The sequence below is a fragment of the Pogona vitticeps genome, chromosome 1 (assembly GCF_051106095.1).
Source record: "Pogona vitticeps strain Pit_001003342236 chromosome 1, PviZW2.1, whole genome shotgun sequence".
In the NCBI taxonomy this organism is placed as follows: domain Eukaryota; kingdom Metazoa; phylum Chordata; class Lepidosauria; order Squamata; family Agamidae; genus Pogona; species Pogona vitticeps.
Window position 1 is genome coordinate 97,834,304 of NC_135783.1, and position 144,179 is coordinate 97,978,482.

General features: G+C 38.9%; 1 protein-coding gene across 4 annotated transcripts; it reads right to left on the bottom strand.

The window, feature by feature from the left end:
- Positions 1–5,047: 5,047 nt before the first annotated feature.
- Positions 5,048–108,160, bottom strand: PRDM1 (PR/SET domain 1). 4 transcript variants are annotated; one of them, XM_020779606.3, is made up of 7 exons: positions 108,032–108,160; positions 30,656–30,904; positions 19,051–19,170; positions 13,651–13,903; positions 7,190–8,238; positions 6,524–6,652; positions 5,048–6,068 (listed from the first exon to the last, which is right to left on the bottom strand). In XM_020779606.3, exons 2-7 carry the CDS (start codon positions 30,836–30,838, stop codon positions 5,493–5,495), a joined length of 2,310 nt encoding a protein of 769 aa, XP_020635265.3. In that variant the 5' UTR covers positions 30,839–30,904; positions 108,032–108,160; the 3' UTR covers positions 5,048–5,492. The 4 variants fall into 4 exon arrangements, with proteins under 4 accessions (XP_020635265.3, XP_072854403.2, XP_020635090.3 ...); XM_072998302.2 differs by lacking the exon at positions 108,032–108,160 and adding an exon at positions 42,530–42,616; XM_020779431.3 differs by lacking the exon at positions 108,032–108,160 and adding an exon at positions 32,447–32,538.
- Between the last annotated feature and the right edge of the window lie 36,019 nt (positions 108,161–144,179).

Below are 144,179 nucleotides of genomic sequence, written 5' to 3' on the forward strand. Positions count from 1 at the left end.
GCAATGTGTGTCATAATCATCAATGTCACCAGTGGAACAGAAGTTAACAAAGGCATAACCTGATGGAAGGAGATATCCCAGTTCACATTTTAATTTTCCAAGAAGCTGCCTTTAATTATATCCCCCCCTCCCAAGACAGACATGGGTGCCCAAATATACTGAAGTTGGTCCCCTCCTTCTGACATTCAGATACAGCTGGGTCAGGTAGGCTTGGATCTCATTCTGTGAAGAGAATGGCTACCGCCACTTGTTCCTGTGTTCCCACTCTGCTCTCAAATGCTCCCTATTATAGATATAACCCATTGCCTGAGACACACCTCCTCACACAAACATCCTCTACCATAGGCCTGTCTGAAATTTTAGCAGAGAAAAAACACATGTCTTTTGTTTTGTCCAGCTCCCTAGTGCTTTCCTTCACAAGCAGGAATGGGAGGGAGCTTCCCCTAGTCTAGGTGTGCCTTCTTCCCACCTACATTTTGGTGTGCCACCTTCCTCCAGCAAAACGAGACACAGCTTTACATAAAACTGCATATGCTAGTTTATAAATAGCAATGCAAATCTGGGCATGATTTTTTCCTAATTTAAATAGAACTACAATGCCTCTCATTTGTGGCCTGTGTGTTGCTGTCTGCAATCTTTTTGCCATGATGTTGATGGGCCACTTCAAGGCTCCTTACCCTGCGGTGTTTCATCCATAAGTTAGACTTTCCTTCAAAAATAGATGACACTTTCAAATGGAGGAATGTCCTCCCTAAAAGAGGACTTGTGGTCACCCAGTGCTTGCAGCTTCTTTCTAGCAGCTGGGGTTCATGCTGGTGGAAACCACAGATTCTTAGTGGGCTTTCCCCTCATTAGCACCCTCTGTATAGATTCCTCCTTCTAAAACTGGCACAGCAAGAGTGCGCATGTATAAAACCAACATGCCTGTGCATTGATAGCTTGGTAAGGGAACCTTTCTTCTGAGAGAAGTATGGAACCTTTTAGGTGTGTCAAGAGACAATAAAAATAATGTCTATGCTTCTATTTCTTGGGTAGTAGTTGTTACTTGTGTTCCTAACATGTGTTTCTTTATCTAATCACCTGATCAGTGATTGAACCCCAGTTGGTTTGTCACTGCTTTCAGGAGGACTTTGTTCAGTTTTGCCTAAATAACAAAAATAACAGCTGCTGGTCTATTGCAGCCTGATGAGATTGCTGCTTACAACATGCATGGCCTTCTGACTATAATGTGTTTTACAAAAAAAATCTTTTAAAGCTTACAGGTGACATTAGAACATAATTCTTCAGCAGAAAAGTCTTTCCCTGCCAAGTGAAGAACGATGATTTATGACAGTAATGGTTAATCTAAGGTGTCTGTGTGTGCACGTATGTGTGCGTATGTGTTTTAAAATCAGCACTCTGTAGAATATAAGACTATAACCTGCACCATTTGGCACATTTATGACAAAAGTGCTCTGGTTTTCTTAACTCCACAGTTCGGTGCTGGCAGTTTTTCAAGTTCTTGAGACAGATGTTTAAATGAATGTAAAAGGACAGAGAAACACTTTAAAAGCATCATATACAGAGTTGTGAGTCTCAATATGAAAAGTAACATTATTTTTTTAGCAATTCAACATCGAAGAGGATGCCACATGGCCTGTCCTGTTTTAGATCTGCTGTTAAGATGATAGAAACAACAAATGTGGAATTAGCTTTGTGGGAAAAGTCCCGTTTATTACTCAGTTGTGGCTGGTGCACAGACAAAAAGGGAGGTAGGAATGTTTTGTTACTCCTGTAGACTCATTGTATAGTCACATCTAGCTTCTTAAAATGTACCAGGAGCTGTCTGGCATGCAGAAAATGTGGTCATTACAGTTCAGGCAGAACCTAAGCTGTAGTTCAAAGAGAGAAAATTTTAGGTATGTAACATCTTCCAAATGTGCTCCTAAAATAAAAGCATAGCATTCATAGGGAGGATAGTTTGTTGAAAACCTAGGGAACTCAATACGGCATAATAAATACATGAGGTATTAAAAATTTTGTTGGGAAGAAATACATCTTTCTTTATGAAGACTGTATCCTGCAGCTCCAATGAAGACAGGGATGGCAGTGTGCTGCTAGTAGGCAGCCCTGCAGCACAAGGCATCACAGTCACAGAGTCGGAAGGCGCCTATAAGGCCATGGAGTCCAACCCCTTGTCAATGCAGGAATCCAAATCAAAGTAGATCTGACAGATGGTTGTCCAATTTTAATGGGGAATGCCATAAGTTTTACAAAGCAAGAAGGTTGGAGCAATGGGAATTTTGACCATTTTATATATTGCACCAACCCTGCGTAACAGGGAAATTATCAGCAGGCTTTGGGGCAGGGGATAGTGTGTCCCAAAAATACAAAAATACTTAAAGTGGAAAAATTGATGGAAAAGGGAGCATGGAATGAAGGATCCTGGAAAAGGGAAATGGCTGATGCTTGAACTCTGAATGTGAGCAGGCCACACTGAAACTTTTGGGTACCTATCCCATTTGTAAATTATCTAAAACAACTGGGCCTAGCTTTTCTGGATGATAATAGTATTCCAAATTGATAGTAATGTATACATCTAAAACAAAGGAATGTTTTGGTGGTGATATTTTAAAGATTTAATTCCTACATATAACCTTGTCATAGTACATGAACCCTGTGGAATTAGCAGGTTTTTAGTAGCCATGTACCTGCGTGTGCGGCTACAGCTAAAGGAATGCAGAACTGGGTTTTCTGAGAAATTATAGGACATGCAGAAATGGCATTCTATCAGTAATTTTTTTACAGAATAAGAGCAACATGGCCCCTCTCTGGGATGATACTGTATGTATTATTCAGAATTTTGTCATAGATTGTACACTTTTGAATTGGAGAATGATTGAAAAGTAGAAATGAAGGATCAGCGCTTATCTAAGAAACTGATGAGAGTCATTGGTAAAGCAATGAACATTTTATATTTAATTTACATTTTGACATTTTTGCACATAAATAACAATGTAAACCTGTACGTAAACATAAGATAGTTTGTTCTAGCAAAATAAAAAGCCTGTTAACTTTGGTCAGAGCCTGTTCTTTAAAAAAAAAAAAAACACTGGTTGTTGCTACATTCACATGTAAAATTCCTAAATGGAGAGGAGACAATTTGACAGAAAAGGAGTAAATTTTAAAGCTGATGCATATAAATCTTTGTAAAATCTGTATTAAATACATGAAAGCACTACAGGCAAATAATAAAAGCAAGTGTGTGTCCAGTGATAAGGGTAGTGGTACTTTGGTTTATCCTACAATGAAGTCCTACATTTATGAAACATTGCTACATTTAAACATATTTGCCTCACAATTTACGGGAGCAGAAATGTAATGAACTGTAAATCCTTCCTTCAAAAGCTTTATTTAAAATATTTCTTGGGCTACTTTTGAACCATACATGTATTTGATGATCCAAATAAGAAGGTATTGGAATAGTTATATCATTTTGGAAACTGTCTAACTTCTTAAGACTATTATGAGATACAAATACATATACACATCATGGAGAAGTGTGTGTAATACTGGTTCTTCTCTGTTGCACGTATATAATACATTTTTTAAGAAGATCAAGATATTACAGCAGACTTCCTGAACCACCTCAAGTAGCTCACCTTAGTTTTACCATTCTGTATAATATTCATACCATAAACAGTTGAGAACAGCTTGTTGGTTCTGTTAAAAACATCTGGATTGTGGGGTTTTCTTTTCTCCTCATCTTGAACAAGAATAAAAGACTCTGCCACAGAATCTTCACATAATTCTTTGGGCTTCTTCTTTTAAATAGAAATAATAAGTAAATCAGCTTGTTTATGTCAGTAAGAGTGTGCGGGATCAATTCTTCTATTTGTGTGCATGTTTATCAATAACTGATTGGGTTTGAGGCTGATAATTTCTGTCTTTGGGAGGGTGATGCAAACTAGGTAAAACATTATCTTATAAAGTTTGGCTCACAAACTTAAGTGGTATAAAAATATATGCGCACATGCATGCACGCAAACGGCAGATTGGTATAAATATCTATAAATATACATGTATTCTTTGCTACAATTTATATGCCAACATGGTATCTTTGGGCTTAGCAAAACAAAACAAAACAGAAAAAGATTTACAAAAAGAAAAGAATGTGCATGCCATCTTCTCCTCTGCGCATTTTGGTTTGTTCTCTAAAGTAGCAAAGCATTAGATAAAACAGCATTTTCTATATCACTGGACACACTCAATGAGGTAACTGTTGTTCAGCTATTTTGCAATGCCCTCTTCATCTTTAATTAAATTAACCACAAAATGTACAAATACTGAGAGAAATCTTGAGTCATAGAGAAAATGGTTGGGGGGGGGGGAGAGAGATGAAAGAAAGAGTATCATGTGAGTATACTAAGAAAGGACTTTGTTATGGATTTTTTAAAGCCAGGAAAACACAATAGACAGAAGGGGAACAGGCAGAAAATAAATCTGTCATATGTTCCCCATGGAATCTGGAAATCAGATCCTTCCATATGGCTCTACTGGCAACCCCCGCCCCCAGTAATACCCTACTTTGCAGGCAGCATGTTTGGAGTAATAAACAGTTTGGTGGTGGTAGGAGACATTCTACTGCTCAAAATGTTGTGATGCATAACTATTTGAAAAACAGTATTTTAAAATTAAGGAAGAATAATCTCCCACCCCCACCCCCGAATTTTTATACATGATTTCTGGCAGAGCATTTAATTTTCCTAGTCATCTTAGATGTGGAAGAACTACATAGGCAGAAATCTCTCATCCGTCTATGTTCCAGCATGACCTCTGACTGCAGCATATATTTTGGTGTAATTTCCTACTTAAAGCCACTTGGTTCACCACAGTTCCATCTAAAGGGATTTATAGGATCTACCTTTGGCAAAACAAAAACCTCATTTCTGAAGCAGGTATGTAACATTTTCCCCACTGGCAGCCATGTCAGGGTTTTTTCTCTCCTTGTCTTGTTCAACAGATGTGTAGGATGGCTGCAAGGTGATGATGAGGCAGGGAGGTGGGAGGGGAGAACACTTATATCCAAACGTAGAATGATTGCTTCTCTCATTGCAAATATTTTCTATCTATTGCTTTTTGAATGGTTAGTTGCATAATAAATTATGGAGTACTACTACTGGAAAATGATTAAGAGATTGTCTTTTTTGGAAGTTAAGGGAGGCAGAATACACAGTCCTTGCCTTGTTTTATGCCCTGAGAATTCAACAACTTTGGAGTTCCTTCTTTTAACTGGATTTAGAGAAACTACAATAAGCCAAGGTTGCTTTGCAGCATTGACACTATGTACAAGCAATTGCTACAGGCACCCTGACTTGCCAAGTCATAAATTAAAAAAAAAAGAAAAAGAAAAAAAAGAATCATTTCTCTGTCGCACATACAAATCCATAAGTATGCAAAGGTGCACACATACACTCTCATCCATCTACATTCACACACACATCCCACAGCATTTAAGGGTCTCTTGGTTCAACTGTTTCTTGCTTGACCTTTATAGGTCCCCGAGGTAGTGGATGACCATGAGGCAACTTCACAAAGGACGTATCTGGCGATTCAAAAAGATTACATCCAGAAGAGACACGCCCATTTCCCAGGCTCCTCTGCAATGAGGTTTTAAGTGTGGCTCCTTCAATCTCTCTTCTAAACACAGCAAGGATTTCTTTTTCCACCACAGAAGTCATGTCTACATTGTCCTCGACATCCTCCAACCGGTCTGCACCATCACTAATGTCAAATTTCTCAATCTCTTCATTGATCCGATTCAGGTCCTCAGTTGAAAGGTTAGATGCAGGGATGACGGGGCAGTTGCCCTTCAAGTGGACCTTGAGGCTACAGAGGTGGATATAGCTCTTATGGCAGTGGATGCACTTGTGCGGGCGCTCTCGGGTGTGCAGCCGCTTGTGCAGTTTCAGGTGCACAAACTGGGTGAATTTAGCAGTGCAAAGCTTGCACTGATAAGGCTTTTCTCCGGAATGGAGCCGCAAATGGGTCTTCAGGTTGCTTGTGCTGCTGAATCGTTTATGGCAGACCTAATCAGGGAAAACGCAATGAAAATATTGAAGGAGGAGAAGTCTGATTTTAAAATTTCATTTTTTTCAGAAAAATGAAAAAAGTGCCACCCTCTAAAAACATAAATGATCACATACATCTCTCATTTAAAATGGAATGTATTAAATCCATGATGAATAGTGGATGACTAAAGAATGACTCAACACCCCATCTTTCAGACATTTAGCAGCCAGGAATTAATCACAGGACTTTCACCCCAGGAAACCTTTCTGCTGCAAAGATCAATTTATCATGTGACATTTGCTATTTCTAAAAGGAAACCCAGTTGTTAAAAAACTGAGTAACACTTCATGTTTTGAGTAGTGGGAACTGATAGCAAGTAGTGATGAAGCTGTGTCATCAGATCTCCTTTATGTACATACAACACATTTTTGCACTAAAGTCAAGATGTCATTCTATATGAATTGCTACGTACCTGGCATTCATGGGGCTTTTCTCCTGTGTGTACCAGATAGTGCTTTTGGAGGTGTGCCAGTTGTGTGAACCCTTTATTGCAAGTAGAACACTTGAATGGTCTTTCTCCACTGTGTACTCGAAGATGAACCTATTTTTTAAAAAATGCAGTCTTACAAAAGCAGCTAAAATAGCATATAAAATATTATTATGTACTTATTGAGTACCTAAAATACCAGCCATTATAAAAGAGTGATAAAAACAGAAATGTTCTAAGACATTGGCTGAAAACCAGTACTAAGTTGCAACTAGAACAGACCCACTGAATCAGTGGGGATATGATAAGCCAACATCTAGGTAAGTTCTAATTCAATAGGCCTGCTGCAGTCGCATCACACCTGATTTGCTGAACTGCTGCAGAGAATTACAAACCAAGCCCTCATGGAATGCCTTTTTTCCTGTGTGATTATCTTCAGATCTTTAAAGATGCAAAATCATAGACATTGCATGTAGGAAAAGTTACATTACCAAAATACAGTGCCTTAAAGGTAGGTGGGTGACTATAATACCCAGAAGAAAGCAAGTTCTTTATCAAGTCGAAGAAATGCAGGCCTTCCTAAGGCAGCAAAAAGATTTTGTGGTTAATCATAAGAACTGTCTAGAAATTATTTTTCTTTTAAAGATTTACCTTCAGGTTAGAGAGCTGGCCAAATGTTTTGGAGCAGACGTTGCATTCATACTTTATTTTCCCATTCTGTTTCTTCAGTGGATATGGAAGAGTTTTGTAACCAGTCATGTTTCGCTTACTCTTGATGAGATTCATGGCTTCTTCACTGCTGGTGGCAGCCAACACTGCCGAGGTAGGTTTAGGTTGCATGATGTGTTCTGATGTGGCTGCTGTGCCCGCTGTGGGTGATCCACTGGTTGGACTGCATGGCTTATCTTTCATGCTAGCAGCAGCCCCTGTGATGGAGAAGGCACTGTTATGTGCTGGAATGAGGAAGTCCCTTGGATGGTTGGGTTGCAAAAGCTGGCGGCTCCCATCAGAGGGCAGCGAACTTGGAAGAGAGGATGAGTTCAACATGTGATTAGAAATGCTTCCTCCACTGAGCAAGCTGCTGTAGAAAGGATACACACTTGGAAAGAGGGTGAAATTGTTGATGCTCATACCATAGGGTGGCAAGAAGAATTTGGGGTAGGGAAGAGTTGGCGGGAGATGGCTCGAGGGTGCATATGCAGGATATGACCCCAATCCTTCTGAGTTATAGAGTCCATTCAAGTAAGGATAAGGTTCTCTGTGCTCTTGAGTAAGAGATGTTAGGGGTGAAACTGTAACTCCTGGGCTGCTGTGAGGACTTGAGCTTTTCAAACTTTGGTCTGGGCTACTTCTTGCTGAAGGGCTTGGTGTGGTTGAAGACTGGATTGGGGAGTGGGCAATGTAGCTAGGCCTCTCAATTCCGTAGGCTAGGGAAGCTTTCAGGTAATCTTCTGGAACATGAGGTCGGATTGGGTAGACAATTCGAGGATAGAAGGGCCTCTCAGGGCTACAATTTTTTCTCATGCTTTCTGAGTCATTTTCTTGAGGAGAAATGTGACTATAGAATAAGTCCCTTCCTCTAGGATTAGTAGAATCAGTTTTCAGGATTTCCTTCACACTGTGTTCTCTTCTGGGAACATTTTTCTGATTAAGATCCTCTTTGTCACTGGTTTGCTGCTTTGGGTTAATATGGCTTTGAGCTGGAAAAACACACAAAAAAAGGCAGTGAATGTTTCAAGACAACAGAAATATGTTTAAGAACACACAAACTTACCTATGTAAATTGTAAGTTCCTGTTAAAGAGAAACCTTTTGAAACCACCTTAATTATTGCCCCCTTTTCTTAAAAATGAGGTAAATCTTAAGCACTGAAACATTAGTGGGATGACAAGGACCAGGTCAAGCACAAGGCGAATACGTGTCAGTAACTACTAATTAAACCCTGGATAATGAGCCTGGTCAGTGTCCTGCTTTTCCATTTATTCCTGTCTCCACCTTCATAATTGCTTTCTTAAATATGGGATTAAATTGTTTACAGAACACTTGGATCTATTTTAAAATTATCAAAATAGCTCTTGGTCACAAGGGAATTCTTTTGGAGAAAGCTAGTTCTCAGAATTAGTCCTCATACAGTCCTCTTCCTGGTTTTCAAACCAATGTATTCCAAGGTCTTAATCTCTTCCCAGATAGCTGCATTGCATGTCATAACATGGGAAGAAGCGACAGTGACACAAGGGGAAGATTTAAACACATTCGTCTGTTTGAAATGTAACATGGGAATGAATAATATCCAGTCATACAAAATATAAAATCCCAGTTACCTGGCTTCATATATTTTCAGGACACTGTTTTCAGAGGAAGGATAACTTTCAGAAACCTAGATAAAACCCTTTCTTCAATCTGATCAGCAGTTCATTACTGTTCAGTGGCTGTAACTGGCTGACATCCAGTAGTAAGTCACAATTAGAACAGGCTCATTGCATCAGTGGGAATTTGATGAGTCTAGTTGCAAGTTACAACTGGATTTCATCCACTGAATTAGAGTTTCAACAACGTTCATATTGGTTCACTACTGAATGGTGTAAAATTGTATCACTGCAGAATATCTAAACCAACTTGGTTAAATTATTTGCAAACATTATCATTTTGCAATACAGTATTTGGCTGGTATCATCTTGTGTCTATATGGAGATTGGTGTATTTTGCACAAAATAGACATTTCAGTATATTAAGTTACATGTTTATTTGTAGTTTTGTTTTGTTTTTTCATAGCTAAAGTTCTTTGGTGGGAAGTGCTATTTTTGTTAGCCCTAAAGCTTCCTCAACCATTCCAGTTATCATAAGAGATTTTTTTCTTAAAATTATAGAAAATGAACACTCCCTTCGCTGCTTTTGTGGAACTAAATGATTCATCAAAGGAAAATGGAATTTCCTTTGTAAGCTTAATTCTATGTCCTGTTTTAAGTATGCCTTCACATTTTACAGTAGAAACAGATATGCAGAAACATTTAGCATGTGCTTAATTCTATCCCATAATATTTCAGGTCTGCATAACCTTTTCCTGCTACACATACATTGCTGAAACAAGTTTGGGTTGGTATGACTGGTCTCCCCTTCTAAGTGTGTTTCTGTGGTGAGAAAACAAGACACACAGCCTCTTTATATACACTCTTTTTATATACGTATGTGCTTCTACTACAGCCTGGTTTGTAATCCCAAACTTTAAAGACAATTATTCTACCTGTTTACATCTTTACATTACGCACATACTGGGAGTGCAGTACTATGAAGTAAAAAGAAAAGAAAAAAAACAACACACACCCCCTCCAAAAGACATGTGTGTTACGTATCTAAATTGTGTCTTCAATGTGCTATACTAGTATGAGGGACTGAAGACCCACAAAATACCAGTTTGCTTTTCTACTATGTTAGCATATTGTATATCAGTACCCTCAAAATATTCAATTAAAAATCCGTGGCACTTGACACTGGACTTTCTAAGGAGACAGGAATTGTTTCCTCCTGCCCACCTCATGCAAATAAATATTTATCACTCTTAACAGGTGCCTGAGTATCTTGCACTCACGAGTGAACAACACAACTATCAAGGAGACACACAAAGGGATGCTTTGTCTGTTAGTCACAAATCAACATCCTTACTCCGATTGCACATACAGTAAGAATTTTCTCTTTTGCTCTTCCTTATTTTCTTGAAGGGATGCAGCAGCTGCCTGCACACAATAAGCAGGTCCTCCTCCTTGTTTTGTTCGCACTAGAAACTGACACCTTGCATGCCACTTTCCAACTTCACAGGAAGGCCTGGGTAGTGGTCACAGTGTTGGAAACTGGGATGCCTGCTCAACAAATACTACCATCTCATATGCTTAAGAAGCCATCTTATGGAGTCTTATCAGGCAGATGGAAAGCTAAAATGATTACTCATGTTGTTGTTTTTTTAAAAAAATATGAACACACAGGAAAAGTCAGTACTATTGGCTATGTTATAGAAACCAGAACTCCTTCTCACTGGTCCACACACAGTGGTCCAGAGTACACACTTTGCATTCAGCAAAGCATGGAAGTCTTTTGAGTCTGTACATATTCCTTGCCTATAATATATTCTGTGCTCAGTCTTGTATACGGATATATCCTAGGAGCACAAGCCCTCATCTGCACAAGCTATCTCACCCCTCCTTTTTTTGTGGTGGGAAAGTAGGAGTCAATAATTATACATCACGGTATGAATATGGATACAGATTTTTAACAAAAAAGTGATTTTGTGATATGCAAGCATGTAACATTGATTTCCCAGCATGTTATATATGTAGTGCGGGAGATGAAAGGACAATTCACTCAAGCATCTAACTTTACAAAAAGCTACAAGCTGGAGGATGAATCTGTGGTTGATGGAACTATTCTAACAGAGATAATGGCCTTTTCCACAGAAGCACGATATTTAAGAGGAATCTTAATATCTTGGCAGAAAGGTTCACCACTGCTGACTTCAGAACGAAATTTAACTAGTTTCCATTGAGGCCTTGCCTTATTTTGCACATACAATTTTTTTGTTGTTGTTGTTTAACGTACTTTGAAACCATCCAATAAAGAAAATTATCTGGGCACTGTAAATATACAATCCAATAATGACAACTGGAGGGACCAAACAGTAATGCCGTAATAAAAAAATTAAAAAAACAGCAGGGAATTTTATAAAAAGCTGAAGGTCTTTGATACAAAATCACTAGCAAAGATTCTCCATCTGCTGCCAGAAAAGGTCATAGCACAGGCTCCAGGTGAGCCACTTTAGGAAGGGCATCCTGCAGGCAGGATAGCACCATTCAAAATGCCTTCTCCCTTGTTGCCATCACCCATCTCTCATTTATCAGTGCCACGTGGAGGAGAGTGTTAGATGAAGACCTTAGAGTCTGCACAGGTAAATAATATGGAAGGAGGTGTTTCTTCCGGTAATGTGGCCTCAACCCACTTAGGGATTTAAAGGTTAAAGCTACTAATTTGAAATTGGGCACTTTCCTCTTAGTTCTTCTATGTAACTGAAAAGATGATAGCTATATATAAACCTCAAGATTACTATGTTTTCATGACACATTGCACTCACTCCAGTGAGCATTTATACCAGCATAGCTATACAGCAGCTAGCAGGGCAATGTAATGATCTCCTTGAATTTAGCTTGAAAAACCATTTTCTTTGCGTATCCCCTGCTAGCTGCCTGAGAGATTTTACTTTAATTCTTTCCCTTGAGACTTCAAAAATAGCTGTGGGTGTACAAAGTCATTTCTAGAGTCAATGCTGCTGAACATTTTGAGTGATGAATTTTAATAATGCTGATTCACATTTTTTTGTTCTAAATAAGACACCTGTTTTGCTAGAAGAAAGAGAACCTAGAAGTTCCGAAGTAAAAACGATTTCCACAGAAGTTAGGAATAGAGACTAATATTTACCATGACATGACATCATAATTTATTTCTAAATGGATCATCATGCATGTTCTGAGCCAAGTCTGCTTAAGAGCTTGACCATGATGAACAAGGCCCTTGCGTGTGCTGGGTGGTCTGCTGTTGGTTATAGGAAACCAAGGAGCTTCTGCTGCACGGAGAATTTTCATATTCCATAGGGAACATTTGACTGAATATGTGGTTCACGTTTACTGTTCCATGGACACTGCATGTTAGTTAGTTAGTTAGTTGCACAGCAGTCAGTTGGGCTAAATACATCTACATGCTGATATTTTAATTGGCTTCTGAAGCACAGTAGCAATGACCGATAAGTCCAGCACTGCTATTCTCCAGCCTCAACTGATCTGAGGTATTATCCGTCTTTCCTCTAAGGAATTCAAGAGTGACATTTCAGCCACTCAACAACCTGGCAAAATAAGCTACCAACAGATTGATTTTCCTAGCAACACCTAATGAACTTCATAAGCTAAACACAGATCTGAATTGAAGAAGAGTCCTACATGATCAGAACAGGACATCCGTCTAATCTGGTATCTTGTTTCAACACAGACACTTCAGGACACCTCAAAAGCCATATTCTCTCCTGTTGCTGTCTCCCAAAACACAGTCATGGTTGGTGGCACATTGCCTCTAACTATGGAGGTTTCATTTGGATATCATGGCTAAAAACCATTAACAACAGACTTATCCTCCATGCATAAAGTTATTTGATTGTTTTAAAAAACCATTTAAATTAATGACTGTCAGCATACTCTGTGACCATGAATTTGATAAATGCACTGTGCAACAAACTGATCAATCGTCACAGTGGCTGTGGCTATATGGTGGGAACTGGTCACATGCATGGCTTAGGTTTCTGTTCACATGAGCACATATGTAACCGGACCACAGCGCACAGACAAAGCCACTTTGGTAATTCCCCTCGCCCACACTGTAATTTGAACAGGATACGGGCCATATTAAAAGAGGAAAAGCCAATGTTACAACAATTTTATGATATGAAACAAGAGACAACTGATTCTGCAAATACAAATTTAGGAAAAATAGAATGAAAACGACATAGAATCCTTCTGACATAGAAGAATTTTAAGAAAACCCAGCTTCCCAACTCAAATTCTCAAAGCAAATATATTACAGTATCACCACTTTTTTTAAAAAAAAAATCACCTGTGTAATAATGTCTATAGATTTCCCCAGTAGCTCCAATTGCTTGTCATGGAGGTATGAGAACTATACCACTATATTAAAAATGTTGTTTATCATTTTTAGCCTAAGTTTTCTACCTGGCATGTTTATAATCATTTGTGAGTTCCTACAGTCTGATAGGACAAAAACTGTATTGGCAGCGTGGGAACAAAAGATGGACAACCTCACAAAATCACAAAACTGAATGTTCAGGTGGCCATGCAGCCAAAGTTCCCCAACACTATATAGACATGATTGTTTCTCATGCCAAGCTGTAGTGCTTTTAATCAGAAGGGTATCTTTTCTCTTTAAAATGCCTTCTACTGCAATCTGTGTTGGCATTAGAAATGACTCATTCACATAATTATGCACCATATCAGTCAGACCCCATTGCTGAAGGATGTGTAATTAGGATGTTTTGTCTGCAGGTGAGGATGCTTATAATCTACTTACTGATATTCATCATCCCCAGATCTCCAGTAGAAGGATAGTGCAACCTATCTGCAAAGTCCTGACAATACCACACAAGCAACTCTTGGCCTGGTGGGATGGGTTTAATGGTATAGAAGTAGATGTCCATTCCATTCTGACAAGCAGCCAGGTTCTGCTCCTGAGCGGAATGAGCTGGGTTTACATATCGCATCCAATTGCTCTTTTCCTCATTAAATCCATCAATGAAGTGCAGGAGTTCACCACCAGAATAAATCTGCAGGAAAGAGGAGACTGTGAAAGGCAATAATAGAAACAACCTTGCTTGAAAGACAGTCATAGGATCCATTCAGAGAAGCAAAGTTCTGGGTTAGGCAATACCTTAACTACACCATTAGAAAGTTACAAATCAGGTGTTGTTGTTTTTTTGTTATTTGTGTAACTAATTCTTTAATTTGCAACAGCATTCAAATGAAAAAGAAATACTACTTTACTTCAGCATTCAGTGTCTCTACTTTAAGAATGTATACTTTAGGACTGCTCATCAAGGAGCGAGTGGCATTATCAACTCACTGTGTGCTACTAATAATATGGTGAGTCACTTTTGTAAAGACTGATTAGCCTTGTTATGTCACAACCAAGACTTAAGACTTACTTGTTTTCCCCCATCTCAATACTGTAGTCTTTGCACTTGTAGTTTCCTGCTACCACCACCCAAGTTTTAAATATGCAAACATCCACCACCCTAAGTCCTGAAGTAACACTTGCTCCTACCTGGAATGGAGCCCTTTTGTTGAACGACTGGGTGGAGTAAGAAGAACTGTACAATACATGTCATAACTAAGTAGAAATTTGGAAGGAGGCCAGATTATGACAGTAAGATAAATGCCTTCCTTTCTCAATAGGCACGTTCAAGAAAATGTGGCTCTGTTGCAGATGACAGAAGAATAAGCAATGCAGTGATTTCACATATCTCTGTTTCCCAAAATGACCCTGAAATTAGGGAAATGAGTAAAGAAAGCTCTTTACAACCCTGCACCCATGGAATGCTGGGTAGAACAAACATTTTATTCTTCTCAGGGAATAAAAGCTTTCAGTTTATCATGTGGAGGGAAATGGCATATTTTCTAGAACCTGTAGGTCTTGTTATGTTTCCCCAAATCACCACAATCAAAAAAAAAAAAAAAAAAACTTTCCTGTATTGTTTCTAAAACTATGGGTAAATGGCAATATACTTCATTATTTCAATTTATTTTCAGCAGTCAGTTGAGCGATTTCCAGAAGGCCACCCAGTTAAGTGTCACAGCTAGGAAAGGATTTGATTTGGTTTTCTGTTGTCCAAATGCAACCCGCACCATGTCCCACTGTGCTTTTTATTATGCAATTTAAGCTTCAGCTTCATTTGAATGCTGTTTCATGTAAGAATCAACTGAGAAGGCATTAAAAAAATAGTACAGCAACAAAGCTAGCCTTTTAACACATGCAGTAAACACCAGACTCACTTTCTTACTTCCTGTCATTTGAGGCCGAGGAAATACATGTGGGTTCATCAAAGAAGCCTGAGAGATTTTGCGGTGTTCTTGTTATGAGAAAGATGGAACAAAGCCTGAAGAATTGTGCTTTCAGGAGGAGTCTGTTACTTCCAGTTTGCAAACTTCCAGGAACTAAAGAGTTCCACTGCTGCGTACTTCTCTAACAAATGGAAGCTACTTTTTGAGGTCAGATAAAGTGCTTTCCAGTCACCTTTCAGTGCTAATACAATTTACTGTATTCTGTCTTTAAAAAAAAAAAATGCTTTCCTCCAGTGAGCTCCCATGGCCTATCATAAAACTTTACTTTGTCACCTGACCAGATTTCCATGCATCATAAGGAAGATTTAAAATGTGCTGAGTCATAGTGAGCAATTACAAGAAATAACATCACCGTGGAGTTTGCACAGCATGTTCGTGCCTCTTTTTTTTTTAAAGAAGGTATATTTTGAAGAGAACATGTACGCTTACAAACAACAGATGTTCCTCTTCCTGCCAGTTAGACTGGGATATCTTTTATATGACATGTGGGAAATTATTTTCTACAGTTTCCTTTGCATGTGCAAGACTGTTTTCGGGCTCTTAGGAAAGAATATTTTCTTCTTAAGTCAATATGAAACAAAAGAATCTATACCACCATTTACTGAGTGTTATCAGAAGACAAATAACTCAAGCATGATGACAGTTTTCTTACTGAAAGTCTGCAATAACATCTTTCTAGGTAGTCAGAATCCTCTTCCAAGACTAGTTCTAACTGAGCAGCATCTGAATCCCAATTATTCTACTTAAGAACACTGATTCACATTCAGCTGTAGTATGTGTCATACACCCTGGCCAGAATCCTGTTGGTGACTGACATACATGCTTATGCTGAAGCAAACTCATTGCCAAAGTGCTCATCGCATTCCTGGTTATGTGCCCATTTCCTGGTTGTGTGCCCAATAGGCACATAACCTGGAATGCAGCTCTCATCCCATTAATTTAGTGGTAATTCGCTGCTATGACTAAAAGATTTTATTTACAGAGACATAAATTGGATTTTGGCCACAGAGACACAAGAACAAACCCCAGAGCTAACATATCCTCTTTCACTCTGTGTACCAAGTTTCACAAGTTCTGAAATATTTGTATGTGTTCATACAGTGATGCCTCGACTTATGAATGTCTTGACATACGACCATTTTGAGTAACAACCAACTCTGGCTGCAAAATTGTGCTTCTACTTGTGACCAGAGCTTCGAGTTATGAACGGAAAAGGGCAGGGGGGAAAAAGCGGAGAATTCAAATTGCTAACTGTTAGTGGCAAACAGGCTGCTTCTTTGTAGCTCTTTCGCCCCAGCAGTTAAGACAGTGTGTGATCGGAGGTGGTTTCGGACTGCCTCGTAAGGTAACGTGCTGCTTTCTGCTTTTTAAAAACAGTTCTGGGTGGGTTTTGCAGAATGGTTTTGGGCTAGGTGATGGGATTGTGTTTCTATGCTGTGATGGGTCTTGCAAAGTTTCTTTTTTTGGGGGGGGTGTTTGCATTTCTGAAGGGTCTTGCAGGGTTTATTTGCTTTTCTTTTTCCTTCGGCTGGAATGGATTAATTGCGTTTCCGATGGGTCTTGCACTCTCTGTTTGCTTTTTGCTTTGCTTTTTTTGCATTTCCGAAGGGTCTTGCACGGTTTGTTTGCTTTTCTTTTTTTCCTTTCAGCCAGAACAGATTAATCACGTTTCTGATGGGTCTTGCTTGCAGTAGGGGTTTTTTTGTGATTTTTTTCCTCTTCGGCCAGAACGGATTAATTGCGTTTCAGTGCATTCCTGTGGGAAATGGTGCTTCGACTTAAGACCATTTCGAGTTATGACTGGAATTCCGTAACCAATTAAGTTCGTAAGTCAAGGCACCACTGTATTTGAATATTCTATCATAGAAAAGTAGAGAAGACTAACTAGGTGGTTAGCTGTTCTATTTGATGTGGTAGTATTCGATGGGCAGAGAAATCCTCCCTTTCTGGTCTGAAACAGTCCACTCCAGGAAAGCCTTTATGATATCTCAGAATGTGCTTGGGTTTTATTTGTACAACTAGTTTTTGTTTTTCCCAAAGAAACCTGTCAAGAATGCCATGAGTCATCAAAGTGCAAATATTATATACAGCATGTGATGACTGAATATTTTATTTATATGGCATGTTTGTAGTTCTGTTTCCCCCCCAATACATTTTTGACCTCACAACAACTCTCTAAGGTAAACTGAGAGTAAATGGGTTGTCTCAAAGCTCTCTGGTGAATGTGTGTCCAAACCTAGCATTAAGTGCTGTTTCCCTGTGCCCCCACATTATTATACAGGGACATCCTGAGATAGCAGGCGTGGTGGCATTTTAGGAAGTGGCCCTCTTAATTTCTATAACTGAAACTGGATACAAAGGAACTGGTCTATTGAAAACGTTAAGTGTTTCAAAAAGTAATTAGTCATTTAATCAACTGTTGAGATTTAATCAACTGCTGAGCAATATTAGAAAGTAACATTTAGAACTTTTCTGGAATCACTGTAGTAGTAAATGACATGGTACACAACAGCAGTAAATACATGGCAGTGTAAAAATCAACAGACCTTTTTAAAAACAATCTTACAATAATGTGAAGGGCAAAATTAAAATGACACTTCCCTGTTCTCCATGCATTCACTTGTATTTCAGTGAACACAGAGCCTATTACAGCACTCATCTGTATCATATGGGCAGGGCAGTGGCACCCCTAGTTGCTCATCCCTGACATTTCCCATGTGGTTTAAAGAATTTGTTGTACTTTTCTATTATCTTTTGAAATTAGTATTACTATTATTAAAAATATTTTAATGACTTTTAATCCAATCTGTTTGTAATATTATAATTGGTGTAATAATACTTTAACATTTATGATGATTTGTCTTTTTAAGTCTACTTATTCAGATGACTTGGGTCCTATTTCTAGGGGTGAAGTAGGATATTAATGAAATAAAATACAATAAAATAACTAGGGAACTATGCATAGGTTCCTTGCTTTAGACCTCCCCACCCATAAGATGTGGAAGTGTGTGACATTAGTGATGCAGCAGGAGAGATTTCTCTCCCCCATGATAACTGCATGATGAATAACTCCAAAACACGGTTAGGCTTCTAAATCAATCTCTTTCCACCAATTTTCAGCACCATAATACATTTCAAAACAGAGCTATTTTTGTTTTGTTTTGGTTTTTTTTTTTTAATGTTGCTGATTTGGTGATGCATTTCCATTAGGGGAATGGCCATTCAAATACTTGAAAGGTAGTCATGCATTGAAGAGACAGGATCTATTCTTGACCATCCCAGAGTGCAAGACACATAATAATGAGTTCAAGCTACAGGAAACCAGATTTAGGCTGACTATCAGGAAAAATCTCTTAAATGTTAGAGCAGTACGACAATGGAAACCAATTACCTTAGGAGGTAGTGAGTGCTCCAAAGCTGGAGGCATTCAAAAGAAAATTGGACAATCATCTGCCAGATATGCTTTGATTTGGATTCCTGCATTGAGCGGGAGGTTGGACTTGATGGCCCTATAGGGCCCTTCCAATTTATTCTATGATTGTATGATTCTCTGAGGGAGCCCCATGCATTTTTGCAGCTTTGAAAAGACTGCTATTCTGGCACTGGTCTCTGCCATCACTATTGATGCCTGGGAAGAAGGGACCTCAAGAGGAGTCACTTGAGAAGCTTCGACCTGCCTACTCGAGCCTATACTATTTCCCTTCTGCAGAAAGATGTTTTAAACAATCTTTGCTCTTTCTCCCTCGTTCTCTTTATGCCTCTGTCCCAGTGTATGTGACCCCCCAGACTACACTTCCGGCAAAAAACTGCCCATTTCAATTTGTGTTAAGACTGATTTGTTTTCTCTGCTTACCCGCCAAAAGTATTTTCTGTTTGCATCCTTAGGAACTGTGTCACTGGTATAGATTTCACCAACCAAGGGTCCAAAGCGTGTTCCTTTCGGGATTATGTCTTTGCTAACAACTCCAACAACCTGAAAGGAGAAAAGCAGAATAACAGACTACTTAAATAATTTTATAAAAAAGTAGAGAAGAGAAAAACAAATATACTAATAGTTTGTTTATTAGGGACGTGGTGGCGCTGCGGGCTAAACCGCAGAAGCCTTTGTGTGCTGCAGGGTCAGAAGACCAAGCAGTCGTAAGATCGAATCCACATGATGGAGTGAGTGCCCATCGCTTGTCCCAGCTCCCGCCAACCTAGCGGTTTGAAAGCATGTAAATGTAAGCAGATCAATAGGGACCACTTTGGTGGGAAGGTAACAGCGTTCCGTGTCTCAGTCGCACTGGCCATGTGACCACGGAAGATTGTCTTCGGACAAAACGCTGGCTCTATGGCTTGGAAACGGGGATGAGCACCGCCCCCTAGAGTCGAACACGACTGGACAAAAATTGTCAAGGGGAACCTTTACCTGCTATTTTATAGGGAATCAGCAGGGATTCCCCAATCCTTTCTCTCTAGAGTAAAATGTATTTCAATATTGATACTGATGCTACAGAACAAAAATAGCATGCCAAACTATTGTTAGTTTAAATAATGTTTGTTGATTTTAACATCCTCTGTTCTTCTGAAAATATTGGAAGCAATAACTTTGGGATTCCATTTGGCTTTGAATTATACAACAAATATTGTACATAATAGTATCCCATTGAAGTGGATTTGGAAAATGGAAGAAAAAGAAAACTGAGAAGCACAGATGATTAAAAGTCTCAGTGCCAGGTATTTTCTCCATTCCATAAAGAAGGAATCGCCATGGAAGAAATGAACTGGGGGTGGGAGAGACAGAATGTGATAGGAATTGTGGGACAATAACCACAATGCAGTTGCACAGACTTCCTGTGTGGAATTAAACACCAATGGAAGCAGTTCTTGGCATACATATATTGCTCTTGCATTATCTATTTATCTACATGACTCTATACACTGGGTCAAGTATCCTTGTGGCTGGATACTTAACCCAGTGGAGAAAGGACACCATCCACTGTAATGGAAACCATCATTTGTAAAACAGAGGCATTTGCTGCCTTCAGACATGAATTCTCATTTGCATAATGTGGATTTAATCAACAAAATATAGGACTTGCAAGTGAAAGCTCTGGTGTGTCCAGCTGTAAAATACAGTGGCCTTTTGGCTTCCTCCTTGCCAGTAATTACCCCATGGACTACAAATCCCGAATCAGTTTGCTATTTATCAGAAAGGCATGTTTGCCAGCATCTCCTTAGACAATGCCGAAAATGCGGGGCTTTCCTACCCCACCTCTTGTCTACGCCTCCAGTAAGCCAGCTAAATTTTAATTTGCTCTAAATAATGTGTAAACAAAGTCACTTAGTAAACCAGGAAACATGAATAAGGGCTTTAAAAAACTTATGTCTGCAGCTTAAATGGAAAGTGGGGGATGAATAGAAGACGTTTGTTCCACAGACTTAGTAAACACTCATGTTAGAGATAATGAGTCATGTTCTTCTCACACTGACTAGTTTCATTACGCCTGCCAAAATAATGAGAAAATACAAATGCATTACTGATCCATTCTACCTAAATTTGAAAACAAGCACATCAACTAAAACAAAATACCACACTACCTCCTCTCTTTATTCAAGTCTACTTATAATGCTGCAGAGGTTAATAAATTAGTAGATTTTGTAAGTTAATAGAATATACAAAGTATTTCGAAAACCAAACAGATTGTTCCATTGTAATTACTCTTACATTTTTAATTTGGAAGGCCAAATGTAACTTTCTTGTTTTATGAATATAAGGTGGATTTTATTTTGTGGAATGGCTTATTCCTTCACAGGTCACAAAAATGGGAACCACTGAGATCATCTCTCCACCTCAGCTTGTTCGTAACTATCTCACACCTGGACTGGAAATAATACAACTTGAAATCTCAAAATTCCAGGTATTCAAGTTTGGCGTGCCTTATTTAACACTGACAGAAAGTTGCAAGAGTCCACAATTAACATTGCAGGGCTGACCAAACTGTAGCCAACCAGTGTGTTGCACGATTCCTTTGTGCTAACTCATACAGGGGTGAATAATCTAGCAAGTCCTGTCTCTAGTACATACACATCTGGTAATTGTGGCAGCCTCCACCCCCCACAAAAAAAAAGATTCCTAGTTATTGTAGTTGTATGACATCCTGAAGCTTCTCTGTTAGAATCCCTATCCCTCTATAAAACTACAGCTCCCAGGGTTCTTGAGGAATGGCTGTTAAACAAACTTTAAGGTGGTGGAGCAGAATTCTTAAGGAGACATAGCGCAGCACTATACTTTCCCCCCCTCTCCAGAGTATGACTGCTGAGCTTATGGCAAGAGTTTCATATATGCATTTTAAAGCCTTTTAAAAAAATAATAAACGAACTGTGCATCTATGATGAAGAGGGACTTTCAAGAACAAGTACACAAAGGAACATGTCCAATGACTTGTGTTTATTTTTGACACTCCTGTGCATTTTTCATAGAAAGGTGAAAAAGGCAGATGTTCTTCTAGCTTTCCCCAACTGCCTTCATTTACATTCTGCTAAACTTTTAAGAAAACTTCACAGTTAGTCTTTAGAGTATGCTTGCAATTTTTCCATAATATACCATGAGGAAGTTACAAAGCACACACAGATATATTTTGGTTTAACTCAAATGGATGTTGTTTGAATTAAGTCAAAGTTTTCAGAATGTCTAGGAATCGATATTACTTGGAACTTGTCAAATCGAAACAGGGGATTTTTGTACAATCATTCAAAGCATGCCCCAACAGTATTTTATTCTTTGCTCAAAGTGCTTCAGAAAAAATCAGAGGGTAGCAGCTATCCTATCCACTTGAAACATAGTGTTTGTGTGTGTAGGGGAGAGGAGAAGAGATAGCAAATGGGTGGCCTATTTATTTATATGTATTTAAAATATTTTTACCTTCCCTTTCTCCATAAAAGGACCCTAGGAAGCTTAGAACAATTAAAAGACAATATTTAAAAGCTAAAATCTGTGAGTATACAAATACTACAAAAGAATTAATTATATTAAAAATAGTCAATAAAATCAATACTAAAATACATTAAAAAAAACAGACCTCAACAATCCATGAAAAATCAACAACCCAGCCCTCTCAGGCAGCTAGTCACTGAGGAAAAGCCTCCCTGGTGAGAAAGGTCTTAGCCTGCTTGTGGAAGGGCCACAAAGGTTGTACCAGCCTGGCTTCCCATGGGAGGGAGTTCCATAGTCTGGAAACAGTGACAGGGAAGTCCCTCTCTTGTGTCCCCACCAACCACACCTGTGAGTGTGGTGGAACCGAGAGAAAGGCCTCCCCTGAAGATCTTAATTCTGGCCAGGCTCATACAGAGAGATGCAGTCTTTTAGATAGCTTGGGCCCAAGCTGTTTTAGAGTTTTATAGGTTAAAGCCAGCACCTTGAATTGTGCTTGGAAATAGACTGGCAGCCAGTGGACCTCTTGTAACAGGCAAGTTATATGTTTTCTGTAACCAGTCCCAGTTAACAATTTGGCTGCTGCCATTTAGCACCAGCTGAAGTTTCCAAAAACTTTAAAAAAGCAGCCCCATGTTGAGTATGTTACAGTAATCCATCCAAGATGTAACTATGGCATGTGACACTGGAGCCAGATCAGACCTCTCAAGAAATGCACAGCTGGCTTGAAGCTAAGACACAAATCCAGGAGCACCCCCCAAGCTGTGTACATGTGTTTCCAGAGGGAGTGTAAACCCATCTGGCACAGGTTGCAACCTTATCCCTTGATCTGCTAGAAATATGGCATATGGGTGGCCTATGAATATTAGAGGCCAAAGTAAGAGCTGGGAATGCTGCTCCCTATCCTGCCAGTTATTTATTTATTACACTTCTATGCCAGCTTTCCTTCACTGACTTCTAAGTGACGTACTCTGCTCACTCTTTATCCCACAACACCCAGGCAATGCAAGCAAAAAAAGACTGACTGGTCCAAAGTCACCTGGTGAGTTTCATGGCTCACTGAAGACTAGAATCTGGACCTACCAAGCCCCTGTCCAACACATTAACTACAATACCATTACAGGTCAAAGCAAAGCAAAGCTACAATACCATTCCAGATCATACTACTTGACTTGCCTGTTTTTCTCTCCCAAGTATTCTGAAAGCTGAGTAGGGGGTATGCACTGTTTTGCCAGATTTTTTTTTTAAAAAAACCAAACAAAATTTGAGAACTGCTCGAGGGGAGAGGGAGAGAAAGAACGACATGGTTGATGGGGGGGTGTCTGGGGGAGAAGCCTCTGTCACTTGTTTATCAATCACTTCACAGGTAATATCCAGGCAGCTGCACAACATTCTACAAAGCAAATATAATGGCATTGGATTTCTAGACAGGCAGCCATGTTAGCATGTTTGCAGCAAAACCAATGCAAAGTCCTGTGGCACCTGAAGAACATGTTATGGCCTAATTTTTTAAAATTTATTTTTCAGTGGGCCATAGTTGAGTCCATCAGAGGTAATCATATTGGGAGTTACAGTCGTTAAGAGTACTAGATCTGCTGTTATGGAAAAGAATTTCTCTGGCTTAGGAGTAAAATCAGCATGCATCCAGGGCTGAGATTGTGGATGCTGGAAGTGTGATGTTGGAAACATCTTCCCTTTAGAGGGAAGATGTTTAGACTAAGTGTAACAAATAGGCAATATCTATTATGATAAAAGCTTCTCACATGATGGAAAGGCCTTCAGTTTATTGGTTACTCTGGTGCCACACTACTCTGACACTGAAAATAGCACAGAACCCTTTCACAACATGGACAATACCATCATAATTAATAACTGGTAGTTAAGGAAATGCTTGAACAAATATATTATAGAATGGTTGTACCTAAATTGTACTTTGGGTATAAATCTATGAAGTTTCAAGAAAAAAAGGTATTAAGATAGGAATTCTGAGCATTACTGAAGTTCTGTAGAACTTTGTGTTTTCACCTAAACCAGGAAAAGACTTTTGGTTAGGATTTTTTTAAAAAAATCTGAATTATTCCTATTGTGGCAAATTGATACTACAGTATTTTATTGCCATGCTTGGGTTTTTTTGCGCTCATAAAGCCTTTGGATTCCGCACAAACATCAGAAAATCATCACAAATTTCAAGGCAGAATTTAATTAAGCTTTAGTGGCCACTGAAACACAGGCATAATTGATATTTCACATTCATCCACAAGGTGTCATTAAGCACACCTACTCTGGAAGTTAGCATATCAGGTTCATATGTTAAAAACTCTTCAAAAACTAATCAGAGTTCTTATGAATGTTTAGAATGCTTCTTTAGGTTCTATTTTCCTTCAATTCCATATTTTTATTCCATGATATCAACACACACAATCCTATTACTTCCCTATCAGCTAAATACTCTGCTTCTTACAGTTATAACTAGCAATTCTAAAAGAACATACATACTTAACATATAGAAAAAAGAGACAGTTCCATAACACCAAAAAACAATATCTGTGCGGTATGTAATGGCACTAACTTCGTTCTGCAAGGATCTTTGAAGTCCAGCTACCAGCATCATGAAATAAAGGGACCTTAGTGCTTCTTCTCTCTCAGCAAGTATCTTAGTTTAATATTGCAGAAATGATTAGAATGTTTTTCTCAACATTTTGATATGTAGAGGTACTGTACTCCTACTACATTGTATTCAATTTGCACTTATTCTCCAGCCTTCCTTTTGAAGAAGCTTTTCCAACTAGATTGGAAAAGATCATATAGATCTTTTCCAATCTAGTTTTCAGACCTGATTTGGGAATTGAGAACTAGAGGATGATCTACATGGTAAATGCATGTACTCCATTAGTTCTGTTGATATCTGAGTGGTAGGCAATGTCAACGAGCACCTGAACTGGCATGGAAATCGGAATTGTTCAGTAGTGTTTCCAGACTAGTCTGGCTCAAAACTCCCAGACAGTGGTGCCAAGAGACTATTAGTCAATCTCTTGTCTTAGGGAATACTTTGGAGCTCTATCTCTGTCTTCTATAGCACGTGGAGGCAATGGGTCAAACCATATTTTGCAAACAAATTGTATTTTTCATGGAATGCTGAGAAAGCTGTAGAAGTCCTGAATTGTTGTTCTGCAGCATGTAGGCAAACAAACTGAGGATCTATTCAGGCAAGGTGGAGATCTCAATGTTTAATAGATAAAACAAATCCAAGTGGGGGATTACCAATATCTTCTCACTTTCTCTGAGAGATCAGGTTCATTGCATGGAAGTGCTCCTTGAGCTGGTGCTGCTTCTCCAATGTCAAGGATGCTTTCATCCAGATTTGTATGAGTGCCAACTTCATATTCCTTGGGAAGTGCATACCTGGTTATGCCTTGGTCTATACTTTTATCCAAACTAGATTAGCAGAGTGTTCTGTAAACAGGGTTATGCTTGATACATATTCAAAAGTTACAGCAACCACAAAATGCAGCAGCTAGACTCATCTGGCATGAATTTTGCAAACAATGTAATATTTATTTATTTATTTATTTATTTATTTATTTATTTATTTATTTATTTATTTTATACCCCACCCATCTGGTTTTGCGACCATTCTAGGCAGCTTCCAGATACTTAAATAAAAACAACAAATATATACAAAATTGTGACACCCGCTAATAAATTAATAGATTATACAAGATGGCAAAGAAAGAGGGGGAAAAGGTAAGCAAGGGTTAGTTAGTAATATCAGTTTTGTTCAGCTTCATTGGACTCTAGGTTTTTTTTTTTTTGAGCCTAATCCAAAGTGCTGGCTGTTGCCTATAAAACCCTAAATGTTTTGAGGCCAAGATGTAAAGACTGCCTCCTTGTGTACAAATATTCCCATAACTAATTATATAAATCCCACAGCCTAGAGAGGTTACATTGATAAGTCCACAAAACAGGTTCAAGAAGAAAAAAATGCATTGTTCTGTCAAGCTTTTAATGGATTTTAAGATTTCATTTATTTATTTATTTATTTATTTATTTATTTATTTATTTATTTATTTATTTATTTATTTATTGGATTTTTATCCTGCCCATCTATACCAAAGGTCTACTCTGGACGGTTTACAAATTTAAAAACAAAAAAACATACATTATAGATCCAAGGTGGCGAAAGTCTAAGAAATTAAGATATGGCAGGAGGGAAAGCCTGCCCAAATAGCCAGGTTTTAAGTTTATTCCTGAAAACACCTAGAGAGGGAGCTAGGCGGATCTCCACAGGCAAGTTGTTCCAAAGACGAGGGGCCACTGCCGGGAAGGCCCTGTTCCTCATTCTTTCCATCTGGACTTCCCTCAGCGTTAGGCCCCTCAGCCACCCAGCCTGGGTGAAAGGGGTTGCTCTGGCAGAACTGGGTGGGAGAAGGTGCTCTGCCACATATTTGTGGTTCATCTCTATTCCTGTATTTATCCGATTTTTAAAAATGTATTAAAATTTGTTGTCACTGTTATTTTATCTAGTAATCTGTATATCACCCCGGGGGCACCTGTTGATATGGTGATTATTTATAAGTAATTAGAATAAATAAAGACGATTTTAAGAGAAGGCATGTTTGCCAACTCAGGAAAGACGACAATTGTTGGAGCTGACCAGAGTCCTAATAGTGCTGGAGCAAAGCTACTGAATGCTTTTTATAAACACTTGAGTGAGCTGTTGAAAGATTTCTATACCCTTAAGCTTCAGCTGTCTCTACAGAAGCTACTTCCCTGTATACTTTATGGGCATCACCAACCTTTCAATTACTTTACTACATTTGTCTCTGTCTCTAGATTGTACCATGAAACACATCCTAAGATAAGGACCAGAACTTCAGTTTCTTACTCAAAGTTCCTTACTCTCTTTTAGAACTAACCTCCATCAGATAACAGGACGGTTGTAGTTCATATTCTTTTAACTTCTAGTAGGACTGATGTCATGTTGAACAAAATAAAAGTTAAAACAAATAGGAACTGGATTTTGATGGCCATGTGTTGAACAAGAAGGATTTAATTCTAACTCCCTATTAATTTAGCCTCTACATCCCTGATATTAGTATAACTTGTTCTTTTAGTGTTTTTTTTTAAAACTGTGAACAGTACATACTTTCATTCTGTTGTTTTTCAGCAACCCTGATTGAATAAATGATGCGGCCACAGAGAGGGCTTACATCCTATAATTTATTCTTTTTTAAAGGGTGGAGTGAGAGGAAATGTTTTCCTATTGTTTCATTCATAACACATACACAACAACAGAATTAGTTGTTCTATGTTTTTACCTAGGGAAGATATTTGATAGATGTGTATCTAACAGACCAACACATTACTTTACCTAAATGCTTCTAATTTTTTGTGTGAGCCACCTTCATCTACTTGTTGGTTACGAAGATGATTCAGAAAAAGAACAAACAAACAATATAGAAATTCTTAAAGACAGAGGTAACAATGAACAATGCACTGTTCATAAGCTACCTTTAAGTACCATGCTTAAAGCTCAGTTAGTACACTGGTTTCTGGGTTCAATTCAAAGTGCTGATCGTTTGGGCCAAGGTACCTTGAAGGATCATCTTTTCCTATGTGAACTTATCTAGGCATTAATTGTGTTGGGACTATTTTGTGGATTCTTCATAATGATCCTCAGCTAGGCTTTCCTTTCCTTTGGCAGCCTACAACTGGAAAACTCTGTCAAGAAGACTTACTTGGTTTTGACTTTTCTGTTTACTTGCGTTTTTGGAGTGTATTATTTTACTGCTTTTTTGTCTTTCAATGATTTATCTAGGTACTGTTCTTTTTTCACAATTATTATTGTACCCCTATTGTTATGTTAATGGAAACCAGTTTGGAAATTTGACAGAAATATGTTCAAATAAAGAAATGAATAAAAAAAATTAACATTGTGGAGTATTGACAGTGCAGACCTGACGTCAGTTTGTACCCTATATGGTACTAATTTCAGTTGAAAGAAATAGTTTAGCTTTCAACACTAAATCAAAGAGCTAAACATACTATGAAATTCATGTCCACAATAAATAAAACCTCAAATAACGAGAACTAAAGCAATTTCCTTTAAAAGGGTGCCAACAAATTTTGTAACATTACAAAAACAAAGAAACAAAAGCGGGGTATTGGCACAAAACAAATTCTAAAATCCATACAGAGGTGATATGCTTTTTAAGCCAACTCAAATGGGACAAAAAAGCATACACATACTTAACAACTTTTTTAGTTTACTTAATAAAGATAATAAAAGTGCAATTTAAAAAAAAAGGTTATGTATGTATGTATGTACGTACGTATGTATTAAGATATGTATTAAAATAATCCTCAACAAAACCCATCCACATGACACGTTATGGCATTTTTTTCTTCTTCAGTAAACCATGGGATTCAAGCCTTAGCAAAGCAACAGGAGAACACCGGAACCAAAACTTAGGTACAAATAGCTATCCACTCAAAATATATTCTAGACACTGTGATGTAATATTTTAGAAGTCTACAGACAGGCACATTACCCTAAATATAAATCTGACGGAAAAGACTCATATTTTGTAAGTATGCTTTTGTCAATAGAAATACAACTCATCACTTGCATCATTATGTATGATGGCTGTTTGAGTAATCTTTTAAAAAAATCTTGAGAAGGAAACAGAAAAATAACATGGCTTTCAGAACTTATCAGAAGTTTTACACCCATGTACATTTAAAAGGTTCAGTTGTCAACCTATTTGTTTGTAGATCAGGATTAAAATGATTGAGTTTTAAAAGCATCATGCTATCCATGGAAACAAAACAGATTTTGTTTTTCTGCTTCCCCTCTGGTGGGAAGAACCAGTGATAATCAAGTGAAATCCAGACAGTTAAGTCTCAGGCACCATATAATAAACAAAATTAGATATCTTGGTCATGAAAGGGAAGTAAGATATAAAGAACCTTCTGTTTTCTTTTTACTTATCAAATGAATCTCCAGTGAAAAGTATCTAATTGTTTTATCTAGAGATTCTGTGATAAGACTCAAGTACCCAACATTTTATGTGAGACAACAAGAAATTCTGTGTAGATAGTTTTAAACTATTTTCCTAAACTGAAAAACTCTGTTCAAAACTGTCCTGGCAATACTCTACGAACAGCGCTTCAAGATGTGCAGGGACATTATAAAGACATAATTAAGTTGCCAACACAGAGCAAGGAAGCTCCCCTCCACAAGTCCCCCCCCCCCACTTTTGATGCGGCAGAAAAGTTTAAACCAAGTGGACGTATTCCAGTACAAAAATTGCCATTAGCAAGTATCTTCATCTTTGGTTTGTACTCAGACTAACCAGTCAGGAGTTCAGGCTATTTGTCCTGGCATCACAGTTTCTTCACCAAACTGGAGGCACAGTGTGCCTCAAATATTTTTTAAAGCTTCTGTTTCATTTAGCTTACAATTTTGGTGGGATACAGAATGGGAGATAGTACAAAGTACAGTACTTTGAAAGTATAATCCATAGAGATAACTGGCCTACTGCACACCCCTTGCACTCTCCAACAACAATAACAGCAAGGTGCCAGTTTATATCAGCTGAAACTTTAACCTTGGTTCCTGATGCAAATCCTTCCATGCTACCTGCTTGAGAATACTTTTCATAACTATACCCTTTGTTAGCACCGTGGTCAGTTTGTTTAGCCACAGTAGCAGCACAGGTTATAGCTGTTCCACAACAAGTTGCAGGACAGGGACAAAAAGGATGGGCTGTCCCTACCATTATTAGCCAGCTGAACATCACGCCTAACTATAATAGCTACTTTATATGAAGGAAGGAATAAACAGACAGCCAGTTGCTCATCCAGGCTAATTTTTCCCCAGCCCTTCTGAAACAACAACAAGGAATGTACCTATTCAAGAGACAGAGACTGAAATATAAGTGTGTCCAGCTACAAATAAAGAGGTACTGCCCTAGATAAACAAGTCATATAAACATGGGTTACTGGTTCAGTGATCTGGCCATAATTTCACCGTGAAAACATACAAAAAGCCACCCCAAAACTCAAGTTTAATAATAATAATAAAAAGATTGCACGTTTCATTGCAATGCCTTCATACAACTACAGTATTTCATCCTCTACCCAAGAAACATGTAAGAAATCCATCTTTAAGATAATCCTGTCCTCCAGATATATGTGCTTAGAATTTTACAAATAGTTAGCTCTAAACTGGTATGGGATGAAATTTTGGGAACTGCCATCATCTTGAGTAATCTAGAAAAACGCACACATATAGAAAGAAAACCCAATAGCTATGAACCAGTCACACAGGGTTTGATTTTTTCTTGTTCAGGATACTAGAAATTGAAATTTCAACACCCATTCCTTTATATTGTTCAAATAAGGTCTAAAAACTGACAGGGTCTACATGTCAACAACAACAACAACAACAATGAAGAACAGAAACTAAAAGAGCATTCCCATTTTTAAGAACAATGTGATCTGGCTACCACACTGTACTTATTCTTCACAAACATATTCTTACCTCTTTGCCATTTCCAGCATATTTGAAAATTAAGTTCCTGGGCAAGGAAGATTCAGCTTGGGTTACATTGCATCCTTCTGTGCCGGGCTCTATGAGATGATCGTTCACAATGTACGTACACTTGTCTTCAAATTCAGCCTCTGTCCATACAGTCATGTCAGCATCCTTCATGTCCATTTTCATTATCAACTTTGTCCCTTTTCTCAGTTGTCTGTGATTCACAATATATGAGCTACACAGTGTGGCAGCCTGGAAAAGAAAGCCACATTTACTTCCCATTCTTAATGTCCCTAGCAGTGTGATTTAACTAGCACACTGAGTACATTAATGTGTAGCTGAGAAGACAGCATGAAATGCACTATACATTGAGTTGCCTGCATTGAACCAATCTGGGCTGCTAAAAAAGTATTAAGTGTCTGAAGGCAGCACCTGTGCACACTTCTTTTAGAACCTGTCCTGGATATCTGAATAGTGGGAGGAGGTATCTGAAAACTCAAAGACTTTTGTGTCCTGTGGAAAAGCAGCCTTAGAAAAGTGTCACAAACAAGGAAAGGAAAAGGAAGGAACTGCTGTCTGCGTCTGAATGAGCTAAAAATGGAAAGTTTGCGGAACTCAGCCTAGCCTTTTCCAAACGGGGAAGGCTGAACTTTCCCACCAGCTTCCAACACACAAACAACTTTCAAAAGCAACATCCCCCTCCCTCCCCTGATATCCTCTTATCCTCTGGGGTGGAAAGCTAAAGGAGGCTGTATCCTGCCAGCATCCCTCCAGAAACAACTAGCAAAATTCACACTCCACCATCACACACACACACACACACACACACACTCCTTTGTTTTGCATAGTCATCAAACAGAACGAAGTAGTTAAATAAATTCTAGAAGTCATGAAGCTGCAGTTGGATGTCACTGAAGATTTACTGTGGTAGCAAGCTCTGAGTATGGCCCCTAACGTGAAACAACAACCATGGATAGTCTTGCAATGTTCAAAAACAAGCCTCAGTCTATAACCACATATAACATGGGAATAATAACAACAGCCTACCATGCAAAGTTCCTATACTGTATACATTTTTACTATTTAATATCCATGATCTTTTCCTAGTCAGAAAAGAGCACTGCCTTTTAAAGAGCAGTGCAGTACGATTAGTGAAAAAGTACAAGTCTAAAATGACACACAACATTCAGCCCCTCAGCTCATATCATAAAACTAAACTGCCGATTAGAAACATACTGTTAACATCTGAAAATGTTTTGCTTTCTTTGGTACAAAGTCACAGGGCTAAACCACAGCCCTTCCAAAACAAAAAATCCATGTACTACAAATCCTATCAAAGAGTTTAACTTATACAGGCACAAAGTCAAGTCATATTTCCAACTCAAGGAAGTATTTTGTACAAGGCAAGAGTGTCTGAAGGGAAAAAAAGTTTAATTCCACACCTTTTCACAGCATTTCACGTCTGCAAACTCAATGGTTCTTCACACAGCATTTACAGGCTTGATTACCCTGAAAAACTGCCTGCCTCCTGCCAATACTCTGAAACAATTTGAACACAAGGCTTCAACACTTTGTAGACTTGGAGAAAGAAGTAATTCTGAAACTCAGTGAACTGGCAGTTGCTACTACCAGTGAAAGAATTAATCATCAGAAAAACAAAGGTCCCTTGAACTTCACGAGGGAGGCTCCGGAGAAAATGTTTCCCATTTTCACTCTGTTCATTGCCATCTTCATTCAAAACTGTGCTCAAACAATCTGTCTCCTGGATTCAGAAGGAGGAAGAAAGTCTCTTACCAAGGTACAGTCCACATATATTTCCAGCTGGAAGCACGATGTTTCAGGTAAGTTGCAAACATGTCTACAGAGTAAACATTCTCCTGCCTTCCACCACTTGCCTGTTTCAAGTAATACTGACTCACACCTAGAGAGTTAACTCTTTTTTGCTTGTGGCTGCCTCCCTCCCTCTCTAGTGTCAGGTGCTGCTGCACTCGCTGCTTTAACTTCTGCTGCTTTAACACTGGAGGCTGAATGTTACAATACTTTCAGTCTGTGTTAGGCAAACAGACTCTTCCTTTCTCCTCCCTGTCTCAGGTTTCCTACTCATCTCTGATTTACTCACAGGGCAGCCAACAGCAGGGGTGGGGTGGGGCTATACCTGCAATTTACACAGAAATTAGCCAATGAAACTCTGATCCAGTCAGAAGGAATTTTTTCCTTTCTGCAGATCATACCAATATAGATTTGCCTCTTAACATTTTGCTGGCAGCTAAACTGAGCTTCCATCCGAAAGGAGAAACATTTGGAGTTGTAAACTATTGTGTTGTCTCTTATCTTCTAGAAATTTATTAGTCATTACAAAAAACAACAACACAACAGCATGATATAGAAGAAACTAACACAATGATTTGCTGTCCCTTATTTCTATCTATAAATTAAGCAAAAAAAAAAAAAAACAAAAAAAAAAAACCACAATAGAGCCCTGCATAAGGTTTGAAAAATAACAATAATAATTATGCAACACTGTTATCCAATTTGACTCATAAGTTATATATTTCTTGTATTTGAAAACTGAAACACTGTTTCCTATTTTATAGAATAAGGAGAAGTGCAACTCATTCAAGTTCAGTGGTACTTATTCCCAGGACAGTAAGTATAGCAAAGAAGTAGTAATCTTGTTTGTGTTGTTACAAACAGCATTGGCTGGAAGAGGAAACCATAAAATTAACATTTCTGTACTCATACTTGGGCAAAAGAGGGCTCCTATACTGGCATGGTACAGAAAGAAAAGGACTACCATTTATTTAGTTGGGATCACTTAAAACCCATACTGCTTTTCAGAGAAGCACTGTTGTGGAGTGATTAGAGGAACATGTGCTCTTGCCATTTCTTTTTCCTCCTGTCCATGTTAGTGTGCTGCCTTGAAGGAAGGACATCCTGTGATGATGGCATACAATGTCCTGTTTGTTTATTATGAAGTGCATAGACATTGCATTCCTACTTCTCATTACCAAACAAAGCAGATGTCTAACTTCCTTCAGTGCTCCTGGTCCTTGGCTGAGGAATCCTTCAGCTCACAACAGTTAATGAGGACGCACAGCTCCATTTATAGTCACTCGCCACGTTACAAACACCAGTCGGTTCACCAGAGGACAAGTCTCCTACTTTTCCTTTTTGCATCACAACTGCAGACATGTTTTTATCTTGGCTTTCCTCTTACGTGGGCAGAAACTTGTTTTGCCTTGTTATAAATATATATATATATATATATAAATTAAGTACCTCCTAATGCAGGGATTTATATTACAAGAATGATTACTTTTTTCACTGTTTGAAATGAAAGACCATTCTCCTAGAGACATATGCCATGCCATCCCTGCTCTGAAGTTCTTACAGAAGAAGGTGAAAGGGATTATTTGTCATTCTAGGTGACACCACACTGAGAATAGCACATATCTGTGTAAAGACCTTTGGCATCCTCTAATAGAAAAGGACTCATACTGTTGGACGTAAGTAGGACAACAGTGCCAAACAAGTGTCCTAGCTTAACTGTTACTTGCACCTAATTCCACAAGAAAGGTGGTGAGGGCAACATGCTGATGGGTATAAAAGTAATTGGATATGCAGTAGGAAGAAACATTTGTTCAAAGCAAAGAAATCCAGCCACCTTGCCCTGGTTAATTAAATGATGCTTGAGGAGAAGTGGTTGACTACTAACCACTCGGGGGGTGCTTCAGTGTGTAACTCTGCACTGGCACAGTATCATATTCTTACAACTAAGGAATCTGTGGATATGGGAGCTGGGTATGTTTGACTTTATCACACAGGTGAAGGTTGCTAATGACCTTTCTCTTTGTAATCAACACAAATTAAAATGGAAACTCTCTGACCACTGTTTGTCAGACTTCTACAGCAGCTTTTTGTATGAATCCAGCGGAACAAAATTAACAACACTGGATATCCAGGCTGGCCTTAGTATGGGAATAAACCATGTCTGTCACCCAATGTATATGACATCTAAGCTCAGCATGGAAAGCTGCCCTACTGAGGCAGTAAATATGCTTGTTGTTCAGGCACTACCAAATGTCCCTGAGTCATACTGTATGGGGTGGAATAGTAGCATAGCTAGTCATACTGAAGCTGTCTCTTTCTCCCTGCACATATACAAAGCAAAAGTCTCATTTTTGACATGAACATGTCCTCTAGTTTTCTTGGTCCCTGAATGTATTTAAATATATGTTGCTAAGTAGACAAGATAGTACAAACCATTAACAAATTCTCTATTGCTTCTAATTGCAGAGATGGTATATACAACAAAGTATCTCAATGACAGGAAATAGTACTTGCAGCGTTTTTTCTCATCAGCTATGTAAGTAGTTATTTTGCTTCCATTTGGTGGAAATGATGCTTATAGGAATTACACACGTAAACACTGTTGGCTAACCAGTGATAACATGGAGTATTCATGGCTGTGAATACTGAGTTTGTTGAGCCAAGTACAGAACTAGCTGAGAGCAGTGTTCATCAGCAGAGTTATCAGTGCAACCATTTCGGTCTCACTTACCTACGACAGAAAAGGTCTACGATGCCTGTACGTGACCTTGACAGCTTACTCTATATAGCACTGTTGTTGCAAGAATAAAAGTTGGAAAGGAGAAAGTCACTGCAAAATAATTTTTCCCCAAAGGAAGGCAGACTGTGAGATAAGCTGAGGCTGCTATAAAAACAAAAATAAAAGACAGAGCTTATGTGTGATGCTGCAGTGATAATGCAAGTATGACACACAATTTAGACCTAAACCTGGCCACAGTCAAAACAGACTGATAAACAGCAATTGGTTCAACTGAGCTTCTCTAGGTGTGAATAGGAGTTGGTTTAGACATCTTTCTTTCATCTTCATCACAGTTTCTGTCTGTCATGAAGGTTGCCTAAGCTATATGAGAACTGGCTGTTCAGAAGACAGCAAAATGTTCTAACGGCATTTCTTCTTCTTTGGTCTGTCTGTTTTACTCAAGGGTCCTTGGAGTGTCAATTAAACAAAGCAAGGGTGAGTGCAAACACTGAGAAGATACCTTGGTCAACTGGAGCAAATGCCATGGGATGTTTGCTTTTTACACATCCACACTGACCTCTGAGCATTTTAGGTTTTTTTGCAGACACATCTGCAGACATTTATTTTATGGATACATGTTTCTGAGGTAAAAATCAAAAGAAAAAGAAAAAATAAAGAAGACAAAAATGCTGGGGCACCTTAAAGACTAACTGATATATTTTGAGCTTTTGTGGACATTAACTTTCTCAGATATACTGTTGCAGTAAAACAGAATAAATAAATAACCATACATACAGTACATACAGTACATACAGTACATACATACATACATACATACATACATACATACATACATACATACATACATACATACATACATACATACATACATACATACATACATACATACATACATAGGCACTTTTAAGAGGATTTAGCATGGGTTTTTTTGGACATAACCTAATTCACAAATTAGGCTCACACCAAATAAAACATGTTTGACCTAAAGATGCCACAAGTCTCTTTCTAAATATATATGTATCTAGAAATGTAACTGACTTGAGAGCTTGTAACTTTTGCAAAGGAACCTGGCACAACTATATATGTGTTATCATCCTGAATCTGCAATCTCACTGTTGCTCATTTCAGAAAAAGAACTTTTTAATCATGTTTTCATTTTCCCCTCTCTGCTCACAGAAAAACTCAACTAATTAGTCAGCATTTCTGAATGGCTCTAACAGCGCTGATGTCAGAATTCCTCTCCCTACCCCCCCACCTCATTTCCTCTGATGTTATCAGCTCAAACAGCGACTTGGTGCTACTCAAGCTGTAGCAGCAGCAGGAGCAACAGCAATTGCAGCAGCAGCTGACTTCCCCCTCCCCATTTTCTTTCTGTCTGTGCATAAATGTCATTTTAAAAAGTGGGAGAGAGCAGAATGGAATCTAAGAAACTGGGTTCAGCCATGAAACTTTTGTAAAGGTGCTGCAGAGGTGTTAAAGCGCCAAAGAGATTCCAGCAGAGCCATTTTCACATCCTTCTCCTCCTTACCAAAACAAGGTCAGGGACAGTCAAACCACATCAAAACCAGCAACAACTCTCTTCATTTCCCCACTTCCTCCATAGAGTCATCTTTAGGGTCCCAAATATTTGGGAAGCACCCCTGACAATGATCCCAACAATAAGAAGACATTGCTCTGTATGTGTGATAAATGAATCCCAAATTCAAAGTGTTTCATCTTCATTATTGCAAATCTATTCTTGATAGAAAGCTATGCAGTAGGAACTACATCATGCAACACAGGGGTGGGAGATGCACAACATAAAGAGAAATGTGCAAGCAACACGCAGTCTTGGAAGAAAACAAATTACATACCTCAAATGTCCATTTGAAAATGTTAGTACTGCAAGATGTCCTCACATGATAGACACTTCCTGGATTCAAAATAAGGATGTGTTGAAAGTGTACCTGACATGTATTAGTTGTTTCAACACCACATATGTTTGGGAGTGCTAAGCTTCATAGCAAAAAATGCTCTGAATTAATACATTCAATTTTCTGTCCTGAGCATTAGTTATAAAATATATTGGATTGGATTATTAGATCACAACATTTCCTGAATCTCTTGAAGTTTATTTCTGACTTGGCCAAGCAAGAACAAGAGGTACAGGCTGATCAGTAATATTTTTGAACATTGACAACCCCATTTTTAATAGTGCCACATTCATTACATCGCTCTCTGAACCAGATTGCCATGTCTCTTTTGCCATGCACATGGAAACTATCTTCTGATAACTGAAAAGCTGTTTTTCAACTGCTTGTGTTATGTAAATAAAACTTAAACAACACTGCAGTCTTACAGAGGCCTAATCAGAAGCAAGTCCCCTTGAATTCAATATGGCTTTATCAAAGGTATAAGGGAGTATGGGATTGCAACCTAAATCATACAGTGCATGAGAACTTTGTTAAACTAAGCTACTGGCTCCTGGCTCATATTCTTCCATTCATGGGTTGCAAGATACAATGCTCCATAATTAAATGTCTCAAGAAATCCAGTGTGGTGTAGTATTTACAGTGTTGACTTGGGACTCAGGAAAGATGGATTCAAATCTCCACTCAGCTATGAAACTCACTGGATGATCTTAGGTAAACCTGGGGAGATGAGACACAGTCTTAAGCTAATGGCAAGAAAGATGGAGTATCAATGTAATGAACGGACCGACAAACAGACAGATAAATGTAGCAATCCAGGGTGGAATGTAACTTTATCATCCATATTTGCCACATTTTTTTCAATATCCCACAAAGAAACATCTACTGTATATATAAACTAACTATTTAGTGCTAAGAACTGGAATTGGTTTTTCTGCCTAGTTTATGAGGATTCATGGATAAATTAATGTTCTTTCTGTCAAATGACCTATACTAACACTAGTGTACCTGGAGAGACTGGAATATATACCATATGCATAAACTAGTTTTAACACTCTTTCTCTATCCCCAGAGAATCTTGGAAAACGTAGTTCTATAAAGGTGGCCAAGAATAATAATAAAAAAAATCCTTAGGTTGACTAGCTAGCTCTGCATGGGAAAATATGGATATTAGCCTCTTGTTCCAAACCAGTCACATGACTTGTCCTTTAACAAGAAGTAATTACAATGTTACTTTTCAGATGTAGTGCATAACCTGTTACTTTCAAAGGTGTTTTAGAGGCAGTCACACCATAGTTCTGCAAGTGTTATGCCATTCTGAAATCCCCCTTTAATTGATAAAGGAAATATTATTTGTTTGGTTTTGTCTTTTATATTGTAATAAATATTAAGAAGGCGTAATATCAGAACTCACCATAAGAGGGAACCTAGAGTGTTTCCTTGCATTTTTCTGTGAGCAAGGACATAGCAGCTCACCAGGAATGCACAATGCAACAATGCTTCTGTAATCAGAGCAACAATAACTGCAACTTGGCTGCAGAAATAATGAATAATGAAATAAATTCCTTTACAAGCTCTCATTGATGGTGTTTCTTTTCTGAGTAGCTGAACAAGAACTCAATATGGTATTAGGGATCCTAATGTCATGGCCATAAAATGGTTAATAAACTTCATTTTAAGAATTCTTTGGATGTTTCAGACATATATTGTCAGCTATTCCTTCCCATTTTACAAACAGGGATGAAGACTGAGAGCCACAACAGTTTTTTGAAAGCCGCTTGCCTAAAAGCCAAGTTTCTGCTTTCTGGGCCATATTTACCGTGCTTTATTTTAATACAAGGTTCTCAAAAGAGGGGAGGGACGTAGTGACAGTATGCTCTTAGAACTAGAACTGATAGTTGATGATTTAAGAAGGTGACTGCATCACATATAGAAATGAATAATAAAAGGTAATCTTAAAAGGCAAGATTTTGCAACTGCTAATTGTTTTTAACTAAGTTCAGCAGGCCCGTGAAAAATGATGCAAGCTGAAATATAGGTATAAACATTACACATTTCAAAATCCTATTCATGACTGAGAATAACTGAATATACTAAAGCCACACTGAAAAAACAATACTGTATTTGCCTTATCAATATTTCTCTTGATATTTCCATTTACAGAAAAGTCATCAATCATACTCTTCTGAAGGTGATGACAGTATCTTTTTTTCCAGCCAGTGACACTAGATGTGTGTGTGTGTGTGTGTGTGTGTGTGTGTGTGCACGCGCACGCGCACGCGCATGCACACACACACACACACACAAATATATCTGTGCTCATTAAATGGGTGACACCTTATCCTCCTTTCCAAATGTGGTAAATGTTTGCCTTGCAAAATCCAGGAAAGCTTTGGAAACAAAGAGAACTGAGATCTCCCTTGCAACTCTCCATTCTTGCTTATCACCTCCTTTATCAACAGGCTATTGTTTTTGCCAGGGGAGCTCACTGATGAAGAGGTTAATGTTCAAATGGGTATTTCTGAGTTCCACTAAAAAACACAGGTCACTGAAAGAAACTCATCAGGGTCTTCAGCTACTTCCTTAAAAAGACAACATGTCAAACAAATGGCGGGAGGAAGAAATGCAGAAAGGGAGTTGTGCATCTGTACATGTGTGCTGGAAAATACATAAAAACTAACGAAACACTAATTTATAGGAGTATTTCTTTTCTTTTTCTTTTTCGGTAGGAGGGCATATCCTGAAACAATAACTTTTTAAAAATGACACTGTTCCTGTCCCCTAGAAGAGATAATCCCACAATGGGAGAGTCCATTAGAGGTATTAAGGCATCGGCAGCAGCCTGATCTACCGACCAGCTCTGTCTTGACAATAGACAATTAAAGCTGATAAATCTGAACTACTTGTTGCTGTTCTAATTCCTTGTAATTGTGTGCTGCTTGTCCCTGCCTCCTGCACATAGGGATGAAGCATGCTTTTTTAATCTGCAGAGTACCTGACCTAGTTCCTATGTGGTCTTTTCAGGACCTGTCTTCTTCCCATCTGGACCTCTTTTCTCCCCTCCTCCTCTGCAGCACTGAAGAGAGTTAGTAAAAATGGAAAGAGAAAACATCTCCCAGTGCCTTGATCAATATTTCTTGAACTCCAAACAATACATTAATCTGGAAGCAAGAGCCAGTTGTGCACAATCTGGAACCTCAGTGATTCAACTGTACTTTTTTCATCATTTACGCACACAAGGAGAGCAGACACACAATGATAAGTCAAACTGCTATATCAATGTTGGCTGTCCAAATGGCCTATTAGACTCTGATGTGTGCATGCAAGCAGATGAGCACACCTGCGTACCAAAATGTATACAGTATGCATCATTTTGAGACCTTATTTACATTCACTGTTTCTCACATTTTTTCAAACTATGCTACACATTTTTTTTCCTAAGCAAATTATTTTTCAGACAAAACATTTATGTGGGAGTACTCATACTAATAATTTTCCCACATTTTTAAAGAAAAGAAAATCTCACATCATTGTGCTATGTCAAGTCAACCTTTCACATCTAGCTGTCATGAGAAAGGTCATTACTTATGTATCTTGATATGAATAATAGGAGAGGAAACTTTGAATATCTGGGTTTAGTAGATTCAAAACAGAATGTTTAATCCTCTTGTAGAGCCTGATTAATAATTTCAGAATGCTTGGGTTGGCAACACAGGAGATCAGAAAAGAAGATAATAATGGCTTTGGCTCTAAAAATCTATCAATTTATTTATTTCCAAACATTTTGGGGCAACATCTATGCTACCGCCATATATGCAGCAGTGTTCTTTCCTAACTGGTATTAGACTGTCATCTTTTTATGCCACAACTAACATCAGTGTCCTTTCTTTTCAGAAATGTATGCATTATATACTGAACCTCTGATGGCAGCTTATTATTATTACGTTTTTGTTTGGAACCCAATTATCATGGACTTCTCTAAAATCCTATCATAAAATTTTACACAATTTGTTTGGACACATTTGCTCAACTATTTATTATTGTACCACAACCCCCCCAGCAAAGCCCCACTGATGCCATTTGATGGTTTTTTTCAATTGTCTCAGTCAGGTTGGCTGGCTGGCTGGCAGAAACACATCAGTCTTCCCACTAATACTTTGCTAATCTCCACTTATTTTAAATAATGTTTAAGAAATAAATCAATTTGGTCTCCCTTCAATCAGAGCTTTGGGGGGGGGAGAGAACACATCAATTTCTAATTATATTTCTTATCTTCCCTCCAATTTCAAGCCAGACTAATTGTCCTTCATATTCTCTTTTAATAACAATATAAATAAAATTTCTTTTTTTCCAAGACAAGACATTCTTGAGACTAGGAAGGATACAGCAATTGACAATTCAGATTATATTGCAGCATATGGAACTGTAGCTAACTAAATAAGGAAAGAAGTGCTGTGGAATAAAAAGGAGGGAACAGCTTGTTATAAAGAATGCCCTCAATCTTTTGTTTCCATTTGGGATAACAACTGGGCTTTGCAAAGAAAAGACAACAGGCAGTTCATATTAAATTGGACCTGCCAACTGCTAGTTAGAATATTGCAAATAATTTACTTTCCATGATAAAAGCAAAGGCAAGCAGCGCCCAGCAGGGGCCCAGCTGATAAAACCGTGACAAAACTCAAACCATTTGTCAACTAGGGAGGAAAGGAGTGAGCTGAAAGATGGACTCAGGAAGCGGAATTATCTGGTGCAACACATTAAGGAGTATAAATACCATGGGGGAGGGAAAGTAAACACATTTACGTGGCAGTTATCTCCAACTAGTCAGGAAAAATCACTCATGTAACTCACTTGCCCGTGCCACCCAAATACTCATTTGTCACAGAACAGTAGCATTTTCTCCATTGTATACAATTGTAATGTCATTTGACGCATAACACTGAAAGGTTTTTAGCATAAAACGTTCGGTCATAAACACAAAAGGTAACACATACTAAAGCTCCAGCTATATTTGTACCATTCAGTTATTGGTAACCATACCAGAAAGGAGAAATAAAGTATTTTTGGAAGGACCCCCCCCCCCAAATGAAGGAATCCATGCAGTACTATATAGGGGAATGAACTTGGAATATCAGTACAGAGTACCCAGTGTGGGCTCTTTGCTTAGCATATCAGTTTTAATAGATACTCACTGTGTCTGTTATAAAAGATATATTTTTTAAAAAAGACAAATTATTGTTGCTCAAATGATGGAATGATTATACATATAGATATATTTTTAAAAACCCTTACAATATGTAATCACAAAAAGTATCTAGACATTTAAAAGGTTTCAAATACATCATGCAAACCCACAATTAGCTAATGAATAGAGTGCCTTATAACGTTTAGCAGTACCTTTGGTTAGCCATATAGGACAGATTTCCAATCTTCATTCACACATCCCAAGGTTTTAGTCCATAAGTCTTGTCCGTTGTCATTCATTTACTCATTCCACACACCCATGCACACACCACACATCCATGCACACACACCATACATGCTTTCTACCTCTCACTCTGACACTCATCTAATGCCGCCTGGCACTGAGCTTTGGATTTTAGAATTTCCTCCTCTGAGAACTTCCCCCTCCCTTCTCCTTCCACTCCACCCCATTCAGTAATTAGGCTTAACAAGAGCAATTAACAAAATAAACTGTGCTTAGGCCAGAGGCCTGATAATTCTGATTGCCCAAATGTTTGAGAATAAGCAAAAATATGTAACAAACAACAGACTAATTGGAACCAGGTTTGCATTTGATTTAACCTCCCAGTTCATGAACAATAGAACATTAAAACACAGCTATAATTGTACAATATATTTGCTGCTTTTATCCATTTATGGACGTAAAAAGACAAATGCAGAACTCGTACCTTAATGTTCTTAATAAATATAACAAATAGGGTTTCTATCACAGGCTGCATCTCTTCCACATCATTAAAACTGTTGATTTCCTTGAAACGTACACAGGTAACATACAAATGGAACCTTATTTTGTACTTGATAATGGACTGGAGTTTAAAATTAATGACCGTTGTTTCGAAGCACCATCAAGCTATCCCAATATCCAGAGTTTTTTTAAACTATCATTGTTAAATTAATTTACTGATATAAATATAGGAAAACTATCATTTGTAAACGCTCACAGTGTATTTCTGTAAGGCAGCACACTTAAGAGCTTGCTGGATACCTCAGTGAGTCAGGAATCAGTAGGGCGTTCAATTCCCCTTGGGCTTCCAGGGAGAAAAGCCAGCCTGTGTGGCCTTAGGCAAACTGCACAGTCCCAGAGTATCCCCAGAAGAAAGCAATGGTAAACCAATTCTGAGTACCCTTTACTTAGAAAACCCTGAAAAGGGTTATCATAAGCCAGAATTGACTTGTTGGCACATGGCAATGATGATGATGATTGCACTTAGGACGTAACACCCCCAATTCAGAGATTTAAGAGAACAGCAAGATATTATGTGCACATGACCACATTTAGATACGGATTGCATTAACTTGATTGTGGCTAATACACTGCACTTCAGATATGCTTGATACTGTTTTTGTATATCTACACTCTGTGGTCTTCTTTTTAAGTCATATTTACACAACAGAAATAAATATTAGTTTGTTCATTTTTCTGCAGAGTTTGGCTGCCTGCTGGAGGAAAGGAAAATTGAAACTAAGAATGGCAAATACAATCCGATGCAAGTGGACAGAATTATATTATTGCTTTTCCCACCTCCTTCTAAATAACCCTGCCTTTTGGGCCTGCAAAAAGGTTCACAACAATGGGCTTAATATAATGCATGAATACTTTTACACCTACATGGTTAAGCCTGTATTGTAGAGCATCCCATAAGTGGAATGATGGTACACAAGTTTAAAATAAAAAGATGGAAAAAGAAAACAGAACAGTTAAATGAAAAGTATTGTATGAATCCCACTAATTTTAACTTGAACCAGTCGCTCAATAATGTATCCTCCCTTTCAGGGATAAGCTACTGTATATTCATTTGTTGTTTTCATTATACAATATCAAGTTGCTTTTCACTTATGGAGTAACCCTATGTAGAAGTAACCTCTGGGGTGCCATGCAGACTAGCCTCCTCGTGGTGCACCCCGGGCAACGTGACTTGTCAGGGCTAAACAGTCTACATATTTCAGCTGCTGGACCTCACAAGGATTTCCCAGCAAGAAGAATCAGCATGAACACCATTTTGTTTTAAAGGAACCTCCAAAGGGTCCTATCATTTACAGCCCTGATCAGGTCTTGTAAACTCAGTGTCGCAGCTTCCTTTAGATCCTTGTCGTTTTCTGATGCCTTCCACTTTTCCTCACATTATTTATTGCCTGTTTGGGTGAATCTTTTCTTCTCATGTGCCCCAAGTATTTCCATTTCAATTTCGTTCTTTTGGCTCCTAGAAAAATTTCAGGTATTCATCTCTGTCTGAAACAAAGGGATGCTTTCCTCTTAGTTCTGTCCCCTGTCCCCCTGCTAGCCTCCTTGGCAGAAGGCAACAACCATATACATGTATGTCTTCTAAGAAACTTGTTATCTCACATTTTCAAGCTGGCCACTGGACTACAGGATACTAAGCCCCGTCCTGCACACCAGGAACTTTTGTGGGTCTAGCTAGTTACAGAACGAGGTTGTACGAAAGAGACCCCTAATTCAATATTCTCAACTCATTTTGCCATGAATTAAAAATCTCATGCATTAAGAAGACAGATCTATCTATCTATCTATCTATCTATCTATCTATCTATCTATCTATCTATCTATCTATCTATCTATCTGTCTATCTGTCTGTCTGTCTGTCTGTCTGTCTTAATTTATTCAGTTTATATACCACTGATCTAGCTATCCAGGCCACTCTGGGCGGTTCAGAACAAAATAATATTCTCATTAGAATCTTCCTTTAAGCTAAGTAAGTGGGAGTGAGGAAGTATAGTGCTATAATTGCTCAGAACACCCACTATCCTGAAGGTAGCCACTTCCCCCTCCACAGCCCACTTCAATCATTTAAGCAGGCCACAGTTTTTGTCAGGTTAAACTCTTTCCTGGTATAAAAGCTTCATTTCTAAAAAGACTGACTATGTGTAGGAAGTCTGTAAAATTGACATCATCCTCTACAAAGCACATTAGCAAACCACATAAATGCCCGCGGTTTTATAACACAAGATTGCTCTTGACTGATTTTTTTTGTGATGTCTGAATGCCTATGATTGTGAACCAACCCAAGGAGCTTCCCAACTTCCTAAGACATCTATTTCATCAAGCATATTAAACAAGTAGTTTCTTATTCCTGGACTTAAGTCATTTGCATTCCATAACCCTCTGCACATGGTAATATACATCCTCCTTAGAAATATGATGCAGGGACAGCCAGAATTTACAGAATGAAAGGGCAAACACATAAGTGGAAGTTCAACCCATTTCAAGAGGAAGCTCTCTACTTTTCTTCTTTCCCTTCCTGAGCTAATTTGGGTTTCTATCCCAATAGATCAGGAGGTGAAGTAAGACTTTTATCCTTCATGCACATGCATAGGTATAAAGAGAAAAGAGGAACAATGTGATGTATAAAAATCACGCACAAGTCTCTTCTGTTCATCCCTATGTACAAAAGCCATCACTAGTAAAAGATCTGCAATGGCCTCCTTCACCTGGTTGAGATACAACTCCCAACCTCCCTGAGCAGCATTTCAAAGGAAAGTTACAATATCTATTAGCATAAGCTCATAAAGATGTTCCTTGCTCTGCCTCTCTAGCCTTATTCTTTCAACACAACAAGGACAAGACAAGACAAGACAAACAACAAGCTTTCTAGTTGTTTCAGATGCAGCCGAAGATTAATACTGTACTCATAGCTGCCAATATCTGATACTATTCTCAGCAGTGTGCAACAGATCCCAAATCACAGACTACCTTAAGCATGGATTTGGAGACTAATAGAGACATATTTTTATGCCCATCACTACAAAGCTTTTTTTTTTTTTGTATTCCAGCCCACAGCAAAAACCTACATAGTGAAAGCCTTCTGCTCAGATTGAACAGCTTCCCATCGTTGGACAGTTATATTTTCCCAATGAAAACAGCAATGGGACAATATCCTGCACTGCTCAATTGATGTAAATGTGGGCAATCTCTTTGTTATACATGTGTTCAAACATTAGGCCTCATGATCCATTAAGGCCACACTTAATCCTGCAACCAAAAATAGTGACCTATCTATTACTCAATCAGAAGATGATCCAACAGTGATAATTTCATATGTTCTGGGTCTTACATGACTAGCATTTTACAGTTTAGCTTCTCACTGTTATAGAAAATGTTGATTACCAAGATAAAAACTTTTATTACAGAACACTGTATAGCCTTTAAAGACTAATTAGCTGAAATTCTGGTGTGCAGTTATGGAAAAGGCACGACTTTTAGACTTGAACTGCTACAAGTTAAGAAACAGACATTATCTTTAGTGTAGCTGCACAATGGGTTCTCAGCCATTGACTAAAATAAAACTATCCTTGTGTAAGTGAAATGACCTAAGTTGCAGAGGCAAATTACTTCTAATTAACAAGGTGCTGACCAATCATGTGATTGGTTGCATGTCCAGAAATACGACCACTTCATTAATTAGCTGCAGTTCACCATTGTAACGTATGCCATATCACTTACTCAAAACATAAACTGGCAATTGGATTCTAGTCATTTATAAAATCCACTCACAAATCTGTTAATTAAACAACAATTGCTATGATTTTCAATCTTTTTATTTGCTGTTTTCCGAAAAGACTGATGAGCAGAAGTGTCAAGGAGGACTCAACTGTATTTTTGTAAAAGCCCACCATGCTTTCAATTACATTATATTTGTCAATTAGTCTTAAAGAAAATAACACCTCTCTTAATCATTTCAATTAACAGCAAGCGCCACATGACACGAGCACCGCAGCCCATATGTTGTGCTCCAATCACCCAAATATTAAAGCCTTTTTAATTGATTTATCTAAAGAACATTCAACAGACTCAAGGTGGCAGCCAGCCAGGAAATCCCAAAAGAAGATGACAAAAAAGGTGGGGGTGCTAAACCCGTTTCCCAATTTGTTTTTCCTCTTTCTCCAAGGTTCACTGTTAATCCAATCACAGCACATAAAGCTCCCATTTAATAAAATAAATAAAGAAAGAAATAGATAAGGTCTCTCTCTCTCTCTCTCTCTCACACACACACACACACACACACACACCAGCTCCTCACTTGGTTCCAAAAGCCCCCTCAGCTACAGTCAGTGGTTCTGTCAAGAGAGGGCTGTGTACAGCAGTACATTTTTATCTGGCAGAAATATTTAGCTTGGCTACCCGCCAAGGAATGCTAGAATAATAGAATGAATTAGAGGATTTACCTTCCACGTGTTTGGCACGCGTCACTGGAGAGCTTTTTCTTTTTTCTTTTTTCTTGCAGCCCCCACCTTATCAAATATCTTCTACAGTGGGGGGGGGGGAAGGTACAACCCGTAAAAGGAGTCGACACTTGAGTTCTGGCTCCGTAACACTATTCTGTACAAGGCAAACATAGTCCCTTACTTTCATGATAAAACTTTTATACCCAGAAATGACTGTAGTGCCTTTATTTTCTTGAATTAGATTTGTTTAAAGGGGAAAGGCTGTTCACTTCACTCTTATCATAGAAGAGCTTGTCATTTAAATATGGATTTCCACCAGACATTAACGTACTAAACTTAGCACTGTACATGTAAACAAGGTGGATTGTTCTGTCCTGTGTCTACAACATGTTTACATGGGCTTTCCTTTGTTGATTTTATAAAAATTTCCAAAGTTTTGATTGGACTGGTTTTATTTATATTGGCAAGTAACGGAGAAGGAGTTTTTTTTTCCTTCTTCCCCCAGCTTTGGAGACTAATAGTTCATGCAGCTCACTTTATAGCCAATGAGCTCTTAATTTGAGAAGCTAGGATGGTGCGGTAACAGTTTAACAGATGGTTAAAGGAAAGCTTTGCAATAAAGGGAGGCTTCACAAGCTATAAAGGAAGGTTTCACAAGCATTAAAAAAGAGAGCCCCTGACCAGCTAAATTTAATTCAATGCAATGCATATGTCTTTCTTCCATTTATACTCCTTGCCACCCATCATTTTATAGAACAAAATAGATGTGCTTCAGTTAAATTAACAAGGTGATAATTGAACATACAGGACACATCTCAGTGGATCTGAGGGAGCTTTGCATGAAGTCCTCTACTCATATGTGTTTCAAAACATATATCAAAATATATTTAGTGCTCATCTGCCTTGCATTGTGAAAAATACTGAGGGCAGAGAAGAGTAGTGGAAGAAGATAGTACAACACAGTTATCCAGTGCAGGTGTTTCTATGCAATCCTCTGCTTACCATTGGAAAGTTCTTCCCTATGTTTAGTTGGAATTTATTTTCTTATATTTTAAATTCATTGGTTTGGTTCTCAACTATTTTGCTCTCTTTAATACTGGTGGTCGGCTGAATTAATTCCCCACTCCCACCCAAAAACGCAAGCCCTTAAGCCAAAAAGTGATACTACTGCTGACTTACACATCAGGCAGGACACTACAATGTGATTAAATAATAGCTGAATCTCCTATTTATGTTTTCAGTTCAATATCTTTGCAGTTAATTGATTTTTTCCCCCCTGAATGACTCTGGACATTTAAGACTGCACTCAACCTTCAGCAGCAGTAGCATCTGTTGCAGATAATCCACCAATGTTTTTTAAATTGTTAAATAAAACAGGAAAAACAAAACAAAACAGAACACAACACAAATGCAAACTATTGCCATTCTGATACAGATCTTGGTACTTTTAAAAAATGGAGTCAAAGACTGAATATGTGGAAAGGACAGCACATTTTAAAATAAGTCACAACTGTACTACTAGCAAATTGTATAAGCAAACTGGGTGATATCCAAGCCCATATTTATAGGATAAGTAGCCTTACAAATACAACCTGTGAACCTGTACTTTTTTTACTATTGCATTTTTTATATCCCACTTCTACCCAACTAGAAAATTTTTGTCTGCTTTATATCTTAAATGGCTAAAGGTCACAGTGCTTATGGCAGTACTGATATTCAAGTAATTTAAAAGAACTCTAGAATCTCAATAAGTACTCCATTGAATACAAGCTCTATCAAGCAAACTTGCTATATTTAAAACAAGTATTTGCAAGATTTATACTGATTTATGTTGTTTCACAAACAAAATTCATAATAATTCATTTAACAAAAAACAAGTTTGAAGCAATAAACTTTATATCCGAAAACAACACATTTTACTTATTATGCTGCAGCAGAAATATAAAATAAGCCTTTTTTTTAAAGTGGAAGTTATTGAGTCACAATGCAATAAATTGTCCTTCCACAAACCTGCCTTCTTCATTAAAATCTTATTTGCTTGGTAATCTCCTTTGATCGCTAAAGTTATAAGAAGCCCCCTCCTTCCTTTTTGATACTATCAGTGTAGCTTTTGACCAGAGAGCGTGATGAATTAAATGTATGACAGATATGACAGGTGAGGAGTGTTTGGAGGGGGCTTAAACAGCAGGGATAAGACAAAGCCCCCATTTAAGAACAAAACCCCCACCCGATGACTAGGCCATTAATGACCAACCACAGAATCACTCTGTTTGCCCTGCTGGATGAGGAGCAAGCTGATACTACAGACAAAGCTTTGTTAGCCATAGGCCAGTTGTTCAACTAGGCTACACAGCCAACTAATTGAAAAGTCCATTCCCTCATTCCTACTCTTGCCATTTGATACACTGGACTTCCCTAGGTAAATTGTGATCCCTTCCTATAATGTTCTATTAAGTCATCCACCACAAGTTTACAGCTGGACTAAATGGTATTACAGTTTATAAACCTGAAAATCCATCTGTAGGGAATCCAGCTAAGCCCCAGAGGGAAACAAGTCCAGTATTACAAATCCAAGGAATTTTGGAAGTCAATCCATTAGGATTATTGGGGCAGGGCTCTGATTTTGGAAGTCACAGGCTCAAAAATACAGAAGCAATGAACTCCTGCAATCTCCCTTTATTTCACTCTCTTATTTAAAGGCTTATTGACTCATTTTTACTCTAATAAACAGATGCATATGGATGAAATCATAATCATTTGCAATAATATTTGCCAGAGATTACTGGGCAAGAAGACCAGCAGAAATATCTGCTATCCTGAGGCTTGTATTAATGTGATTTTTTTAAAACCCTGCTTTTAATATCTACCAGTACCTGATAACATAAAATCCAGATGACTAATGGGCATATTGTTCATATTTCTGATTATCTTCCAAGCTCATCATATACCTAAACCACTCATATTTTCTTACTTATTACTTGGAAAGAAAGAGATTTCATAAATAAAATATTCAGCACACCTAAATGGGTAGAAGCAGAACAGACTGAGCTACTAGGTTGCAAAATATTAAAAGAATATGTAATTGAAAGATGAAGAGAATTGTTGTACAATTCTCAGCAACTATGGCCAGAATCCTGTTAATTATTCATGCATGCATAAGTTAAACTACATAACTCACCATGGCACATTGCCGCTAACTAATGAGGCAATAGCCATATTACAGGATTGTGCCTATTGCACAATTGGGTGCATGCCTTGTAACATAACCCACACCTTGTTAAGTAGTGGCAATTTACACCTTGGTGAGTAAACCAATTTAACTTTCATATGTTTGAATCACCAAGATTTTGTACATCAACTCCTTCTCACAGCCGACACTACCTTTGAGAAGAAGGAGACCACCAAAGTAGTGGATGCCAGAAGATATGGGCACAGGCTAAGCCCTGTGAAAGAATGAAGATGACCCAGTCATCCCAATAGAAGTGTGCCTGCCACAGCTTTAAAGAGCCTCTTTGGCAGTATACATTTCTGGAAATTCTGAAGCCACTGGGTGGGGGGAAGTGACACACACCTTTCCCTCTCATCCCCCTCCAGGAAAAAAACACTTATATTTTGAGAAAAATAAAAATAAAAATATGCAATTCTTATTTTCATATTAAACTTAAACTTGTTACATAAAAGCATACTTTCGGACAAGCAAAATTGGAATACATCACTGTTCATTATAATCCACATGAATCGAAGGTCCCCATGTGCTCTTCTCAGTAAGACAGTAGCATCCACCAGGTACAGAAATGCACATTCAATGGATTTGAATGTTGTATGTGTTTGCAATATTTGTAAAAATTATTATTTTCCAATTCTGTAGACTGCTTTACATATGAATCTTATTATGCAGTTTCTGACATTCAGAGTTAATAAAAAAACATTAAGTTCCTTCCAAATTTTCAGCTTTTCGCACTGGGGGAAAAATTTAATTTTATCATCGGGGGTAAAAAATAGATAGGATTTCTGTGCGCCTCCTCCTTCATGTTTCAGAATTTTTTACCCTAAGCCTTCACATCTGTAAGCAAGAACCAGAAGATAACATGTAGAAAGCTGCATTAGCTGTTTCCCAAGAAACAGTTAGCATGCTGCCCTTCAGAGTCAACCAAGCCCTAAACACCTTCATTTGAAGCCTCTATAGGGTGAGGCGCTATGGCTGGAGTAATTGTGGAGAACCCACTTCTGCCATCCCCCAAATCCAATCCTGTGTCAGCAGTCCGCCAATGTAACCAGTATTGCCATTATTGCATTGGAAAGTCCAACTGAAATGGATCCAGGTATGCATATCATTTGTTTCATTTTGGGCAGATGTGCTATGAAATTTGTATTTTTCTCCCCAGGTGTTAATAAGACACGGCTCTTGCACTGGTGCACATTTATGCTCCCACTTTTACAGCAGGATGCACGACTTCCTAATTCAAGCCACTTCTCACTTGTGACCTCTGTGTCCCTAGTGTACATTTCTAGTCAGAGATGTAAAGCAGCCTGAATTCAAAATACAGCCACGGAATTCTCAGCGCTCCATCTCTGAAGGCTGTCAATAGGCCTGGACTATGTCCGTCCACAGCTCTGCATTCATAGGGAACAATCTGACAGAAAGGCAGGGAAGACATTTAGGATAACTGCTTTTAGGCCTTATCTGAACAACAATACTTAACTTTCACCACCTGGGCATGGCTTCCGGAAGGAAAACAATCACACGTATTGTCTCTTTTTTGGGGGGCAGTTTCTCTCTCTTTAAAACAAAAAGCTTACAGAGGATGCTAAATAATTTTTAAAACCTGTTTTTTGGTCATGGCAGTGATTCTCTACACTTTAATTACATTTCCTCAGTACTACAAACCAGTCTGTATTTTGTATTAGGCAAAACTGGAAATGGGGGCATTGTAATTATGACCTTTGTAAAATGCTTTTGAACATAAATTACTTTGAACACAGCCGACCTAAAGAGCTGCTAAAATTTATAAGGCAACTCTTTCTCAAAAGAAAATTATGTTTGTCTTTAAGTTCAGTTTCAACAGAACAGAGCACACAGTTGACAGGGTGTTTTTATTCCTTCATATCAGTTCTATAAAATTATCATCTAAAATGTCAGGCTTCCCTTTTTAGACACTCATTTACCTGTTGAAGTAAAGCCTCAGACTTATTTTCACCCCTTTCTGGTTTTCATGCATGTATTTTTTGTGTACTAAAAACTGCCTTTTTAACATTCAGAAATACTAAAAATGTGCATATTTATTGGCAGTTGGAAGCAGTCACAATTTCTCCCTACCTGTTTCTGGGTATTTATATTCAAATCAAAACAACATTTTGCGCTGCTGTATTGGAACTACTCAACTTTCAGCTGGACAACCAGGCAGAACAGCAACAGAACCAAATTTATCATGTGGGGTGAGTAACAGGTGAAAATCACCTTGTGAAAGAAACTGGGAAAGCCATAATAACTGCTTTGAACATCTAGGCCAGAATTTTAAGCACTGCTGTGCTTCTACTTAATGGATAGGACTTGACAGGACAAATCTGTTGGTGAAAGCTGTTTCCATGGGCAGACATGGGAGCAAGCAGCCTCCCTCTTTCTTATAACCTCTTATAGACCCTAAAAATCCATTTCAGACAGCTAAGAAAACCTCTAGAGCTGGTTGGTTTTCAGCTCTACAGATAGCTGCAGAGAAGGAAGAAAATCCATGAAGTGCCACAGTCATATCGGATTTAGTCCAATGAATGCATAGCATACATAAATATGTAATTCATTTGTCAACAAATACTTATGATTGCTAATATGAAACAGTTTTTTTTCTGACACTTTTATATGTAAGAGTTTGACTACAGACTCTCTTCCCACTATTCCTGACAATTTTTCCCCAGTGATACCACAGCTTCTTTTTCACCAGTTGTGCATGTCATAACTGCATTTTCTTCCATCACAACTACAGAAAAAAAAACTTGTGCTGTGTTTCTTTAAGTACTTCCTTTAGCACTTGAAAATTTGACACATAATAAAATTTGACACATAAATTAGACACATAATAATATCTCCTTTGGCAAGTTTAATTATACCCTAAATAACTAACATCACAGAAACAATGTAACTCATTATATACATATTTATTCCCTGCAGCTTTCTCCTTCCCTGCTCCCATCAAAAGAATATCTCTGCGAGAACTTACAGGCAAAGGGTTTCTCTTTTCTTTCATTTTCTTTTTAAGTCTCGGACTGTGCGTCTGTTACCATCAAGAAGCTGATCTGCTGGAAATGTCCTTTGGGGAACCCTTTCACCCCCAAAGAAGACTGACAGCTAGCATGACCCTAAGAGTCAATACTCCCTTTCTGTAATCTTTTAAAGTCTCGTTCATCTTAATTTTCCCCTTTCTCCTGTCATTTTTTCTGGCCTTGTAAATGCAAGACACAGAAATGCCATCATCCTTCTTCCAGCTTTGAGAACCAATACTGCTTTCCTCTAGCTGAACACAGAAAGCATAGGTTATTATGGACCAATATTCTAAAAGAACTTCTGTGCCAATAGACAGAAGTTTCAAATAATCAATCCACATAGGCCACCCAGTCCAGACTCCACTTAATTCAAGCAAGTGACAACCAAAGATTTCCTCAGCAGTGGTCGATATTCTCCCATCAGAAACAGCAGGAGTTTTGAAGGACCAGTTTTCATGAGGACTGCAGCATGAGAATGAAGGCTTAAATGGCCCCTTGCCGACTGATATGTTACATGACCACTTCAACATATTTTGCTGTCTGTGATGAAGTAGAAAAGTGGTACCCTGCCCTCCCCTTTTCCTAAAATACAGACACATTCCTCTTCCTGACAGTAAAAAAATAATAACCATACAATAATCATAACAATTTGCTGTATTTTTATCAAATCCCAAACCTGCAGATTGAAGTAGTTGCTTCACTGCTCCTAATCGTATGGATGACTTTCCTGAGAACCTTTTAATTTTCAGTACACCCGAAAGCTACTACAGTATTTGTATTTTTAAAACTGTCTTTGAAATGCAATGACATGTTTAAATCCAGTTTTATATCTTATATAGTGTGGTCTTCAGCCTAGCTTCTGATTTCTCTTCATATTGTACAAATATTCTGCCTTTTACTAAAGACTCATCAACATCATATTTTAAAGTACTTAAATTAAGCTAAGAGAGTCAAGTGAATCAAGTAAACTAGAAGGATATGCCCACCCAGATACAACAAAACAATGAGAAGATCTAAGCAGTAAAGGAAGAAAAAATAGCAAGTTTCCATTTTTCTCAACCCACGTTCTCAAAATCAAGGAAAGTAATATCTTGGGTTCTTTTTAGTGCTGTGCAAAAGGGTACTACTGAAAACCATATGCTGTTGGAATGATAGCTGTTAAAGACCTCCCACCTCCTGGCTTCTCTGGACACCATTTTAACTTCTGGGTCTACAGAAGGACTGGAAATTCTGATTTCAGTGGTGGTGTGTATATATTCAGGTGGAATGCTTACACCAAGCAGTTTCTCTTGTAATAGAATATAACTACTATACAGTCCCAAATGTTTATAATAAAATAGATGGGATTTATCTCAATGGGGATGTGGTGGTGCTGCGGGTTAAACCGCAGAAGCTTCTATGCTGCAGGGTCAGAAGACCAGCAGTTGTAAGATCAAATCAACGCAACGGAGTGAGCGCCCATCGCTTGTCCAAGCTCCTGCCAACCTAGAAGTTCAAAAGCATGTAAATGCAAGTTGATAAATAGGTAACACCACAATGGGAAGGTAAACGGTGTTCCATGTCTAGTTGCACTGGCCACATGACCAAGGAAACTGTCTGCAGACAAACACAGGCTCTATGGCTTGGAAACGGGGATGAGCACCATGCCCTAGAGTCAGACATGACTGGATTAAATGTCAAGGGGAACCTTTACCTTTACCTATGTATATGAAATTAAGCAAGACGTTAAAATAGCTGACAGGAAGAAAGACTTGGTTATCCAGGAGTAAGACCCAGATTAAGGGAACAGTTACTGCAATGTGACACAGTTAGAGTCGGAAGGAAAGACAGGAGTTAGAGGAATTCAAAGCAAGCTAATTTAGAACTTTGTTTTCAGCAGTAAAATCCCTTCTCAAAATGGTACCTAGTTTTAGAATAAATTAGAAATAAAAATTGCAGAAGGGCTGGTTGACCTACTGGTGGGATAAAAAGACTGGCAGCAAAACAACCCAGTCAGGCTGACTTTAAATCTAAGAGGGTCTGATCAGAGTTCCTTCTGCTGGGCCCCTTTCATAGTTTTTATAAGCTTGCCTGGCAGTGGTTGAAAAGGCAGCAGCAGGGCTCAAAGAAGTAAAAGTAGGTGGCTGGGGATCTCCATTTCAGTTTTCCCACCGTATTCCAGTAATACTATGTTGGAGGCACGGTGGAAAAATGCAAGAGGTAGCTAGCCTATCCTGTTTTAGAGCACCAGGATAAAATTGTTTTAAAAAGGGTATGGGGGCGGCACGAGTGAGTGGTGGCTGATACCAGAGGGTTAGGATCCAGCAACTGCTCAAAGACCTGGTATCCAAGTATCTCATTGTGGTAAGAATAAGAACTGATTTATGATTTATTTGTTGAATTTTTATTCTCACCGCCCACCCTGAAAACAGGGTGGCACTCAAGATTTTGACACCACGTCGATTAACAACTGTTGCATTTGAAGCTCTTGGGCATTCTTTAAGGGAAACACCACACCGAGCAATTCACAATAGTCAAGACAAGACAACAATGACAAAAATAACAACAACAAACGGAAGATTTAGTTCAGATTGGGCTTGGGTTGCCTTTGATCCTTAAGATTCTGTGACACCATATCATCAGGAATGGTGCTTCAAAGAGCAACATTGATCTGCTTAATGGTACCCACTTGCCAGGAGTTACAGGAAACTATTTAACTCTTTGAAGTCATCTGAGTTCTAGGTAGCTAAGATACAGTGGTGCCTCGACTTACGAACGTCCCAACTTACGACAATTTCGAGTTACGACCAGCTCCAGACGCAAAATTTTGCTTTGACTTGCTGCCGGAACTTCCAGTTAAAAACACAAAAAGGAAGTGAAAAAAGGCGGGGAATGCAAATTGCTAACTGTTGGTGGTGAAAAGGCTGCTTCTTTGTAGCTCTTTTGCCCCAACAGTTAGTGTGTGCTATCAGAGGAGGCTTCGGACTGCCTGGTAAAGTAAGGTGCTGTTCTCTGCTTTTAAAAAACTGTTCTGGGTGGCGTTTGCAGTGTGGTTTTGGGTGGGGGGATGTTTCTGTGCTGTGATGGGTCTTGGGGGTTTGTTTTTTGGTTTTCCCCCCATTTCCAAAGGTTCTTGGGGGGTTTGGTTGCTTTTTGGTGTCCCCCCCATTTCTGATGGGCCTTAGGAGGTTTGATTGCTTTTTGGAGGTTTTCCCCCCATTTCCAATGGGTCTTGGGGGGTTATTTGTTTTTTGGTGTGTTTTTCCCCCCATTTCTGATGGATCTTGGGGAAGTTTGGTTGCTTTTTGGGGGTTGCCCCCATTTCCGATGGGTCTTGCATGTTTCCCTTGCTTTTTGCTTTGCTTTCTTTGCATTTCTGATGTGCTCTGCTTGCTTTTTGCTTTGCTTTCTTTGCATTTCTGATGAGTCCTGCATGCTTCCCTTGCTTTTTTGCTTTGTTTTCTTTGCATTTCCGATGTGCTCTGCTTGTTTTGCTTGCTTTTTGCTTTCTTTTCTTTGCATTTCTGATGTGTTCTGCTTGCTTTTTGCTTTACTTTCTTTGCATTTCCGATGGGTCTTGCATGCTTGATTGCTTTTCTTCCCCCTCCCTTTGGCCCAAAGGGATCAATCATGTTTCCAAAGGGTCTTGCAGGGATTTTTTTTTGGCTATTTTTTTCTTCGTCTGGAACGGTTTAATTGCATTTCAATGGGAAATGGTGCTTCAACTTACAACCATTTCAAGTTACAACCAGAGTTCCGGAACCAATTAAGTTCATAAGTCGAGGCACCACTGTAGTTGTTTAGGAGATTATTAACAAAGTAACTATACAACATGTATTATAGCATTAGGAGTCATAATAAATAATGTTAATCTTTTTTTAAATTTAGTAATACCCAGATGGCTTACAAAGGCAAGGAAGCATAGAGCATATATGAACAGAGCAGGGTACTGATGGCATGGGGTGAGGAGAGATTACTTTGGAAACCCCATAGGTCTTCTAAAATATCTGAGATTAATCAGGGGAATCTTTGGACATAGTAAACTCTCAGGAATGGTAGTTCACAGGTGCTTTGCTTTCAAGGACATGAAAGAGGGCTGCTAGCTTTGGCTGCATTTTATGAAACAGCTTGATCAACCAACCTATCTACCTACCTACAATATTTTACCTCACCTTTCTCCTTAAAAAGGACTCAAGATGGCTTACATCATTGAAAGACAATATTTAAAGCTGAAAACAATGGATGTACAGTGGTGGTTTACATCACTAACAGATAATATTTAAAGCTAAGAACAATATTTAAAGCTGAAAACAATAAGTATACATGGTGGTTTACATCATTAAAAGACAATATTTAAAGCTAAAAACAATGAATATAAAGAAGTAGCTTACATCATTAGAAGACAATATTAAAGCTAAAAACAATAAGTATACAAATATTAAAAACCAACAAACAAATACCACTCTGAGAAATGGAAAGCACAAGTAGTACCAAAAATCTAGTCAAAGCAGTAATGTATAACAATCCATCTAAAAATCAAACTCAGGTAGCCACTGAGGGAAGGCTTGCCTAAAGAGAAAAGTTTGCCTGCTTGTGGAAGGAAGCAAAGATGGGGACAGCTTGGCCTCCTGTGGGAGGGAGTTCAAAAGTCTGGGAACAGCAACAGAGAAGGCCCTCTCCTGTGTCCCCATGAGACATGCCTGTGAAGGTGATAGGACTGAGAGAAAAGCCTCTGGAAGGGATACAGCATGACATCCTACATCTATTAAGCTTGATCTGCATTAACACAGGAAGGATATAGAGGGTCTGTATTAATACCACAGTTGCAGATGTTAATTATGTTCTAGGCTAATTTAGTTCTCTTTTCTTCTTTCTGGCGCTGCTGCTTACAGCAACTGATGTTTTAGCATGCTTACTTGACTGAGTAGTAAAAAAATTACAGAGAGACTCTTGAAAGCAAACTCTATATAATTTTAAAGTAAATAAACTATATATTCTTAGTTACAAGATAATCTTTAAGCAATTTCTCACACTCTAAAATGGACTAATCTTATATAAAACAGATGTATGTCTTTGGGATAGGCTTTGTGTTTTATTCATGCATTGCGAAAATTCTTCGTAACTAAAACAGGAAGTGCACATTTCCTTGTCTAGCTCCAAGGATAAACCCTAGTTTAAAGACTTGGGGAGGGACTAAAAGTGGATAATCTTTTTTTTTCTTCAAAAGGAGAGACTGGAAATATTGAATAAAAACAGAAGGGGGGTCCTTATGAAACATTTTTCTTTCAAAATGAGAAGCAGAATACCTTTAAAAGGCAGCATTTAAAATCATATTGGTTACCTATATACACTTTTAGAATTCTATTCAATTCAGGATTCAATGAAAGTGCTTCTATTGCAGCTGGTGGTACCACCAGACTTGAAACACAGTGGCTTCTGCAGTGTGCAAGTAAGGCAAGTCTGTCCAAAAAGTGTGTGCCATGATGCTTGGGTGTGATCCCAAGGGGTGCCATGGGAAAGGAAATGGAACACAGAGCTTCCCCCCCCCCATAGTGCCTAGTGGTTCTGATCTTGGCCACTTCCTTGGGCTGGGTTGCTCTCGCCTCGCCTGGCCATTCTGGCTGGAGTCGCTGGTGCTGGCGCTGCTCTGAGTGCTTGCTTGTTTGCAGACTGGGCTGTTTCCCAGCTGCCCATGGAGCTGACTGCCTCTGACCTCACCCAGCAGCTCCACCTAGTCGCAACTCTGCAGACTATCAATCAGCAGGCCATGGAAAATGGGGTGGTGGGAGGAAAGCACTCCACACACAACACCGTTGTCACCTCCCTCACAAGAGGTGGCTCGGGCCAGCTCCACACCCCTCCACCTACCTCCTGCAGTGGGCGAAGGGGTCAAGCCGCCCTTTCTGGCTTGGCCTCCTTGCAAGGTGCCACAGTCTAGAGGCCACATCAAGGCAGTGGAGGAGGAGGAGGGATCTCACCCACCTGCCTGAGACTGAAGGCTTAGATGAATGGGCCGGGAGCTGAATGGAGGGAGGATGAGCTGCCCATGAGGAAAGGGCACCCATGCCCAGGATCAGAGAGGAAAGGGAGCATCGAGTTGAAAAAGTTTGGGAACCACCATAGTAAGGCCTTTCACCCTTCCTGCTTTTGACCACCCAGATTCCACTTTATTTAAGATATGCAAAGAATACAGTTGTGAATGTCTAAAATATACACAATCAAGGAACAAAAGAGCGGGTCTATTTTCCGGGTCTCTAAAATTCAAAGTGGAAGCCCAGAGTAACAGAATGAAATAAATGTGATTTTACTTACTTATACATAGTCATGCACAAAATGTATTTGAAAATGTATCTTTAGCTAACACAATCCCATATATATATGGGATAGGCTTGAAACGAGAATGTTGATGGAAATCTGAGGAACACAAACACAATGGAAGTGTCTGATCTTCCCATCTCTGATTCTGATTTTACCTACTTAATACTTGCTATGTTTAAGAACACAGTTCATATAACCTTTAATGTCACATACTACTGTCCCCCATCTTGTCCGCCCAGTAATAGAAATAATGGCTCTTTTAGCTACTTAATACTTGCTATGTTTAAGAACACAGTTCACATAACCTTTAATGTCACATACTACTGTCCCCCATCTTGTCCGCCCAGTAATAGAAATAATGGCTCTTTTAGCTGAAACATCTTTCTCCAACCTGTTACATGATTTATTTGTTTAGAAGAGATTTTCCTTAGAAACCAAAAATAAAAATGAATCCCATTCTCTGCTGCTATTCTCCCTGCATGGACCCATGTTACTATCCATTCATAACTTTAGTAAACATAAATAACAAATACCTTCAGTATTATGATAACTCTGAACGCATTTCTTTGACTTGCCTAATATGTTGTTGGTAAACGGATCTGACAAGCATAAGCTTTTCCCTTCTGAGACTTCTCTTGAAAGCCAAGAAGACAAACGATTGAGACTTCTTCATGGTTGTTTGGATTTGGTATCTACTGAACAGACTACAAGAAACCAATTTTCACACCTGTCAAGGCTAGAGTAATAAGCCTGCTAACTGCTCTTTGGGAATGGGCCAATTAGTCCTAGTTAAACTGCTTTTTTGGGGGGGGGGAACTTGCTATTGTTACCAATACGATTCAGTATTGTTATACTGAATAGATTTGAGAACGAAGTGACCATGTGCCATAGATGCTTCACTGGAACCCCTGCTGTACAATGCAGCAACACCATCATTCTCCTAGTGAATGATTATGCTTCCATAATGACTGGAACAGGAACACGGACACATCTTATATAAAGAAAAGTGAACCCCAACAATTAGGCAGTGCATTTGAAACTACCTTTCAAATGACAGTTCTCCCCTGTCAAAAAGTAATGGAAAAGTCTCTGTTGGTATTATCTATCTACCTCCCTTTAAATGAAAAATGGTACCTAGTAATTATGCTGAATTTGATAAAAACAGGATTAAGTAAAGTCCTGACCTTGACTACTGACACCTGAAATATCAATACTACCCAGGGAACATCTAAAAAATAAAAGTCAGGGCCCAAGGGTTATTCTCATGATAGGTTAGTAAACACAGCAGAAAGGTTAGTTAATAAACACCAAGTAAACCCTTCAATTACAGCAATAAATTGTTCAATTGGTTAAATGTCCACAGTTTTTGCTCCAAACCCCAGAGCGAATTGTTTAATCAGCAAACTGTTGCATCACTCAACAAACAATTGGCCATCTCTGAGAGACAAGGAGCAGGCCCTGAAGAATTAGTCCTTGGTTAAACAGCCTACTTAGCTTCCTTGGGATTTAAAACTGAAAAAGATTTCATTGAAAAGAAATACAATGTATGATTTCCTTGTTACCATAGCACACTTCTTGTCTGGAAAAGTCGCATGGCTTTTCTATTCTGAAACAACATTTTGGGAACCTCACATATACACTTCTGTCAGGCCAGCTGCCTGCCAAATTTTTATCCCACTAAGGGGATCATACTGTAGTCACATAAATGCACAAATTACCTCCAGGTGAAGTGACCAACCAACAGACAGATAATGCATTCTATATTAATGATATTTAAAAGCTGTCAAATTGATTTGAACTTAAAGGGAACCCCCCTTCTGGAGTTTTCTAGGTACAGAGCACTCAGAGGTAGCTTACCATTCCTATCTTTTGCAGTGGTCTCGGACTGCCTAGTTTGCCCAAGACTACATAGACTAGCTCTTAGTCTCTTCTTCTACAAGGCACAGTTGGGAATCCAACTCATGGCTCAGCAGTTAGATGGATGGTTTGGTGACCTGGAACACCTATCTGTATCCTATATTACCTACTACGTACAGTATTGTATTCTGTATTACCTACTATTATACCTGATATTGCCTAGCATGAGAATACAGAATATAAAGATAGATGGTAAAATTATCATTCTTATCATTATTTTGAAAATTGACATGCCATATTTTCTGCCTGAAAAGCCTTTCAAGGAGTCCCACATTATATCAGCAAGTCTGGGCTCCATGAGTACTTCTTACATAAGGGCTCCATTAGCATAGACTAATATCCATTGTAACCTAAACACGCCCAATCTCATTTGATTTTGGAAGCTAAGCGGGGTTGGTCCTGGTTAGTATCCCATGGGAGATACTACCAGGGATCTCTATGGAGGACCAGAAAAGACTGCTAAATCAAGTCGACAGTACTCTATCGAATACATTGTTTGAGACTATGTAACTTCTTAAATTCCTAACGTACCTCCTGACACTCTTCCTTTTATGTAGCTAGTTATTATTATCTAGCTGAGAGGAGCCCCTCTATCATAAACAATATGGCAACTCTGCAATATACCCTCTGGCCTTTTTTTCTGCAGAATTTTTAACATGAAGTGCATAACCTTTGTACTCCAGACAGTCTATAGCATCAATTCTCTTTAGCAATGAGAGTTTGAGATTTCAGGTGTACTTTCCACCCAGGCAAAGCATTGTAAATATTTGGAAGTAAGCTGAAACTGATAAAAGGTGTCATAAAAATGTTAGTTGAGAAACTTATTTTCACCCCAAATTATTCTCCTAGATAATTTAACCGTTGTTCTTTGCAAGCAAATGGTGTTGGGAGCAAAAAGTCAGAAATTCCCTAGCAATGACTGCGTCCTATCTAAAATAATTGGGGTGGGGGTGGGGACTGCTTGACTTGAGCCCCACGAAATCCTATTATAAGAACAAGGACTCAAGTGCACAAAACAGCCAATTTCCCCCAAATTCCTTTAGCCCTTCTGCACTCAAGTGCTTCATATCATGCTTTTACAAAGGATCCCATGACCCCAGAATCAACTGTGGCGAAGCACAAGGGAGCACAGCCAGAAATGCCCCACTGTGGAAACAGTTCTGTCATGGTTGTTGTAGGTTTTTTGGGCTCTTTGGCCGTGTTCTGAAGGTTGTTCTTCCTAACGTTTCCCCAGTCTCTCTGGCCGGCATCTTCAGAGGACAGCACTGTCCTCTGAAGATGCCGCCACAGAGACTGGCGAAACGTTAGGAAGAACAACCTTCAGAACACGGCCAAAGAGCCTGAAAAACCTACAAAAACCATTAGACCCCGGCCGTGAAAGCCTTCACGAATACAGAGTTCTGTCATCTTTCTCTGGATCAAATCATTTTTATTTCTCAAATTTGAGAGTATTTGTTAATTATTTCTTTCATGTTCAATATTTCTATAATCATTTAATATACAACATCGTTTACATTGCAAACAACCTCAAACAATCGAAACAGAAAATGCTTAACAGCCTGTCACTTTATGCCCATTATAAATCACCAGTAACTGCGGTAGAGACGAAGTAGGACCAAGTCTATGAAGTTTTACCTTCAGCCCTAGCCTAGCCTCTTTTTGAATGGTGTTGCTTGGCTAGCTGTGGATTCACTGCTTTCTATTGGGTTCACAACTGCATAGACCTTGGACAAGCTCCTAAATAAAAAGTCAAAACAGTACATAGGGCAAAGAAGAAGAAAACAAAAACTAGTACAGGTTAGGAAAAAAACAAATCCACAAACATCGATCTAAATTATGATTTATAAAACCGTCATTTGTTGTTTCTTTCATCAGCCTTAGGGCCACAATGTTGAAATGCTAGGCCTAAATCCTAGTATAATGCTTATGAAAATGCTGGGATTTTCAGCCCCTCCAATATCCTGTATTTAGACCTCCTTTCCACTGAAAACACACTCTAGAGATGTTCCAGCCACCCTGGAGTAATGAGGAGAATCTGCAGTGGGAAGGAAAGACTGGCCCTCTTAGGCTGAACTTACTGCAGTCCAGCACTGGATAAAAATTCATTGAGTAATACTATCCATAGCAGGAATAGACTAGAAATCTAAAGTTGAAGGCTTGGATTCTATACAGTTGCTCAATGAATAAACCATTTCCATTGAACACAGAAAAACTCTGCTCATAGAAGCAACTAGTTTGAATTGATTGTTCCCACCCTAGGAACATAAATATGCATGTGTGATATGCAAATAACAAATAAATACTGTATTCTAAATTTACTACATTCATTAATTTTATATATTCGTGGGTGGTTGTTGTTGTTGTTTTTAAAAAAACACCCTAGGATTTACTCTTCTAAACTTGAGGAGCAGCAAATATATCAGCTGGCTGTTTTTTTCCCCCCAAGATGACAATTTAATTGCTTTTAAGCATGGACTACAGACCTTCAATTCACCTGACCCCTAAGATTTTTAATCTTCCATAAAGAAAGTGTAGCATTCCAACCCCATACTGTCCCTTCATTCACTGACATTTACAGTGACTTCCTACACAAACTATGTGGTCAGCTAGATTTTTTCTGCCTTTTTGCCCCTTGAAGTGGGGGCAAGCAAAGGTATGTAAGCCATCCTAAGCAGCTTCATGCTGTATTGGCACCTGCTCAGACTACAGTCATTTAAATAAGCAAAACAACAGCTGGGTAAGTAAGGCCAGTCACCCTATGAACTTCAAGACATTTACACTGGAGAACTCACCATTCCTTCTTTATTTGAAAATAGCAAGTCTTAGTAATATAATGCCTCCTATAATGTGTTCAAAGAGACAGTGAAAGACTTCTTGCTGCACCACTACTGCTGCTCTTTTCTCTTTCTTGTTTAAAAAGATTATGTGCTTTCAGCCTGCATTGTCTACAACAGACAACAACACTTATCCCATCCCACACTAGCAGTGTTTACTTTAGGAGCACAGATTCAACAGAAAACATTAACTGTTAACAAAGTTTCACTGCGGCTGAAATTATCTTGCAATATCTACATAGGCACCTGTTTTTAAACTCCAGTGTAGTTTCATTACTCGTTTTCCCTTTAGAGTGGTGAACAGAGCATAGTAAGATTACATGGCACAGCTGAGGAATGAAAATTAAACTGCCTCTAGTCTAAATTAAGCATGAAATCCACAGTTTGCAGTGATTACTCTCAACAAGGACAGATGAAGATCCATACTGTAATAGACAAGCAGCTAAAACTATGACTTTGTCCATTTTGCAAACACCTTATATATACAACATCTCTAGTATAGTTGCAGCGGCAGTGACTCTTTAGAGCTATAGCAAAAGCAAATAAGGGTTGTCACATCTCATCATTCTTCTAGACACCTTCCACTTGCTTACACGAACACTAAAACAGATAAAACAGAACATGGGACCAGATCCAGCAAGATAATTTTGATGTTTTTAAATATTTGCAAAGCCAAGGACAGTCTAGTTAAGAGATCTGAGACCTTTGAGATTATTTTCTTGGTTACAAGTTCTCAGATACTGCAAGTGAATAATAAAATACCATCACAAAGATATTCCGATAATATTTAAACCACAAAAATGCAATTTACTATTGTAAAAATAAACATAGTGCTAATTTACTGTTTTCTATAAATACAACTCACATCTGGTGAAAACTTTCAACAACCTATCATTTGATTAAATCATTTGATTAAGTCATTTGATTAAGTCTGTAATTTTAGTGCAAACATTGGGAGATCTTTAAATTTTTAATTCAGTAGATTTCAAGAAAAGTAAATAGTTGATCCAACTACGTACTAATGAATCAGCCAAGTGAATGAGAGGGTGGATGGTTGATCACTTTACCCCACATCTAGGGTAAGAATGGGATTCAATTCTATTCATGTCAACTTAGATTCGATATAAAAATTCCATATATTTGAGTGAAAATTTGAGGATTTATTTAAAAATACAATTTAAAAAGGAAATTATAAAGGCAATGGTGAAACAGAAGAGTAGTGTTAGGAATGTGATAAAAAGGTTGAAATCTTAGAACAATGTACAAAGCTGGAACTAGAGTAGGCCCACTGAAGCAATGGAACTTATGTAGGAATTGACTCATCAAGTCCCATTAATTCAATGGGCCTACTTTAGTTGTAGATTACTATGCTAAGTAATAGGATTTCAGCCAAACTGTTTGAACTGGAGAAAGTGAGATATGAGCAGGAGGTTCTACTGTTGTTCTTTTACCTCCACTACTACCATAGAACATAATGGTCTTGGTGAAACAGGACATCGTATTAATGGGGCTGATTCTTTGCAGAGTACTGTACTACATATTAAGTCATTAAGTGACTTTCCCTTGAGCTGAGGATACACGTTTCAGACAAGGATAGCAAACTTCTGATAATACTATACTACAGTTCCTACCATCCTGGTGATAGAGAGATGCAATCAGAATACATCCTGATTGGGGATGGTGGGATTTCTACAATATTCCGAAGGCCACAGTTTTCTAATCTGTTTTGTAGAAGGTCCTCAGAAATTCAACTGATAGTGGTTGCAATGTTAGTAATGTGCTATTCATTTACTTTTTGAAAATGAACAGATTTTTTTCAGCTGTACCAGAACACTAGTCCCAAAGGGTAGAGGCAGATATAATCTCACACATTCCTATATGTTATGAGCAGAATTTGATGCAAGGCTGCTGGTTTGGAAAGCAATCTTCTGTGTTACTGCTATTTAAAAGAAAAGAATGAAGATTGAATAGTAGGAGGCTTGGCTAAACAGAAATTCTGACCCAAAGCCATTCTAGTTTGGCTTTGACTGTTCCAAAATCTAACATGTTCCTACAGCTGTACAGACAATCTTGATTCAATGTATGCCAAAAGATCAGGATCACTGAACATAAAACTGTTTAACAGGATTCCCCCCGATTTTAAGGGAATAGGACTGTATTTGATAGGCATAATGCTTTGAAAGTTAGATTAACAGGGCTTAAGTACATGGAACATGTACAAATCCTGTTGATTTCAAATGGATTTATGTCTTCCTTTGGAATGCAACAAGCATGTTTTATATATTTACAAGGAACAAAAGATTTTATTCAAGGACACGTAACCATCCCTATATTACATTTATTAACATGGTGTAATTTTTTCTAAAAGGCTTCAGCCAAACTTTAGCATATGTTTGACTCAGGTACTTGTCCAAAAACACAGTTATGATCTGAGTCAGAACTGAAGTGCTAGTGGGGTTGGAAACACTGCCCACAGACATGCTCTCCAGATGCAAGGCTTCTTATGGCCCACTTCTTTCATGATGGAGGAGGGAAACAAAAAACCTAGGTTAAAATACATACATTCTGTTTTATATTATTTCCTTCTATTCTGCAGGTTTGGATGCCTTAGACTAACCTTGGGCTTTGACTAAAACTCCCATTAGCTGTGCTAGCCAGGATTTCTGGAAGTTGCAGTCCAAGAATATCTGGGGATTCAAAGTTGGGAACCACTGGTATAGACATTCCTGCGACAGTTTGGGCCAGAAACAAATCTTCCAAGGTCTATCCACAATGAGCAGCAAATCAAAGAGGAAGAGGCTACAGTTCTAAAGAAAAGTTTATGCTTTGCATTCCAAAGGCCCCAGGTTTAACTCCCAGCATTTCCAAGTAGGACAAGAAAGGAATCATGATCAAATCCCTAGGAATGTTGTGGCATTTGGTATATAGGTAAATAGCTCAGTGGGTTGGAATTAGAGATAGTCACAAATCAGAAAAACTGTGATTTGTTTTGATTTGTGAGTCATCAAGTTCAACAAATAATGAATTATGAATTTACACTTTTTCTGATGAAAATACTGGTTTTCAGACATCCAAATTATACACCCACAAAGTGGGTCCCCCAGGAAAGTGCACTTTAGCAGCTAGCTTGGGGAAACTCAATCTTCACCAAATTTGGAGGGATTGTAGAGGAGTCAGTAGAAGCTTCTCTGTGATTTTGGTGTCTCTAGGTGCAAGGGCAAACTTTCCTGGGGGGGCTCTTTGTGGGTTTACAACATGGACATCTGATCCCCAATCTTCACCAAACTGGGAGGGACTGTAGAGAGAAATCAGTGGGAGCTTCCCTGCAATTTACGTGTCTCGAGGTGCATGAGGAGCCATTTTATAGCCAAATAAATCAACAAATTAAAAAATGACAAAAATCATTGATTCTTATTTATAGGATGCATTGATTCATACAAATACAAATAAGAGTTCTGAACACATTTGGTGATTCGTTTTTAAATTCATGCCCATCTCTCATTGGAATACTTGTCTGTTGAGCCAAAGGTTGACAGATTGGTAGGTTACGACTCCTGGTGGAAGAGTTAGCCTGCCTAGCCTTGGCAAGCTGCAGAGTCCTAAAATAGCACCAGAAGAAAGGACTAATATTTTATACCTAGGAGTACTTAATGCCTATGAAACCCTGGCAAGGGCCATCATAAGTCAAAATCGAAATGGGTACATAATTTTATGTATATATCATTATATCATATCAATACCATTTACATCTTGCTTATCTAGTGGCAAGCCACTACTCTGGCCAGCCACAAATAGACACATAAACCACCCACATATCCACCCAATAACAGAAAACACTCAAATCATAAGGATGACAGGAAAAAAAGAAATCCCCTAAATGGCAAAGGTAAACTAAATTAAAATACAACCACATGAGACACAGGGAGAGGATGCTTCTGAAGGCCTCCTTAAAAAGCTCAGATTTCACACTTTTCCTGAAGGTGAAGAGGGAGGGAGGCTGATGTATCTCCACAGGCAGTGGATTGCACAACACTGTAGCCACCACCAAAAAGGCCCAGTTCTTGAGGTAGATTTTCAGGCCTCCTTTGGCGTTACCACCCATAACTGCAAAGCCTGGGAAGATTGGGTAGCCCAGGTAGACAATCTTAGGAAAAGCTGCTCTGACAAGTGGTGAGGTCCAAACCATTAAGAGCTTCATACATTAGCATTAGCACTTTGAATTTGGCATAGAAGCAAACAGGAAGACAATGAACTGGAGACATGACTTTATAAAGGATAGCTACAAGTCTGTTCCTAAGATGTGAAGGCAGCTGCCCCACATTGCTGGACAAGTGAAAACAGAAACAGTGTTTCAACAGCTCACATTTGGATTGTTTATGTACATGAATGTGTGTGTACAAACAAGAAATAGTACTGACCGTTAATCTGAAAAAGGGACAAAATATTGAAAATCTCTCCCAAGGCCAAAAAAAAGTTATATATAACTGGAATGTACACCTTACTACCTCATCCCTCCAAAAGATAAGTTTGTTAATAACCTTATTTTCTTATATTTTCCCTTGCCTTACCCTCTGACCCTTGTGCATTCAATAAAACCTGGTTCCCTAGTGATAAAACTCTATACTGACCAAACATATTTCCTTACAGCTAGGTTCATTGTGCAAACCAAATACACCTTGTCTGCTTCAAGGATTTTCCATATCAGCTCAGCTGAAACTACCATAAAACTGGGGAAGTTAGGAAAAAAGATAGAACTCTAAATGTGAAGTGTAGAAATATTCCTGCTTTGCCAGCACCTCACACTGGATGGGATTCCAGCAAAAGGTGCATAAATGGGGAAGAGAAAACCAGAAAACCATCCATATAGCTAGAGCTGCTTTCAAGTATGATCTTGTCAGTACATGCTTATTGGCTTATTGGCTCAATGGATGCAAGCTCTCTCATAGTGGAAGAATTTCACTTTCAGAGAACCGCAAAGTTCCACCACCGTGGATTCATTTGGGATAGACTGACAGAAGCTTTGGATATATACAGCCAATGACCCCTTTCTCCCCACATGCCCTACAATGGGAAGTAGCTCTGAAACTGGATTGACTGTTTTCCTGTCTGCTATCAACAACAGGAAAGATAATTTTAAAGGAACACTTCTGCAGAAAAAGGAGAAACACCTTCCCTTCTGCCCTGGCCTTGCCATGGGATCTTTCTCACCCCTCTTGCCACTCAAAAAGGATTGCTTTGTAATTGTTTCACTTTTAGATGATTAAGCAGAAGTATTTGTAAGACAGAGTTAAAAAAATAAAGATAGCTTAAGCATATGACTGAAAGCTCCTTTGTTGGAGTTCTATTTTGAACTTTGTTCATGATTAGTCTTTTAAAATGGGTAATGCATCTAGTTAACCATCACCCATTGCATTATTCCAAGGCTATATTGTGAACTTCTGTGAACATGTGTTGATAGGAAATATTTTTTGGACTGCAACTCCCAGAATATCTTGGAGCCGCCCAGAGTTGTAGAATATACCAGATGGGCGGGATATAAATAAATAAATAAATAAATAAATAAATAAATAAATAAATAAATAAATAAATAAAAATCTTCTAGCTGCAGAGCTGGAAGGGACTCTATGGATCATCATTCAGCCCCCCCCCCATCAAAGAGGAACAATGCAGAACTGAACTCCCAATCTCTGATTCCAGAGCATACTTAAGCTACTGAGTTATCCAGCAGTACCTACTTTGGTTTCCCAGTGTCCTGCATTGTTTCCTACTTATAAGTTTTGCTTAAACAACAATCCTATGATACAAAATAATTCCTCCTTTTCTAAATGAAATTGTAACAAATATAAGAATGTTTCTGACACACCTTCAGATCAGAATAAAAATCCAAAGCAATTGAAAACAATATAAACTCCAGCACCTGCCTGCCTTTTGTCTCCACAAGCTGTGTTGTGCTGTAGCACTTTCCAGTCATACTAATGTGTTTTTGCCTTATTAACCTATAGCAACAATGCAATAATATTTTAAATAGATAATTTCACTTTTATCAGTGTTTTTCAGAAAATGCCTTTCCTGTTTCTTTCACTCATGTGTTTTTCTTTTTTCGTATTCATTATATATATGGGGTGGGAGAGAGTCATCTTTTGGGTGCATATATCCCGAGTTACTATCTATTTATTTAAAGCACACCAACAACAGAGCAAGAGCAGTCTTGTCCGGTACATCTGTGCCAAATTTTGTACTGATCCAAAGTCCTGTTTCAAAGTTACAATTTTTTTTTCATTTGGGCTGCCCCTATCTTTAGAATTGCCTTGTAGAACGTTGATTTGCTCTGCTGCACAATAACATCACTGCAATATCATGTACAGTACCGATAAACTGGACACTGTTGGTGTGCACTCTTTATTTGGACCAATTATTGATAGGTGTCAGAGGACACAATGAAATCCTTTAAATGTATTTTTTTCTGTTTGTGTTTTTTTTTAAAGGGGAAAATAATAAAAGCAAAGCGTGCTGCTTATATACTGCTCCATAGTGCTTCAAGCACTCTCTGGGCAGTTTACAAGCTAATTATGCAGGTTACACATTGCCTACCCCCCCCCCAGCAAGCTGGGTACTCATTTTACCAACCTTGGAAGGATAGAAGGCTGAGTCAACCTTGAGCCGGCTACCTGGGATTGAACCCCAGGTCGTGAGCAGTTTTGCCTGCAGTACAGCAGTTTAACCACTGCTCTATAACTATATGGTATACATACTGAATGTAACGGAATTCCTGATATGCAGAAATACTGTATTTTTTAAATTCCAAATTCCGAATTTGAAGGGCTATAACTCCAAATTCTGTTTAGCATCTACTGTAAGTGGTACTGTACTTTGAAGCCTTTGAACTATCACAAGCCCCACCTTACCTTTTACCATATAATCATACAATGAGCTCTGGAAGTCCTAATTATAATAGAACTTCTTCTGAAAAGGCTTTGTTAGATGACAGTCAAGAATCTATTTGTGAATGAATACTGTCACAGAGAAATATCTATCTGCTCATAATGAATGAAGAAAATATCAGTTATAAGACTTCTTGCTTTAATAACATTAATTAGATGTGTTTCCAATCAACCTCTGTTTATTCTTTCAAGTTTTTTCAGAACAAATAACAGAGCTTTACTAAAAGGGAAGTCTTGGCGCTGCAGGTTAAACCGCAGAAGCCTCTGTGCTGCAAGGTCAAAAGACCAGCAGTCGAATCCACGTGACGGAGTGAGCTCCCATCGCTTGTCCCAGCTCCTGCCAACCTAGCAGTTTGAAAGCATGTAAAGATGTGAGTAGATAAATAGGTACAGCCTTGGTGGGACGGTAACAGCATTCTGTGTCTAGTAGTGCTGGCCACGTGACCACAGAAACTGTCTTCAGACAAGCCAACAGTGTGATGTGGCTACAAAAAAAGCAAATGCTATTTTAGGCTGTATTAATAGAAGTATAGGTTCCAAATCCCATGAGGTGCTAGTCCCCCTCTATTCAGCACTGGTTAGGCCTCACGTTGAGTACTGTGTCCAATTCTGGACACCACACTTCAAGAAGGATGCTAACAAATTCAAACAAGTTCAGAGGAGGGTGACAAGGATGAACAGGGGGCTGGAAACCATGCCATATGAGGAAAGGCTGAAAGAATTGGGCATTTTTAGCCTTGTGAAAAGAAGACTGCAGGGTGATATGACAGCACTTTTCAAATATTTGAAAGGCTGAGAAAGGCCTTCACATACAGAGAAGGGGCGAGATCTGTTCTCGATCATCCCAGAGTGCAGGACACACAACAATGGGCTCAAGTTAAAGGAAGCCAGATTTTGGTTGAATATCAGGAAAAACCTCCTAACTGTTACAGCAGTACAACAGTGGAACCAGTTACCTCGGGACTTGGTGAGTTCTCCAACACTAGAGGCAGTGAAGAAAAACTCAGATAATCACCCAGCACATAATAAAATACGCTTTGTTTGTATTCCTGCATTGAAATATGATGCTGTCAAGGTGCTACACTCAATATGCCAGCAAGTTTAGAAAACTCAGCAGTGGCCAGAGGATTGGAAAAGATCAGTCTACATCCCAATCCCAAAGAAGAGCAGTGCCAAAGAATGTTCTAACTACTGTACAATTGCACTCATTTCACATGCTAGCAAGTTTATGCTCAAAATCCTACAAGGAAGGCTTCAGCAGTATGTGGATTGAGAACTCTCAGAAGTACAAGCTGGATTTCAAAGGGGCAGAGGAACCAGAGACCAAATTGCTAACATGCGCTGGATTATAGAGAAAGCCAGAGAGTTCCAGAAAAATATCTACTTCTGCTTCACTGATTATGCAAAAGCCTTTGACTGTGTGGACCACAGCAAACTATGGCAAGTTCTTAAAGAAATGGGAGTGCCTGACCACCTTAACTCCTGAGAAATCTATATGTGGGACAGGAAGCAACAGTTAGAACTGGATATGGAACAACTGATTGGTTCAAAATTGGGACAGGAATATGACAAGGCTGTATATGGTCTCCCTGCTTATTTAACTTATATGCAGAATACATTATGCAAAAGGCTGGACTGGATGAATCCCAAACCGGAATTAAGATTGCCGGAAGAAATAACAACCTCAAATATGCACATGATACCACACTGATGGCAGAAAGTGAGGAGGAATTAAAGAACCTCTTAATGAGGGTGAAAGAGGGGAGCACAAAAATGGTCTGAAGCTCAACATAAAAAAAAAACTAAGATCATGGCCACTGGCCCCATCACCTCCTGGCAAATAGAAAGAGAAAATATGGAGGCAGTGACAGATTTTACTTTCGTGGGCTCCATGATCACTGCAGATGGTGACAGCAGCCAGGAAATTAAAATACACCTGCTTCTTGGGAGGAAAGCGATGACAAACCTAGCTAGACAGCATCTTAAAAAAGCAGAGACATCACCTTGCCGACAAAAGTCCGCATAGTCAAAGCTATGGTTTTCCAGTAGTGATGTATGGAAGTGAGAGCTGGACCATAAAGAAGGCTTCTGAATTGTGGCGCTGGAAGGACAGATCCTGAAGCAGTCCCCTGGACTGCAAAGAGAACAAACCTATCCATTTTGAAGGACATCAACCCTGAGTGCTCACTGGAAGGACAGATCCTGAAGCTGAGGCTCCAATACTTTGGCCATCTCATGAGAAGAGATGACTTCCTGGAAAAGCCCCTGATGTTGCGAAAGTGTGAAGGCAAGAGGAGAAGGGGATGACAGAGGATAAGATGGTTGGACCGTGTCATCGAAGCCACCAACATGAATTTGACCCAACTCCAGGAGGCAATGGAAGACAGGAGGGCCTGACCTGCTCTGGTCCATGGGGTCACGAAGAGTCAAACACCACTTAATGACAAAAGGAAATATGGTTACAATAATCCCCCTTAATGGCAGAAGGCCCTTTGATTCACATATGCATTTGTCAGTTATTTTGTAGATTCAGTGTCATCTATAACCAGGACAGGAATCTTTCAAAACACCATGTGATGCAACATGGTGGCCTGCAGCCTGATGGTGGTGGTAAAGGGAAGTCAGTGAACTGCTCCTCCTACAATCCTGTGTGAGAGGAAATGCCTTTCACTCTAGACACATGCATCATTCAATCTAAGCCAATATATCTATATCTATATCAAAATATGCTACAGTAAGCCAGAAAGAGAGAGGGATTTTGGTGTATTTGACCTTCATGTTCCTTCTTGTCTTTCATTAACTGCCTGCAGAGGTGAATTGCCAAATACAGGCAATTCAGAGCTTGTCATAGAATTACAAGATGAATTAGGGACTGCTACTACAAATTTATAGCTACCAAGGTCTTTGCTGATTAAATTTTCCAGACTTGAAAGTAATTTCAGTGTCAACACTCTTTATTTAACTCACAATCAACATCAGGACAAATGAGGAAGCGGGGGATGGTAGAGACAGCTTAGCACTTTTCCCTTCAAATCATTGCATGACTTGATCAGTGCTATCTCCCTTTCATTTTGAAAGGGAAGCAAATAAACGTTAAAGTAAGAAAAGTTAAGTCAACAGAGAAACTTACTCCATATAAAGAAACTTGCCAGAGCAGCCTTTGCAGTTTATATCCAGAGAGCTGGGGCTCTTGTTCTGTTTTTCTTTTTCTTTTCAGCTTGCTGGATAGCTCATTGATTTACAAATCTGATTGTGGCGCGAGAGATTGAGAGATTCCCTAGTGTGCCTCCTGGGAGAAAAGCCAGACCGTGTGGCCTTGGGCATGCTGCACAGTCCCAGGATGCCCCCAGAAGAAGCAAACTGTAAACTACGTATTTCTGAGTACATGCTACCTGGAAAAGCCTAAAAAGGGTTACCATGAGTCAGAATTAACTTGAGGGTGCATGATGATTATTATATTTTTCTTTTCTTTTCGAGCATAGTAAGATTCTGATTGTTCTCTAGCACCAAAATCTAACTTTAATCTCTTCATAATTGCTTTTCAGCACAATCATGTGGAGTAAGTATTACATAAAAGCAACCAGCGGTGAACTTTGCAGCAGATTCTACAATCCGGCAGTGTATCTACTCAAAATATGAAATTATCCAGGTCATCATGGTGAAGGAAGAATCTGAACTTGAGTTTCCATTGCCCCAAGCCAACATAACATTTACACAATTTAGTCTAACAATGTGATGTGACATAGTTCTACTCCGAAGTAAGTTCTGTTCACATCAGTTACATACAATTCTAGACCTATTTACTTAGGAACTCAGTAACTTCTGAGTGCTACAAGAAATTTCTTAAGTCAGGAGTATTCATGTAGATGAAAAACAATTCTAAACAAAACTTACTTTGTAGCTAATATAGCTTTATCTAATCAGAGACAAAGAAACTGAAAATTCATCTGCAAATTCTGAACTATTATGAGGGATGGTTTGGTAGTAGATAACTGAAACCATGCAGTAAAACTAGTATCAAACTCGTTCCATGACTTGAAGAAGAGTTCTGGAGAACTCAAAAAGTTTGCCTTACTTTTACGTTTCCAGCGATTCAATAAAATTATTAACTCAGAATTTTGTTTTTACTCCTGGACTATACAGGTACTTCTTCTTCTTGGGCCCCATGACTGCTATTTTTGATGGAATGGCAGAGTAATGTTTGCTATAGCAATTTATCATGTTATGATATGAACAATTACAGAAACTAGCATATTATTTTAATGGTTCTTTTTCAGTAAATTGTATGATTAAGTTACATAATCAAATCATAAATATAAATACAGTGGGGTCTTGACTTGAGAACTTAATCCATATTGGAAGGCGGTTCTCAAGTCAAAAAGTCTGTAGGTCAAGTCTCCATTGACCTACAGTGCATTGAAAACCGATTAATCCCGTAACAGGCCATTTTTGTTCCATTTTGGTTTTTTTTTTGGTCAATTCTCAGGCTGTAAGTCAATTCTCAGGCTGCAAGTCAAACCTAAATTTTGCGGCCAGAGAAGTCTGTAACTCAAAAAGTCTGTAAGTCAAGCCGTCTGTAAGTCAAGAGTCCACTGTATAAATATGCATTTTTAAATAAAGTACATAGAGATTATAAAATAAAGTACTCATTCATTTTCATAGAACACTTACAGAGTAATGCATGAATTCAAAGTCTTGCTTCAAAGGCAAAAAGTTTGTGATAGAAAATGTGTACAAAACACAAACAAGTGTTCATAGTTCTACTCTTGATACTCTTGATACCCACTTTCATTCAGTTTCAAGTAGTATCACTTCTGTTTCTTTGTTCCAACTCACATGGACTTGACTGTTTTTTGTTTCATTTAATGCATTGAGTTTAAACCACTAAAGCCTCTGTGCTGCAAGGTCAGAAGATCTGCAGTCGTAAGATCGAATCCAAGCAACGGAGTGAGCCCCTGTCACTTGTCCCAGCTACCGCCAACCTAGCGGTTCGAAAGCATGCAAAATGCAAAAATGCGAGTAGATAAATAGGTACCACCTCAGTGGGAAGGTAAACGGCGTTCCGTGTCTAGTCACGCTGGCCACGTGACCACAGAGAATTGTCTGCGGACAAACGCTAGCTCTATGGTTTGGAAACAGAGGTGAGCACCGCCACCTAGAGTCGGACACGACTGGACAAAATTGTCAAGGGGAACCTTTACGTTTTTTTTTAATGCATTGAGAAGTTTTCCAACCATGGAAGTGAAATAATATTTGATGGTATGAATACAAACAGTCTTTTAAATAAGGAAAGCAGCGTACAACAGTAAGTTCTGTAAAGTTTATATTATGAAAATCATGTTGTTTCATATGAGCTAAAGTAATATTCCATTTAGGCTACAATAAGGATTAAAAATAACTGGGTTAATAATATTTTCAGAAATGTACTGAAACATCTCAGTTTTTTTGGATCTATTCTCTGGGTCTTTGACTTCGAACCACAAATCTCAGGGAATGGGATGCTGCCAATTTAACAACCCAAATGTTGTGATTCATTATTATGGCTTTGGGACATACTAATCAGATGTATCCAGAAGCAGAGTTTTCTTTTTCATTACCATGCATGTTTTAGAGCTGCTGCTTAAAGACTTTAAATAATGTTGTGCTTTAAAGCCATCAGTATCTCTGCATCAGCTACCTAATATTTGCTATCAGGAAGGCCTGCTCCTACATTTCAGACTTTGATCCTAAAAATATCAGAGAATGGGATGGTGTTGATCGGATATCCCTCAATGTACATTTACAAATAAGAGAATAAAATTTTATTTAAGTACTACTGAAGTATAAGAAACAAGGCAACATATGTTCCGGAAGAAGGCACTGTCATATAATGCCAGATTATATACTCTGATAGCCTCAGGTAAACAGTGACCTCAAACCTCCATTTCAAGATGGATAAATGAATAAGGAAATCATACAGGTTTTCATTACTCAGATTTTTTAAATCTTTCTTTCTGAGAAGGTTTTACCAAAGGTAGGGGAAAGGTGCTACATGAAACGGAAAGTGTCTCGCTACTTAAAGGTCTGATGTGATCTGAACTTCCACATTTACAGTGCAACCCAAAACATGGCTATTTAGTAGCAAGCACCTCTGAATTCAGGAGAATTTACTCTCAGGTTACGGGCTGATAGGACTGCAGCTTTAATCTCTACAGCAGTGAAACCCCCAGTGCTTTCTACGCAGGTCAAGACATTGGCTGTGGCATATAAGGGACCGGCAGCTGCCACAGGTGTGAATAAGGGCAGACCACTTTCACACTGAGCTGCTCCCAAGCGGATGAGAGTCTTTATCTTGCGAGAAAGTAGAACAGAAGCAGAGTACATCTTTTAAGCAGGATATTTATGAGCTTCCTCAATCCTTTTACCAGACACACAAATGCAGCCCAGAAAACTTTTTTAAAGACTACTTAAACCAATAACCTTCTACTGGACTAGTTGGAAAAGTCTTAGAAAGGGGCGGAGAGAGGGAAATCACTCCACGGAGGTCACCTTTCAGCTACCTATGACATCAGACTGCTGCCCTGGTTCCTTCATTAATGTATCTGAGCTGAAGACAATGGGCCTGCCATTAAGCAGAACACACAGCAAGATAAGAAAGCCTTAAGCAGATAATAATCGCTGCATTTAGATGCCTTAAGGCAATGAGAGGAGAACAGGAAAGGAGAAAGAGCTTGCTTGAGGGATGGTAAGTACAAAGACAGGAAGAGAGCAAACAGTATGGAGATTTCATTGGAAAGGGGATTTGGTTGGAGAACTGAAAACATTTCTTGATTTCCATTGACATGGGTTAAATACTGGCTTGATAAGCTTCTGTCAAACAGATTATAAGAAAGTGCAATGGGAATGTGCTTATTTCCACTGTAGAAAGAACATGGAACTTCTTCCAGCTTTCAACAAATAGAATCTACTCAGTATTCACTGTATATCACTAATGATAGAAAGAATTATCTTTCTTGTTAAACTGATCATTGTTCAGGTGATAAAACACATCCACACCCACTGAGTTCATTGGCTTTTTTGATTTTGCATGAAGAGCTCTGAAGACTTCAAGCTCTACTGGTTAAGTGGAACCTAGAAGACTCATAATAGAGGTACGAAAATTGCACTTGCATTAAATGCCACCAAGATTAGCAACTGTGAAATCAGAAAGCATATAATGGCTTTTTAACAACCTAACACTACTGCTGCAGGTAAATATTCTAGAATTCTTGTTTCTAGGCCTCTTCTGCTTCTTAATGGAAATTTATATTCACTACCAAAATGGCACATTTAAAATCTCTTCTTAAAATGCACAAAACCATTATGTTTCTATATTAGTATATTATGTTTCTATATTAGTCCCTAGTTGGCTAAATAGCTCAGTGAGCTGGAGCATCTAGGAGACTAATTCTCCACTATGCTTTGTACGAGAAGAGCCAGCTTGTGAGGTCCTGGGCAAGTTCTACAGTTGCAGAGTGCCTCCAAATGAAGGTAACAGTGAACCACTTCTGAGTATGCTATGCTGTACCTAGAAAAACAGGGAAGGGATCACCAAGAGCTGGAAACAATGTGTAGTTATTATATTAGTCCCTATTATAAAATCATTATTCTTGCAAAATGAGGTTTGAAAACAACTGTGTGTGTGTGAATGTGAAAAGCTAAGACTCATTCATAGGTAATGTGAAATGAGATCAGATTTTGTCCACAGTTGTGTAAGATCTTTAAATGTATTTCATTTTTCAATTTATCTAGTTGAAATCAATGTTTTCAGTTAAATTCTATAAAGATTATAACCTAAAAAAGAAAAAAAATGTGACTAATAGCTACAATACCAGTCTGAACACACTGATCTCATTTAATTTCAGAAGTTAATAATAAATTAAGAGGCTGGCAATAATAAATAATGGATTGTGACTTAGGGGCAACCTTCTTGGGGCTTACTCAGAAATGGTTTAGCATCTGCTTCTTCTGGGGGTTCTCGGGGACTGTGCAGCTTGTCCAAGGCCACACAGTTTGGCTCTTCTCTATGGAGGCATGGTGGAGAATAGACATGGGCTATTTATATTCATATTCCTGAGGATACAAGTAGAAATCATAGCACCACAGGTGCCACAGAGGCCCATTACCTTCCCCCAGAACTGGTCAGTCCACTCACTGGTCGCCACACAGCGCTGCGGTTCTGCGTTGTCATTGCGCCAATCCAGGAAACAGTCCAGCCAGCACCTCTTCTGCTCCCTGAGCAGCCAACCACTCCAGTGAGGAGGCGGGACAGGGAGTCTCCCCCTTCAGCTGAGGAGTGGTCAGCGCTGCAGGGAGGTGAGGAAGCGCCAGTTGGGCTCCTTTCTGGACTGGCATGTTGATGACAATAAAGGACCCAGCGTTGTACTGGGATATGAATACAAATAGCCCATGTCTAGTGGGGAATCAATTTCCAGACTCCAACTTCCTTGTCAGATGTTCCACATTAGTGACCTATTCAGCCAACAGTTCGTAAACAAACCTAGGACAAACCTGATTTGCACTTGGATCCTGCCTGAGGTTCAGGAGAGCTGCTGCCAGTGAGTGTTGGAAATACTGGATGAGATGGGCTAATGGTCTGACTCAAGTACAAGTCAGTATCCTATGTTCTTGTTATAAACAGTGATCCATTTGTTATGACTGTCTCGTCGTCATCGTGATCACTACATTTTGGCAAAGTGTTGGAACCACAGGAAACGAATTTGGGCTTTCCCTGCCAATAACTCCCAAGATTCTATTTCCTCCACAAATAGAGATGTAGGTAGTTTAAACAAAACATGTGACTTCCTTTTATTTTCCTTTTTTAGTTTTTTCAAGTAAAGAATTAAAATGGAATACTCTCTGCATCATCACAGTAGGGAACAGAGGACACATTGGCATAATCCAGATGATCATGCTCCAACTGTCCAGGTATAGGAAAGAGGCCCAGTTCTGATTCACTGCAAATGCCAGGGCCTCTAATTTAATGGGCTGGTGTTCCAAAATGCTGGGCAATGTGGCTGCAACTTCCTTGTTCACCATGTCACAATGGACTATCCATTTCTGACTGTGGCCCAGCTTGTCACCTCTTGACACTCTTGTGGGGTGAAACAAGGGCAGCTACACTGAGGAAGGGGGGATGGGGCTCCTAAAACTGACAGAGAAACAGGAAGTTTTGCCCTGCAGAAAAATGGATACACACCATGTACTCAAACTATGCTCCTTTCTCCCTCCCTGCTGTACACAATTTTTTTCTTTGCGTCCTTGTTTCTTCTAGCCACAGTCTGCTGAAAAATCAGAATGGAGCAAACTGCTTTTAGTGTTAAATACCAAGTCACATCCTCAAAATACACAAACCAGTTTTAAAGGCTACAAGGAGCCACTGCTACAAGAACAAGGCTACAAAGTAAGAATAGGAGAAATTAGCATATGTTATGGAAGCAGTGAAGGGAAGGAAGACTATGGGTCTCCGGCACATTCATGGTCCTTATACAATATTTCCTTTAAAAACAGGCAGACCCATTTCTATTATGCATATAAAATATGTAACTAGGTATCCCACTGTATTATTCCAATACTATTGTTGAGTATTGTTTTGTAGCTGTTAGAGCTACGAAGCTCTTAGTGGGAGTCACTGCAATATTCCAAGCAGGGTGTTTATACGTATGTGCATGCATGTGGTGAACACCACACAGATTTCATGCTGTAACCATAAATCATTCCAGATTTTTAAGTTACTTGCTTCTATATAATTGGCTCCCCACCCCATCCCCACCAACACTTAACATACTGTACAATGAAATAAAGCAGAGGATGTCTTTGTTACAATGGAACGTTCCATTTGAAACAAAACTAACCTCAACAGCCGTATTATCCATTATGTCAAAAGCCATGTTTGGTGCAGATTCCAAGTGTTTGAAGAAATTAGAAACAATGGACAACCTGACAAGAGAGAGATTACTTCTAATGCCATTCTGGAAAAACACATGACTTCTGAATTAATTACTCCAAACTTGGTTTGCTTGTTCTTTGTTTGCAGCACAATACATAACTGATTTTAAAATAATAGTGTGTAATTTTTGATACAGTAGACCAAGTGCTTTTAAATGGGCCAGGAATTTCCCCCTCTAAAGGAAAAACCTTGCTGATGTAACATGGTTAAAATAATGAACTGCTTTATAAAATATAAATCTATTTATCAATCTACTTAATTCTGAAGGTGACTAACACAGCTTTGCTTCTCAATTTTTTATACTAATAAAGCTATTTTAATATTAGATTACCATAAAGAACACAGAACTTACTATGTGCTTTAGAGACAGAAAATCTCTTAGTTAACATAAACCTTTCAAATTTTTATCCCCCCCCCCCGGTCCAATTTGCATGGAGGAGTCTATTTTACTGCTTTATCCGTGTAATGGTCTCAAGGCCTCTCCTTCATGCCAAAAATTCTCTTTGAAGTTTGCCCTCCCATTAGTGCTTCAGTGTAGGTATTGAAACTGATCACACAAGCACAGCAAAAACTGCAGGACTGTCCATGTTCTGTCGGATAGAGTTGTTTTATGTTGCCTGTGATTTACAGTCTTAATTATTGCTCAAAAGACAAAGAGCACATCTTTGGTGGAAGTTTTCTTCCCCTTTGTCATCTTCTAGTTCTTTCTTTTCTTTCTTTCTTTCTTTCTTTCTTTCTTTCTTCCTTCTCTCTCTCTTTTTTTTAACCAAATGGTGCTCTTGGGGGTTTGTTGGACATTGTGCAGGATTTGCCAAGCTGAATGGAACACACTTAATACTTCTCCTTTATAACCTTTGCAATAAATCAGCTGTCACTCCATTTGCACAAGTGCAGCCATTAGTGTCCTGTCCCCTCCTCCCCAGCACTTCCCGAATTTTAAACAAAGTAGGAAGAAACTGAAGCTGAACAGAGCCTGTGAGTCCAGTAAATCAGTTTAATGAGAACTGAAACAGTTTTAAGAAGTCCACATGAGGTGGGCATGGGAGGCTCATCTATGAAATAAGATTCGAGCCTTTGAAAAACTACAAGAGTAATATTGATAAATCAGTTTAGATGTGAACACTGCATTCTTTGAAATTACTTCTACTGCTGTTCAAGGATGTCTCTTGCTTAGCTTCGTCAGTCTGATCCTATTAGAATTTCATGTCCACCTCTTTATTTACAGATGTGATGAACTGTTTGCTTATCTGCTTATTACCTGCCTCCTACTTAATTTCCTTTCCCCCCTATCAGTATTTCTGAAGATGAATTTAGTGAAGATGAATCACAGTAAATATATACACTTCTGTTTCATACACAAATGGTTAAGATTAACAGGTGGTGATTGGTCTAAGAAAGTTGTATTTAAAAAAAAGGTAACACAGGAGCACAAGCAGCTGCCTTATAGACGATTCTGAGTCAGATGGCCACTCAGTCTAGCCCAACAATTTCAGCAGCAATCAGCCCTGGCATGCCAAGGTTTTAGGCAGAATTTTTTCCTAGCTATGTCTGGAAAGGCTGAGGGCTGAAACGGAGACCTTTTGCTTGCACAGCAGATTCCCTACCACTGGGCTAGAGTTCATCCTCTAAGTTAAGATGCTAGACACTCTATGCTCAAATCTACTTTGAACATTCATTGGCAATCTCTAAGGCAAACGACGTGAAATATGCCAAATACAGAACAGGAGATTTACTATCTCCACTCTCAGAGCAACTCAGGATAAAGTCATGATTTTTTTTATTTTTTTGCAAATACTCCAAATCTGTCATATGACTGGAAGACATTTATCTCTTAGAAATCTGAGTACTCTACTTTTTTCAGGATTTTATTTAGCTTTATTTTTTCAACAGGATAATGTCTAACATTTTAGTGGCCTATTAAATATATACCCTAAACAAATATGAGATGTGCATTATGACCCTAAACATATTTATTTATTCAGCAGCAAGTCACATTCATTTCAAATGAAGTTTTTTGTCTCATTCTTTGGAGAATGACTCACCCCCAGTCCTTTGTCCTTCTAAGGAGCCTATTCAGACCAGGGAGAAGTGAAACCAACATGGAGGATATATCAGGCTTCTCCTACCAACTCTCCTCAGACTGAAGAAGCTGCTTAGATGAGTCGCGAAACAGTTCAACCTAACAAGAAAGAAGTCCAGTTGCCATGACTCAACTTCCAGATATCTGCCTCATGCTTTGGAATCAAAGTACCCCGTAGTCGGCAATTCCTGTCAGTTTTATATTGACAATTTAACCCTTTAGCTAGAAATGCCTGCAATAAGAACCCATCTAAAGTTTTACAATATACACATGGAGGTCATGGAGGACAGTTTCAGAAGCCCACTAGGACCAGCCCTGCCATTAGGTAAAGTGATACAATCACACCTCATGATGCGAGGTGTGAAGCCTGCCAATTCACACCGTCCCTCCCCTCATGATTCAGAAGAACCACCTGCTCTGTTGTCCAGCTCTTCAGAGTTCACTATTTCCTAACTACTGGGCTCTGAGAAGCTCTTTAAGCTAGGCATTTCTGTCTAGTGAAATTACCTATGTTACCTGCAGTGAAATTGCCTGTCACAGGAGGCAGGTGATTTCCCTTGGTACTTGTCATAAAGGAATGCCTGACTGTGACAAGTCCTCAGAAATCCCCAGCAGTTGGGAAACAGTGAGATCTTTGAAAAGCACAGTCCTTTCTGAGAGTAAGCTCCACTGAACCTGTAGACATGTACAGTCCGGAACTGTTAGGCTGCAATGTTGTAACTGCTGCTTTGGGTCTCGATCTCATTTAATTCTATGAAACGAATGGAGTGATCACGTGGGGAAACAGATTGCAGTTTGGATTGTTTGGGAAACAGTCCAGTGTGCTCTATTTGCCAGTTATCACACAATGTACAGGGACATGTGCTCCAACCTCAACCTGATCTGTGCCCAGACCGGACCGTTCTGGTCCAGCTATAGGACAAATATTTTTCAGACTCAGTCCCACAGCTGTAATTCCCTGACAGGCAGAAGGGTCACTTTAAGACAGATTGCTCCCTGCAAAGGGGACCTTTCCAGTGTAATCAGACAAAGACTCTTACTTTCATGTAGACAAATGTAAGATTGCACTGCTAGTTATTTCAGGTATTGGAATTTTAACAGCCAACATAAACTCTCAGTTTGTAAATTAAATCATCTAAAACTTAGCTGGAGGCCGGACAGGATGGCACCAGCCAAATTTAAAAGGGAAGGATGAGGATAAGCAGGGAGTCTCCTTGGCCTCAGACATGGAGACAGAGGACTGAACAGAGGCCTCAGAGGAGTCCACCCCTATATTCTAGGCCAGTGGTTCCCAACATTGGGTCATCCAGGTGTTCTTGGATGGAATTCCCAACAGCTGTTCTGGCAGGGGTTTCTGGGAGTTGCAGTCCAAAAACACCGGCACTATCCAAAGTTGGGAACCACTGTTCTATTCCCTCGGTCAAAACTAACTGCTGCTGATCCATGACCCATGAACAGACGTGGAGGAGAAGCACCAGTTGTGACAGGTCCCCACAATGGAGGTAGAGGTGCCCGGCCTAGCCCTGACCTTGCAGACTTATGGCCACACAGAAGAGGCACTGACAGGAAGACACATGACTAATGAACGCAACAGCTGCTCAGGGAGCAGGACAAGCTGCTAAGACTTGGGGGCTTCCATTGGCCCAGCATAACAGGCCCTCCCTGAAGGGCACTGGATGGCTGGTGTTAGTGCTGCAATCCTGACCTCAGACTCAGACTGGAGACTTAGCTGTTTTAGTGAAGGGACTTGAGGCTTAGTAAAAGGACAGTGGGCAACGGGGGGGGGCTAGTGAAGGAAACTAAGCCTCTCTGTGTAGAGTGCTGGTATGGGGGTTCAGGACACCCAACTTAATGGTGTGCACCCCACTCCCTGATTCTAATAAAGACAAGTTCTAGCAATCTGAAGTCCATGAAGCCTATGGTCGAGAACACCTGCCTGGCCTTGGGTAGGGGTAGTGGAAGTCACATAAGCTGAGTGAATATTCTGAGTATCACAATGAACAAGTCAAAAGCATATGCGACAGAGGTGGTAGTGGAATCAGGCAATAAAATGGCAGTAACTTCTGTAAATGATTGTTCTGGTAGCACACTGCTGACTACTTGTGCACACTTGAGATCTTCTTTTAACAGAGCTAGGAATATTGATTCAACCATACACGTCTGCACATAGTACTAGGGATTTTAACACTTTAGAACACACACAGAATGTACTGCTTGTTTGAAAGTAATTCATTGCCAAGATCTTAACTGCAGATTGAAAGATTATACATGGAAGATGGCTAGTGAAGGCAGTTCTGACTGATAAGAGTTATATAACATGCATAATTCTGACAGTATTATATACAGCATTAAATCATGTTTATCTGTAAAGTACCGTAATAATATTTTAAATGAAATTATCCTTAATAACAATCAATAATTTAGTATCACTCTTCAAAAGACAATATGTTTACAGAGATAATGTATGTATGAAGAGCATAGTCAGACTCTTCCTCCTTCTTATACAAAAAGATTAAATACAGAGACGCCTCTCCATAGATTGAAACATTCAAGCCTCTATGTTAAATACCACCCATCCATTACCACCACTACTACATCATATACTATATGGTACTTGACAAAGAACAAAACCAATAGATCTCTATTACGGTGGAATTTAGGACCACGAAGACACAAGTGGAACAGAAACCACAACAGAAGTTCTTGGATGCAATGGCAGATGCAACAGGAAATATGCAATTATTTCAGTTATGCATACTCCAGCTTTGTTTTAAAAAACTTGATACAAGAAGGGTGTTTAGAGGTTTCACAAGAAAATAAATTTTCAGGAAAGATTTGGAGGATGTTAAGGAAGGAGTTGGTTTCACAGTATGGTATAATTCTCTAATAAAAAGACTAATTTGTTCAGATTTACAGCTTTGCAAGCAGAATATACTACCCCAACCCTTTTCTACTAGACACTTTCAGAACTCATGTTGTAAGAGAATTTCATAGGTTTATTGCTGTCCCATTAGACAAATTCTCTGTACAGTGGAAGAGTCAACACATGAAGACACTGCTTTAGACATGACATGGGTAATCCAAAATAACCCTTAACACCTGCCAAGACCAATCAGCATTGTTAAGCTTAAGGATAATTTACAAACTTCAACAATTGTTCTCTCACATTTAAACCCAGTGACCCTATGCTAATTTCACTCTTGCTATAATATTCTAAGAGCTGATCATCAGGGTCAAACCTTGCAAGATGTCACTAAATCAACATCCCTTCCGGGGGCTCTTCGTAAAGAGAGGATGTGTGCTTCCAAATGACCTTCGGAGTTCAAAAGTGGTTTGCGTTGAGCTGCTGCACTATTCATCACTGTGGCCTGAAAGGACAGTTGTACAAGGTCCGGTACCCTTTGAGCTAAACATAGGCTGATTCAAAATGATTCATTTCGCTTAGGGGTGGCTGATGCATAGAGAAACCGATAGAAGGTGAGGTCAGTAAAGTCACAGTAGTAACAGTCAATTCAGAAAGAACTAAGTAATTAACACAAACGTATACACACACAAACACAAACATGATTGGTTTTTATTAGCTCCAGTTACAGTAAATCTTATCTTTCACTTGTTTAGGAAGCAGCCAAGTAACAAGAACTTCTTCCATTTACTGAGAGAGGGGAAAAGGCAAAAAGACAACCTCTTCATCTGAAAACTAGTTCTAAACAAACAAAGCCAGAGGTGCCTCAAAAGCTGAGAGGGTTGAAGTAATTCTTATATTCCTTTAAAGGACATGAGGGCAGCGCCAGCCATCACTACTTGTCCTTTTGTCGATTTTAACTGAAGTCAATGAAAGAAGCAGACAAACTAAAAGTCCAATTGCTGTTATTAGATGAAGTAGATATCTCATATGGAGAACAGCTGTATATAAAAGCAAGGTTCCAGTTTTTTGAAGATAAAAACCATCAAGATAAAATGAATGAAAACTATTTTGAGTTCAGAGTTAGCCTGAAACATTTTGCTTTTTGAGGCAAAATGCTGCCCCTCCTTCTTCCATGTACAGATTCCAACCACCTGGTCATTTAATCGTCCTTCAAAAAACAAAAACAGAAAAAACAAACCAAACCAAACCCAAGACTGTGTATTTCACAAGAGGCAAGTAGGCTCATGTGAAAGACACAGCCTATTGTTTATTGTTTATTCAAGGATACTCTTATTTTTTGTTATATGTATATGCATTTATATTTTTATCTGTCTGGAAGCCACCTAGAGTGGTCGTTTTTACCAGATAGGCGGGGTATAAATAGAGTGAGTGAGTGAGTGAGTGAGTGAGTGAGTGAGATAAATAAATAAATAAATAAATAAATAAATAAATAAATAAATAAATAAATAAATAAATAGATAAATAAATAAATAAATAAATAAAGGCTAGTTTAGGGGGTTTATTACAGCTGCACCTCACATCCATCCTAGTCCTTCAGTATCTTGACACCACTATCTGTTCCTCACTATCTGCAGCTTAAGGTGGCTGGCCAACCACACAGCCCTGTTTGAATTGGGTCAACATGCACAAACAGAGCAACATAAAATACTAGTGTGGAAAATGTCCCTCACACAGTCCTGAAGTAGACCGTGGAGATCCATATCTGAAGACAACAGCAACAACATGCCAAATAATGCACATTACAATGAAAGAGCAGAGAAAACGAAACACCATTACAGTATTGGGTATCATAGGGTTTCTGTAGCTTTGCCTGAGCACAAGTTCAACTAGGCCACATGACATCTAGGCCCCATTCATGGTCTGTAAGACTGTCAATGGTTCTGCTAATTCTACAAATAGCAATATTCCCAAATCCAAGTGCAGTTCTTTGATAAGCAAGAAGAGATGTAGCTTACGCTGTAAATGCTGCTTCCAAGTAGCAGCACAAGTTTATTCCTTGTCTATGACTATATCATTTTTCTTCACATAATTTACACCTACATCAGTTAAGGACTATTTTCACTTGCCAATGGCAATATCAGTTTCTTTATTCCTGACAGAGTCAAGTTGCTGCCTTCAGTTTTCACCAGATCTTGTATTTCCACATCTAGTTACAACCTAGCAAGCCACTCCTTGCCCCCTCAGTCCTATTGCTCGGATTCTGCAGATAATCATAGCCAAAGCTACAGATAAAAGTTCTGCGTGTGACCAAGCATTTAATATATCCTTTCATATTAAATATCTGCCCAAAGAAAACATTTCTCAGAAAGTACAAACTCTTCAAATTAGCCTACTAGCACAAAAGCCATTATGTTGACAGAGATCTTTCTACCAAAAGGAAATTGCAACAAGTCTTAATGTTCTTCAGTCCTCTTACCTTTGAGTTACCTACTATGCTGTCTTTCACTCCATTTCAGCTTATTAAAGTGTAAACTTGGTTTCCAACCTGAAAGAAGATTTACAGTGGAAGTGTCATATTTTGAGATGTCTAGAAACTACTTAATGTTGAGCCTGTTACCTGTGTTTTCAAATGAAGAAAGATGCAATTATTCCCCAGCCATCCGCTGTACAGATGAAAGGATTTCCACACAGAAAGAAGGATTTGACAGTTTACCTTGTGCAAAGCGAATCTAAAATTACATTTTTGATGAAGTAGCTCACCTCCAACCTGCCCCAGGGGATTTCCTGCTTAGAGCGAATTTATCTCCAAAATGATCTTTATTTGTAACCATGGCAGCATGAAAACCCATGGACAAATTATGAATCCACCAATTTTTTTGGGACATATTCTAACAGTGATTTAATTATCCAACCTCCCTCAGTTATGCAGTCACATCAGCAAGATCTATGAACAAAAGAGAAATTTGGTTTGCAGAAGTCAGAATATTATTTCTGGGGAAGACCTTCTTTTTAGCAGAACTCCTCCAGAAATTCCAATCAGCACAGAACATGTTCAGTAACTATTAAAAGCTGATCGTTGGGAGGAAAATGAAGCTCAGGAAGTGGTGAAGGGGAATGGAATGGAGCAGCTAAAAGGGGATACTGGAAGAAAAGACAGAAAGTTATTTTTTAAAAAAACAGAAAAGAAATCTTATGAGGTTGTATATATTATAAGTGTTTCACAAAACTGAGTATTTTTGCAGAAAAAATGGGGGGGGGGGTGTGTTTTACAAAAATCTCCATCACATCAATTCCTTTAAAATCTGCTGCAGTGGATGCTTCAGAGACAATTCATAACAATATGGCAGGTGGCATTGTGGGCTGCAGGGGGAAGTCAATAAAGATCATGCATCTCCCCTTCCTGTCTGCTAGAATTTCCTGACTAGAACCCATCTTAGAGAGCACTCTTGCTGGTGGGAAAGAACTTGGATCTAACCCAGGATCTAAAGCCAGAGTGAGCAATTTTGCCTTTTTTAGATCTTGGAAGGCTACTTCTATAGATCAGCTTCCCCAAGATGCTATGTTTTCTCGTTATGTCCTTTTCAAATATGCTGCACTATGTCATCCACCATTAACCAAGCACATGACAGAGTTAGTTGCCATGACAGTTTTATCCATAAAAATCTGACCCCTTTAAAAGATATATCCACCACTATACCTTGCAGTAGTAAATTCCAGTTTAACTACAAATTGTGTGATGAAGCACTTCCTTTTATTTGTCCTGAATCGGACTATTCATTTTCTTAATGCTTACAAATCTATAACATCCTTTTTTTCCAGGTGAAGTGACCAGAACTGCACATAAGGCTTAAAGTGTTTTAACATCTCTATGAAACTGACAATTTCACTGTTGAATCCTTTCTTAATAATTCCCAACATGGAATTTATATTTTTTACAGCAACTGTGCACTAGGTCAACATTTTCATGGAGTTTTCCATCAGAACACCAATGCCTCTTTCCTTATTAGTCCCCACTATTTCAGACTCTATTAGCATTTAAGTAAAGGTAGGAGTCCCCCATATCCCACCCGTGTACATCTTTTTACATTTGCCTACACTTCAGTAGCTTTGCCATTTCAGTGCCAATAGCCCTAGGGTGGAGATATTATTTTAAGAGGTTTTCACCATTCTTTTGTTTTTATTAACCTAAATAATGTGGTCAAATTTGAGTAACTTGCTGCTTCAGCATCATTTAGTGTTATACCCTTTTGCAGTTTAGAGGCTTGTGATAAAATAATTGTGATGTAGCCTACTATTAATTTTGCAAAGCGGATGCTTATTTAGATCTTTGGTCAAACAAATCCCCATATAGCTCTTAGATTGTTGTAATGGTTCAATACTACCCTCACGGATGTCATCCCAGGCCAAATCAAGCACATATGTGTGTACAGAAGTACCAAGGTTCCACTGATCAACTTGCCGACTGGATGCAAATTTTAATTTTTTCAGTATAGATATCCAAATTTTGCATGGTACAAAAGACCCAACTTAGAGCAGAATTTTCTGCCTTTGATACGAAATTCATCAGAGTCAAGGATGTTTTTGTGCAATGTATATTTACTCAAAAATAAAGACTTATGGGCTGGAATCCTGTTACTTAATGAATTAGTGAATCAATTCCTCCATAAATTCCATTGATTCAAATAGGCCTACTTTGTTGTGACTTAGCACACTAAATAACATTTATTTAAACAGGCCTAGTTTGGTTGTGACTCACCACACTAAATAACATGATTTCTGTCACTACGTTCAACAGCCGTATTTCCTAATAAATATTTTTAGAATTATAGCATAAACAAAGCAAGAATAATTTCAGACATGCCAATCCATTATAATCCAAAGTATTATATCATAAGAAGGAATGCTACCCCACTCCAGTTCCTTTATCCCTTGCGATAAATCCTGTTATTTATTATAAGAAAATCCATCACTTTTAGTCCTTCCTAACCATGAATAAAAAGACCCCACCACAATTCTTGGGGCAGAAGTTTGCACGCACACACAACAAGTCAGTGTGTGTGTACATGCCTTCTCCCAAAAACTGCAGCAGGGAAACTTTATTTACCTGTTGTGAACAGACTGAAAGTTATGAATGTTCCTACACTAAGCAACAGGATTTTAGCTATGTTGGGGTAGACTTTCAATTCTACCTTATACACACACTCTCCTTTTAGTTTATTTAAATGCAGGCACTCACAATGGTGAAAATGCTGGTGAAGTGCTCTAAGAAACTGTTGTGGGGGTGGGGTGGGGGAGGAAAGAAAAAAGTTGAAACCAAATATTTAGTTAGATTGTTTAACTAATTACAGGCCACTGCTGTTCCTGCTGAGCTGAGAAAGGCAGATAGTCTTGTCATCAAGCAGATAGATTTGCCTCTGTTATCCATTAAAGCCACAATTTGAGTGTAGACAGAGACATAGTAGGAAACATAAGAAAACAGCATGTGCATAACTAAACTGGAATCTGTAGTGAAAAGAAACCCCCTTAAGTAACTTTCTGCTTCATTAGCACATGAACACAAGGTAAGGGAACACTTCATTTCTTCATCAGGAGCAAAGATCCATCATTCATTGAAACTGAATTTTGATAAGATGGTGTGAAGAAAAGTGGCAAAAAGACTCCTTGAATTATGTCATTCTTGATTATTTAAAAAGATATGAGACCAATATGTATGCTAATGTATAAAGGAGTGCCTGTGTACATTCACCAAACACACACTGAAGAGTTTGGAATTTATCATCAAGGACTTGTTTAATCAATTCAGGGGAAAAAAAGGATTACATATAAACAATAAATGGGAATGGTTTCAATTAGACAGTGGTAGACTGTAGGTGGTAAATTATTTCTAAAACCAGAGACACTAGGGGCTTTCCCACCTACTTAACTTTAGAAATCCCCGTTTGGGTTCCTACATTCTCAGCTGCACCCTCTGCAAGATGGCTTGACGTTCTGCACAAATAGAGAAATTATTACACAAGAGAGGCTGAAACTTCTCAACAGTCCTCCAATCACTGAACAAGCAATAAAGGTAATGTAAACCTATGATACTTAGAGACATAACCAGGTAACATCAAAGAATGATACCCTCCCCACCCCTCAGAGTCACCATCATTTTCAATAAAAACCATCTTGAAAGAATACATGAATAGACAGACATAGTGCTCACTTTTTAAACAACATTTGTTCCAATAAAATCTTGAAAAGAGAAAAGGAACTGATAACTCCCAGTTTTTAATAACTCTTTGTTATATGGCATTTTGATTCAAGAGTAAAGTGCAGATTATTCCTAAAGCTTTTCCAAAAGATTCACTATATTCACAGTGTAAAAAAAAGGGGGGGGGGAAATCACACATAATTGGATAAGAAATGAAGGCGTGGGGATTGAGAAAAGGCCGGCAAACTCTTTATCTTTATGCCAGCAATATACAAAGAAACGATTAAATATAGCTGGTAGAACACTCGCTTTATTGCAATAAACAATAAAAAGAAATATGACTAAATATGGATGAGAATACTAATGATACAGATGTGGAAGGAGTAACAAGGGCCATGGCACAGGCAGTGATCCCTCTTCCATCTTAAGGTAGAAACATTCACATAAAGCCCATATCTGAACATCTTTAAGGCCTAAATCCAATTGCTAGCCCCAACTAGAGTAGACTAAATGTATCAATGTGATTTATGTAAATGTTGATCTACCATTCAGCAATGTTTTAAGTCTGGCAAATTCTAGGTAGGACAAGCAAATGGGTTTAGTCCTAAATTCATTTGTTTCTAAGTACTTTCTAGATAAAAGTCCAGAAATCAGCTTGGTCTGAGATGCCTTTAACTTTTATTCAGGAATGCCAGGTACAGAAGTGGAAATGGGTTGCATTTCCCTATTATTTCTCTCCACCCTTTTACATGAAAGAGAGAACACTAGCATCCCATAGTGAAGATGAAGGCTTAAATTCAAGCAAAATGAAGAATCAAAATGTAAGGAGAGGGGGCTCTTGATGTTGATCCTCCGGGAGGGAAATGCATAGAGTGGCAGAACTCTTGCAACATTTGTACTGTTCTAGAAGAGGGCCCTTCAATTGTAACTTGTAATACAATTTCCTATTAAAGGTATGGGGTCCTGTTCTGAATTTCATATGACCAGAAATGCATGAGACTAATCACAGGTGAAACCTCTTGAAAGGAAATAATAAATTGAACAGAAGAGACTGTGGAGGTCACAGAGTCAGAAAACTTCTGAAACGTGAGCTGGTGAAGGAGCCTAGTAGTGTAGTGGTTAAACCACAGTACTGCAGCTGATTACCTGAGTTCTATCCAGGGCTCAGGTAGCTAGCTGGAGGTTGACTCAGTCTTCCATTCTTCTGAGGTCAGTTAACTGAGTACCCAGCTTGGCGGGGGGGGGGTGCAATGTGTAGCCTGAATAATTAAATTGTAAACCACCCAGAGAGTGTTTTAAGGACTAAGGAGCAGTACATAAGCAGCACACTTTGCTTTTGCTTTGAAACACTCACAAAATGTTGAAGCTTCTTAAAAGTACAGTGGTGCTCCCCTTGACGACGACCCCACTTGACGACAAAAATCACTTGATGATGAGTTTTTTGTGATCGCTATAGTAATTCCAAAACGATGGTTCCTATGGGGTTTTCTCGCTTTACGTCCATTAGGTGCCTGCTTCGTGAACCATTTGTTCGCAAAACGATGTTTTTTCTGGCTCTGCAAAATGGCTTCCCTTTGCAAAATGGCTTCCCTCCCTTTGCAAAATGGCTGTTTTCCGGACAGAAGCTTCAGAAGACAGCGATTTTAAACAGCTGATCGGCGGTTCTCTAAGGACGATCTTCGCTGGATGATGAGGTATTTCCCCATTGGAATGCATTAACCTGTTTTCAATGCATTCCAATGGTTTTTTTTCCTGCTTGTCGACGATTTCGCTTAACAGCGATTTTCCTAGAACGGATTATTGTTGTCAAGCGGGGCACCACTATATGAATGATTGTAGTGTTTATTCAAATCAGGAATGGGCAATGACAGTCTGGATGTTTTCAGGCTGTAGTCCCCAGAATCCCTCATAGTAGGCTGACTAGGGTGATGGGAATTATCTTTCAAAAACACATGTGGAAGGCTACAGCTGTTCCCCCTAGTTTAAAATCAAGCAACTTTGTACACAAGAAATGAAAAAGCACAAACTACTGTCTATGAAACAGTACTCACTGAGATCCTGTGTATAACTTTGCTGTTTTTCTGTACTAGCTGTGAGTAATGGGTGTTCATATGGTCACCAACTACACTTGGTGCTAGCGGTGTGAAAAATTACACAATGGAAACAGATCAACACAAATAAGTAACTAAATTACTTTAAATGAAAAGCAGAAGAACAAAAGTAACTTGAGTCTATAGACTTTTTAAAATAAATACAGTACTGCATATTGGTTTTATGTTATTGTTGTACACCTCTTTGAAATCTATCAAAATAAAATAGGTTATGAAATATTTCTAAATGAATAAATGCCACCCACATTGCATTGAAACTCCTCCATATAGGGAAAAAGAACATCATTAACAGAGTCTTTGGCATTCTCAGACTGCTGTAACATTACTTGTTACATGGCAAGCAAGCAAGTTTTGAATGCCCAATAGCTATGCTACTTTGAATAATGGCAAGATGCTGTCTGGTTACAATTGCTGGTCATTATATTTCACCACTGTAGCTTCTCTTAATCTTTAACAATTTCCCTAAAATTTGCCTGCGGTACAGCGTAATTCAGCTTAATGTGGAAGGATTTTCTTCTCAACCTTTCGTCACCATATTTTTTTCTTATATGGAGTACAACCAAGAATAATAAATTAAACCAAGAAATTAATACTGGCTCACATCTCCAACTAGGTCTAATGGAACTAGGTCTATAGGAAATTACTTAGAAAAAAAATGAGTCATAATAAGAGAGAGAAAAAACACCTTTGAAATTAGCAGAAAGTTAGTGCTGCTTTCAGAAAGCAATGTACCCTGTGGTACTCTAAATGGCTTCTGTGGAGCAAAATTACCTAACACCCTGTAGAAGCTTAGTTTTAAATTGCCTTTAAAGCCATTTGCAAAATATTTGTGGAGGGAAGAAATTCTGGTCATACTGTGAAAAAGCATACACTGTATCAAGAAAGAAAAAACATGTACTATAACCTAATTTAAAAAATACAATTAAAATAAAAGTGGCCATTTTACAAAATTAGTATTAGGGTTCTTTGTGTTCAGTGGTGTTCTCCTTATTGATCTCCAAATTAAATAGAGTCATATAGAACAATCTGAATATTGTGATCAATCAAATAAAATCATTGCACTATCAAACCCTAATTCACCATAAGGCTCTTTCTCCAGATGTAAGAAAAGAAGAAAGCAATAATCTATCTTCCTTAGGTTTATTTATTTATTTCTTTGAAAGGTGGTGATGCCACTGGTTTTGCTTCAGCCTGAAACACTCTGAACAATGCAAATTAAATTCATCAGTTGCTAGTTGTGATTGCACATGTATTGCTGAAAAATTAGCCAGTCTCAGAATGTGAAGTGCCCTTTCCCAGTTTCTCTCCTTACCTCCCCCATCACGCTTCAGTCTACTACATCCTGAACTGATTAAACACACACAAGATAATAGACTCTCGACAATAAGGGGGTGGGGGTAGGAAGTACTGTGCAATTGGTTTCTTGGTTGTGATGACCACCTTTTAGTGAAAACTTGCTAACAATGAGCAAGGTTTAAAGGTCAGAAATATAAGCTACATTTCCCCCTTACTCTTTCTCCACTCTAACTATACCGGGCCTTGGCTATTACTGACTGCTGGAAGTAAACAACAGCAACAACAAACTACTTTTGGATAACAGATCCTTTTATATTCCTAACATGGTTACAATGCACAAATTCTTACAGCAGAAACATGTACATTAAAAAGGTGTTCTTTCCTCTCTTCATATCTATCATGGCTATAAAGATCTGTAGTACATAATATTACTTAAAGACATATAGTTACTTACTTAGCTAATGTAAAAATAGCATAATGGTTACGAGACTGAGCTACAAGCTCTGCCGTGTGATGAACTCATTAGGGACCCCAAGGCAAATCTCTCTCTCTCTCTGAACCTCAACCCTCATGAGAGTTAACAAGACTTTTCTAAAGTTTACATCCAAATAATCCACAACAATATGTTGAACACTTTGCAAATGCTACACAAATGTCAAGAATTATATTGCACTAAATGAATTCATGCATCCTCCATAAGATACAGCAAGGCTAACAGTTTAGTGGCAACTGAAAGCCCAAAATATTTCTTACAGAGTAAGCAACAGCCCATTTGAAAAGATGAATAAAGTGTTCTCCTGAGTAATGCAGACAGGTGCACATCATCCCAGGAAGAAGATCACGACAAAGAGAACATTTTCCACCAAGAATGAGAAGCAAGAGCTGCTGGGGAATTTGTCACCTCCCCTGCTGCTCCAAGAAAGAATAATATATTCTAACTCTAGTTGCCCTTGGTTAGAACGCAGCAGGGAAGCACACTCTGCCACTGGCAGGGGGGAAAGGGCCACCACCTCCTGATAAGAAAATAAAGGTAGCAGAAGACCAGCATGGCATCATTCATCAACTGCAGACGGAGCAGCTCTGAAGCCTGCTTCATCCCACTAAAAGGAATGCTTGACTTCAGCTGCTGGGACTGTAAAAATGAAGCATACTTTCACTTACCTAATGTGACGTACTGGATAGAGTGACAGACTAGAGTTCAGGAGACATGGGTCTGAATCGCTGCTTGGCTGTGGAAACTCAATGGGGAGGTGGAACTGGTAAAACCACTCCTTAAATATCTCACTTACCTTGGAAGTTCTATTAGCATTGCTATAAGTCAGTTCTGACTTGACAGCACATGACACACACATATATACTTTCATTTCACCCTTCAGAAGGTTTTTGTGATGTGTGGATGGTAGGGGATGATACTACAGTCTATTTCTGAACTAATTTGAGAAACATTTTCTTGGAAGGCAGATAATACATTTTTTAGACAAAGCTGCAGAAATTGCAGACCACATGTGGGCAAATTCTGGCCTTCCAGATGTTTTTGCACTACAGTTCCAATGATCCCTTTCCACTGACAGCTAAGACTCCAGCAAATTGGAGTCCAACAATACCCGCCACTTCTGTTCATGATTTCATGTCCTGTTTCCCATCCCTATACCTCCAGATGTTATTGCACTTCCAGAAACTCCAGACAGACTGATTCTTGGACCTGTAGTCCAGCACTACCCCATCCACAATAGGACCATATCTTGCCTGTTTGTTGTTTTCTTCATTATGAATTATTTATTGTGCAACACTTGGGAGTAGACAATAGTAAATTAAAGAACACACACAGAGAGAGAGAGAGAGCATATTGTAACCTGTACTCATCTTCCACCTTTTTTCAGCATAGAATTTTATACAACAAATATAATTTTTGAAAGAACATTTCAGTATGAGCTCCCATGGAATAGACATAACTACGCTCTCCCTTTCTTTTACTGGAAGTATTTCTGGAAGCCACTTCCTGAGTGGGGGAAATGTTCAGGAAAATTCCATTTCTATAGATCACAACAAAAAGCGAGTTGTTAAACTGTATGCTGCTAGGTCCCCCACCCCACCGCTCTTATTTTCCAAGACTCAATGGAGGAAAAAGTGTATGGCTTTTCCTACCCACAAAGGTCAACCCTTTTACTTGATGGCTTCGGAATGAAATGGTGCTCTCAGCCTTCTAAAACACACACACTAGAAATAAACTTCAGAAGCAGAAAATAGAAAAGCAATTATAAAAGGAAGGACAAAGCTGTCGCCATTTCTTAATAAATTACAGTACATGGAAATTTAATAGCCAGATTGACTTTCAACTTTGGGATGAGGATACAAAACACACCATATCTACATTTTAAGCCTCTTGTATTTTTTGACAATTCTTACTTAAAACACACACACACACAGAGAGAGAGAGAGAGAGAGAGAGAGAGAGAGAGAGAGAGAGAGAGAGAGAGAGAGAGAGAGAGAGAGAGAGAGAGAGAACTATAAGTATAACCTGAAGTCCTTTGAAGAAACACAGAGGTCGGAAGGGCAGCTCCTAATTCCAAACAGCATCTATTGTTTCCTTCCACTCTGAATGACAAAGCAGGGTGTAAAGCTATTACCTGGCTTTTCCTTGGGTAAGCTCATTTACCAATATTAGATCAGTTAAAATGTTTGATCAATTTATTATCTTGAGATACATCTCTATATATACCTACATATAAACCAAGAGTGAGTTGAGAACTGTGTTTCCATTTAAGTTAAGGAGGATTTTATATAATGTACCAAACACAGAAGAAAATTAAAATTCAGTCCTGAATTACATTTCCAGGTGGAATGTTTTACTTTCTCTGGCCAACTGGCAAATGTAAACACTCGTATATATCACAAGTTATCTTTGAAGATCACCTCATTTGCAAAAATGTGTGGAAATGCAAATAATCCACGTTTTACTTCAGAACACTCCCCTCCCACCCATAATTCCTTCTATCATTGCAGTACAGGCATTGTTTTCATGAATCTAGGCTACACAGATATATATTCTTTATTTTTATTTTATTTATTTAAAATGTTTCTACCCCACCTTTCTCCTTAAAAAGGACTCAAGGCAGTTTACATCATCAAAAGACAATATTTAAACCCGAAAACAATGAGTATACAACAGTGGTTTATGTCTTTAATAGATAACATTTAGAGCTAAAAAAGAACAAACAAGTACCACTCTGAAAGATGGGAAACACAAGTAGTACTAAAGACCCAGTCAGAGTAGTAATGCATAACAATCCATTGAAAAATCACACTTAGCTAGCCAGTCACTGAGGGAAAGCTTGTCTGAAGAGAAAGGTCGTTGCCTGCTTAAGGAAAGACAGCAAAGATGGGGTTTGGGGCATCCTGTGGGAGGGAGTTTCAAAGTCTGGGAGCAGCAGCTGAGAAGGCCCTCTCCTGTGTCCCCATCGGAACCTGTGAAGATGGAGGAACCAAGAGAAAGGCCTCCCCTGAAGATCTTAATTCCAGTCTCAAACAAGGAGATGCTTTTAGGTAGCTTGGACTTGGCCATTTAGGATGCTATTTTGAATAATTAAGGAAAACCTTACTTCTGCCCTGCTGATTTATCTGGCTTCAGTCTCCTTCATGAAGATGTGGGACCCTTGAAATGGCAGGAGGAAGTCCTTTATTACTAAAAAAAACCCCTCTTCCTGCCAGCAATGTCACACAAAGGCAGTGATTTTTGGTGATTAAATTGTTCCTCCTTCAACCCCGCAGCTCCCATGTCTTCCACACAATGACAGAATACAATGATAGAAGTAGAAAGTGCTTAATTACCAGAAATCACCCTCTGCCCATGATGACAACACCCTTCAAGACATCCAGTAATGCCAGGAGGAGTTCAGTCTTAAAAGTGTTATTCCTTTTCAATGTATCATTCTTGTTCAGAAACTTAAAGCTATAAAAGAAAACCCTATATTAATATATTTCTTTATTAAGTAAGTTTTATTCAAAGTAAAACATAGATATGTATAAATAGTTTTTTCCTTTCACTTAAACTAAATTTTTTATCTCTATAGAATGAAACTTTCACTTTATAAAAGGATATATATTTGTAAATATTTATCTTGTTTAATCCTGGGGCATTTCAGTTGCCCAGAGGCGCATTTTCTTTCAGAATTCACACAAAGCCAAACCTACAACATAAGCTTTTAAATACATTATTATTTGAAGATTTATGAATACGGTAGTACCTGGAAGTTTTAGCCACCTGACTTGTAAAGTTTCTTTTCTGGTGGAAAAACTAAATGTGCAAAAACGTACTAATGTATCTACAGCATTATGCCATTTGGCTACTTTTCTATCCCAACCATTGTATTGTACAAGGACCACAGAGAAAGAGAAAACATGTTTCTTGGCAAACCATGATGCCAACAAGCAAAAATGGCATATTCTAGTTATACTAACTCTGCTCCGTTGAGAGATTTTGACAGCACCCAAATTCTCTAGGTTCAGAAGACACAAGCCTCACTAATCACCTCTTAATAACCCTAACTGTTCTGGCAAACTCAATATACTGGAATTAACAAAGGATCAAAAATACCTCAGATGTCACTGAATTGTTGCTTTCCCCCCCCACCCTGCTACGTGCCATCAAGTTAGAACTGACTTATAAGGACCCCAATTTTAAGGAAAGTGAGTTATTTAAGGAGTGGTTTTACCAATTCCCCAGTGAGTTTTCATGGCTGAGTGGGGGATCCAAACCCTGGTCTCCATAGTCCTAGTCCATCATACTATCCACTATACCACACTAGGTATCTTTTCCTCTCTTTTTTGTTGTTTTTGCAAGAGTGAGAGTGAGAAAGAATCACTGCATAAACATAACAAACATTGTAAAACTATTCCTACTTGATTCCAGGAAAACATTATTCCTCAATGACGTTCATTTAAACAAAAGTCCATGATGAGTACTAGCTATTCATGCATTTAGGAAGTGAGCACGATATTTAGCAAAGTCTTGCAAGGTAGAGTTTGAGTTTTCAAACATTTGGAAAAATTTTGCACTGCATCTCCCCCTGGTTCACCAATCAACAACTGCTCAAATTAAGCAAGCAACAAATGAGAGAAAAGTTACTATAAAGCACGATGTATTATTGCTAGGTTCCAGAAATATGAATTTGAGTTATGAAGATATTAAAAGCTAACACTTCATTACATATTCCATAGAGACCAGGCCATCTGCTACTGATGGTTATGGTGATAATGATGAAGAAGATATTGAGAAACCTAACACGGCTCAATAAGCACAAAATAATGAAGAGCTCTTTAATGAAAGAATACATACTGTTTTTCATATATATGTCAAACAACATGAGGGACTGGAAGCAACTTGCAAGCAAGCAAAGAACATCACACCAAACACATGTTGTGGAACATATATTCCATAACACTAACCTGTCATGAAAAAGATAATTAATCAACATGAGTAGACTTTGAGGTCCGATCTACTAGATTTTACAAAAACTAACATAAACTGTTCACTAGATAAAATTTGTTTGACTCAGCATGTACATACAGCTAGTATGTACATGCTGAGCAAGTGGACATGTAGCTCTGTCTATATTTCATTTGACCCCAAAAGAACTCAAGCAAGAGATTGTACTGTCGTGTCTGTCTCTTCTCTCATTATAACTGTGACATTTCAATACATATTGGATAAATCATATAGTGCATCTTCACCAAAAATTCAAGATCTGAAACTAAAACGAACAGCTTTAAAACAGAGCAGTTAAAATTGCCCAGGACATTTCTGCTGATATAGAAAAGTTAAGATTAACAACTTTGAGAAGTATAAAAAGAAAGTTTGTGCTATCAATAAAAAAGCAAAATAATTTTGAAATGAAATTGCCCAACTTGTATTTTTTTCAGCTTTAAGTTCAGCAATTGCTATAATGCTATAGATGGTACATTTTATTTTTTATAGCTTCCTTTGAAAGAAGCATTTATGGCAAGTCATCTTTCCTTTCTGTTAGGAAAATGCATAAAGAAACTTGCTGTGGTTGCTTGTTCCAAAATTATATAAATCTATCCTTCCTCTGAGAAACTTGTTCTTCAAAGCTAGTTTATGACAACAATATATTTTTTCCAACTTAAGGTAGGCCCGTCTCTGAGTGGATATGTATTGGCTTACATGGCAAAACTACTTGCCCCTCAAATAATGCAGTCTGAAATAGAAAGCACAACCTATCTCAAAACTGCCAGTACTCCACACAACTGCTCAGAAATTAACTAGTCAGTTCATTATCCAATTTCCTTTCGTAATGGCCTACTTCCCTCATAATAGAGAAGATTTCTAAACTGAAAGTAATTAATTATTTTAATCTATAATAATTGGAGCCATGGAGGGGTGAGTAAGTTAAGAATGCTTTCTGGATTTATTTATTTATTACCCTACCTTTTTTTTCTTTACTGAACCAAGATGGCTCAAAATAGGAATGTGCATAGTTAGAGATCACAATAATTAAAATATTAAATATTATTAAATATGTTATTTAATTTAAAGCACACAAAACTAACACCAGAAGAAAAAAGAAACAGTACAAAACCTATTCACTGTTAAAAGGTCTTACATCAAATACAGACAAATTTTGCAGAGACAAGCTTATGCACGTGATCGTTCATAAACTCCTTCACATCAAACAATCTGATAATAAGAGGGTTGCCGACATAAGTATTGAGGAACCTTTAATCACAAACATGGTATTATCAGGAAGCTACTTATAACACACCTACATCTGGTAGGACAGACAAGGATGGAGTGCTCCTAAATATACAGAAGCTACCCTTCAGGTATGCTTAAAAATGTCTGACCTTAAGGAGAATACAGATTTTGAATTGCTTCCTAGGGGATTATATAAATTTGATTAATGAATTATATACTCCGATCCAATATTGTCCAAAGGCTGTATAACTTGGGTGAAGCACAGGACCTTTCCTATATCTTTTTATTCTTTTGGAATGTAGGTTTAAGTGTCACGGCAGAATTCCAATGTGTTGGCAAATAGAATACTGTATATAGAAATAGTTGACTCTAAAAACAAAGGCAAGAATAGCTTGTTCTAACACCAGTATTCTCCCCTCCATCGCTTCAAATTAAACTAGACAAGTTGATATTAACCAAAAATCAGTCCTAAATGTTCTACATCCAGGCAAGTCAATTCCATGATAATGCATCTGTGGATCAAAATGTAAATGAATGGTAATCTTTTCGCAGTAGTTACTGAAATATCAACTGTATTTTTCATTTCAGTAATTTTAATCTCGTCCTACTTCCAGTAAGACTCAAGCATTAAGTGGTGATTGTAACTAATTGCTCAAGCTATAGCAACATTTTATTTAAAGAAAAATATATTGTAGAAACAACGTTGCAGAAATATTTTTAAAAAAAATTATGTTGTATATTTTGATGGCTTTTCCTCACACAGGGTTTGCATACCAGCATGTTTTCCCTCCATGCCACATACCACTGGCAGGTGAATGCTACAGGCAAAGAGATCAGTATATGAATTGAGTATGCTTCAAATGGGCCAAAAAGAATCCTAAAGAGGTAAGGATTTTTCTTGTGCATCTTATAAAAATTAATCCTAGCCACATGCTTAATGAGGCATTTGAAACTCTTAGAGGGCACACAGCAGACATCTGCTCAAACTAGGAAAAAATGTTGGAAATGCCTAATTCATTCACTTTCCAACTTGAAATAACAAGTATAGCATGATTTAAATTTCTGTTAAATTCCATTATAGAATTTCCCCATAATAGAATTTAACTATATCATTATGGGTTATTATAGAATAATCTCCTAAGAAAGATACTATTGAGTGGTTAGTACAGCAATCATTGTCACACGTTGCATGAAACACATCCCATTAAAATCACCTGACTCATTTGAATGTTTTCAGAATCCTCCTTCTGTATACATCTCAAGAGATCATACAGACACTATGATTTCAACAAGTCAGTTTTTCCACTTCCTTTTCTCCATATCCCCTGCCTTTTGTAAAATCAATCCTGATGAAAACATCTGGAGATGCCGAAAGCTTGCACATATTCTTTTGCCCCTTTAGTTGGCCTAAAAAGTCATTATATTAATATGCATTTTGGACTGTTTTTCTTTATGGCCAACACTATTGCCTTCTTCCCCATGTCAAACGTGATTAGGTATGTGGGATGGGATTAGATAATAGGAAAAATTATTAATTTATTCTTGCACTACCAGGTTTCAAACTTACACACATATGCTGTGGACTGGGGGGGGGAATGAAGCACAGAACCACTGGAGAAGCAAACATTTGTCTAACATTCAAATCAGGAGAGAAAAAGCATTAATCGTAAAGAAACTGAGATGGCTGCCAGCAACGTGGGAGGGAAATATGGAACAGCAATTATTCCTCAAAGTTTAAAACCAAAGACCAATGATAGATATTCACCACACAGTTTATTTAAGCAGTGAAAAGGACAGAAAATCACTGACATACTATTTGAATTCTCCATTACCAAGAAAATAAATGTTGTTGATTTAAAGTGCTTATGCTAACAGTTATCAGATATTTATACTCATATCAGATGGAATCACTTAGAGAAATATATACCAACCATAAATACCATTCATCTCAAAGAGGTTTATGCAGAAGTCCCACTGAAATTAGAGATTGCACTTCTTAATCTGTAGCAGTAGAGGCTGAAATTAATACCTCAGATATATACAAGACAAATTACATTTCTCTGTACATTTGTTGTTGTTTGTGTCAGTAATTATATGATGTGTTTCAGTGCATATACTGTATAGTATACAAAAATACAGTATATAACTGTATACACACATAGTATTATAACACTTGGATTTACATGCACACTGTTGCTATAAAAATGATTATAAATGAGTACAGATAAAGATGAGCACAGCAGTTATATAGATATTTATGCATGAGTTAAAATGCTTTAACCTTTAAGAAACATTTCAAAAATGCTTGAAGCAACTGCCTATCAAAACTCACATATATAATTACTAAAGCAAAAAAACAACAAAAAAGAAGAAAGTTTGCTCATTTTCATCCTTCTTTGTTATTAAAAGGATGGGAACCAGTGAGATACTACAAGAAATGAGCTTTGCTGTGATAAGTTAGTTCTTATAATAACAGCTGCATGTGGTACATTATAACTGCAATAAGCTACTAATCTATTGAAGTTAATATACATTAATATTCTTGAGAGCAGGAATATCAAGCAATATTAAAACATGGTTGTTCTGGGTTTTTTGAGCTCTTTGGCCATGTTCTGAAGGTTGTTCTTCCTGACAATTCGCCAATCTCTGCGGCTGGCATCTTCAGAGGACAGCAACAGGTTGCTGTCCTCTGAAGATGCCGGCCACAGACACTGGCAAAACGTCAGGAAGAGCAACCTTCAGAACACGGCCAAAGTGCCTGAAAAACCCAGAACAACCATTAGATCCCGGCCGTGAAAGCCTTCGCGAAAATATTAAAACACTTGCTGATGCTGAGACTGACAGCTACTTACCCAGAAAACTTTTCTTTTTAGAAGTACACAAGATACAGAGCTTTGCAGAATAAAAATGCCTAAAATGGCACCATGAACATTACTATATGATGTCACCCAGCCCAATATGTTGAAACTCCTATATTTTAGGTAATGTTCATGAAAACAAGCCCTCCTGTTTTAATATCACAATTTCATCTTTATAAACAAGGCTTGTTATCCAAAACCTGATGTTTCACTATTGCATAAAAACGTAGCATTCGCCAGGTTGCTAAGTTAACTGTTATCTACATTCCATTCTCAGGTTTATGTTTTTCTTGTTAATAATACTATTTTGAGGAATATGATATATATTTTTGAAAGCAAGTATGCATAAATTTAGACACAAAATTATTGAACACTGAAGGCCATTTACTGTTAGCCTTCAAGGTATCAAAAGCCTCCTTCCATAAGATGGGAGCGATTCATCGTATTTTACAAATTTTACCTACACCTTTTGGAAGATCGAATTTACAAAAATTACTTAATCAAGTTGGCAACCTTCGGTTAAAGCATAAAATTTCAACTTTCTCACCTACAGCAAAATTAACTGAAGGAGGCAGCTTAGTACAGAGCTGTCAATCAGATTTATCATTTAGAAAGTCTCCAACACGGATACTATGCTTATGTATTCAGAAGTAACCCCCACTGTGCACAGTACAGCTGACTTCCAAGGTATGTGTGGTGGAACTGCATCCTCAGCTTATTAAAGACAAGTACTGTGCAATGAAGGCTAGACAGATAACATTATTTTACACTGCTTGCACTGGCATGATGCCCAAATTCTTCATCTTAATGAGTTCACTTGTCGCTGGCAGACAAGCACATGAAGTAGTAAAATATGAATGAGACTTAACTGTAGCGGTACAAAATGTTACCAGTGATCACTACAGTATATACTAAGAAGCAGCTTCAAGAGGTATTATAAATTGCCACCTCCCAGCACATAGAGGCTGTAAGTAATTATACAGATGCCATTCCATTTTCCTTTGAACCTCTGTAGAGTTAGTTTTGTGCACAGGGCTTTAGCTTCTAAATAGCTGTTAAACACATCTTTTAAGTACTCTTATTTTCAAATGTATTAAATATTACCTGAAAATCTTGACTGTTCCATGAAAGACTATTTAAGCAGTTTTAATAGGTCTGATAGCAAGGAGACAGACTGCAGAGACTGACACCACAACGAAAACATTTTCATTTCTCTTGGGGAATCAAGATGGAATCGTTTCTTACAAATTTAAAAATAAGTTTTACTTTTTGCTCTAGTAATGAATGACAGTTTTTTTCCTTTTTTTAAGTGTGAGTTAATTATTTATAAATTTTAAAACAATACAAAATGCCTTTGTTAAACACATTATAATGGGACACCAGCTGAACACAGAGAAAGTTTAAAGAAATGCCATCTAACTAGTCACATGACATGCTCTTGATTTTTAATCTTTCGTCAGTACATCTTACCGTTTCTGAATCTTCTTTTAGCACTTTTGAATGACTGATCTAAAGAGGAAAGCAAACAGGCTCCTAACAGAACAGAATTTATTTTCTTCTACTTTCTGTCCCACTCCCCCCACTTCAAACCAGTTTGTTCCCCACCGTTTGAATTTAAGAAAAAAAACAGGAAGGATCTTGATTAGACATTGTTACAGGCCAACATTAAAGTCTTCCATTGCCTAAACCACACAAAGCATATGAAAGACAAAAGTAACTTGGACAGAGCAGAAATTTAAGAAAAGAAAATGGGAAAAACCAGAGAAGTTTCAACCTCTATGCACAAACAATAGATAAATAATTAAACTCTTTGTCTCTTTCACATCTCCAGATCTCCACCAAAGAATGAGCGGTTCTTCGAAGGAAATATTTCTTTTTCTTTTTCCAGAGACCAGGTAAAATTACCATCATGCCTACTTTTATTCACAAAAGAGCAACAGTAGTTACTCAGATCTCACTGACACTTTTTAGAAAAGTTATTCCTTCTTTGAAAGAAACCACTTCTCTAAGGGGAACACATTTTACAACTTCTACGATATGTATTTAATGCATTTTTTCTTTTTAAAAAAGAAATGTAGTATTTTTTTCCTGCAAATAAGTAAAAATCCTGAACTTATCAATAATTCTCCTCATATCCTTATTCCTACCTCCAATTTTGCACGTCCCACCTGCTCCAAAATCCAGCAGGACTTCAAGGAAGGAATTCAAATGCTTCCCTCTGGTTCCTTTTCAGGTGATTTCTTTCACCTCCTCCTCCTCCGGTCTGGAGCTTTAAACCTAAAAAACAAACACTTCTATTGAATTCAAAGTAAGCTGTGTCTGAGATAATTCTCCATCAGACAGCAAGTCTCAGTGTCTGGTTACACAAACATACCTTCAGTCAGGTCCAAGAAAAGTAGGGTAGAAACAAAAACATACACAAAAAATAGAGATGAAGGAAAGAGAAATTCCTGTAACTCTAGTTAGGTTTAGTGCTGGTTTGAGATGAAGTGATATTAGAAGGGGGTGGGGGAAGATGCTGGACGTATTTTTCTGATTTTAAAAAAACCACAAAAGGGGGGGGCTGACAATCAACGAAGTTGAAAATAAAACGGGAAAGATGTGACCCTAAATATGCACAACTATAAATTTCAGTGAACTTACTTTTGATTAAATTAGGTAACAGGTATGTATGAGAAAAAGAATTTATGTTCACAAATATTCAGTCGGAGCTATTCACTCGAAATCTAGCCCCGAGGCATTTCATGGGACACGCAGCGCAATCCTATACACGGCTACATTTCAGAAGCCCTAAGTGAGGTGAGTGCAGGATTACAGCTGAAGCATTGCACAGCCCTTCTAACCTTAAAGGGCGCATCTTTCCCACAGATCCACCCCGTCCCCTTCCTAATGAACTTCAGCATAAGACGCAAGAGGTAATCCCTCCGCCCCGGACTTGCCTTGGGCCGGCGCCTGGACCCCCTTACCTGTCTCTTCCTCCTAAGCCGTGTCCCAGGAGCAGGAAGCCCCCAGCCTCGCCCGGCCAAGCGACTGCAGCATGGCACGCACGGCGCGGCCAGCACGACCCCTACGGTCCAGCCGCCGCCGCCGCCGCCGCCGCGCTCGGAGGAGGAGGAACCCAAAAAGCGTGCACGGACGGAGCCGTCGAGGCGAACCGAAAAGTGCGCGGGTTGGGCTGCGAAGCGCAAAGGACGCGCTCGCGACCCTCCCCCCCCCCAAAAAAAGCTCCGGGAATGGCGAGACTGAAATCTCCAAGCCCCAAAAACGAGGGCGCCGCAGCCGCGGAGGCGAAGCCGTGTGGAAACAAGAGGCGTCGTCCTCCTCCTCCTCCTCAGGGGAAAGGGGCACTTCCCCTGTGAGCCGTTCCCTCTGGGTCTCTTTCCCTTTCTGAGGGAGTTTGCGCTGGCTCGCTCTCTTGCCCTCCCACTCCGTCTTCGCTCTCTCTTCTCTTTCCCACCCCCCCCGCCCTCGCTTTTTGGGCTTTGCGTGTTTTAAGCCGGGAAGGGGCTCTGCTCGTGCGTCGGGGAGGGAAAAGGAGAGCAACCCACTGAGACGCACGCGACCGGGAGAGGTCAACAACGCCAACAACGCCGCTCTCCTCTCTCGCCTTTTTACCGCCTGCGGAGGAAGGTTTAGCGGAGGGAAGAAGGGCGCTCAAGAGTTCTTGTGCGTGTGTGTGTGTGTGTGTGTGTGTGTGTGAGAGAGAGAGAGAGAGAGCCTTCGCTGACGGATGCGCAGAAGGCACGCGCCGAGTGTGGCGGGGTAGCCTCTCCCCCCCCCCCCCCACATCCGCAACTTTACCTCGACAAGGGTTTTTCTTAAAACTTTTCCCCCACGTTCCACTCCAAGGCCCCCCCCCACTGATTGGACAGTTTCCCGTCTGTCACGTGTCCCTTTCAACCTCCCCCCCTTTCCTGTTTTCCCCTTTTTCTTTCTTTACTTTACTTTTCTTTTTTTTTTAAATGAAGAGCCGCCTGATTCATTCACTTTCACTTCAATTCCTCAGGCTTCGTCCTGAGGGAATTTAGAAAGAAGAAAGTGTGGTAGCCAAAAGGGAGGTGGTATAATAAGAGAGAGTTCCCTTCTCTAAAGGATGAACACTTCCAGTTCTTTGGATATGGAGGAGGTGTGGGCTTCAATGAGACATATCAGGAATCATGGTATGTTGAATAAGGCATATAACATATAATAATATTACATTTTTATAATGAAGTTCAATGATGCTGAAGACGGATGCGTAGAAATCCCCAAAGTTAATAGCCTTGTTTTGTGACCAGTGACACTGCCAAGGCTCTAATGAATATGCCAAGATCTGGCAACTGCCACATCTGGTTGAAGGGTGTGGCAGAGATCTATCTATCTGTCTGGTGGATTATATCTAACTTTTCTCCTCAAAATCAAAGTCAAGACGACTCACAGTGATATTAACTTCAACTGTTTGCAGGAGAATAGAAGTGTGGATTTATTACAGCAAAATCAATGAGGCTTCTGGTGATTTGTGACAGATGGGAGGGTGGACACTCCTGAAATTTGGGGATGTGGTGCCACACATCCCGTTTCTGTGAAGTATTCAAAGCTAAAACATTTTGCACAACTTTATAGACTTGCATCGGTTGGCATGGGTGGCTTTCTGTGGAAGCTTATTTCAAATAAAAATTGTTAGCCTATACTTTGGCACAAGACTAGTTGATATTCTCAAATTTTAAAAAGCATACACACTGAAATACAAAATAAGATCAACAGGTAATACACAGTTTCAATCAATTAAAGAAAATCCAAAAACACATCACTAAAAAGAAATACAACTTCCAACATTTTATAAGCTTTCTCCTCAGCAATTGGTCAAATGCCCTTTTTATTTGTCATTGGAAGTACAGTACAAGAATTGGATAGGTCTATGGTTGAAAATTTCAAGGCCACCAAAAAAAAAAGCCTCCGCTTTGTGTGGGCACTTGTCTTTCCTTCCTTTTCCTTTGCTTTCAGCCAATGCCTAACTCCAGGAACTTGTTTTCAGTGTCAGCTCTACAGACTATAATAAAGACAGCTGTGTCTCTGAGCTTGTGCAGAAGAAAGCAGTTAACAGCATATCCTGTTTAACTGTGATTAAGGCTTGAAGGCTCAAAGGCTGGCTTGAATCCTGGCACTTCTTTTTTTAATTAATAATTAATGGATGGAATGGAGTGACTGTATGTGGTACCAATGTTTCTGGTGTGGGCTCCAGAAAATATAAAATGTGAGGGGTCTATGTAAGAATGGTCTAGAATGGCTTTGTCTGACCAGCTAATGGGTTCTTCACTGAGGTGTGGCATGCCCTTACATTTTCACATGTCTAGCTTTAGCCAGCTGTTATGATTAAAAGAAGTATGCATCTAAAATGGCAATCACCTAGCTTTTTGTTTTACTTTTTAAAAAATTCACTGAGATTTCCCTTCACTAAATGAAGATTCTGTATTCTAAATACAGATAGTAGAAAAACATGATAGTGGTGGGACACCTCCTGACTTAGGGAAGACCCTTTAAATCTAAAATTTAAATGATAATAATCAATGTACACTTGCAAATGCACATTTGATGGGTTTTGGGTTACTGGAAGGAATTTTAATTAACTCTTTCTAAGGCAAATTTAAAGCAGTGTACTGTACTGGAAAACTTTTTCTCTTAATCAGGGTTCTTATCATTCAATATAGCCCTGGGCTTTTGTGATCAAATTCATTCAAGAGCTGATGTGGTTTGGCAAACTGATGGGATTACCTTCACACATGTTACTATGGAAAAGCACCCAGGTGACTCTTCATGATTAAATACCTGACATCTTTCTCCCTTGAAAAGGAGCTATCAGTGAAACTTTATCGCAAATACTTGTTAAGTAAATTGTGCAACTGATATTTAGAGTAAGGATAGATTTGGCCTGGCACTATTATCAGCTATTGAATATAACATTTCCAGCATGTATTTAAAAGGAAGCATATCTAATATCTGCCTGTGTAGGCTAGATTCTGTAGCCATGAAAACAATGCTTGTATTACAAAGGGAAAAGGAATTGTGAGTGAGAGGATAGTGCTCTGAAGCAAAACCGGGATTATTTGCATCCTCAAAATTCAAAGGTAATTTTATCCAGTGACATCTAAGTGATTGGATTGACTGATTGCATTATGCTCTATTTCCCTACCTTTTGCATCCTCTCCTGTCTTTAGGCATTCCTACTTTCTATCTAAAGCACAAGCATTTTAGATTAGGATGAATATTTTAGATTCCAAATTTGCGGCCTTTCTGTCCCAGGAACACATTTTATGTGTCATTTGAGAAGTTATCTTTTTCCCCCATTGAGTTTTTTGATAATAGTCCTGAACTCACAGAGAGAGCACCCCTCATACACTTGTGACTCCCTCAGCAACCAGGATTACTTTTCTTGTAATCTTGAGGACAAAAAGATTGCTGTGAATATCATTAGGAGTGAGGAAGGAAAAGAAAAGGCCTACTAGATTGAAAGACCTCTCAGTCTCCAACCAGAATTAAACTCATATGTGCCTCTTAGTGGTTCTAACTCAACACCCTCTCAGTATCTCCAGCTGGAGAGTTTTCTCCCAGTGAATTTTACAAATAGCCCCTTCAGAGGGGTAAATGTGGCATAAATAACCTCTACCACTAGTTGTGTCCACTAGTAACAGGAGTAGTACATTTTTGGATGGAATGGAGACTCAGAGCGTAAAGTATTCTACTTGCTTCCACTCACTTAGGAATATACTTCCCAACATACTCCTCTTTAAACTGTAAATTAGAATTTAGTATTAAGTACAATTTGGAAGTGGTTATTAGCCAACTACATTGTGTGCCATAACTAACAGTGGACTCAGGATATTTTCTTAAAAGAGCTTTCCCAAAAAAGAAAATATGTCCACATTTTGAGGCAATGTTTTACTGTGTTTATGAACCTTGCAGCTCCACAGAAGAAGGCATACTGTAGGCTCCTGGACAGAAAGAGTAAAGGAGGCGTGCTGAATAGAATCCTCTTCCCACAACTCTATTGTGGCTTCTTTGAAGATCTGAATCATCCATTTCTCTTGGATTTTTTTCTTTTTGCAGCACTTTCTATAGATTTGTTTTTTAAATAATGTGCTATAATAAGGTGATACTGTGCAATAACTAGGTAGATACTTCTGTTGTGTCATATATATACTGAAGGGTGGCAAAGAAACACAAAGCATGCTATAAAGAAAGTGAAACTAGAAGTTGGCCTCAAGGTTTGATGATGGCAATTCATTTCATTAATTTTCTCTCACCCTACCCAAAATGAGAGAATACACCAGGATGCCATTCTTAGTGCTCAAAGCATTTTATTGTACAGTTTTCACTTAAACGAGTGACAGTTTTGATTATCCTAATCTGATGGATTGACGGTCTGAGGCTTATAGAAGGCCACTTTTTTCAAACCATGGCTATGATGTGATTGGAATGACGAGACCTCTGGGTAGTGTGGGCGGCAAATAAATAAATAAATAAAACTTGGTAGCTCACAGATCCTTCTTTCAACCAGAACAACACAATTACAGTAAGGAAGCCCAAGTTCTTTCCGTTAAGCCTTTTGACACTCTATCAACATAAAACAGCCAGGAGTAGCATCTCTCATGTTCCTTAACACAATCCCATTTAGTAACATACATTCCCGGGGGATCTCATAATAAAAACAACAGTTATAGTCAGCACAGCCTGCGTCAGCTCTTGCTGACTATGGCACATGAGTGTTGCAAAACAACACGGAGATGATGCATCAGAAAGTGTGGCTGGCTTGTTTCTCCTCCTCTTCTTTTTAAAGTAACAGGAGGCCATGCCAGTGAATTAGACATCTCTGAGGTTCCACAAACATAACATGAAAGAGTGTCTTTGAACACAGAAAGACAATAAAAGACAATTAAAAAGGACAGGATTTTTAAGTAACTGCTTTCTATGATAGTTGCCAGGAACAGCTTTTCTGGTAACATGTTACGTATGTAATTTTTTGAAAAAAATTAAACAATATATTTTTTATAATCCTTTATACAGAAGGTTTTTTTTCCTTCCTAGCCAAGTCTGGTATGCCGAGGCTTGTTAATCTTCAATTATATTCTGCATTTATTGAAACTCAAGTTAAAAGTCCTGCCTATAAATGTTTAATTTCTTTTTGATTGTGTAATGCTTCAACACTGTGCTGTGGTAGGGAGTGCCACACAGTAATTATGTCTTGCATGAACAACAATTTTCTTTAAACTGTTAAATTGCCCATTAATTTGAACTTTTTCTTTTGCCATATGGAACTATATATTTAATACCAGTACCCAGTAAGCTTGCTTTATAGTGTTCACTGTGCCATTATAGAACTATATTTCCCATTTCTAAAGGGAAAATATAAACAAAGTTAAACACTTTTAGATTTCATGGATTTCAGTAGGAAATCAGTAGGAGAAAGTTACACATATCCTTTCTTCCCTAAATGTCTATTTTAACTTTAATAAAAAGATTTCCAGTGTGCCTCAGGAATGTACATGCAGATGTATAGATATATTTTCATTTTATAATTATTTATATCACATCTTCTCATTTACCAGGATAGTGCAGAAAGATACTAACAACACTGAAAGAACAATAAAACAGTAATAAACAATTAAGCAATCCACCCCTCACAAAGGAAAACAGTTAAGAGTAAGCCGTTTAAAATATGAAAATTTAATTAGGAAGCATAATGATGGAAGCAAAAAACAAAGGAGACCAAATGAATCTCTCATAATACACTGGTGATACTGGGGTGAGAAATGAATGTTTTCACTACAGCTTCCAGAATCTTACAACCAGTGCCCATGCATTCCGGGAAATGAGGTAACTCTCCCCACCCCCAGCCACTGCAAAAAACAAACAAACAACCCCAAAAACCTTGTGCCATCTCTGACAAGAAAAAGGTCCACTTGTGCCACTCTCAATGAATCCAGTAGTTGTCCATGTTAAGATACACTCTCAATTGGCCAGCATTAGTAATGTGTCACTCTCAGTACTTTCTGTATTTGATTTCCCTCTGGCCTCACTGTTTACAGTCCCACCATCAGTTGAATGTACAATATAAACCTCTCAAATTCTTGCTAACATTCCGTACATCTGATGTTATGGGTTATAGTCTGTGATAATATTCACACTGCATAGTTAAAGCAGATTGAGCCTACTTTGACTCCTGAGGTGCTATCCTATGGAATGCTGGGAACTGTAGTTTAAGGTATATAGAATGCTGTACTAAGAGAGAGTGTCATTCGAGGAGGTCCATGAGAGCTCTCTGGCAGAGAATACAAAGTTCTTCATCAAATGACAAATCTCAGCATCCCGTAATAGGAAAGCGTGGCAATTAAAGTGGGATCAAACTGTTATAACTGTATAGACCACAGCTGCGATACAAGGATATCTGCAAGCGGGTTCTGAAGGCCTTAGGAATGGACCTCAACAGATGGGAAATTTTGACATCTGAGCATGGCCTCTCCCAATTTGAAGAGACACTTGTCCAGCAGTCAGCGGCAAAGAGGCAGTCCTGCAAACCAAAAGCAAACTAGCAAAATTAGGGAGCTGGACAGGGGACAGATTGTATTTTTCTTCAGTGTGGAAGGGATTGCCACCCTTGAATTGTCACTTCTCAGCCATACTAGACACTGTTCCAAGACCTCTATTCAGAGCATGTTATCATAGTCTCTTGAGACTGAAGGATGCCTACACTTTATCAGAGCTGATACAGTACAGTGACAAATATATTATTCTTCATGGTACCACAGGATTTGGTATCAAAAGAGTAATAAGGCTGTCGGGTGATTTTACATCAGAGCTACTGGTTTAAAAAAAGACCCTGGACTGTTTGTGATTGTGACATGATTTTAGATCCGGTGTGGTGTAGTGCCTAGAATGTTGTCTGGGCCATGGGAGATTCCCAATACACTTTGACCCCTCACTGTCTCAGCCTGACCTACCTCATCAAGTAGTTTTGAGGATCAAGTGGAGAGGGGTAGAGCCATGTAATTTTAATTGCTAGATGAAAGGCAGGCTATAAATTAAAAAATGTAATTAAGTAGATTTAATTATGCATACTTGTGTAAAAGTAGGCTCCACTGAACACAGTAAAACATCTGTACATAACGGCACATTTAACTGATTTAATCTACATCTCATGTTTGGTGTATAGCTAATCTTATACAATTCACACGTATGCAGGAGTGAGACCCATTTAACCAACAGCACAGGGCAGGCAAATTAGTGGGCAATCAACTTGGTGCCCTCCAGATGTTTTGGATTATAACTCTCATCATTTCTGATGGACCAGACTGGACTGTAATCTAACTGGAGGTCACAGAGCTGGGAAGACACTGTGGGAGAGGAATCTCAATTTAATATTAATTTAATAGTAACTTAATGTTTTCCTAGTTACAAGAAAGAAAAATCTAATCTAGGTTATCTCATAATGTTTTTTCACAAGCAAAATGTAGGAAAAAAATTCTTACCAATTATTGTGCTTAGGACTGAATTTACAGAATGGGACAAACATAAGCATTCTGTGTTTTCCCATCTCAGACACTGTTGACTGTGCCAAATCAATCTTCATACGCTACAATTATCAAACAATGTAAACCAGGGTTTTCTGTTGCTTTAACCAGGTGCTAATTCTCCTGAGAGTTATTTCTCATTACATTTTGTAAAAAGGAACATATAACTGTCACCATATGGAAAACTTGCATTTAGGCCTTTGAGAAAGATCTCTTGTGTAATAAACAGTATAGATATGGGTGTAATAAACTGTTCACTGTGGATTTCAGGCATTATTTTGCATTTTTCAATGCTAGAACCCTTAAAATTTTACACATGATAAAAGAAAATCCAACCTTTCTACTTTGGCATGTATTTATTTGCTTCTTTGTTTTGAAAATTAAGGAAGCATTTTTATTCTATGCATTGAGCAACAATGTGACAAGATCTCTAACACTGTAGTCTCCTGAATTCATTCCAGCACAACATCTGTACATATAACATCTGTTTGAGACCTATAAGCAACCATTGGTTCCAGCACAGCATCTGCACATATAACATCTGTTTTAGATCTATAAGCAAGCATTGGTTCAGTGCAGTTTCTGGTGACACAGTTCTGAGATTGTCGCAGTCACCATACCATAAGTTATATCTCCTTCCTAAGTTGCCGTATGGGTATCCAGTGTGGTGTAAAGGATAGAGTGATGGACTATGACTCTGTAGACCAGGATGTGAATCCCAGCTTGGTCATAAAAACTCACTGGGGGATTGGAACTAGCAAAAGCCTCTCCTTAAATATCTCTTTTGCCTTGAAGGTCCTATTAGGCTCACTATAAGCTGGTTGCAACTTGACTGCACTTAACTAAAGTTGCCATATTCTTTGTATGAAAAGCTATGCTAGCTAGTGCTGACTTTAACATGAAAATAGATGAAGCAGGTACTTTGGCTGGTTCCCAAACAAACTGTTAAAAATATGGGATTAGATGTAGCTTTGCAAAGAGAAGAACCTGGGTTCAATCCTTGCCACCTCCAGGTAAAAATAGATAAGCTCCCATCTTAAACTTTGTACTACAGTTGCTAGTCAGACTTGACAGTACGGGGTAGATGGAATAATAATGTGGCTCAGTATAAGACAGCTTCTTATGTTCCTATCTACCTACATGCCTTCTTTGCATTTCTTTTAACATTATCACAAGAGGGGCACTATCATTCTGATTTTCCATGTCAACTGAAGATGTGTAAAATAAGACACCCAATGACAAAGCAAAGAAAAGACATTATATTATTTTCCTGTTGCAGTGGGTAAGAATCTGGTTAACAATATAACTATAATTTTTGTATGCAGTGTAATGTTACAAGTACATACTACTTTTTAAGATAGATCTTTGTGTATGTTAATAACTTCTGTATAAAAACAACCACTACAAGGCTAAATACCCTTCATGTCATATTTCTGTTCTACTCTCACTCCTTCCCCAAAGCTGTCATGGCAGCAACAAAGATTACTCCCAGATATTTACAGGGAAAGAAATCCCTACAATGCAAAAGGCTTAGGTTATTTCATGTTATTTATATCCCAGGTACTGGTAATGACAAGTAGTAAAGAGTTTTCTCTCCCGTTAAACTATCTTTGCAGCTATCAGTATATGAGAAAAAATTCTAAGAATTTATTATATTGGATTATGTGGGAGTTTTAGAATGATGTGTAACAGGAAAAGTAAAATATTGAGTCATTTCCACTGCTGGAACAATGATAGCTCTTAGCCTGTCATATGCCTGGAATATCTGTGTCTTCCTTTAGTTGTACTCTTATCAATGCAAGAAAACCACCGTATTTAAAAAGGAACAGAACCACAGTGAATCTCCAATCAGTTTTATGGCTCTGGTAGAGTCACTTTCACGAATACATCAAAATTATATTGAGATTGCATACTAATCTGTGTTTATTTCCTAGAACAATTCTTCGAGTTTTCTTACTAGATTACAGTAGAGGTGTTTGTTTATTTAAAATATTTCTATCCTGTCTTTCTCACCAAAAGGATCTATATGGAACACATAAATAACGAACTCAGGCATAATATTACTCCATAGATGCACTTTTTGTCTGTCAGTCAGAGGCATGTCTCTAAGGGCCAGTTCAGACATGCATTTTATATGTATACAAGTTTTATGCATATGCCTCAAAACATAAACTGTGAAAACTACAAACAAATATGTAACTGCATGTATCATATAGGTACAGTATATTCATCAGTGGCCTAGAAAAGGTTGTAAAGCCATGAGGGAAGGCCTGAGTTTGCTTCTGTGTAATGTGTGAAATATTTCTAAACTTATTCTTACAGCTTGAGCTTCATGAAAACCATTCCAGGTTTTCCTGATTCTAAGGGGAGGGCTTCACACATTACATGATGACAATCCTAGAGCCTGGGAAAGTTGCCACGAAATTTTCTTGAGGATTCTTGGAGCAGTAGTCCAGAAATTTACATTTCCAGTGGTTGGGCAAGCCTCTCCATTAACAAGCCACTGCCATTTCAGTGATAGTGACTCTGTATCATTGTATATGTAAATACAATTTAGCATATTCACATATTGCTCTTTTTACTATGGTGTGAGAACTTCCGTAACACTTCAAAATGTGTGAAGCTTGTCCTATATAGGCAAGTAATCGGTATGTTATATGTTTAAAAATAGGGATTTATGATGCAATTTTCTCTGCCATATCTATTCAGACATCCAGTGGTGCTTGCTGTAAGGGAAGTGTGTAGAGGTTACACCTTTTGCAAGTCAGGTCGCAAAACACAGAGGACCTGAAAGTCTTTTGTCATGGAACCACAGCTTATCTTGTCCAGACATTAGGTGTGGTTTAATAGAATCAAGCTATCCATTTATTTATTTATTTTGGGTTGCCTCCAGATTTAGAGAAGACCTACTGAAATCAAAGTGACTTGAATTCATCATGACTTATTTTCACTGATTTCAGTGGTTCCACTGAGAAATCAATCCATATTCAATGATCTGAAATTAATTTAAAGATAATAACACCCTGGATCTAAACCAGACAAAACAACCTCTTCCCCTGTGTTTATATTTCCTGATATGGTTATAAGAAACTTTTCCTTCTAAATTAATGAGAAAGTGAGAAACTTTGTTTAAAGACTAATAAAAGAAATCAATGAGCCATAAATACTTAGTGATTTCAAAGAAATATGAGCTGACCTGTTCGTGTAATACCTGACAGATGGTTAAAAGTTGAGAGCAACAGCAAATTTTGCTGAAGAGCAAGAACAGATCAAGGACGTACAAATGGAATTCCCCACCCCACACCACCACCAAAGGTGATCAAAGCTAGCTGAACTATCTGTTTCCTAGTTATAAAATGCTGTATTCACACACACACAGTGTCCAGAGACAACTGGAATGTTCAGTTTAGTGGTTTTAAAATCAATTTTTGTAAAGGAAGACAGGACATGTTTCTTGCAAATATTCTAAAGCATTTTTTCCATATGGAGAAATAAAACAAGACAGACATGTCAGCTGTCTTTGGAAAAGCTGGATCTCCCAGCAAGCACCTCTTAAGAGAGTGATCTGAACTCTGCATGTGCACTTATTGCAGCAGTTAAAATGTTATTTGTCTTGCAAAGCATTGTGGCTACAGCAAGATAATATAGCTCTGAGAAATTGTGGCTCCCAACAACGATGAACCAGCAGGTTTAAAAACACACACGGAGAGAACAAGTTTCATCTTGCAATGTCAAAGGGGCCCATTTAAGCTTTGCAGCTCAGAAGGTCATGTATCTTAACTCTGAGGAAACACACTTGCTGTTTTAACACTTCCCTTAGGGTTTATGGGAAGGATGATGGTATTTTCAGGAGTGATAAATGAAGCTCTGCCTGTTCTGTATAATTTAAGGGAAAGTCTGGAAAAAAAAAGACTGGAACAGTATAAACACCACCTCTGTTTTCTGAACTGCTAAGCAACTATGGCTGTGATTCACAAGTGTCTTAGAAAGTTAAATCATACCAGAATACTTCAGCTTAAATTGACTTTGCACCCAGTTGGAAGTAAAATGCATTGGAATTGTTTTTTTACTTAATTGTGCTTACAATAGGCCCACTGGGATGAATGGGTCTTTTCACTGGGTCTGCTCAAAGCATGATCCACCCAATTAGTGACTGACGTTGGAGACATTCACACAAGTCGGTGTTTTTATTTTTTTTAAAAATGTAATGAGTAGGCCCCAATTCATCACTAGTTTAATAAGACCAGCACAAAACATTTGGAATGCCACAAGAAAGAAAGAAAGAAAGAAAGAAAGAAAGAAAGAAAGAAAGAAAGAAAGAAAGAAAGAAAGAAAGAAAGAAAGAAAGAAAGAAAGAAAGAAAGAAAAAGTTTGAGAAGACAACCTGGATTGTCCCAAACTGGAGCAAACCAGTCAATACACTACTGTACCTATCTTTCAGAAACAAGTTGCCACATGTCCCTTGCAAGCCGCAAAGGGAAGTGGATGCAATGAAGGAACTCAAGAGCCAGGATCTTTTCCTTCTACACTCTAGCTCCATTTGGGAGAGGCCGTTAAATTCTCTGCTCATTGAGCAGCTCTATGTAATTGACCATACTTACTCTCTAAAGATAGTTTGCTTGAATTATTTCCTTTTTTAAAAAAAGCCATTCTCTTTGTGGATAACTTTAAAGACTTTTTTTAAAAAAAATGAAAGCGAAACCTTGGGGGTGGGAAAGAAAACTAATACATTCTTCTACAGTATACCTTCTTCCCGACATTAGCCCAGGTTTGTTTTTTCCAGTGGCAGAAACCGGTTGATTCACCATCCAGGGTCTGAAAGAAGTTCCTTTGCGGTCGGCCCTTCCAGCACAATAAAAGCACAAAAAACTTTGCAGGACAGCTTCGCTCCTCTGCCAGTAAATCTGTGGAGCGTCGGGGTGGGGGTTTAGAAAGTGCACAGCCCTAACCTGAAACAGCCTTTTGGGTAGGAAACCGGCGCCAGTTACATAGTACAGCTTTCAGAAGTGCTTTGCTAGCAAAGCCCAACAACGACGGCTAAATTCGAGCATGTCCTCGAATCTGACTATTCCCAATGCAAAGCCGTCTTAAATTTAAAACGATTTCCTTGCAACTGCAGTGAGATACAGGCGCTCCGATCCCACGCACTGACTCCCTCCCTTAAACGCGGAGTAGACCGCCTTCGGGCCACACCTGCGCGGGGGTCACCTTGTGGATGGTCTGGCGCGTAACTATGAAAAACTCCGTTTACAGAGGCTCGCGATACACGGAAACGAATAGCCCGGCACGCGTGTTAATGTCACCGATCAGAACAGGCGGTCAAATGAGGCTGCTATCTCAAGAGTCCATAAACTCACTTAGGGAGGACAAAAAAAGGGGGGCGGGTGATTTCAGTTGGACATATTTCAGAGAAAAAGTAGTACTTCGGAAGGCTCGCCGCTTACACTTTTCTGCGAATGGATGTTTCGCCGAGGTTACGTCAGAGGGTTTTAGGGATGCACACGTCTGCGTGCGCGTTTTATTTTTGCTTTACTGTTTTATTTGAGAGTTGCTTCATACTTCCCATTTTCCTTCGTTTCAGTGGGTTTGTATGCACGCACATGTGGCTTTTTGGGGGCGGGCGGGGGGGGGTCTGTCCAGAATATTTCGGCTAAGAGTTTTCCTTACTCAGCGGACTTTCGGTTTCTTCCTTCACTAGTCTGACCTAATGACTCTCTTTCCTCCTCCCGTTATATTACTGTATTTTAAATGGAGAGTATTTTAATATCCCAGCACGGTTAACACTGATGTCGTTGTTCCTTTTTTTTATAGAAGAGAAAATGAGGCAAACAACCCCCCCCCAAAACAATTTCGTTACCCAACAAATCCGTAGCTGAAACGGGATTTATATATTCCCCCCCCCCTTATACACACAGTACTTATTTTCATACTCCTGGATGTGTTTGCAGATTCTTTTCGCATTTACCCTGCTTGTATCCTATTGTATCCTATTGCCTTCAGCCTGTTTACACGATCGTATAAGGTTCGGAAAAGGTTACCTGCGCATTGTATGCTCGGGTGATTTTCTGTCCAAAATTAATTCCCCCCCCCCCCGTCTTCAATCCCAGGGTTTGTTGCTACGCATGCGCAAACGCTCTTTCACGGTCTTGATATTGGCGAACACCTGATTTCTGTCCCCTGATCCGTCCTTTGCCGACGCCACTCGATTTTTTCAAGAAAGTTCGGGCCACTTTCAGAATTTCACCAGAGAGCGATGCTATGCAAACTATTCGAAAAAGGGAGTTGAGCCTTTTCACTGCCGGCGGGACGAGTGGCAGAAGGAAATTTCGAAAAACGTCAATGTGCTTTCAGTTCTTTCCCAGCCCGGGCAGTAACTATGGGTGTCTCGCGGGAAGACACCCCCCCCTTCTCTCGGGAATCCCAACTGGAACTCTTCAGACTGTGTTGTAGTGGCGGCCGCTATGCCCACACATTATGCTAACATACGCAGTTTTGACCCCGCCCCCAAGAGATCCTGGAGAGCACCTGGGCGGCGGCGGCGGCAGTGGAATCTCCTGGCTTAGCCCAGAACCCCGAACTTGGAACCCTGAAATCCACCCAACCCTACGAGTCGTCGGGCTTCCTTTTTCTCACCCTCTCCGTCCCCTTCCCTGTTTTTTCCCCTCTGCGGATCCTTCGCAAAAGGAACAGCTTAGTTCCAAGCAGACCCCGAAGGGCTTAAAAAGGCGCTGTCCAAGGAAAGCGAGAAAGTGACACTACTGAAATAGCGATACCCCGTCAGTGAAGGTGCCCTCCCTCTTGTAAATATCTCCATGGATGCTCCGTTTTTGCCCAGAAGCGACCGTGTAGGCGATGTGTGTGCGTGCGTGCATAGGGCAGCCTTGACAGTTCTTTAAGGAGTAGATTTAACATATATGCAGCTTTGTCCTTTCACCCAACACATATTTTGTTACATACCCCCTCTCCTCCGACTCCAGCTAGCTATTTTACAATGGAGTAAGTGCACATAATTTAAATATGCCGTCAAATAGCTGCCTCTACTGTTAATACTAATCACTCATACATGTTGAAGACGACCCACTATTTCAGTTTTGTCTTCCACTAAAATGGCAAGGTCTCTTCCTCCACTTTTTAAAAATTAAATCAGGTGCATTAAAATTTAAGAAATTAAATTGGCAGATTTCTTGGCTGGTGCAGTTTAGAATGAAAATGATAATAATAACGGTGTTCTTTCTCTTTTCTAATGCATCCGATTTATGGCCTTCCGCAAATAATTACCAATGTATATATTACCCACATCACTTCCATTAATACTGAGAAGTCGTTTTATCACTCTTCTTCATTCCACGCCCCTCCCCAATCTTTTCCATATACTGTCTTCAAAGAAGGCTTTTGTTGCGTAAAATAGCTGCCTCTTTCACTGAATTTGAAGAATGTGTGGGGTCCCAGATGATCTGTATCTTTCATTTCATACAACCATCAGTGGATGCTCTATGGGTTATCTGGTCCATTCTCTGTTGATGGAGGAAACCCACAGCTAGAGAGTCTCCGATGGATAGCCATCCAACCTTTGCTTTAAAAAAAATCCAAGCAAGGTGAGTCCTTTTCAGTATCGAACGGTCCCTTAGAGGTAAAACGGAATAACTGCGCACAACTCTCTCTTAACTGACAGGGCAAGGAACTGTCTCTCTACATCTCCGCATCGCATATCCTCACATCCTTACACGCTGGATTACTTAGTAAGGAAGAAATCCTGACTCTTGTGTCCTGTCCCTAATTGCTAAATAAGATTTTAAAGTCACATCTGCGCTACCTGTGCTTTGAAAGAGAAGAGGCGCACTCCTTTTCTTGAAAAGGAAGAAACGTACAGTACTTCTTTTAAAGTCCCTGATTATAGGAAAGGAAACAAAGGATGTATGAGGAAGACCCGAGTCGCCTGATGGAAGTGCTATGCCAGCCTTACAGGGTGAGGCTGGGGGCTGAAAGACTCCTCGATCCTGGAAGGTGGCGTAGGAGTCCCACAGAAGACATTATTATTATTATTATTATTATTTTCTCCAGGCGTAAAACCCTCAGCAATGGGGGAGTAAGAGGGAGGTAGGGAGATTTCCAAGGTAGCAAAAACTTAACTTGGAAACGCTATTGAGACCCAGAGTATTTTTGTTGTTGTTTCCGAATGAGCATTTCAATGACTCTGTGCGCTTCACCTGCGTTGTGCATTGGCTTTGCTTACCAAGAACGGAAGGACAGCCAATCACTCTCAAGGATACGGAGGAAATAAGTTCAAATATTCACGAAGGGAGTCGGGAAGTCTGCTGTAGTGTGGAAAATGGGCAGAAAGCACGACTGTTTATTTATTTCCCGATTACTTCGACCCCCTCCCCCTTACCGGATACGGCCCAGGATGACTTAATGATGACTTAATGATGAAATATATTAATTTACAACAACCACTATTACGTCCAGCACACATTCAGTCAAAGTGAAGCTTTTTCAAGTTCTTTCCATTTCAGTGGAAACATTAAAACGATGGAGGATTAAGACAATAAAGAGGCTTTCAGCATCTTAAAGACTCACACTATTTTATTTTATTTTATTTTATTTTATTTTGGCTTTGGTTTCGGAGATTAGATCTCGTCGTATTAGGTATTATCTCCTGCTCCCCTCCCCCACATACATGAACCAAGGAGGGCGGGGCGGACAGGAGATCAGCCAAGGAGCAAACAGAGTAGTCAGGAAATTCAGAAAAGGCAGGATGTACCTGAGTCCATCCTGTGTACTGTACATCTTAACAACATGACAGCAGAGATCGTTCGCAAAACATCAGGCGCCTGTCTAAATCTCTCACACTCAAATCTGTGGGCAATGAAAAGGTTTTAAGTTGTTGGGAGGATGCCTGATACACAGAGTATTTAATGCGTCCCCCCCCCCCTCCACGCCGCCAATCTAGATGATCTAGTCCGCGCACCCACACCGGCTTTGCTGGCGCGGCGGCTGACGCTACTGGCGGCTAATTAAAAGTCAACAGAACGCGGCAGAGTTCCATCCGGAGGAGGTCTTGAAGACTAGGAACTTACAGAAAAAGTCGCCATGTAAAGAAGATCCCGAGAAACAAATAAACACGTATCTAAGCGAACTATTTATCGGCTGGTCTCAAACAGCCCGCCCCCGTTCCGACCCTTTTTTTTGTTTTTGTTTCCAATCGATATTGAAAACATAAGCCATCCTTTTTTTTTTTCCCATGGGCATCAGTGGGACTGACCCTCCTGGGGCACGTGGATCCACTCCGAAGGGTGATTCCCACGTGGAAATTTGCCAGAAACCTAAGCGGAGTGGTGGTGGTGGTGAGGAGAGCACAGAGAGGACGTCAGCTATGCGTGCAAATTTTAAACGCGCCGAAAAGTCTCTGGCTGCATAAAGCCATGGCGTGCACACTCACGTACGTTTTTCCCCACTTTCATCCCCGGGCTGGAGTCCCGAAGGCAGTTCGTGTCGTTCTGCCAACTCCTGCGACGTTGCTGGAACCAGTTCTATTGGCTCTTGCCTTTCCATTGGACCATTTCAGCAACGTGGAGAGAGGGGATCTGCTGCTTGGGTAACAGCCTATCCTCCATATTACCTTACCCGGGCTTCATGCTCTGGAGAGGACATTCCTCGATTCAGAGCATGTTACCATAGTCTCTCGAGACTGAAGGATGCCTATGCATATGCATCCCCGGGCCCTATACTGTGTCTGTAAGTGTGTGGCGATGTCACCCCGCCAACGATGTTTCTTCTCTCACACCACTTTCTAAAAAGTCTCAATTGTATCCAGATCTTCACAAGTTTGTCCCGGGACAGGCGGTTGGCATCCTTGGCGTTCATCTGACGGAGGAAACGCCACCGCCCGGCCGGAGGTGCCTCCGGGCAGGCCAGTAGCCACGGTGCCTACTGGCCTGCCCAGCATGGCACCTCGGAAGCTCTGCAGCGTCCCACGACTTTGAGGGTTTAAACATTTTTATTTCTGCTCTGTTGCTGTCGTTAACTGCTGTCGTTATTTTGTAACTGCTTTCGATGGCTATTTTTCCCCCTTTCCTTTTAGTAGGTCGTACTGTTTTCTAAATTGTTCAGACAGTTCCCTGTTGGGAGTCTTGAAGCTGCTTTATCTAAGAGACTCCTGGTGTCCCTACTTATCTTTCCTCTCCTGCATAAACAAACAAACAAACAAATCTGAGAGTTTAAGGAAGTTCATCTGTTGCACAAAAGTACCAAAGAGTGGTTCTTACTTAAAGACTAATACCTTTATTGTTTCAGTAAGTTTGGTGGTCTATTTTATTGTTATGTGCCTCAAGTTGTTTCCCTCTCATGGCCATCCTATGATTTAGTGGCCTCCCTGTCTGTTTACGGTTCTGCTCAGGTCTTGCAAATTCAGTGCTATGGGTTTCTCTGTTGAGTCAATCCATTTCATATTCTGTCTTCCTCTTTTCCTGTTCCCTTCAACTTTTGCTTGAATTATTGTCTTTTCCATTGAGTCTTGCCTTCCCTTGATGTCCCCAAAGTAGGATATAGCCTCAGTTGAGTCATTTTTGTTTCTAGAGAGAGTTTAGGCTCTATGTAATCTAGGGACCACTTGTTTATCTTTCTAGCAGGCCGTGGTGTTCCTAAACTTCTCCTGCAACACCACATTTCAAAAGAATAAATTCCACTTTACAGCTGAAGTATTTCCCAGAAAGTCCACATCCCATCCCCAGCCGCCTGTACTGGGTATATCCCTGCTCGCAGTTTTAGATAAATACTTTGTGCTCTTGACGAAGATTATAATCCACGAAAGCTCAGACAATATAGTAACGCATTTTTCAGTCACAGAATTCTGGGTGATTCTCTTTTTAAAAATCGTCCAGCGTTTAAATTAAGCGCCTTCCAAGTGGGAAACTTTTCCAGCCTTATTGTTTCATAAGCGCTTGGGGGGGGGGGGGGCAAAACAGAGAAAAGACCAAAATCACTGGCGAGAGAGTTTTTTTTTTTTTTCCGGCCACACTAAGTATGTCAAAGTTGTAAGGCGGGAGAAAGAGGACTGAGCGGGGGAGGGGAAGACCCATACACACACCGTGTTTATGTTTACAAAATCGAAAGAAAAGTCTCGAACAACTGAGCTGCGCGGGCGTATTTTGTTTTTTAAGCTGCCTCCAGGAGACTTGACTGTTGGTCCCTTCGTGTGCAAGTGACACGAGCAGGACAGACGAAGGCGACTGAGCTCCGCGCCAGTCCTACAACTTATTTTTTTGGCACAAATCAAGACGCTGAGGTTTATTTTGGCGGGAAATCAACCTCAGCCCCGAAGCTCTCTACTCATCTCCTGTTATCTCGGGGTCAAAAAAAGAGGAAGGGTTAAACGCCTATAGCCAAGCAAAGGCTGAAAGTCTGAAGCCAGACTCTATCCCTCACTGTCACCTCCTCATGATTCATGAGGGGAAAGGGGCTGCCCCCCCCCCGCTCGAGCTTCAGGTAGTCTCTTTTCACTGGGCTTACGCCACGGAGGACTCAGGGAGTCCGCGGTCCAGCAATGTTTGTGTCCTAAAACATGTGTTGTTCTTACAATTTGGTAAGACTGGTCTGGATTCAAGATATTTGATGTCAGGATACTTGTTGCAATCTCCAAAGAGGACAGGGAAAAGTCTTTAAGGTCCAGCGTCTTTAAGGTGCTACCTTTAGGGGTTTTTTTGGCTGCAACAGAAGGACAGGCCTCTCTGAACACCTCCAAACACAGCTTGGAAAAATTACTATTTTGGATTACAGTGTTCAGAATCTGCTCCTCACAGCAACTGAGGCATTCTGGGCATTATCCACGACAACAATAACTTTTCCAACATCTTCCAAAATAGTTAAACACCAAATTACAAAGATTTTGAATGCAGAGTTTACTTCATAAAACACTGTAGAACACAAACCAAACAAATGTCAAACAAATATGTTTATTATTAACTAGTTACTGATGCTGCTACTATTGATACACAAAAGCAATCGTCTGTGTTATTTAACCTTCTTGCTACCTATGGTATGTAACTGCTAGCTTATTGTGGACTGAACATGTCAGAAGTTTAACACAAACTATTGAAGCTGACATACATCTTTTATTAATTTAATTATGTGAATTGGTCCTCTAAAGACAACCATTAACAAACTGAATTAGGTTTATTAGCCTATGACACCCTGTTTTGCTTATTTTGTATTTTATTATCAAGTAGAAGTTTCAGATACTGTATGTCATCTTGTGTAATGCACAGACATAAATGAATTAAACTATCAATATAACGTGTGTGCGTGCGTGTGTGCACGCGTGTGTGCGAGAGAGTCACAGAGTGAGAAGCCATTGCTTAATTAATCTACAATATTGTCTTGCTAAGTGGGGAGGACTCTTCTCTCCCCCCTTGTTTCCCTAAATGTCAGACCAGGTGCAGAAATTTGGTAAGATATTCACAATATAACAGATAACTGGCCTAGCATCGTTATGTGTATCATTACTTGTTATAGTTATTTCACATCAACTGCTGAAATGGAGTCTGGTGTATAGTCTTTGGGGCCAGGGATTGACGTGACTGACTACCACTTCTCATTGCCACATCTTTTCAATGGCACACTTTCTACATAGTTTTCACACAGTGCAATGGATCTTCACTGTCTCATTGTCCAAGATGTAGTAAATATATAGCAGTCTGAACATATAAGGGGTAGATTCCTGACCACCATTTCTGGGTCTGAAAATTATGAGGTAAAGACAAATTGTCACAACATTTCCTCTTCAAAAAATATTGTGTCAGAGGGGTTTATTTTGTTGAAGTTTTTGTGGCCTCAGATGCTGCCTGAAGTTTGTTTGACTGGGAAGGTCCTTTCTAGGCTAGGGTAGCTGTCAATCCATTCAGCAGTAACTAAACATTCCCTCCTGTCTCTGAAATTCAAAGAGAGCACTGCCTCTCTGCTGGGTGCTCCTTTTTCTCTCTTTAGTCTGTTCAAAGCAGTGTTTGTTAGTTTGCTGTTGGTCTGTTCACAATGGTAAGCAATGAAACATATTTATTTTCCTCCTACAAATGTCTCAGAGTGAATTACTGAGACTTTAGGAGCTAGTTAATAAAAAAGGGATGGACTATCTGTGAAGCTTGATGCTATTCTCCTCTGTGAGTCTCTGTTCTTCTGCTGCATAGCACAAGGAATTTTAATCAGAAATTCAAAACTCTGCAACAGATTTTAGTTGTTGGCTACTGAAAAGCAATTGGTAACCCAGATATAAATCTTTTATTGTTTATACTGTATGAAAGACTTAGAAAGGGAAAGTCACTTACGAAAATGGGGAAACAGAACCTCAACACATGGTCTAGAGGGGCGGGGTAAAAATCAAATAAATAAATAAATAAAATAAAATCTCCCTTCTGTTATTTTATGGCTATAAAACCTGCTGCCTTATTCAAAAGTTCCTGTGGTTACAATAGAGATAGAAAATAGACATAGCCTGCTCTGATATTCAGAGGAGAATCTGCTCAAGGGAATATAATATGCCCCTGTGTATTGTCCTGCTAAGGAGAACTAATGGTTCAAGGGAACAAGGTCTTTGCAGGTGAAAGGTTACCAGCCCTCTGGCACACCATCTCTCTTTTCAGGTGTTCATTAAAGTGGCTTGGGCTGTAAGTAATTGGAGGTGGAAAATATCCCAGTGAATGTTACAAATGCTTAAGGCTATAATAGGTGAAGATGATGAGAGAAGCAGCAGATCAGCAGTTTTCAGCACTTCTGAATCTTCATTTCACTGAAGCTGGAAAAACAGACATTTCTAAAAGACCTTGGAAGTCACATACAAATGCAATAATAGTCAGGACGGCCCAAAATACATTCATTTTTTGAGTTGCTATTTTTGTAAGTGAAGCAGAAATGTGCAAAAAGTACAAAGGCACACAGAAATACATGCTGCTATCAAAACATTTTTGTGTGCCTCTGCATACCTTTTGTACATTTTTTTTTGCTAGCATGTCAAGCTATCATTTCAATACCGAGTAAAGTTTTTGGCTTACATCAAAGAGTATTGTTATTTTCAGTGAAATCCTACAATATCTACTCAGAAATAAAGTTTATTACATTAGTGGGACTTACTGCATTCAGGATTATACATGAAAGACAGAATTTTTAAAAATTGTCCTGTGGGGCTAGAGCAGTGGTTCCCAACCTTGGGTAATCCAGATGTCCTTGGACTGCAACTCCCAAAAACTTTCACCACTAGCTCTGCTGGCTGGAATTTCTGGGAGTTGCAGTCCAAGAATACCTGGGTTACCCAAGGTTGGGAACCACTGGATTAGAGTGATATACTGTATATGTAAAAGATTGGGTTATAGCCAACGTTAATCTTACTTAGAGGAGATTCACTGACTAAGTTTGGTGTTACTAATAAGTCCAATTCATTTTAATTTAGCCCTATCTTGTAGTGCCTCTGTCTTGCAAATGTGGATTCTAATGCAAGTATAGAACAAGAATCAAGATGCCGAAACAAGCAAATAAACATATTGTGGAGAAAGAAGCCACAGTGCCCAAAGAAAACAGATGAGCTGACTGCATAGAAACCCCAACATTGAAGAGATGAGAAAGTTGGAATTCAAATACAGTAAGCAACAAATTATATTGATTGCCTTCACAAGATTTCAGAGGCCAACAAACGCTTGCTAATTCCTTTCCATCAGCAAGAACCTTTATCAATTTGAGACATTTGAGGGTTGTTATTTTTTTATGTCTCAAATTGCTAGGTGAACTTGGCTCAGGGCCTTGGATTAGTCTCCCTACTTCTAGCCCTCAGCTTCAATACTTAATTCTGCCAAGGGATCTATATGTACAGCATACACATGCCAGTCTTTTGACTTTAACAAGGTTAATTGAACAGGCCTTACCTAGAACTCTAATACCCCATTGTTGAATTTCATGGTGTTGGTGAGTAGGTCTTAGGAAGATTCTAAGGAGGCACTCAAGGTTTTGAAAAAAAAATGGTTGCTTGTCCCTTCTTTTAACCCTGACTTATAGTGTACCTTTAAAGATTAATTCGTGGTCTCTTGTGGTAGTTCAGGGACAAAGGAGGGGAGATTTTATGATGAGCCTTCCCTTCATGAACCACCATGGTCTTCTAGTAGCATAAAAGCTCCTACTGTGGCCAGTCTGGTTTTGGTGGGGGAAAAGTGCTTTCCACTCCAGACCAATCCAATAATGGGACGGAAAACTACCTGCGTAGGTTCAGCAGTGTTGACCTGACTGGTTGTGGCCTAAGCCTAGGGTGGTAACTAGACTACTAAACACTGTACTGACAGTGGGTAAGTAGGTGTCAAAATGAAACCTCAGCTGCAGGAGGATTCACAGAAGGTGACCATATACGTAGCCAGCCTTCCATCCCAAAGGAGGATCTGCAGTCATTCTTATGCAGTTTATTTTCACTGTGAACCAGATGTGAAGGACACCACCCACGCACGCTGTGGAGAGAGAGTTCACAGGTGGCTTGAGAAGTTATATTTAATTCTTTATTTTTCAAGTACAGTTTTTTCTTTGAGAGACTGTATAGACAAAAAAAACCCCCTAAAACAAACAAGCACAACAACAACAAATGAAAACCCTATTTAAAATCTGGAAGTAGATTTCGAAGCACTTCTGTTTCTGTTCTGTTTATTTTGATAGGACCTCAGTGGCAGCAAACAGCCCTCTGGACCTGCTAACTGTTGCAGTCTAATAACATAAGGATCAAAATCTGCTAAATTAGAGTACACCCATTAAAAAGTGATTAACACATGTGTTGATTCACTGTTCAATAACTAATTCAACAGGTCTTCTCTAGTTGAGACTAGCAAGAGGATTTGAGTGATGGATTTCACTCTTATTCTAAATGGCTTAGCTCAGTCTTTCCAGTTGTTTGAGTTACAAGAAAGTGTATTTATCTCTATTGCTTTTTTGCTTTCATGAACTCACTAGATATGTGGACTCCTAAGGGAGGAAACAGTCCAATTATACACCTCAGCTGCCTAGATAACTCTATTTGTACTTGGCTATGGTAGTACTGCCATATTATTTACAGTGATTGTGGGGTAGGATGAGGGAAGAAAAATGAACAGCCATGAAGTACACCATCATTTCTGTCTTCAAGATAGCATGCATGTTAAGAAATTGTTTCCAAAATAAATTGAACAATATGTTTAACAGGTATATTGATGTTGTACAATGCCATGCTCTTATGTAACATGAACAGATTACTTCCACAACTCTTTAACACTTCTTTAATTTGAAGGAGACCATATCTTGCAGCAGTTTGCAATATCTGCCAAATATTCCAAGGAAGGCAAAACAGAAGAGCAGCAGAATGTCAGAATTATTTAGTCTGAGTATTTTATTAGGACTCTTGAGAGTTAATTTACTGTGAAAAATAAGACTGCACAGTATACTAATGCTAATTCTCGGTTGCACTATAAGTCATAATGCAGAATTCTGGAAAACAGTAGTAGCAGCATGATCATTTGGTATGTGTCTCCCACCTACACATAGCCTAATCAGTTGGTTATTACTGGTAATTCTTTCTTTCTGTTCCCACTCTTAAGAGCAAGCAGCATCAACGCTACCGCTTGATTGTGCAGTTTTCTCTTCCTCTGCACATATTAATGCTGTACAGAAAATTAATCTCATGATAATTTTGGCCATTTTTGGACAATTTAATAGGAAATAAACTGTCTTCAGAAAAAAATTCAGAAGGGGACACATTCTCAAACGAGTAATTCAGGACTTCTGTATGTATGCTCAGCTTGTCTTCACCTCTGTAGCGGCCAGCAAACTCCCCAACTGCTCAGGCTTCACTTAAAGTCTGAGGGAGTCTTAAGGTACCCCCACCCACAGAACATTTTCAAATCAGAATGTATGGACAGACAGGAAAATTGCAGAACGATGAAGGAATGTGTGTTACAGAAAAGAACCCAAAGGAAATACTGTATAGCACTCAAGGCCATGTTGCAATGTTTTGTGGTAAGCTCAAAAAGACAACCAAAAGAAATCTTAAGTACTGTTAATGTTGGGCTTCATCTTGAAAACTTTCATCCAGGAGACTTTCAAAGAAATCGTCCCCCCCCCTCCTCAGTTTCTTTGCCCACCGACAGGGTGGAGAATATTCAAAAGCAATGGCAGGGAGGGAGATGGTGAAATACATATATAAAGCCCACACAATGTGTTTTCCTTTTGATTTTCTGACTTGCTCTGTCTATTGTTCTGCAGAGGCATTCTATATTTTAATGCTTCTGATACACCAATTTATTCCATTTATGCCACATTCAAAAGTGTTTTTGAAATTTCATTCAGTTTCAAAATCAATCTCTTTCGGGGCATGTGGGCGGATGTTGTTAATACTGCTTTGTATCAAAATCCCCCTTGGCAGTGTGTCACTAATTCATCTGTTCTTTGCATTCTGGCCCAAATAATTTCTGCTAAAGGGGTCATGTAAACCCATGCATACGTTTAATATTTAACAATTTCAATTTTTTTCCACATATTCTTTTAAGAGATAATTCAAAATATACAAATAATGTTTAATCTAATAACCGAAAGTGTGAGTCTGAGCACAAGGGAAGAGATGTGGCCTGATCCTGGAAACCTTTTAAATGAATAGCCTTGACATACAGTAATTGCTTTTATTAAAGTAAGAAGATTATTCTACTATCATGAGGTAATTGATTTAAAAGTGTTTCACCTTCTGTTTATACTCAGCAGGAACTGGTATTTCAAAAGGATTAATCATTTAATAGTATTAATCATTTAACAAAACCTGATGGTCTGTGCACTGTACTCCCTACTAGACAACAACTTATTCAGCCCTATCAAAGGTGCTGCATTTTATTTGATATGAACATAGACATAAATTATTGGAAAAAATAATGGAACAAAAGCTACTTCAGTTTCAGCTATTGCCCAACATGCAGACATAGTTAAGGAAAATTTATATAGATATGCAAAAGTATTTGGCAGCAGTTTTTTCTAGGAGGAAGGATGTACATTAATGATAAGTAATTATTTTTTGTTCTTTATAGACTAGAAAGCAAATGGTGTAAAACATTAGAGGACATGGTTGTGATAGTTTTCCCTCACAGAAACTGCAGAGCACTACTTTGTTCTGTGGGATGTATGTGCTTTGAAGGGGATGAGATTTATACTAAGTTATTTATGTTTTATTTGCATTACAATCAATGGGAATTAAAAGGAACTCCTAATGTTCACTATTTAATTGTGGCTAAAGCATTTCTAATTTTGTCTTGATCCATCCCACTGTGTTAGGTTCACACTTATTTCTTATGAATCAAGGAGAGATTGAAATCCAGTTCACATGATACCTTTCAGGGGACAATGGGACTGTGTTCTACTGCAAAATACTTCTAAAATATTGTTGATTTAATAATGGCCAGCACCATATTAGTTAGCTATAGTATAAACTGTAGTGGCACTGTTTGTATTCCTTCTCATGCACCAGTTACATAAACTGGTGTATAACAAGGAATACAAGCAGCGATTCATTAATTGGCAACAATTTGCTGCTGTGATTTATGCCATTGCACTTTGGCCACCATAAATAATCAATAGAGTTCTGGCCCATGTATTAATTTTTTAAAAACACTACATTCATTTGCCTCTTCTGTTTCCATCTGTCTTTGTTTCATTTAAGGTTGAAGCAGTATTGATAAATAGCTAGATCTTTTTTTTTTCCAAATATGGGCAATCTCCTATTGTTTGTCTCCTACCAAGCAGCTCATAGGAGTGTCCCAGAAGTAAGATGAAACTATTTCAGTTCTTCCTACAGCCTGATTTGAATGTCTGCAGTCCAATTCATTTTAAGACTGAAACTAAAATGCAGACTTTGTAGTTTTAACATCATTCGCTCTCCCAATCTTGGTTTGTTTGCTGAGTTTTTCCTCTTGCTTAATGAAGAGTTCTGAAGAACTGGAAAGCTTGCATAATATTTTGTGACCATTATTCAGGAGTGTCACATCCAAAGTCAGTCAGAACAGCCATGATGACGTTCACGCACTAGTAAGAGAAAAAAGAGAAGGAGGAGGATGAGAAGGAGGAGTAAGTCAAAACTGTTTCCTTGTTCCTAGTTCCTTATTTGGACAAAATTATGAGCCTCACTCATTTAATTTGAAAAGGATGAAAAAGGGTGGCTCTGTACCAGAAATTAAGTTTGCAATTACAGTACTATCCCCTATTTTTTATCACCATGATAAGAAAACTCTCCTTTTCAAGATAAATAAATAAAACAACAACAATAACAATCTTCCCTAGGAAGATAGGCTAATATCCTGTGTAGAATGCAAAAGGAATCACATAACCTTTCCTCCATCCTGGCAGTCCCCTTGTTATGTGACCAACTGTCTAGCCATTTGCATAACCAATGTTGTTATGACAGTAGATATGCAATGTGACATCTGGTGTATTATAGGGAATGCTTACATGACTGCCATTCCACAATAGGACAGGGCGACAAGATACTGGCCATAGACATTTTTGGAAAGCACACATAAATTTGCAAGGGCAATGAATGGTGGTAATAAATAAGTTATATACCAGACTCACGGGAGAGGGTCCCTGGTGAGATGCCATAGAGTTTCCCTGCCCTAATGTCATTTCTAAGTGCTGGGCATGTGAAAAAAAATAGCATTGTTTGCTGCTGATGTGATCTAGGTGACCTACAGTCAATTTTTGCCCAAAGAGTTTCATTCCTTATTCTCTTAGAAGATTTTATTGGGTATGGTGGGCATACCTGACAGAATCCTACATAAGAACATGGTATTGGTTCAGGGCAGACTCTGTGAAACCTCACAGATAGCCTATTCCTGTGTGCTGCCTATATAATTTGGAGATACCAAGTGCTTATTGTGATATGCAGTGTGCCAATACTTTATATATTATTGTAATCTGTTGCCATTACATATTCAGGTGTACTTCCCAAAAGTGATAATGTTTTGGGGAAAGTATTTATTTCTATCTTGAAGATGAGAGTTTCCTGTTGAAAGTAATATGTAATGTGGGGTTATTACAAACTTAATTTCAGGTTCAGGGCCCTCTTTTTTTGCAGATGAATGAATGAGCTTTGCAAAAACTGCTTCATTGTCATCACAGGAGGAGGAGGAGGAGGAGGAAGGTTGGCCCAGTAAAGGATTATAACAATTCTGCATCCATGGGAAATGCCTGAAAGTTCATATTTTTTGTGATTTAATCATATTTAAGTTGGACTTGCTATATATATTTAATATTTTCAATATTTTCAACTTTTTTCCAATATTTTACCATGTCTAACTGACACTCGCTAAGTATTTGCATTGTGAATGCTGATGACGAGTAAGGAGCTGTTGAAAATGCATTGGATGCTACTCCATGCCATCACTGTAACACTGCATCCTAAAGAACATCTTTGTTTTGTTTTTTTCACTTCTACCATAGACATCCAACCCTTTCTTTTGACCTTTCGAATAGAGGAGTTTCCCTATTTTTGTAACTTCATCTTGCCCAGGAAAAAGAAAAAAAATACAAAGAGTAACCTCCACAACTTCATATGGTTTATGTTTATTTTAGCAGCCATCTTCCGCTTTCTCTGGAGTGTAGCGAATATGTTACTGTAATGTTTATGCAATAGCCACAGTTCAGCTAGGATTAAAATCAGATAGGCATTTAGCAGGGAACTAGGTAAATAAACATTTCAGAAGGAGAAATGATCAGACTTTAAGAGTGAGACAAGGGGGAGCAAATCCTGCTTGATGCACTAATGAGACCAATGAGGCCTTTTAAGTCAATGAGATGAGCCCCACAATTTAACTCCCAAGTAAGAGAGATTTATAGTGATGTTTAGAAACCGGGGAATGTCTAGAGAAAATGAAGTGTTGAGCTGCTTTGAGCATATAAAAGCCTTTATGGGAGTGAAGAGCATTTTGATTTAATCTTGCTAACATCTGTCCATTTCAAACCTGGAAACAGCCTAATATTCACCTAATAGTCTTAGTACATCTTGTAATGAAACTAATTAAGCAAAACAGCTTGACTAGCTCCACCCTTGCTTCTCTTGTAGTAGAAATTGAACATAATCTCTTTTATTCACAGAACAGCTAAACTCATCCCTTTACAAGCATTTCTGGCTCCGTTAATCTTTCAATATCGGAGACTACATCATGGGGCAACTGTGTTCAGCATGCCATAGCAAAGAACAAGGAGGTGGGGGGTGAGGGGAGAAGGGCGACTTAAATCTCTCTGGGGAAAGAAAGTTTTTGATCTCACCAAACCTTCTTTCCCCCTGCTCTTTGTTTCCAACATCTATAAAATGCTTCTAGGCAAAATTAACTTTCAAGTCTATAAAATTGTGATATATCATTTAAATCATGACTTTTATAGGATCCTTTTTTATTGCTGGAAAGAGGAAACCTATGAAATGGTGTGAAAGAATCCTAGGCTTTGAAGATGGCTGATGATAGCAAGGCATTTCCAGTGCATGCAGTTATTAAATGAAAAGTACATCAGCTTGGATACTAAGAGCTGCTCATCAAAGACATTTGCAGGAATATATTCACCATTTTTTTTCTTTGACAGCTGAACTCCTCTCCTTAATACAGACATCTTTTGAAACCTGTCCAGTTTCACATATAGTTTTTGACAAGGGACAGTGTGGGATACTCTTAAAGAAAAAGAAGTCTCAGATCCCTTAGGCATGTGAAACTAGGTCATGGTTCTTTGGATACTGACCCTATCAAGCGATGTCTTTGGTACTTGCAGGCAAAACTAACATCTTACCTTGCAGTTTTCTGAGTACCTTACATGAAAGCTGAGTGAAACAAGGCAGTAAGATAAATATGTATACGGGACTCAGTTTAACTGAGAATGCATGATTTATAACGTCTAGTCAAATCTTTCGAATTCCATCCTTTCCCTTTCCCCTCCCTGCCATAATATTATTTTTTCAACAACAAACCTGTTGAAAATTTCTGGAAAACTCAAAAGCTTGCATAGTTTTGCAAAACTGCAGTTCAGCCTAATAAAGATATTGTTTGCTTCTGAGTTTTGGAGATTTCTGCATCAGCGTGACCACTTTCCTCTTTGTAACTTCTTTTCATTATCTGACATCTCAAAGAACAATTGTTCACCAAAGTTGGGGGAGAGGGGAAGAACATATATTCCTTCTGTATCCTGAAGGATATATGACAGCACATATAGGCCAGAATCCTATTGGTGTTTGCATAAGGTTTACAAAATTTGCCATGGCAACTAGTGGAAATCGATGAGATGCTGGGGAGCATCTCAGTGTGAAATCCAGTGCATACCCAGACACATGATCAAGACACTCTCTGTCACCTCATCGGTCAGTTGAAGTTAGTCATGATGAGTAATGCAAACCTTAAGCAACCACCAGTAGGATTCTGGCCATTATGTAATTTCATGATACATGTGAGAAAAAGCGAATTTAATTGTGTTGACCATAGAAGTTCCAAAATCCAAAAAGATAGTATGGTAATAACTTTATTAGGGCAATGTAAATGTCATAAATATTTGAAAGATTTTGAGCTCTTATTTCTTTATGAAGGAATATCTTACAAGCGGTAGTGAGATGCTGAATTGATATTGAAGTTGCTACCCTTGCATGCCAGAGCAATAAAACAGAAGAGGTTGTAAACATTACAGCTAGTTTCTACCTGGTTTCAAATGTACCCAGGCTGTTCCTAGGACTTTTTGAGAGAAGGAACAAATACACCTTAACTGATTCTTCCTTTGGATAATCATGACTTCATCTTAAGGCATCCCTTTTTAAACTCCTTCTTCCTGCAGATGGCAGTTTATAACATGCTGCCTGACAAAGTTATCTGAAGATCAAAAAAGTCTGCACATTTTTGTGAGTTTTCATTTGGTCTGATAATTATATGTCCCTTATACAAAGTTGTATATGAGGTTGCCGTAAATTATATATGTGAAGTCTGTAGGAGAGGTCCTTGCACATCATTCTCTCTATCACAACAAAAATGTTTGTGATATACAACACAGCATAAGCTGTCTCTATATAGTGCAGAGATGGGAAGAATCACTGGCTTTGCTGGCTGGGATATCATGGGAATGGCACTCAGAAAAGCAACTCTTCCCATTTATGATACAGCTAATCTTTGTTTAAGCTAACAGCATATAAATTTTCCACATGCATCCAGTCTGAGTTTGATTTTTTTGCTTCCTTGAAACTCTGGGTATATAGTCTTAAATTAATAGAAAAGTGTCAGTTGCTAGGCTCATTTGGCCACCCTCCATTGTAGAGACAAATGAAATCAATGGATTTAACTATGCCATTGTGTTGGTTTGTGGTCACGGACACTTCTGGAACACAAAGAACTGAGGCCACAAACTGTTCTGTAGAGGACAATGGCTGATCTTGATTGCGCTTTTTGTTTGTTCACGGCACTTCTGTCCCTTGGCTCAGTTATAGACACTTCACTTATACACAGTTCCACTTTTTAAAAAGTTTTTTTTTTGCTGCCAACAAACTCTGTATGCTGATTGCAGATATCTGGAGAAAGAGAGTAATGCATGATCAGATACTAGGCTCAGCAATACTATGACCGAGAAGGATAATGAATATGAGCCAACAGCGTGATGTGCCTACAAAAAAGGCAAATGCTATTTTAGTCTGCATTAACAGAAGTTCAGTTTACATATCCTGTGAGGTACTAGTTCCCCTCTATTCAGCACTGGTTGGTAGCCCTTATCTTGAGCATTGTGTCCAGTTCTGGACACCACACTTCAAGAAGGATGCTGACAAATTGGAACAAGTTCAGAGGATGGCAAAAAGGATGATCAGGGGGCTGAAAACCAAGTCCTATGAGGAAAGACTGAAAGAATTGGGCATGTTCAACCTTGAGGGGAAAAAAAGACAGGTGTGATATAATAACACTTTTCAAATACTTGAAAGGCTGTCATTCAAAGAAGGGGCAGGATCTGTTCTCAATCATCTGAAGTGCAGGACACGCAACAATGGGTTCAAGTTAAAGGAAGCCAGCATTTGATTGAATATTAGGAAAAACGCCCTTTTAGAGCAGTAAGACAGTGGAACCAATTACCCTGAGAGGTCGTGAGTGCTCCAGCACTGCAGGCATTCAAGAGAAACATAGACAACCACTTGGCAGATATCCTTTGATTTGTATTCCTGCACTGAGCAAGGGGCTGGACTTGATGGCCTTATAGGCCCCTTCCAACTTCATTATTGAATGATTCTGTGTCTTAGTGACATGAAAAATAAAAGTGAAAGGTACAAGGAAGAAAACAGATTCTATTACCTATTTTTAATGTCATTTTTATTCACGTCAAATCATTTTGTTTTGGTGCATTTGCTAAGAGCTGAAACAAAACAAATGAAAACTAGCAACGACTCTAGATGATTTAAAATATTTTTGGATGTCTTGCATCAAAAATAGCAAATTAAATTTATAAATACAAAAAGTGGAGGTGGTGAAAGCTTTGATACTCTATTTGAATGGTGCCAGAGCAACCTATAACATGAGCAGAACTTAGAAATGTTAGTTTTTTAGACTAAAATTCCCAGATTCCCTAACACAGACCTATGCTGTTCAGCTGTGGGTGATTCTGGGAATTATAGTCGCAAAACAGTGACTTCTAAAATATCATGTATTCAAATATTGAGGTTAGGGATTTAAGGTTCGAGGTTGTAGTGATGATGAGGGAAGTAGAAGCAGCTTGTTTCTAGGCTTCACAATACAATAAACATCACTGAGCTGAATGAGGCTTGGCTATAGAGTTGCTCCCTTAATCTGTAAAATGAAGGATTATGTTGTGCATGTTTGTTAATGTGAGTGAGATACATAATGTAGGTAGTGGAACTGTTTGCCAAAAGTAGCCACTTAAATATACAGTATAGAATTTATAGATTTACACATGAAACGTGGTGACACTTTTTACTGTTGTTCTGGTTTGAAGCCTCTCTCTTGGACACAAATACTTGCTGATCCTTCATGCAGGTTAGAAAATAATCTATTTGAAGGACTCCCCCTCTCTGCCCCCCAGATGTCACTACAATAGCAACTGCTTCTAAAGAGTTAATGCTGATATTAAACAGGGTTCATCCCAGCATTACCATCCAGCCATATGTCCCTGTTTTTTCAAAAAATGAGAATGAATTTATGTTGCATTTTCATTAGGAAATATGTATAGATAAATCATAATTCATATGAAATATCCTAACAGTTTGTTAAGTAGTTCCAGGAAAAAAAGATGTTAATGGGAGAAATTATTTAAATTTATTATATAATTGCCTGGCTGTCTTTTATTTGCCATATTTGCATTTTGCTCTTTTCCCAAGGAACTCATCACCAGCATCTGTAGAGCTAAATCCATGTATTACTCCCAGCTGAATCATGAGTAGACCCACTGAATCTTTGGGGCTTACATAAATGTTGACGTAGCAAGCTCCTTTTATTCTCTTGGTCTATTGAAGTCAAAACGTGCCCTGTGCCACTTCATTCTTTAAGCTGAGTTAGGCAGTGGGTGAAGGTTGCAGAATGGGAGGGTGATGGGGCCGGACACCTACTCTGCTTTCTGCCCTCTCACCTGCCCACAGGTTCCATTGCAGTAGGTGGATGAGGCATGGCACATTTCGTAGTACAGCCAACAGAGTTACTGCCTGGCCAGGCTTCTGCCCTGACTACCATTGCTGCAAAAAGCTGTCCCGGCAAACAAAGTGATTATGGAAGGCTCTCTGGATGGTCCCTCCCTCCCTGCTATGTTAGAACATGAAGATTCCCTTTCCCATCTCAGCCTCTGTGCACTGCAGGAGAAGATGGAAGTGATCACCCACCTCTTTAGCGCTACAGAGCGCTGGGTTGCAAATGAAGTGGGGTAGGGTTGTCAAGGCAACCCAGTTAGCAGCACCTGCAGCTCCATCATTCTGTCATACCTAGCAGTACTTGTCCAGCCATTTTGATCATGGATTGGGAAGACAAGATCTAGTTATACAGCCCAAACTGTCACCATCATTGTGGTGTACCTGTGGCCTCAGCAAATGTAGGAACAGCAATGAGACACCTCTTAGCAAGGGGAAATGCATCAGTATTATAGGCCTCCATAGGTGGACTGGGTTGGCCAATAGTATAACGAGGACTATGACTACAAAGTGTTATTTTGTTAGACAACATGCCCACAATTGCCCAGCCAGCATGGCCACTCCTAAAGTAGAAGGCAAAAGCAACTTTGTCTGGAAAGCATGGGCCATTATTGGGGAGATAATATAACATTTTCAAAAGATCCCTTGTTAATGTGCAGGGTATCATCCTGCTTAGAGATTGCAGCATCATGGGAGAAGGGGAAATGCCAAAATCTTGAAATATTATGGTAGAATAGACTGCTGGGATTAACGTTGTTCAAAAGGAAGTTTTAATCAATGTTAGGATTACTTTTATATTACTTGGCAAGCCTTTGTTACATAGATGAGCCAAAATCGGCCAACCATCATTCCTCCCAGATGCTGTAGAAACACTTGCTTGACTTAAGTCTATCTTCCGCTGCTTAGAGTTGAGATAGACAGTGATAAATATGTTGTAGAATTTGACAGGTCTTAATTCTAGTATCATATATTTAATGACTTTTTTCTTTTGTGTATTTACATATTTACATTAATGAAATTCTATATTACTTTTAAATCTCAACATATTTTTATAAAATTTAAATACAAACTTTAAAAAAAGATCTATACCAAATAAATGTGAATAAATTTATGTAAAGATTGTCTATCTAACATTTAATTTGCATTGTTACATAAATTTTTGTTGTATTGATTTCCAAATCTGTGCAATGTTTCTCTTCATTCCTGATGTTTTGTTCCATCTGAGTCTCTGTCCCTCCTGTTCTTTTTCCCAGTGCATGTATTCTTAACTTCCAAAGCAAAGAACAGTATAGAAACACTTTGTACAGGGAACTGCTAAAACCAAAGAAAAGCAAAAACTCTGGCATTTCTAAACCGCCCCCCCCCAATGAAATCAATTCCACAATGCATAGTTTACATAGTTGTAGCCCAACACTGAACGACTCATGGTCCATGAATTCATGTGTCGTCATCTCAGTACTGAATTTGGCAGTAGGGCAGCACTGGTGGCAAAAGCAATAATAAAAAGAAATTCCAGTTTTAAAATAACATGCATAGAGAATGTGAGCCTTATTTTGAAGCTAAGTTGAAGCTCCCTAAAGCTTTCTGGATGCATAATTCAGCTTTATAACAAGGGATGTGTTTTCTCTCTCCCCCCCCCCCTTAAAAGTGAAAGAGAATCAGTCAGTTTCTCTCTCCATTCCTGCTGGAAGTTTACACCTAATTCTCTTCTCCTGCTTCTTTCTTTTCCATAAGAAGTGTTGCACTTCAGAATCCCATCTCTACAGTGTTCTTCTATTCCATCTGTACTGTTCATCTGAGTTCTTCCATGTCCTAACTGTGCAGAGGATGCATAAACATTTAAAATCATATCAGTGGCATGTCTCTTCACAGTGAGATAGCTGTTTGGAATTCAATCAATGTTGCACTTTGTCGTCTATAGTTCTTCCTGATTCACCATCTTTCCAACATGTGTTTGAGTGAAATGTTACTGTAAACAACAAAGACAGCATAGCAGTGAGGTCTGAAATCTGTAGGGCAAAATAAAGAATATTGCAAGGACTGAAAGCATGGAAAAACTGAACTTTTTAGGGCTTCCACACTCCCTAAACC

Excerpts from the sequence above, each read along its gene's own strand:
- PRDM1 (XM_020779606.3), bottom strand. The coding sequence starts at position 30,838 with ATGAAAATGGACATGAAGGATGCTGACATGACTGTATGGACAGAGGCT. Across the intron at positions 19,171-30,655 it reads ATGCTGGAAATGGCAAAGAG|GTTGTTGGAGTTGTTAGCAA; the intron begins GTAAGAATATGT and ends TTCTCCTTTCAG. Across the intron at positions 8,239-13,650 it reads TCTGGGGATGATGAATATCA|CTCAAAGCCATATTAACCCA; the intron begins GTAAGTAGATTA and ends GTGTTTTTCCAG.